We start from the raw sequence: 144179 nt of genomic DNA, 5'->3' as shown, positions 1-144179 counted from the left end.
TGCCATCCTGGCCATTGTCTTTAAAAGGTGGGTGTTCTGCTTTCACCCTCGTAAAGATATTGTTGCTTCAACACAAAACTACTCCCAGCTAAGGGAGTTCAGCATGAGTTTGGAAAGCTGCTTTCAAACAGGGATCCCATTATGTCGCAGCACTCTTATTGGGAGAGACGGTCTGCTATTTTCCCCCATATTATATATATCACCTGCAGTCTTACGTATTACACAAGATCATTATGGAACCAACTGCCGGTTGAGCTCCGGACGGCATCAGACCTCCGATCCTTCCGTCGCGGGTTGAAGACCCATTTATTTGAACTAGCGGGTCTGGCCTGATGGGGGTACATGGGTTTTTTATAGGCTTGTTTTATTATTCTTGTTTTAACTTGGGCATTGATTTAATTGCCTTTTAATTTTTGTATTGTCATTTATATTTATGCCCTGTGAACCGCCCTGAGTCCCTTTGGGAGAAGGGCGGTATAGAAATCTCAATAAATTAAATTAAATTAAATATGGTATGTGTGGGGAAAAAGGCATACCATTCTTTTTTGACCTCATATTCAGACCTTGAGATAACTGGAGAAACATGACAAGGTTAGGATTAGGGTTACAATTATAGAAGAGCGCCTTTGGTCAATATGTCCTCAATTGTAGACATACTATTTCTACTAACATGTTTAAAGGAGGACTGTAAACAAGGGGTAAACAATATGTAGGCTTCTTTTGGCAACCTACGTGCAGTTTCACAATATCCAAGATACAAACCTTTGAACCCTTTTTTTTAGGGGAAGGGGAATGTTATATAATGGAATGATCTATTAAGCTTTGCTGGGGTTTAAAGCAGCCAGAACATTCTTAAACATTACCCTTCCCTCCAAATGAGCTACATTTGTCAATTTTGGGGATAAAGGAGTAAATAGATAAGCCTGTGCAAAATTTGTTGCTACTATAACCCCCACACCCACCCACTGATAATGTATGTTTGGCCAATCCCACTCGCTTTGTGACATTATAATATCACCAATCATGTGACTCCAAGTCTGAAAAAGAAACATCTCCGCTATAATTCAAAGGCAGGCAATCTCCAAGTTTAGTCTCCAATCTAATTTCTAACAGCCCCTGCAAGTAATCAGTTTAGATTTCTGTTAAGAGTTGTCTCACCTTTACCTAGCAATCTGCCACTTGGTGAGACAGAAGTTATCAAAAATAGAATAAATAGGGTGTCAAAAAAACAATGGGTTCCCTAGTCACTACTTCTTTCAGGCCTAATCGCTATTAGCCCGTTTCCCCAAACTTGGCCAAATAAATAAAAATCCCCATCTCTATTATAGATCAGTTGAAAACTTCTTTAAAATAGCAAATAAGCAAGCTATTTGAAAGTAGAGTCTTTTAGTCTTTAGCGCCAATCGTCATTCCAACTTCAACTGAAATTTGTTACTATTTTTTGTTTAATCACCAAATCTCAAAACTAGATATAATTATTCATCTAATCTAAAGGCTATTAAAGCACACTGGAGTTCCAATCAAACCCATTTCATATCCTTACTTGGTACTCTGCCCAATGCATTGAAAATCTTGTCCAAAATGCAACTTTTAGAGATGTATCATAAACTGTTGTCACCGAGTGAATAGTCAGGGACTCCCCTTTATAGCATTTAACTGGGAATATGGGCATAAATTGTCTTTATAAATGAATATGTGTTTCTGAGTATCAGAACAAATGGTAAAAAGTGCACAAATTGAGCCTATGTTACATCTGTTTATCATATAAATTCCCAATAGAATTACTGGTGTCACTTCACGGTTCAAGTGTCCCTTCAGTATTTAAGAATATCATAAGCTCTGCCAGATCAGACTAGCTGACATTATGTTTGTACTACATAGTTTAATTTATTATTCCTCTGTACTTCCTCCATCTTTATTGAAAACTGCTTTAGGATTTTATTAAAATTGCTTTTCAATAAAAATTCAAAGAATTTTGAATAAAGAAATATGTGGCTTATTATTTCCAGTATTACAGCAATGCCCCCCTAAACCAATGGCATATTTTACGGTCACAGCATTGGATGATCAAATGGTCATTTAGTGCAATTTTTTTTGCTGAAGCTGAAAAAGTATTATGCTGATATTTTATTGGCCCTTTTGTGAAGTATTTTATTTTGTATCCTACAATCAGTCAGTTGAAGTTCAGATTTAGCTAGCATAAAAAAGTGAACAATCTTTTCTCTTTCTACTCTGTCCTCACTGTGAGTAAGTTTCTACATTCCTTCTGATTCCTTTACACTGAAAGGAAGTTATATTTAATATGACCTATGCATAACCTATGAGCAGACATAGAATGATTAGATATTCATGATCTTCTTCCCCCTTCAAGTAAAATCCTATGATTGTTTCTATAACCTCCAACATGATTTTGACTGCTCTTGCCTGCATCTTTTTCATAGCTCTAGAAGAGTTCCTTGGACCTGATGCATCTAATAAAATCATCCTATCTTAGTTTTCCTTTTATGTTTTCTTCTTCCACAGTAAGAGACGGGAAACTCCATACACAGATCGTCTACAACAGTACATAAGCACTCGGGGTAGGTGATTGAGAGTCTTCCCTTTCTTTAGCTGCCTCTTCTCTACAGCTCATAACTGATTCTCGAAACTGTGGTCTCCCTCGCAGGCCTTGGGGTCAAATATTACATTGATCCTTCTACCTATGAAGACCCCAATGAAGCTATTCGGGAATTTGCCAAGGAAATTGATGTATCTTTTGTCAAGATAGAGGAAGTCATTGGATCAGGTAATGAAGTAATATTTTCTGATTTAATCTCTGCTGCCTTATTTGCTCCTTAGCCCTATTTTTCAGTACAGTTGTTCTCACTTGGAGCCTCAAAACATAGTTAAATCTCTCATTGTGACCCTGCAGTCTACTCTTTTTTGTTGGGTTGCAACTTACCAATGTTGATAAGGGTCCACCTAGTTGTCAGATGTTCCTCCCATTTATTTGGTTTTATTTATCTAGTAGAACTTCACTCAACTGGCATTACAACATCTTCACCGTGCAGGCTTCATCTTAGGTGTTGGAAGAATTAAAAATGGGTACATTCTAGGAAATGGAGTGTGTAACAATGCGCTGTGCTTCAGATCTAAAACAGAAAAGATGCTTCAAAATAGATGGGTTGTATATGGTTGGTGCCTCCTTAAAAAAGAGGCATTTTTTTTACTGTATTCTTATTTTTCTTCCCATTTCTCTTCGTATTTTCCCTTTTTTCTTTTGTTTCTACATCTTCTATTCCTTCTTTTCATTCTTCTACTTTTCCAGTTTGTATTAATTTTTACTGTTGAACCTAAAATCTTTAATAAAACTATTATAAAAATGTGTCTTTTCCTTAGCTCGCATGTCTCAGGAAAATATATCTTTGAGGTAAGGAGGCACTGACAGCTCTTTCGTGCCTGCTTCAAAGCCCTTGTTGCACCCTGCTGAGAGCTTGTTAATTTAACTGCATATTTTCCTGGGATTGCCCACCCCCATTGTAGCATTTTTTTTTCTTTAGATCTGAAGCTCTGCACATCTCTAGAACTGTGCAACAATGAAGGAATGCATGGAATACTCTTTCCAGGTAGCCCTTCCCCATTATTTGAGAAGGGGCAGAATTTTATTCAGTTCACACCGGCTGCTGAAATAGGATGGGAAACATTTCCTCATGATGTAATCCCACAACAATGCAAAATATACACAATTACCAGAGTTACAAAGGATAGAGCCAGTTGCAGAAGGAGAAAAGTAAGCAGTATGATATAAGAAAGGTGTAGAGGGGTAAGAAATATCTCCCTGTAAAGAGTCTTTTTGGTTAATTTGGTCTAACGGTTAAGGCACCAGGCTAGAAAACAGGAGACTCTGAGTTCCAAGTCTCACCTCAGCCATGAAAGCTAGCTAGGTGACCTTGGACCAGTCATTCTCAGCCAACTAGCCACACAGGGTTTGCTGTTGTGGGGAAAATAGTAGGAGGAAGGTGTCTTGGATATGTTTGCTGCCTTGAATTATTTGTAAAAGCAATGAAGACAGGATATAAATAAACCAATAAATAAAAAATTATGAGGGCTGAAGTTCAAGACTGAGCTCTTCTTGTTCTATGACCTTCTTTGCCTCCTGAATGGCAAAAGGCTCCTAGTCTACTATAGCTTCTGTTTTGTTTAAGACAGAGCTTTAGAGCATTGGTTTTTTGTGTAGTTGTTTGCTTGTTTCTTTTTTTCCAGGTAAGTTGCTCCTTGAGTTTTTAGATATGTTTTTCAAACTAGGCAGCTTTAAGATAGGTGGACTTCAAATCTCAGAATTCCCCAGCCATGCTGGTTGGGGAATTCTTGGAGTTGAAGTCCACCCATCTTAAAATTGTCAAGTTTCATTAAAAAAAAACTTTCTCAAGTAGAGCAGAGCAAAGATTGTATCAATTGTGAAAGTGTATATAGATTGTTCAGCTGAGCCTTGGAAGACCTCAATCCGTGCTCAAAACTTTGGAGTTTGTCAAAACCTGTTTCAAAGATAAAAGAGGGAATTGCATTGCCTGATTTGAACTTGGGCAATATAGTAACTTTACCAATGAAAATGAACTCCAGAAAGTGATGAAGTGCTTGGTTCTCAAACAGTAGAGCCCACAGTCTTACCTCCCCTCTGCATTTAAATTATGCAAGCACCAGATCCTCCTCTGGCTGATGTGGTGTCTTTTCCATGCCTTATTCCTGGCAGGAGAATTTGGAGAGGTGTGTTTTGGCCGCCTGAAGCCTCCAGGGAAACGTGAATACATGGTGGCTATTAAAACCCTGAAGGCCGGCTACACTGATGAGCAGCGGCGGGAATTCCTAAGTGAGGCCAGCATCATGGGACAATTTGAGCATCCAAATGTCATCCGCCTTGAAGGTGTGGTCACCAAGAGCCGCCCCGTCATGATTGTCACCGAGTTCATGGAGAATGGTTCTCTGGATTCCTTCCTCCGGGTATGACCATCTTGGCTCCCTCTTTCCTTGCCTACTTCACTTCCCCCCTTTCATTTTACATCTACTATATTTATTACTATTTATTTATTTCAGTTACTTTTTAGCATTTGTAAGGAATCATTATTATATTATTAAAAGTCATTAAAGTAATGCCCAAGCAGTATACTAAATAGAACAACATAAAATACAATACGTAGGGAAACAATTTCAGTAAAATAATACGGCAGTATGCATCTCTATAATAAATTTTGATAAAATTTTGATAATACCCCTGATATGGAGCAAGAGGGAGGCCTGAGCAAAAAAGGTTTGTGGGCATTAGAGTTGGGGAAAAAAGTTACTGATATGCTGAGGGGAGAGGTGGGGGGAGGGGCAGTCAAAGGCACAGAAAGGAATGCAACAAACTAGAAGGAATAGTGTGGAACTGTTTTTAAATCATTATCTTTCTTTCTGATTGGCAGCTAACCACACCACTCAGTGTCATTAAATTTAAGGTGGGACTGATATACATGCTAATAATATAATATAATAATAATTATACTTGATCACAGGACAAAAATCCCGTAATCTAGTCTAAACATTTGGCTGACTATATGACCAACTATAATAATATATTATCCAGAATTTTTTGTCTTTCTTATCAATAGTTGTTGACTGCTGTGTTGTGTGGTGGATGCTTGCCTGTTTGAATTTTAAAGTCCCAGAGTACTTTAGCTTCTTCATTTTGTAGTCCTACTAGTTCTTGCATTGTAATACCTAGAGACAGCAAATAGAATAAAAAGAATTGGAGAAAATTCACAAAATACAAGGACCTGCAAATAGAAGTAGTACGGCAATGGCAAGAGAAAGCAAAGATGGTACCAATACTATTAGGCACCATCAGTGCAATTGCAAAACATCTGGAGCACCACTTGAATATCATCGGCACTAACAAAATCATCAACAGTCAAATGCAAAAAGTAGCTTTACCTGGAACATCCTATGACAATAACTTTGCACCATCAAAACAACAACATCTACCTATCCCAGGTCCTTCAGAAAGACTTAATAAGTAGACAAAAATAACAAACCCAGTCTAAAAATGTGGCTGACTGTGTAACCAACCATAATATATTAAACTTGTATGCTGCCCAGCTCTCAAAGACTCTGAGCGGCTCACAACAATTTAAACAAAAAAATGACAACTCAGTAAAACACAAAGCATACAAAGTACAACCTGGGCTACTGAATGTTAACAAACCTTTCCCTGGAAAGAAGCAGGAAATATCAGTTGAAGGAATGTGATTCAATCATAACCATGAGATATTTCTCAACCAATCAATAACTATAATTGAACAAAGGGGATCTATTTTTATAGAAGAGCAAAGGATTGGTGTCTTCTAGGCTGTGGTGGGTGTTTGAAAATAGGAATTTATAGATTAATGACAGTGACATGGTATACTCCAGTGATTGGAAGAATTAGAGATTGGTTTGGGGGGAAATGATTCAGTGTGCTTGAATGAATATAATAAAGGGGGAAATTACAGTGCAGTACAGAAAAGTGACTGGATTCGTCAGAGACTCAAGACAGAGACATAAAATGGTGATGAGTGAGGATTTGCTTAGAAAAAGTTCTCTATTTGGAATATGTGTTATTCCATATGTTAAAGGGGGAAGGGATAAAAAAAGGTATCTATAGGAATGGGAATTTATAAAAATAACAATTGTGTGTCAAAAGTGGAATTAAATACTATAAATATTTCAACTTAATTCAATTTAAAATAAATAATGCTGTAAGAATGTTCAAAAATGTTACAATTGTAGATAGTCTACCTGGAGGTGTGATAAAATTGAGGTGTGATTTGCTTGTGAAGTGGCTGAATGATTTGTGTAAAGCAGGTGTGAAAGCTGCATCTCTACTTGACATTTGGAAGAGTGCTAGTATGAGTCCCCTATGCAAAGGGACGAGAAACAAGAGTGAGTGTACAAATTATACTGGGTTTAATTTGTTAAATATGCTTGGGAAGGTGTTGGCAGAATTCTAATGAAGGGTTAGGAGAGGTAAAATTTGCATCCTTAGGTTTGGAAGGGAGAATGTTGACCAGATGTTTGCTCTTCAGCAAGTCATTGAGAAATATAGGAATGTGAAAATGTTTATTGTACATTTGATAATTTAGAGAAATGATAAATGAAATTTTGAGACATTTATGTGAGACTGGAATTGAAGGTTGGTTGTTGAATGTAATAAGGGCAGTATATATAATGGAAGCATTACGTACTGTCTTTGGAAGCATCTGTAAGAACAAATGGTAGGCTTATAAAGGGTTCAGCATTAAGTAGGAAATAAAACAAAACAAAAAAAGTACCATGTTTCAATCTGTGAGTAATGTTATTTATGAATATACATATAATGAATGCTTATGGTGGCACTGGAGATGTGTTGATTGAGGACGTAAACACTTATAGGCTTTTGTATGAAGTTTATGTTGGGTTGTATTTATGCTGTGTTATGATAAGATAAAATTATTTACTGTAAAAGTTAAGAGTCTCTCCATGTGCTATCATGTATTGCAAAGCAAGGTAATTGTGTTTGACAAAGAAGGATGGAATGTTTTAGGTTATAGGTAAATGGCAAAAATCTAGAAGAAGGAGATGAATTTCTGTATATTAAATATTGTCTAACAGTACGTACTAAATGGGGAATTGAAAGGAGAAATTTGAAGAAAGATAATGGGTAGTATACATTGGAAGAAATGTTTCTCTCCAAAAGTAAAAATGGTTGTGCATAAAAGTGTGCTTCTTCTCCTTTGTTATATGAAAGTGAGAGTTGGTAATGTCAGAAAACAATAAAAGTAACTTGAATACAGTAGGGACTAGAGAAAACAGGAGCTGAAAAGCACATGGATTGAATACAAAAGCAAGTGGCACATATGAAATAAGTGGGGAAGTGTGTTTGTGTGAAGAGAATGAATGAAGATCAAATTGAAAAAGAAAAAAAAAGAAAGAAGACTGAATGGGTCAAGAGGCAGAACAAGAAATCATGACTGGATGGAGTATTGTGATCACCCCAAAGAAAGAGGCAAAAAATTTAAAACACAAAAGGCAACATACAAAGCAATGATTCGCTGCTGTGAAAGCAACCATGGTTGGCAAGGCTGGCGTGATGTGGAAAAGTACAGTGCACGAATGATTTTGTTATATAAGCTAGATTTAGCTTATTTTTCTTTCCTTTCTTGTTCAATGGATTTAATTTCTTTGACTTATTTTTCTTACTCTGTTTCTGCACTTTGCATAATATTGCTTACTCTGAAAAGGGCTGGTGTGATGTTTATACAGACATCTACTCTAGAGTTCATATGCAAGCACAGAAGATATCATCTTCTATGTATTCCGATGAATATATTCATTTGAAATGAATGTGTGCTTCTTAAGAAGCTGAACTCAATTTTCTGTGCTTGCATCTGTTGTGGCATTTTTATAGTTTTAAAATGTACTTTAATAATGGTAGGATCACTAACAAAAACACAGAAGTCAAAGGAATTGTTGAATAAGATTTCCATATGTAGGGAAAGACGAAGCCAGTGTCTTACAATATTAAATATTCAACAATACATAGTAGACATTCATAATGTGTTACCTTATTAAATTAATTAAGAATTATACAAAACAAACTTATCAAAATCATAGACAATGAATAACATAATAATTTGTTGTTTATCTGCAGTTTCAAAACAGAATAAATTAAGATGATTACTATGCATCCCTAATCATACTCTAATCTTACAAATTGGTTTTTTTATCATAATAAATTATCCCAAATGTTTCTTAGACATTCATCCGGCAGTGGATGCTTATTATTGCTTAAGTGTTTTGTTCTCCTTGATATAGTTGCCACAACAAAATCAAAATAAATGTTTTTCCTCTTGGGATGAAGCATATAAAGATATGCACACACAGTCACAGATACCAAGTTAGTCATGGCTACATTTGTTCCATCAACTTAAAAGTCACTACAAAATGAGCAATTTCCAAACCAAAAAGCATATTAGCATCTATTATCTTTGTTGTTATCCTTTTTGCACGCCACTAAAGAATCTGCACAGATTCCTAATCTCTGTATGGGTCTGTGCCCATACTACAGCTTTTACAGTCATTAATTATTATTTTTTAATCCCATTTATATCCTGCCCTTCTCCGAAGACTCAGGGCGGCTTACAATCTAAAGCACAAATCAATGTGCTTAGCAATAGCCTTCATTCTATGTATTTAATTTATTTTATTGGGGCTATTTAATTCTTTTTAACTTTTGTATCGCTGTATTTTATTGTTGTTAGCCGCCCTGAGTCCTTCGGGAGATAGGGCAGCATATAAGTCCCAAAAATAAATAAATAAATATATGCCTGCTTATTAGGGCTTTCGGCCCCCCCCACCCCAAGCGGCATTATTACAAAGTCAGCTTATTGCCCCCAACAATCTGGGTCCTCATTTTACCTACCTCGGAAGGATGGAAGGTTGAGTCAACCTTGAGCCTGGTGGGACTTGAACCTGCACTAATTGAGGCAGCTGGTGTTACTTAAGGAGGCATTAGCCCACTGCTCCACCAAGGCTCCACCAAATTTAGTACTATGATACACATATTTTCTTAACATTTATTAATATTCCCACATTCTAATGTGTTTTAGAAATATAAATGTATTTTATATTAAATTCACTATTATCCTATTTTCAGTGTACTCTTTTTGATCCTCACCTACACGAACCACCAGGTTTCTTAACTGAAAGCAGTAAACACTATTCAAACATTATGTATACTGATTTTTATTTGCCCCAATTATTTCAATAGGTAGCCAAATGTCCTTACAATAAAATTGTGGCAATAATACTTTAAAAGAGTATTTATACCATAATCTATTACAGAAGATCAATTCCTTAATTTTAGAGTATAAGGAGTGAAAATTTACTCCAATTATGTTTAATCCCATATAATTGATTCTTTGTATGCATAATAGGCATTCATATAATGTTCATACTAATATTAATTGGAAATTTCCCAATAATTAACTGTTACTGTACATGATCAGGAATTCATATCTTAGAAGAGAACTTTTTAACATTATTGTCAAAGTTTGCAAGCTGCCATAGATTAAACTACTTTTTGTCTCAATAATATTTTAAATGCAGTAGCTTTTGTGTATCGGAAGATGAATATTAAAACGAGACACTTCAGAGTAAGCAGTAGCTTTTTAGATAGCTGTACTTAGTGGAAAATGTTCCATTTACTTCTCTATTTTTAAAATATAAATTAATATTAATTAAAATTAAATGACACTAAATCTGATGAATAGGATACACATTTAGTTCTGATTATAGTTAGAACCACTGAAATTGAGATATTTCATTTAAAGTGTAGTAGATAATATTTAAGATTTAGATTTTTTTTATTCAGATGTTTTATTGATCTCACTGGGCCTACTATTTCTTGTATCACATCTCAAGAAATAATATTCCAAGTTCCCAAAATATTTTTTATAGCCTGAAGATCTGTTCTTGTAAGTTTATAAATCTAGTTCTACCGGTGACTGTTTTAGCCTCTTCCCCATGAAGGCGAAAGTGTAGATTGTGTTCGTCAGTGAGTTGTGAAAACAAGAATGCTTTTTTTTAATGGTGTGGAAACACGTTTCAAAATTCCATATTAATTCACGTGTTTTAGAATTTGCTAATGCACCTGAATCTGACTGCCAAATGAAGAGATGCTTTAATTGAATGTGCTTTTATTTTACCGATTTAGGCAATCCAAATTACTTTGCAATTACTCATGATTTAAACATCCAATTGACAATAAAAGGATCCAGAGTATTAATATTCTTATTTGCCTGTAATTTCAAAAGAAAATGAGTCCTCTGCTATTTTGAAAATCAGGATTGTCCCGGAGCATCAGCTTCTCATGTAAATAGGGGTCAAAAATTAAGCAACCATCCCAGCATCTTCCAAATGTGCTTTGCAGCTTTTAATGCAGGAAATATAATAGCAGGATAGAAACTCCTAATAGAGGGAGTGCTAAAATGCTTCAGATCTTGCTCAAGCATGTCTCTTTTCTGTTAGTAATTGAATCAGCCAGATTCTTTTTTCTGTGCAAGCCTGAAAAAAATGCTCGAAGGAATCTACTCGTTATAGTTAATGCATGTTTTACCACAGCAGGAGGTTTTGTTGAATTGTATAGATTTGTATTTCGATTTTTTTAAATGATGTTTTAATACTTGGTGCTGCCTAGAGTCATTTGTTTTGGTGGCCTTATAAATCCAATGTGATGTTGGTGCTATTGAAATGTAGTGTTCCTTCCAGGTTTCAATTACTTCTGAAATATTTGCAAAGCATTCAAAGCCCTTGTACTTACTTGGGGATCGAAATTCTTAGACTCATGATTTCCTTTTGAGTGGCCCCCTTTTTATTGAAGATATTAATTACTTCCAATATGTTTAATTTGACAACATTGCTAAACACACCAGGTTTTTAATCTGTTCAGACAACACCTCTGTAAAGTCTCCAAACTGCTTATCTTTTCATTGCTTTCAATTACATATATATATATATATATATATATATATATATATATATATATATATATGTATGTATGTAATTGAAAGCAATGAAAAGATAAGCAGTTTAGAGACTTTACAGAGGACGTGGTGGCTCAGTGGGTTAGGACGCTGAGCTTGTCGATCAGAAGGTCGGCAGTTTGGCGAGTTGAATCCTGAGTGCCATGTAGCAGAGTGAGCGTCTGTTACTTGTCCCAGCTTCTGCCAACCTAACAGTTTGAAAGCAAGTAAAAATGCAAGTAGAAAAATAGGGACCACTATGGTGGGAAGGTAACAGTGTTCCATGCGTCCTCAGACAAGCGCTGGCTCTTTGGCTTTGAAACAGAGATGAGCACTGGCCCCTAGAGTCGGAAACGACCTCTATATATATATATTGAAATTCCACATCAATACCACTTCAACCAAACGCATTCTAAGAAGAACAGAAATGGCATTACTAAGAAATGAACTCCACAATAAAAGATTTCAATTAGACCAAACAAACAAGGACCTACTAACATTACATCTCAAACTCAGCAACATTATTCACCCGATACTATGGGACAAAGTGAAACAACTGGCGGTTTGGAGAGCAGAAACAGAGACCATCTATAAAAACAACAGACATTCAAAGAAACTCAAACAATTAGAGAACTACAACAACCAAACAACCACATCACAACAACATCTACAACAAGTAGTGCATAACATCTCCCACAGAAGACTAACAACAGCAGAAACAAACGTCCTAGCAAAAGGTTTCAACTTCGCTGTTGCACCAAAGAAAATTCCCACAGAAACCATCATATGTGGAGTTGAAACCAGCTTAACTAAACTCAATGCAGATGAAGCAGACCAAGTCAGACATGAAGTCACCCACATCCTATGCACAAGCAAACCACCCAAAAGCAACCTAACAAAAGAAGAACAAGTAGCATTGCAAAACCTAAGAAAAGACAACAGCATAATCATACTACCAGCAGATAAAGGCAATGCTACAGTGGTAATGGACACATCAGACTATGAAGAGAAACTGTCCAACTTACTCAAAGAAACTACATACAAACCTATATATACAGATCCCACAACCTATCTAGAAAAGACCACCAAGAAAAAGATAAAATCAACTTCTATAAGCCAAGAAATCCAACAAACAATCATTCCCAGGGAGAAGTCATCCAGACGCCCAAAACTATATGGCCTCCCCAAAATACACAAAGATGGAATCCCACTAAGACCCATAGTAACTTCTATAGGCTCACCACTACAAAACTTAGCTAAATACCTAGCAAAACAACTACAACCTCAAGCAGAAATGGCAGCTTCATATGTCCAAAACTCATACCACTTTATAGAATTAGTGAAAAATCTACAGATAGACCAAAAAGACTTGCTAGTCAGCTTCGATGTGGTATCACTATTCACCCAGGTGCCAGTCCAAGAAGCTCTATCAACAATAAGAAGCAAATACCAACCACCAAACCATATTATAGAACTAGCAGAACACTGCTTATCAAACACATACTTCATACACAGAGGCCAGAGATACAAACAAATAGAAGGCGCACCAATGGGATCCCCTCTATCACCAGTTATCGCCAACCTTTTCATGGAAGAATTTGAAACTAACGCTCTGGAAAAGACTACAAACAAACCAAAACTGTGGCTCAGATATGTGGATGACACCTTCGTGATCTGGCCCCACGGAAGAAAGGAGCTAGAAAACTTCCTAACACACCTGAACAGCCTACATCCCAAAATAAAATTCACCATGGAGATTGAAACAAACAACCAGTTACCTTTCCTGGATGTACTTATATACAAAAAACAAAACGGCACCCTAGGACACACAGTCTACCGAAAGAAAACGCACACCAACCGTTACCTCAATGCGCAATCACATCATCACCCAGCACAAATAAATTCAGTAGCCAAAACACTAATAACAAGAACCAGACGCCTTGCAGATAAAACACATATACAAACAGAACTACACACCCTGACAGACATATTGACAGCAAACAAGTTCCAAAAAAACAAAATCACCAATATGATTCAGCAGGGGACTCCGAAACAGAAAAACATCCAAGAAGAAGAACAGAACAACGGACGAGCCATCTTGCCCTACATAAAAGGAACAACCGACAAAATCAGTAAAGTACTACGCAAACATAACATCAAAACCGCATTTAACACTGACAGAAAGATATCAACCATCCTGAGAAATCCCAAAGACAAAATAGAACTGGAAAACCAGGGCATATACCAAATCCCATGCGCCTCCTGTCCAGCAACATACATCGGACAGACTAACAGAAGAATAGAGGTACGTGTAGAAGAACATAAGAACTCAGTACAGAAGAAAGATCACACATCTTCACTAGTACAACACATAAACACTACGGGACACAACATCAATTTTGAAGGTACAAAAACAATCGCCAAAATAGAACATCTCAATAGCAGAATAATCAGAGAAGCCATTGAAATAGAAAAACACCCAGACAGTATGAACAAGCGAGACGACACCTCCCACCTACATGACATTTGGAAACCAGCATTGATAGAGAAACGAATTTCAGCAAACAAGGATTTAAAAAACCAACAAACAACCCCAAATGCCACCAGCCCCAGCAAGACTCATCCACACCCAGAACAAAAACTCCCCCACACAGAAGACAGAACAAGTCAAGCAAAAGTGCCATCACCCAAGCAGAAGAACGCACACACGAACCTGACTGACCCATACCAGAGATACATAGCAGGTCCTCGAACTCGGAGCCAAACCAAAGCTCTGGAGGCCACTACACAGCCCACTCCTCAGGACACCAAATCACAACACTCAGGATATTACAACACAACAAAAAAACCCACCCATTCAGAACACACCCCACCCAATCAGAAGACAGCCACGCCTCCAACCAATCAGAAGACAACCACGCATCCACCCAATCAGAAGACAGCCACGCCTCCACTCAATCAGAAGACAACCACGCCTCCACCCAATCGGAGGACACCCCCACCCAATCAGAAAGCAGCCACGCCTCCACCCAGTCAGAACACAGCCCCACCGGCAGTTGGAAGGAAAGGAACAGCCAGACCACGCATTGCTCCTGGAAGCAGCAGGAGGAACACTCCGGCCTGATGATGACGGATGGGATTTCGTCGAAACGTCGCCACAACTTTCTGAAGATGAAAGGAACGCGGGAAGAAACCCGAGACTCTAGATCTACATATATATATATATATATATATATATATATATATATATATATATATATATATATATATATATATATATATATATATATATATATATATATATATATATATCCGACCTATATATATATGTATATATCCAGGTCTTTAAGATTCCTGAAGCTTCCATATTGTTGTATCTATTTGCTAATCTTTTTTCACTTCTAGCATCTTTATTCAATTTCCACTGAAGTTACGATGCCTGGTTTGCAGCTGTCACGCTCTAGAGATTGATTCCAAAATACTCTTTCCAAACAGAAAGCCCACCAGACAGAGACCAGGATTGAATTAATGTTCCACTGTGATGAAGGTTTTTTTTATACAGAAAAACATGAAGCTCTGCCTGCAAAAGCCAAGCACAAATATTGCTCTTTAGAAAGAACTAGACTGGAAATGGTTCATTCTGAAAAGCTAATAGCTTCTTGAGTCTTTCCCTATCACACATGTCAGGTGCAATTGAATCTTGCACCAAGCTGTAATTATTTAGTATCATCTTATTCAGTCTGCATTGGAATTGTCACACTACTGATGCAGGTGAGAAATTAGAAAACATTTAAAGTAATATCTCATAGAAGCTCTTCTTTCTTGTTTGTAACTTACAGCAAAAGGAAGGTCAGTTCAGCATGTTGCAGCTAGTTGGCATGTTGCGGGGCATAGCAGCTGGCATGCGTTATCTCTCAGATATGAATTATGTTCACCGGGATTTGGCTGCCCGAAACATCCTGGTCAACAGCAACTTGGTTTGCAAAGTATCAGATTTTGGCTTGTCAAGATTCTTAGAAGACGATGCTTCAAACCCAACCTACACCGGGGCCTTGGTAAGTTCTTATACAAGAAAATACTTTTTCATGAATCTGTAATGATCAGGCAGGATTCTGTGTTTGCATTGTGCTATATTTAAGTGTTGTCTTATTTTTATTTATCAAATTTACTTGCCACCCATCTTGTGGTTTAGGCAATTCTGAGCAGACCGTCTCTGGGTCTTCTGCTAAAGTTGTTGTCAGTTATCTAAATAAAGTGAAAAATATGATTTATTTCTCTTTATACTGAAGAATTAGGTACATTTTAATGGTATTTGTTTTTTTAATTTATACCCCACCTTTATTATTTTTATAAACAACTCAAGGCAGCGAACATAGTCTTTCTTTTGGTTATCACAAGTTTGATATAATGAAGCTGCCATTGTTTTGGAATGCACTTTAGTTCTACTACAAAAAATCAGTAGGAATCTCTGCTCTTCTAAAACTATTAACTTACTTTTTTTAAAAAAATCTAAGAACTGACTTAATTTCAGTGGACTTGTTTTGAATTGAGAGCTGTTTGATGCATACTGCTCTTCTTTTCCTTTAAAATTATAGGGTGGCAAGATTCCCATTCGTTGGACAGCTCCAGAGGCTATTCAGTACCGCAAATTTACATCCTCAAGTGATGTCTGGAGCTATGGCATTGTAATGTGGGAAGTCATGTCCTATGGAGAAAGACCCTACTGGGATATGTCCAATCAAGACGTAAGTTTTAATGTGGCCCAAACACTTAAAGAACATGCTTTGAACTAGATATTTACTTTTTGGATAGCATTCATGTATATGCCAATGGGAGCATGTCCTTATGCCTTTCTTCCTTTGTTGTAGGTAATCAATGCTATCGACCAGGATTATCGTCTTCCACCACCTCCAGACTGCCCTACTGTTTTGCACCTGCTGATGTTGGATTGTTGGCAGAAAGAACGGGTCCAGAGGCCGAAATTTGAGCAGATAGTCAATGCCCTAGACAAGATGATTCGCAAACCATCTGCTCTCAAAGCAACTGGCACGGGAAGTAGCAGGTAGGAAGAGAGAATCAGGGAAGTGTGTAATCCACAAATTGGAGAGGATGATAGAAAAGCTGTGTTTAGAAATGTAGAGATCAAGCGTAACTTCTGGGTATTAACTTGGAATCTGACGTTTCCTCTGGACAAAGAAAACAATAATCAAAAAGTTCCTGATACCTGTTATACATGTAGAGTCACACATAAAGTATGCAAACTCTTCTTAAATAGAATCCTGTGTTTAAATAATTTATAAGGGATGAAAATAGTGAAGGGAATCAAATGCATGGACACGGAGAGCAAAAGGCCGGTAAAGGCAGGAGTAAATGCATTTGTCAGGATGGGAAATGTTTCGTAACAGTCGTGGCAGATGAGACCTGGATTTCCTTGGAGAAGAGGAGAATTCCTTGGATTTGAGGAAATGTTTGGCAATCTAAGCTATTCTGGATAGGTCTTACACTACAATTTATCAATATTTCCCACTACAAAATGTCAGGAAATGCTATGACCAGTTTTGAGCAACTGCAAAAAGAAGTGTCTTGGAGGGCCTTAGGTTTTTCACCACTGATGTACAGTATCTAGGGGATATATATATATCGCCCCTATACAGACAGACAACTAATTTCTTCCTTTCACCCATAGAAACCAAAGCTTAATTCTTGTTTCTAAGTCTTCATCAGTAGCATCACATTCTTTCCCAAGTTTAATTCCATGTTAGCTTAAAAAAAAGCAAATATTATAATAGCGATAGCCATAGCTACATTTTGCAATGCTCTAACATTATCCTACAACACATAATGAAAGTAAATTAGTATTTTTTCTTAATTGCTAAAAGGAGTGCGATTCAAAGGGAAGAGAGTTCAGATAAGGTGGAAACAAGAGTACTGTGGCTCATAGCCTACTCTCAGCCCACTGTGCAGTATAACGACGATTATTATTTTGCTCTATTAATAGAGTTCCTGGTTTCAGATTCTGTGTCTATTAAATAAATAGCTATATGGTAGGCAGTTAAATTAGAAAAATTCTTGAAGGCAATGGCTTGTGGGTTTAGCAAGGTGTGGGGACTGATCACAGTATCTAATGAGCAAAGGTGAAAACATGAAATTGGTAAAGAGAGGTCTGTCTCTGTTGGTGATGAGGTGATTGTGGAACCTTCTCAACAAAAGCTGATAATAATGCTTTAGAAATTCCTACGTCCCCATGTATTTTTCCCAGCTTTATACAACTAAAATCTTGGGGTCAACAAAGAGGAGTTCCCTGGGGAAGGATGCAGCCAAGATTAGATGGATTCAGAAGTAAGGAAGGAAGTCCATCTTGTTGGCATGGAAACATTATCCCATGGGTATCACAAACTTTCATCCAGATCCAGGAAAGAAGAGAGAAATCCTTAGTTGTACATAGGGTTGTGTTTTTTTTTAAAGAAAAAAAAAACACAACAACTTTTGAATGCGTAAAGGTGCCTTTATTTCTGACCAAAACTATCAGCAAAAGAAAAGCAAAACATATAGTATTTTAGAAGAGGAATAACAGGAGCCTTCTTTAGTAACGTGGTTTAAATTCCATTGAAAACCTCTTCAGGTATCAGTTGCACCCGTAGAAAGCAGAAATAAAAAACCCCTAAGGCCTCAGGGCTGCTTGGCAGATGTATCTGGCAGAACTGAGGTTGGCAGTAATTCCCTGTAGTGTATTTTGCATGTTTCAAAAGTCACATACTTTACCACTTCTCCTGGAGCATTTTGAATGGCCGATGCTGTGCACATCTCAGTTTGTTCTTCTGCTCTTTGAAATGTCCCTCTTCTTTTCTTCCTTATAGACCGTCCCAACATCTACTAAGCAACTCGCCCCCAGACTTCCCTTCACTCTCCAATGCCCATGAATGGCTGGATGCCATTAAGATGGGACGTTACAAGGACAACTTTGACCAAGCTGGCCTGACTACATTTGATGTCATCTCACGCATGACTTTAGAGTAAGAACTATATCTCCGATTGTGTGGCAGTACGACTGAGTCTGCAGAGAAGCACAAGTTTGGCCTTCTCAGATATATCTACATACTCTTTGGGTTTTTACAATTACAGTATATCATTTGTATTTGTATACTTAAGAGAGAACAGAACATAGGTCAAAATGTCCTCCAGTTCAGGTGTATTTCCTCTTCAAGAAAATAGGAAGAAATGAGTCATCTTTCTCAAAAGAGGATCTTTCTGAACAACTATTACTCACTTAAGGTGTTTCAATGTGGACTATGTGTGCAGAATTGGATACTGTTTCTCCCTAAGTGTGGGAAATGGGGAGCATATTTGGCAAGAAAGTATGCTATGACAAGCCAGATAATTTTCATTTATCGAATGTCAGCACATATGATTGCAATCTAAAGCCTGATGCCAAGATAAGATAAATTTGCCTATAAAACAGTCCATTATAAATGTATAATATTATAATATAATATTATAACATTTTTAATTTATATTTATAAAATATATTATAAATTTAGTTGAATAAATTCAACTTCTATGGGATACCTTTTTAATCTTTAAATCTAGCCTATTCAGAAGCCCTGAATTCCCACCTAAATATTACCTAGATCAGGGGTAGGCAACCTTGGCTCTTTTATGACTCGTGCTGGCTCAGGAATTCTGGGAGTTGAAGTCCATGAGTCATAAAAGAGCCAAGGTTGCCTGCCCCTGACCTAGATGATCTCACTTACTTTTCAAGCAAAGGTGAGGTTGGCCAGCTGCTGTTATTTGGCAAGGCCACGCTTTGATATAGTGTAAGCAGTAAGGAACTGTGAAGCTAGAATGTGTGATTTTGGAAATTCAGATAGAACCAGGATTCTGGGAAATGGTAATACAACAACATATAAAGGTCCACACGTGACCCATCCATGATTTAGAATATGTTTTTTGCATTCTCTTGGTGAGCATTAGCTGTGGAGCTTCCAGTACTATTACTCAACATTTTATTTGTTTATTTAAAACATTTATATAGCCCTGGTGCTCTCTCAGCTTGCTTGTTTTCTTGCAAACATTTCATTACCCAAACTAGGTAACATCATCAGTGCTAGTCAGTGCTAGCACTCACAATGTTACCTAGTTAGGGTGAGTGCTTTTTTTGTAAAAGAAAAAGGTGCCCGAACTCACACATGTCATACAACCCACCTTGCCTATCCTACAAGGTTCCATCCAAAAAAGGTGCCGGAACTCCGTTCTGAGTGTTCTATGAGGAAAAAAGCCCTGGTTAGGGTAATGAAACCTCTGCAAGACAACAAGCAAGCTCAGAGAGCACCAAGGACCCCCTCATTTCAACCCTGAGCTACAAATATTCTCCTTTATTGGTATTCATATAGCCACCTATCTTTCAGCCAAGTATGGGCAGCTCCCAATCTAAAATTAAAAGGCTTATAAAATCATTTTAAAAACTATAAAACATAACTGTTCAAAACATAAAACATTAAAACAACAAATCCAAATCGAAACGTAGCCAAGACACCCTCAATCCTACACGGGAAAATACCTGAATACGCCAAGACCTACATCACCCCTACACCTTTAGTTCTACGCGGGGAAAAACCCGAATAACCAAAGATCCATATGTGTGTGTGTGTGTGTGTGTGTGTGTGTGATTTATTTATTTTTTTTTTAGATTGCTAACAAAGAATTAAAGGGAGACTGATATGCATTTCAAACTTATTTGTTTTCATCAGTCAGCCATACCCTTCTGAGATTCGAACCTGGGCTGATTGCACATTAGGCAGTTGTTTTAACCTCTAGGCCACAAGCCACATATATATAATGTATGTATGTGTGTGTGTGTGTGTGTGTGTGTGTGTGTGTGTGTGTATACACACACACACACATTTAGCTGAGCAGGGATATAATGTTATACATACATCTGTGTGTCACTTCCTTCAAAGATCCTGGACGGTTTACATCCTTTGAAAATATAACTGCACCATACAAGCACCTGCAAACAATAATATTAACTTAATCAATTCCTAATCTCCCCTAAAGCGTTGTCATCTTTTACAGGATATCCTTTGCTTGGAAGGCTCTATAAAAGGCAGCTTTTATTGCTGTCATGAATGATAATGGCAACAACAAAGGACTTTCGAATTGGGCCTAGAAGGTGACTGGCAACCAAAACAGCACCTGCAACCAAGATGTCCCTTTGCTGTACTAGTTTTCACTGGTCAGCAAGTGGGCAGCCAAATGGCACCCCTGCTGTAATCCAGTCATTTTCAAAAGCAGCCCCACGTAGTGCAAGTTGCAGTAATCTAAACAGAAGAGCCTTTGGACCCAGGATATTAGCAATTTTCTGTGGGACTGGGGTGACTCCTGCTTTTCTCCCTTAGCAGCCAAGAACCACAGTGGACATCTGGATAATACAATAACAGCGGCCATCCATAGTGTACCATATAAGTCATTTTTCCACAATAGCCATTGCTCATTGTTGGAAGAAAAGGAGCGTACCTCGCCAAATTTCTCTTAGAAGGCAATAGGCATTCCTACCCATGGAAGAGATGAAGACGGCAAAATGGTTACAATGCTCTGCCAGCCTACAGTGGCTTGGATAAGTTTGCAAGTTTAGGCAATGCCAAAGCCTTGGCTGAGATCTTCCTCTCTTTTCCTTTGCAGAGATATCCAGCGCATTGGCATCAACCTGGTTGGTCATCAGAAGAAAATCCTCAACAGCATCCAACTCATGCGGGTCCACCTTAATCAGCTCGAACCTGTTGAAGTCTGACAAACTGAGAACAGTCCGTTCCCCTTAAAACACACGGAGAATCAAATGAACATTTTGCTGTCGAAGAGAGACAGAGCAATCCATTTCAGGCATGGATGGGAGCACAGGAAACATTGCACTCCACTTCACAGACCAGAGAAAATTTATAGAGAGTCTTTGCTTGTTTTCTTTATTTTTTTATTATAACTTGAAACACTACAAATCCTGTGTCATTTAGAGATGGGTGGTATTGTACATTTGGGGTGGGTGGGCTGATAGTACACAGGGTAGATCTGAAAAGGTAGCTTTGGAATTGGAAATGCACTCACCGCCAATTCAATGCCAACGTATGGGATTGAACCCATACCAGAAACAGACACCTCAGAAGATTCTACTTTGGACTAGTGGCCTGTAAATGGCAAGTTTTACGCTGGAGCAAGCAAAGTTGAGTTTAATATAGTGTTGAAAAGACTGGGTTGCCAAAAGGAAGCTTTTGCCCAGCTAGTGGAATTTGGTGATGAGAAGAGCAATGCACCAACTTTTTCTTTTGGGCAGTTTTGGTTAAACAAACACAAAGCAAGACAGCCTGAATGCTGTTTCAAGTCATGCATTTTGTGATGCTGTTCAGGTTGGCAGAGATGGACAAATCCAAATCATGGGACAGAGTCTAGACCGAGGGTCTCTAACTTGTGGCCTAGGGGACAAAATCATTTTCTGTGTCCTGCAACAATGCTTAGCCCAGCAAGGTCAGGGCACTGAGCAGCAAGGAGAAGAAGAACAGCTCAGCAGCTACTTCACCCGCCCCCATGGCCTCACAAGGTGTCCTTGTGGGCCAGGTTGCACAGAACATGCCCCAAATCTTTCTTGCAAGCAGCCCTTCTGAGGCTTCCAGTTGCTCTCACATTGCACCACAGATGCTGTTTCTGAGGTGGTGCTACATTCTGCTGGTGAGAGCAGCAAGGAGGCAAGGCGTAGCCAGGAAAAGAGATCAGGAGGTTGGGGCTGTGTGAGGGAAGAAAGGAGGGGGCAGTTGAGAGAGGGGTTGTAGCTGTCTGCCCTATTGGAAGGCTCTGTCTGATGGGCAAAGCATGGGAAGGAGAGAGGGCAAGCCAGCAAGATCACTGCCAGGATAGGAAAGGAAAGGAGAAGTGGGGGGAGGGGAGGAGACCAAAGGAAAGATGTCCCTCTTTAGTAAGGAGAGAGAAGAAAGAAGGGATACAGCTCTTGATGGGATGGCTTTCCTACTTTATATCATCCTAGGTATGATCATGAAGAAATATTGCATATCAGCGCAGTAATAAAAACCAAATATTGGTGTTCTAGTTAATGGAAAAAAAATGCTGCCAGCTAAATAGCCAAAGTGAAATAGCTGTTTTGCAGCACTGTTTTGCAAGTAGCTCTGTTTCACGGTACCTTTTATATTTAATAAATTTATGTTTAATGGCATAGCGCAATACTCTTCATTTTTTTTACTTCCTAGAGACTTTTGAATCACGGTATGAGGAGGCCTGAAGGGTGAGACCCTCAAGCTAATGAACCAATCCCATGCAGCACTCATCTGAATTGAGTCTGAACCCCTGGTCTAGATGTACCGCAGTTCACTTGAATGGGATTTGCACTGGATAACTTTGTTGTGTATTGGGCCCCATAGTAATTGGTAAGAGCTTGGTGGGTGGGTGGGGAGGCATTTGGAGTTTTAGTCTTAGGACCCAAAGCATTTTGGGCCTCTGGTGGATTGTGTTGATCCTCTGATAGGATGTCAACAGCCCTAGCTGAAGTAAGAGTAGGTAGCAGTACAGTATATCTGTCTCTAGGAAGATGAAAAGTCATTATTTGCAATTTCCAACTGGATGTGGAGGCCGCAGAAACTGAAATAAAACATTTTACCAAAAATACGTTGACAAGACTTTCTTTGAGTGTGGGATTACATTGATTTTCTGGGAGTTGAAAGAGAGCAGATGGTTTGCACAAGAAAACGACTGAGTCTCTGGTCCACATTGAGGCTGGATCCATCGAGAACACGGTGGATGTGAAGCAATATCTCCTCCGACCATAAAGATAACCCAGATCTATTTGGTATGGGAGCAGCAGCGGCCATTAATTCATCAGGACGTTAAATCTCTATGCGTCATGATGCATTTCTCTGGAACTGAATCTCATTCTGGCAAAAAAGTCCCTGGAGGGTAGATGCGCATCTGAGAAAGGAAACCTCTCTTTCTGCCTCACTCACATATACGCATGTGTGTGCGCACACGCGCACACATGCACAGAAGATAGATGGCTCAAACATGGTGAAATCAACATGTACATACGACTGTCTCGAGTGAACGTTCCGATTCCCCACTTTTAGCTATACACTAGTGAATGCCAACTGTCAGCTGTAAACATTCATCTATTTTTTTTGAATCAGTTGTACACATTCACTGACACATCTGACGATGTAGCAGCTTGTTAGTACATTGCTGCATGTGATGTGAGTGGATTAGCTGAAATGTTCCTGGAATGACCTTGAGGTTATTTTTGAACTGCATCAAATAGATTCGTAGTTAACCTCTCCTCTCCACAAAAATGAAAGGACTGGGGGGTGGGGGGGGAGAGGCGGGGGTGGGGGAAGCACTTGGCTATGCAAGTGGACATCAACTTTGCTCACTTATATTTAGAATATTTATTTATATTTAGGCAGATGCTAAAACTTAAATAAAAGTAGAGGATAATCCAAGAAACAATGGGGTTTACAAATATTAGTTCAGACAATTTTTGCTATTATTAATGGGGACACCATAGTAATTCTCTGTGAAGTCTGCCAATTTGTAAACATGGAAGCCACCATTCAGCCAGTGCTGGGTGTGTTGAAATTTCACGGACAGACACACAAATACAAATGAAACTTGTCTGGTGCTGCAATACATTTATTCTGTAATTTGTGCACTACACACACACACGACCTACATACATGGAAACATGTGTGTGTAAGTATAGGTATATTATAAGCAATGATTCAGACACAGCACTTAGTTATTACCTTATTTTGTACTACTAATCACCTGGAAAAGATGCTGTGAATCAGACATGTCAAACACAAGGCCCGGGGGCCGGATCCGGCCCGCGAAGTGGTTTCATGTGGCCCGCGAAGCCATCCAGGAAACAGTGAGGGAACGGCCCACACTGCCTTGGCCCTGGCCCAGAGACCCTCCTTCTGCCAGAGACCCTCAAATCTGTCCCACTCCTGCCCAGGTCCCCATAGGCACCCTTGATGCGAATAATGTAAAGCTGGCCACGCCCACCCAGTAGGCCACACCCACCCAGGCCACACCCACCTGGCCCCTTGAGGGCAAACGCAATGCTGATGTGGCCCTCAATGAAATTGAGTTTGACACCCCTGCTGTGAATGAAGAGATTAGCATTTATTTAGAAGATTTGATTAAGATCCCCTTGCCCAAACCAAGACCCCCTGACCTCTGCACACAACCTGCTACTAGATAGAAACTGCTCATCCCCAGTGCCACAAAGGCAATATTATTAGCCTGGGAAAAAAAATCAGTGAATGTTGCCAGGATCATCCCTTAGTAACCAAAGCACAGAAATATTCAGTGAAGACTCCTGCTATTTTAGATATGTGATGTTTGTAGGCTGTCATAACATGACATTGTCAATGTAGCAGCCCACCACAGAAAAGTTAGCAGAACATGGATTGATTTGCAAGGGAATTATTTGTGAGTATATACACTATACAGCAGTACAAAGCAAATGATTACTTCATCCTCAGGATTATATTTTTATTCTACTAAACTTTTGTCCTGAGACATTTGTGCTATAACGACTGGCTGTGTCAGCCATACTTTTTTTTTTCTCATGATGCTTTCCATCCTCTGTGATTAAATGGCCCAGGTAGATTTTCTTACAAGAAATTCCTATACCTGCAAATGTAAAAACTTGGAAACAAATCCACTGGCTTGGGAAGAGTTGCAATAGGGAGCATGATTGCTCTGCAGTGGGGAAAACTGGAGATGATCACTGTGATGGACATTTTCCTAAACAAGACTTCAATTTACAATAGATAGCAAGGAACAACAGCAGCACCTCAGGAAATGACAGTCAAAATTTATTTCCATGCTAGACAAAACTTTTTAATGTAAGCCCCTCATTCAAAAAAAAAAACAAAAAACTGGGCTTGCATGGCAGTGCTCTCTTCACTATTTTGTTGATGTTTGTTGCTCTCTACCCTACAGATACCACTGAGTAGCAATTTTGGAGCCACCATCTTTGTCTTCCTCACCCCACCTTCCCACATCCTCCTAAAACGTAATATGTTGTTACCATACTGTGGTAGAAAATGGAAGATTCTGAGCTCTTTGCCGTTCCTCATTCTTTTTTTCAGGTTTTATCCTAAGCTTTAGCATTTACCTGATTTTCCAGGCTAAGACACCCTCATCGTCTACAAAAAGGCAATTGGGACAATGCCGTAACAAAGCTTTCTGCTCTTTATTGGGTTGAATAGAGAGCAGAAAGCTTTGTCACAATATCATCCTCAGCCTTAGCTTTTTTGTAGAAGGGGAGCGAGATTTAGCGTGGAAAATAAGGTAAACGCTAAAGCTTAGGATAAACTCTGAAAAAAAAGAGAGAGAATGAGGAAAGGCAAGGAGATATCCATTAAAAAACACCCGAATCAGCTCAGAATCTTCCATTTCCTCCAAAAGTACGGTAACATTATATTAATTTTATCACTCTCATAGGAGTGGGGAAGAAAGGAGTAAATGCTTGCTTCTACATATTAGTTGAGAACAGAACAGGGAACCTTAAATCTTCCAACAGAAAAGACAGGCCCAGAGAAAAGGACATGTGGGGCAATAAGAAAGGGAACACAACATGTTGTTAGTGTGCGTTCTGCCAATAATTCCATTACACTTTCACTTTTCACATGGAAGCAAGGCCAGTCTGTAAGCAGATTCCATGGAAGGGACGGCTGTAGTCCTCAGCAAAACTGTATTCTTGGCTATTCAAAACCAGGCTACAGGGTTGAAATGAGGGGTCCTTGATGCTCTCTGAGCTTGCTTGTTTTCTTGCAAACATTTCATTACCCAAACTAGGTAACAGATGATGTTACCTAGTTTGGATAATGAAACATCTGCAAGAAAACAAGCAAGCTCAGAGAGCACCAAGGTCCCCTTATTTCAACCCTGAACTACAAATATTCTCCTTTATTGGCAGGTTACATTTATTCCTAATTGCAGAGTACTTTGTGCTAGCTAGAGAATCCAGATTGCAGTGGGAATGTATATATAATACTTGTGAGAGGGCATTCGTTCAATTCATGCTGATCATTTCCCACATCACAGCCGTAGCAGTGGGAATCAGGACACTCCTGGGAACATTGTTTTGATACACGATTATTTAACTCCAGAACATGACTTTCTGGTTCTAAATATGGAGCTGAGATCTGCATGTGGGAATTTGACATCTGTGGCTTATTGTACTGTAGCAGCAACCTTTTTCGAATACGAGCAGCGACTCTTTTACTGTTTACCGGAAAATATCTGGGAGACATTCACTTTCTTTTCTTCTCCAAGGACATAATTCTTGATTCAGAGACAGTCACGCAAAACAGTGTCTTTCATGTGGCCAGTGTTTGACCCGGTAATAATGTCCCATTTCATGAAAACCCAATCAAGCACTGAGTCACCATAGAATACCTCTCCCCCCCCCCTTTTGCTATTCTATTTCTATTTCTCTGATTGGGCTTGTTTATGGAACAAATGGCAGAACAATACAAACAATCATCTTATCAAATGGCTGCATTCACAATGGTATGGCATCTCCAGACAGAAGACCATCTGTGTTTCCCAGCATCAACAAAGAATAAAGTTTTACAGCAAGTTTAAAAACTTTCTTGAAGACCTAAGTATGAGAAAGGTGAACTACAAGTTTAGCTGTATATGCTTCATAAATGCATGTATAGCTAAAAAAAAATTCATTGTAGTTTTTGCAATGCACAGACATGGAATTAGGTGCCCTCTAGAAGCCCCATTTGGAAGCCTCTAGAGCAGTGTACACTGTGGCTAGACATGGAACATGGCATCCACTAAAGTCCTTGAATTACTCATATGCTCATTCCTAAACTCTTTCTCCTTTTGAAGTAAAAATACTTCACTTTTTCTTTTTTCTTTTTCTTGTTGTTTTAAATAATCTCCAAACCTTTATCAGGGCATTTTGTCATGCAGCAGATATCAGGTCCTTAGCTGTATAGTCCCTTGGGTTCCATTTCACATATGCCAGGGAACATCTTTCAACTTGCAAGCCACATGGACCTTCTGAGATTTGTCATCATGATTATAACCTGTCCAGGTTATATCAGCGTAGTCTAGGTTATAAACACAGAAAGTGACAACACGCCCATCATTCTTTCATACTTTACCTTTTGGATCTGGAGCATCCATCACTCCATCTTCATTCTGGCAGTTCAATTCAACAACCAGTTAACTTCCTTGTTGAGCAACTCAGCCATACAGAAAAGTCACCTACAAATGGGAACTTTTTTTGTGGGTTATGGCCCATCACAACCATCCTGGGATATTCCCAATCTTTTTTTTTTCTTGGAATGAACCACTGTCTTACCCAGAGACAAGTCCTCTACTCAGAATGTAATTCCCTATGCCTTTCTGTCTGGACAAATTATTTCCACAAGGTCCCACAAGATCTTATGTTGAATTCTTATAAGACTTTTATAAGGGTTTCCTCAGTAACTAATAGAAATCTTTTTTCTAGGACTTTTTTCTGGAAACAGCAATTTAACGTCATGCAATCTTTAATTTTCTCTTGCATATGAAAGTACAAATCTAGGTTTTCTCTGAGGTAAACATCACTTGAGGTCACCTTCTCCTTTATTTTTTCACTGGAAATACTTTTTTCTACCTTACTAATAAAAGAGTTTCATATCACATTTTGCCTCTGTATTAAGCCAAGGATACAGTTCCCAGGTGCATGTATCACCGAAGAATTGACTAGTTACCAGTAACTGCAGTACTTGGTGCGGTCACCTGTGAAATCATAAAACCTACCTCCACATGCTACTTTGTTTCAGGAGATCTTACTGTTCCCTTTGATTCACACTGTCCGTTCCAGAAACTGAAGGGTTTTCAAGAGCCCAGCCTAGTTGTATGAGATGCTGGTGAGGATAGGATGCCAGCCAAGGACATTGAAAGCTTGGTAAGAAGGCTGGGTGCAGGCCACCACAGAAAATATTGCCAATGTCATCTTCCCTTTCCTGTATCCATATAGCCCAATACTGCTTCAGAAATAGCACCCAATGAGAGTAAATGCACTAACAGAATAACAGAATTGGAAGGGACCTTGGAGGTCTTCTAGTCCTACCCCCTGTTCAAACAGGAGACCATACCATTTCAGACAAATGGCTGTCCAAATCTCTTCTTTAAAACAGTGTTGGAGCATCTACAACTTCTGGAAGCAAGTTTTATTGTTTTAACTGTCAGAAAATCTCTCCTTAGTTCTAGGTTGTTTCTCTCCTTGCTTAGTTTCCATCCATTGCTTCTTATTCTGCCTTCAGGTGCTTTGGAGAATAGATTGACCCACTCATCTTACATATTGCAACATTGCTTCCATGTTACTCCTAATCCTTTTTTTTCATTGAGCTATACTTATCCAATTCCTGCAACCATTGTTCATATGTTTTACCTTCCAGTCCTCTAATAATCTTTGTTGCTCTTCTCTGTAGTCTTTCTAGCACTTCAACATCCTTTTGATAGTTAAAATTGGATGCAATATTCCAAGTGTGGTCTTACCAAGGCATTATGAAAGTTAGTGGAATAAAAGATTTTGGGCTATGGCTGTATGGTCCATTATCCAGGTTCTAGGAGACCTATCAGATTACCCAAGGTGAGCTGTTGAGTTACTATTAGCAAGGTACTGTCATTCCTTAAGTGACCAGCCTACAGTATGCATCCACACGCAGCCTAAAGGCTGCACATCTGCAACCTACTGTTTTAGACTTTGTACTTTATTCAAGGGTAAAGAATTAAACAACCACAAAACAACCATTGCTTCCAGGACAAATAAACATAATTTATTAAATTATTTGATAGGTAGGTCAGTAAACCTTTATTACAGTCTTTGATCAGCATATTGGAATGTTTTGCATATGTAGTAGAAATGGACTGCAATGTCTAACATTAGTTTGCAGTAAGAACAATGAAGGGATTGGGTGAAAAGTGAAGCTATATTCAACCAAGACTTAGGAAGATAAAGCCAAAGTCCATCGCCTTGTATTCAACAAAAGAGAAAAATGAGGTTTGGTAGTGATGCAGCTTGGTAGATAGGGCTTGACCTTCTCATAAACATCAGCCTTAAAGGCAGGTAAAAAATACTTTTAGAATACCAAATTAGCTTGTGCAAAGCAGCAATGGTCCATTTTCTTCTCCCCACAAGTTGAAAGTTATTTTCATAAGGGGGGGAGAGGTTGGGCGGTGCCACAGCACTTCTTGCCTCCAGTAAGCTGAAGAAAACTCACGTGTGATGTGGTATCACTGAGTCACAACCTCCCTGCCTTGCTCCACTTGATGGCTGCTGTTTTCAAGGAGGCTGCCCTTCATAAGTGGAGCTTGACAGTGCAAGAATGGTTACATATGGGAATGTAAAAAAGCACAGGATGACCAGAGGTTACAGCCTGTGTTCTTCTGCATACACTCACAAAGAGAGAAATACAGGGCACGAATATCTCCCATCTTGATTTTGCTAACTGCCATTCCCCTTTTGATTAGCGTCTATCACTATTGGCATCAGTATCATGAAATGTATTCTTGTTGTATAACACAACTCAACTATTTTTCCAAATCCTTTCTTGTTCTGATTTGGTGTACAGTATGTGAAACATTGTACTTCACCAGACCAGTCAGGATTTTAAATGGTAATGGAGAACCTATATTCCTCACTGCCATCCCCATGCACTGACCAATCTTCTTTATGTAACCATCCAGTCCTTAAGATTTGCAAGGATTTCTGAGAGGTCCTGAAAAAGGGTCTTTGTTCTTGGAGGAATCCAAGAGTTCTTTTTATATCTTGTGTCCTATAGAGCCATGGCAACAGTTTAACACTGATCCAGATTCATGAGTATGCCTGGAGAATTTTTGGACTTTCTACTCAAAATTTGGAGAGCTCGAAGTGATCAACAATCAATTGACAAACATTAACGCTAGAGAATTTGAGTCAGAGAGGCTCAAATTGGGGAAACATGTTTTGATAGTAATGATAATAAAAAAGGAAAGAAAACTGGGATAAAGAAAATGCAAAGTAATGTAATGAACAGTAAAATTCAGTAGAACAGGATGTCAACGCTGCTAACATCAAATGTTATTGCTTGACATGAGATGAAGAAGTAGCTATTTCATATGTTAAACTTGTGTATTGCTTTAAGACTTGTGTATTGCTTTAGTTTAAAGTTAGGAGGAGGGAAGAGTAGGAATGCACTTTCAAGGCCATTCGTCTCTCTAAAGAAGATAAGGCTCTGGTGGTTCTTCTAACGGAAGGGAAACTGATTCTTTAAATTAATTGGAGAATATGATTAATGACAAAATTAGAAAGGTGGAGAATTGTGTTTTAATATATTGTGCAAGGGGTGGGGATTTCAGATTCCAGCTTCCTTCGAGCAAGCATTTGCCGGTGTATTAGGCTAATAAAGAACTTTTAAGGTAAACAATGCCTCAGAGTCACTTGAAAAGCCCATACGTCGGAAACTTGACATCGAGCTGAAATCCCCATTCGATGTTAGCAGCGTTGACACAGAACTTCAATTTAACAGATCTCAGTATATTAAACTTGCATTGTAACAAACCAAATCTCTGTGGCAATTTACATCATTTGTTGTCCTACAAATTTGTCACACATCTGTCACACAAATTACACAAATGACATCAATTGCATCGATGTATATCATGTGTTTCACGACTTCATAATGCAAATTAAGTAAATTGTTGTGATAATACAGAGGAGGTTCTTGACTTGTGACCAGTTACTTCGTGACTATTCAAAATTACAACAGACCTACATACAACCTGGTTTCAAAGTTCTGATGTCCTGCACCCGCTGTGGTCATGTGATCATATTTTGGGCACTCAACAACCAGCTTGCATTTATGACCATTTGCCCTGTCCTTGGTTATGTGACCAAGATTTATGATTATTATTATTTTTTTGCTGGAAACCAGTGTTTACTTTCCATTTCCAGCAAAAAGAAATGCACCACCCACTGGGGACAAGAGAGATTTGCTTAACGACCACTGCATTCACTTAATGACTGTGTTTATGTTAATGACCTTTTTTTAAAAAAGTTGTAAAATCAGGTAAGGTCATATGCCATGCCTAACAAGTGGCATGGCTTACAACTGTAATTCCACCCTCAGTTATGGTCATAAGTTGATGACTCCCTGCACTGGCATAGTTAGTGTACTCTTGTGAATAACAGACACTGGCTGCCCCATTTGTTGACTTAAAACAAGCTTTCCTACACATAATACATAATTCAAAACACACACTAAATACATCTTGATCCAGCAATCTTCTTGAATTGTCTACTAAAATTCTTTTCATAATTTCCCATATGAATCCATATACTATCAAAACTCTTTATGTCTCTGTCCCTTAATTGGGCAAAACAGTGCCTTATAGAACAACCATTTTTGAACAGTTACCTCAAAAGGGCCTATACCTATCACCCTTACCCACAGCCCAGTCGATGCTCTGGTGGAGGCCTGGGAAACGGCTGCTACCAGGGCACTTGACTGCGTTGTACCCATGCGACCTCTGACCCGGCACAGATCCCGCTGGGCCCCATGGTTCTCTGTGGAGCTCCGGGAGATGAAGCGTCGGAGACGAGGTCTAGAGAGCGGTTGGAGATCCAGCCGATCCGAATCCGACCGATTGCAGTTAAGAACCTTTATAAGGTCTTATCTTGCGGCGATAAGGACAGCGAAGTCTAACTACTTTGCCGCCCTTATCGCGTCCGCAGATAATCGCCCGGCTGCCCTGTTTAGGGTGACTCGCTCCCTCCTTAACCAGGAGGTGAGAGAGGATCCCTTGCAGGGACGAGCCGAGGAGTTTAGTCATCATCTGGCGGACAAAATCGCTCGGATCCGGACCGGTCTGGACTCTGACTGGGCAGAGTCTGACGTGTAGGAATCAGGCGGTCTTGAGCACGTTATCTGGACTGAGTTCGACCCTGTTTCCCCTGATGATGTGGACAGGATCATGGGGAGACTGAGCACCACCACCTGTTTGTTGGATCCGTGCCCCTCCTGGCTAGCTTATGCGGCTTGGGAGGGAACACGAGGCTGGTTCCATGCAGTAATAACTGCTTCTTTGAAGGAGGGTGTCTTCCCTGCCGCCTTGAAGGAGGCGGTGGTGAGGCCCCTTCTCAAGAAGCCTGCTTTGGACCCGGCTGTTTTAAACAACTATTGTCCAGTCTCCAACCTTCGCTTTCTGGCGAAGGTTGTTGAGAGTGTGGTGGCGCATCAGCTCCCTCTGTTCCTGGAGGAAACTGATTATCTGGACCCGTACCAATCGGGCTTCAGGCCCGGACACAGCACGGAGATGGCATTGGTTGCGCTGGTGAATGATCTCTGGAGGGCCAGGGACAGGGGTTGCTCCTCTGTCCTGGTCCTATTAGATCTCTCTGCAGCTTTCGATACCATTGACCATGGTATCCTGCTGCGGCGTCTCAGGGGGTTGGGAGTGGGAGGCACCGTTCTATGGTGGTTCTCCTCCTACCTCCAGGGCCGCTTGCAGTCGGTGTTGACAGGAGGGCAGAGATCCGCCCCGAGGTCTCTCATTTGTGGAGTTCCTCAGGGGTCGGTCCTCTCGCCTCTCCTGTTCAACATCTATATGAAGCCGCTGGACGAGATCATTCGTGGTTTCGGGGTGGGGTATCACCAGTACGCTGATGATACCCAACTTTTTCTTTCCACCCCGAACCAACCCAGCGATGCCCTCTCCGTGATGTCCCGGTGCCTGGAGGCGGTTCAGGTCTGGATGGGGAGAAACAGGCTTCGTCTCAATCCCGCCAAGACTGAGTGGCTGTGCATATCGGCATCTCGGGTTAACCAACTTATTCCACCTCTAACAATGGGGGGTGAGGTGTTACCCCCCGTTGATAGGGCTCGCAACCTGGGCGTCCTCCTGGACTCACGGCTCAATTTTGAAGACCACATAGGAGCCGTGACCAGGGGGGCTTTTGCACAGGTTCGCCTGGTGCGCCAGTTGCGTCCCTATCTGGACCGAGACGCCCTACGCACAGTTACTCATGCGCTTGTGACCTCCCATTTGGACTACTGTAACGCTCTCTACATGGGGCTGCCCTTGAAGACCACTCGGAGGCTTCAACTGGTGCAGAATGCGGCCGCGCGAGTTGTAATGGGGGTCTCCCGATACTCCCATGTAACACCTCTACTCCGCGAGCTGCATTGGTTTCCGGTTGCCCTCCGGGTGAAATCCAAGGTGCTGGTTATTACCTATAAAGCCCTACATGGCCTGGGTCCGGGATATTTGAGGGAACACCTGCTGTGGGAGCGCCTGCCCTCTGGAACCAGCTGCCGGTGGAGCTGAGGACTGCCCCCGACCTCCGATCATTCCGCCGGGGCCTGAAGACCTGGCTCTTTGAGCTCTCAGGCCCAGGCTGAGGAGAAATTTTTAATTGGGGTTTTAAGTATACAGGGTCAATTTAATATTTTTTAATTTGGTTTTTTAACTTTTGTATGGTGGTTTTTTTAATTCCCTGTAAACCGCCCTGAGTCCTCAGGGAATAGGGCGGTATATAAATGTAACTAAATAAAATAAATAAATAAACTTGTAGAATGTGTCCAAAGTCCAGGACCCATGACTCCTGTGGGCCTGAAATTTGGCAAATTAATGGTCATTTCTGTGCTGCCCAGAGGTTTAGTAGACTGGTCCTGCCCTAACCCTCTGGAGGCTGTGTAGACGGGCCTCGCCTTTGGCCCCTGGAGATCAGGTAGATCAGTACCATCTATCCCTCCAAGGGCTTAATAGAACACTCCCAGCATCAACGGCCACAGAGCAGTCAGCCACAAACAAGCTAGGAGAAAAAATTGGAAGGCACTCCTACTCCTAATGTATTTTGCCCTTGATCATTCTGTTTAGGTAAAGAAATATCTCTGAAACAATGGCCCAATGGGTTGTCTAGTATAAGTTAAAATCTGGCCTCTCAGACCAATTTCCCGGTTTCAAATTCACAGCTAGGCATTGTTCCTTGGAATGCAAACATTTAACACTGAACATCCACGTTGGCATTCATCTTTATTAGTGTTTGACTTCCATATATAATATTATGTGCTAGGTTTAGCTCACCTTTCTTCCAAGAACTCAGGTTAGCCTGTGTGAGGATCTCCCTTGATTTTATCCCCACAATAGCAACCCTATGAGGTAGATTGAGAGAAAGCAGAGGGATTAGCCTAAAGTTGCTGAGACTGATCTTGATGGTGGGACTTCCTGGTCCTAATCTACCTCTTTTAATCACTATATTATGCTGTCCTGCTTCTAAGTATGAGTGAGTTTCAGCTGGTGGGAACAATTATATACCGTCATTCTTTTTGACCAATTGTTCTGAGAAGCATGAAGATATACTCCATACATCTATCTCACAAGCACTGTGTGCAGTGTTACGAGAATGCTGAGACTGCCTTTGTTGTCTTTGAACTGAAACATTGCTTTATTAACTGTTGGTTTCTTTAACCCAGTTTATCTTACTTTCCACAGAGGCACCTGGGCCTATGCATTCACACATGATAGACCTCCTCCTCTTCCATGGCATGATTGGCATATCCCTGCTTGTGGACAAGTGTACTCTGACGTAAGACATTCCAGTGACTATTAGCGTTTGCTGTATTTGAAGAAGCACCAATGTACTTCTGCTCTTTTGACAAAATTGGCTGACCATCTTTTCCCTCAGCTGCTACTTCTTGTGTCGGTTTCCTCTGCAGGTACTTCTCAAAGGCGTCTCTTCGGTAAGGCCCATTTGTTTTTACAGACATCTGCCTTATTTCACAACGATCTTCAACCCTGCATGCAAAATGTTAACAAGAGTAGTGAAGAACAGGGTACAACTGGTTCATGCATACCCAGCCTCTCCAAAGGATGTTAATCAAGGTCTTTGGAAGAAAGCTTGGCATAATATTGCATTTATACAGTTTTAGCATAATTCCTATCAGGCCAGGAGCCAGAAATGGTTGAAGATCAGAGGCTGCTAAAAATACAGTGGGAAAGAAGACAATGATTTATTAGTACAAAATGAAAAGATCCTAAATACAAACCCTTTAATATGCTTATACTGTCATTATTCCCTTTATTAATGCTAGGAAATGTCTTTATATGCTTTAAAAATGAGCTACTTCTAGGAGGTTTTGACTGCCTACTAAAATTCCATGATCTTTGCCTTAAGGAAAATGTAATACATTTCTCACATATTTAATTAACCTGTTAATAAAGTCACCTGCCAAAGGAAAATCAATGGGAACTATTCCACCATCTCTTTTCCCTTATCCAATACCCTTGAGAATCATAGTTTTGTTATACCTTGGGTATCACTTTGTATATCAGCAGGGCAAATTGAAAGAAGAATCCAATTTACCAAGCATAATTAATTAGAAATTTATCTAGCTTAAACTGCTCCCCACATCCTTTTCTGGACTTTCTGCTTATCCAAAAAATTCTGAGGGATGTGACTCCAGGCCTGCCAAATCCTAGAAGATTGTCTATATTTGTCTCTTCTTCTTACAAGAAGAAACTGTCTAGTTTCTAGGAAAAATATTTGTAGTTCCATCTTGATATCCATTAATTTAGATCTGTAAACCTCAATCTTTTGAATTGAACAGAACAGAACAGAACAGAACAGAGCTGGAAGGGACCCTGGAGGACTTCTAGTCCAGCCCCCTGCTCAAGCAGGAGAGCCTATGCCATCTCAGACAAGTGACTGTCTAGCCTCTTTTTAATAATCACCAGTGATGGAGTGCCCATAATTTCTGGGGGCAAGGTGTTTCACTGATTAATTGTCCTTACTGTCAGAAAGTTTCTCCTTAATTCCAGGTTGCTCCTCTCTTTGATCAGTTTCCAACCATTGTTTCTTGTCCTGCCATCTGGTGCTTTGGTGAATAACATGATCCCCTTTTCTTTGTGGCAGCCCCTCAAATACTGGAATACTGCTATCATGTCACCCCTATTTCTTCTTTTCTTTAGACTAGCCAAACCCAAGTCCTGCACTTGTTCTTCATATGTTTTAGTCTCCAGGCTTTGGATCATTATAGTCTGTTCAATTATATTTCCCTAGGTAGAATTTATCCTGGACCAGGTATCCTCTGGTATTAAAAATGATGTACTTTTCAATTTGTTGTTTTTTATAACCTTATTTGAACTCTCAAAGTAATCAGTTTATAGAGAGAAAATGAAGTGAGAATGCCTGACTATCTTTTATTGAGACATACAGTTTGTAAGTAACTGGCTGTCCGCTGTATTTATAGTCAAAATGTCTTATCCCAACTTGCTTCTTCTATGTCTTCATTTTACTTATTTTTATCTAAAGGTAATTTCATTTGTATCATTTAAAAATGGTAAAAATGGACTGACAGCTGAAAAAAAGTCATGGAACTTAGTTTTTTATATCTGATAACTGCAGTGAGATTATTACATGTTCAAAAGATTCAATATTACTCTTAATGAAGGAAAGGCTTGTGAAGATGATGGAACTTGCAGAGTTGGCTAAATTGGCTTCATTGATTAGAGGAAAGACAGTATCTATGTTTATTGCTGACTGGAAACCCCTTAGAGACTTTTTGCAAGAAACAGAAAAAAAATGAATTTGTGATTTATGGCTTTGTTGATTAGATAGATAATAGACAATAGAAAAAAGGTGCTTTTTCTTTTTCCACCTATAGAGTAAAAGATAATTCTGTAATTATACTATTTGCCACAAAGAACATTGGAAGGTATTTCTTTTTATTGTTTCTTTTTGCAGTGTTTTTGTCATTTTTCCTTTTTTCTTTCCTTTTCTTCTTTACATTGGTCTCTGTTAGTTTGTATCTTCTTTTCAAAACTCTGATATGCAAAAATGTTTATTCCAGCATCTTTAAGTTTAATCAAAAGTACATGACAGTCATCTCTATATCTACACGTAGTCCTCGGCTTACATCCACAATTGAGCCCAAAATTTATGTTGCTAAGTGAGAAATTTGCTACATGAGTGTTAGGCATATGGTGATAACCTACAATGTTGGGTTGAAAATATATTAACCATGATGTTATGTCTTTAAGATGTTAATTGGCCAATGGGTGTGTAAGTGTTCTCATGGCCATAAGAGGAAGCTAGGAACGTAGCTTCTTTCTCTCTCTGAATTCACTGCTCTCTACTATTACTGTTTTTGCTCTGTTACTGTGATAAACCTGAACTGTGTATTGACCTCTGGACCGGTAAGAAGACTTTGTATTTTGGATTGCTACTTGGACTGTTTATTTTTTGACTGTGCATTTTTGTTTTTACACCACCTCAAAGTAAACTACTTTTTGCTTTTACAACTCAGTGTACTCTTGTGGTTACTGTGTGACTCTTACTGCTCTCAGTACCCTTCCTTGTCTGTGCAACTCTTAGGTAGCACAAGAAGACCTCTGCACAACAAATTCCTTAACAATGAGTTTTGCCCCATTTTATGACTTTTCTCGTCACATTGGCTAAGTGAATCAATGCAGGTCTTAAATTGGTAACATGGTTGTTCCTCATTGACTTTGCTTGGCAGAAGATTGCAAAGACTGCAAAAAACAAAACAAAACATGACTTCAGGACATTGCAACTATCATAAAAGTGAGTCAGTTGTCAAGTCAGTTGTGACCATGGGGATGCTGCAATGGTCATAAATCTGTAAAATGATCATAAGTCACTTTTTTCATTGCTGTTGTAACTTTGAATGGTCATTAAATAAACTGTATGTGCCTGCATAGTGGTCTTAAGCCAGTAGAACAATAGATACAAGAGAAGAAATCTTATTTCTTGTTAAGCAAATGGATTAAAAAAAAAACAAAAAAAACCCTCCCCTGCCTTCAGAATTTTCTTTACATTTCCATAAGGAAAAAAAAACATTAGAAAGGTCAAACTTATTTTTTTTGAATGAGAGCTGAACATGCGCTAAAATCCAAACTAAGCATTCCGATTGCAGGGGAAGGAAGAACTGCAGTGCTCTCTCTTTTCCATTAAACCCTACTCATTACTTTTGATAAGATTATATATAGGATGTGATTTTGGCCCAAATTGGACTGAATCAGAGAACAGAACACAGAGCTTATGAAGGACATGCATCCCAATTAAGGCATCAGTGTAATAGCTGTTTCTATTCTGGATAATGGGCCAAATTTAAGCCATGAGCAAGAAAATAGCAGCTTTCCCTATGTTGTGATTCAGAGTCAGCCTGTGGGTTCGGCAGTTGGGTCAGAAGATTCAGAGGAGGAGGAGGAGGAGGAGGAGGAGGGGTTTGGAGAGCCTGCAGAGGACAGTTCTGAGGCTTCGTAGAGCTCTCAGCCAGGCCCCTCCCATCTGGTTACTATGCAGACCCAGCTGTGTGAGCCTGACAGCGTGGATGAAGATGACCCCCAGCTGGCCCTGTTCAAGGACGCCCAACGCAGGAGGCAGTCAATCAGGAGTAAACAGAGGAAGGCAATGGGACACCTCAGAAGGAGGCAGAGAGAAGCCATGCCTTGAACTGTTTAAAAGGGGAATGTGTGGGAGGGCTGGTTTGCTGAAGGCAACCGTTTGAATAGCTCCTGTTTTAGTGGTTCGTGTTTTGTTTTGCTCAGTTTGCTCTGTTTGGGATCTGTTTTGTGTAAATAAATTTGGCGGGCTTACTTCCAGCCTTTTGCCTTTTGTAAAGGGGTTGTCCCTGCCTTTTCTGCAGGGCCAGTAGTAGGCTGGAACAGAACACCCTACCCCAAACCCCTTACTACAGAACAGGCAATCTGTAAAGCCTGATTTGTCTTCCTATGAATTGGAACATTGTCTAACCCCATAATATGAACCTGTAGGATTCATTCATACCATATTCATGCATGCTAACCAGGCAGGTATTAAATAGGCATGTGAACATGACCACTAAACTTCATTGCAGATTAGCAAGAACAGAATAATGGTACGATTGTACCATTCTGTACCGCTCATTTCCCCGCAAGCATCTACCAGCCCACTTGGCAGGCAGACATTTGTGGAAGACTGTGACAAGGTGGAGACTGCAAGAAACTGGCTATCAATAAGAACAGTAGCTCTGGAACAAATGTGATGTGCAACATACCACCAAGATCCTAAATACACATTCCCTGAATCCAACTGCACAATGAAAGACATCGTGATATACTTGACATTCTCAGATGCCCTAAAATTACCTTTAGTTTAAAAACAGGGGTTCTTTTTATAAATGTCAAGAAGTGCCTGACATTTTTGGACCTTTTTTTAAAACACTCATGTTATTTCAGTGCGCCGTCACTGATCTGTGAGTTTGCATTTTTTCTGGTCCTTTGCCCATTGGGGCTGCTTCACCTTGTTAGCTATGGCAAGTCACAGATGTGGTAGATGACTTCCCAACCAATCAATCAATCAAATTTATTCAATCAATGACCAGCAAAATTTAAAAGAACAAAAACAGAGTGAAGCAGTTAAACACAATAATATACTAACAACCAACAAAATAAATCACATAATATTCACTCCTCCATTACTGTGTTCTCAATATTATTTTCACGTGAGGGGTTTTTGGACACTTGACAATCAAATCCCAGGGGATTACAACAGGCAGTTGTAATGTATGTATGTATGAGCCCAAATATCTAGAGATCTAATTGGAGCAAGCGAAGTGAGAACACAAGGCACTGAACTCAGAAGATGCACAGTAAATATTTTGGCAAAGTGAATTTGCAAGTGAATATTTGGTATTGTTTCTTCTTTTTTCTAGAAAATACTGTACTGAAATAAACAACACGTGATAATCCAATTTCTTCTCCTTCCAGGATATTTGAAATGTACTTTGGTGTTTGAAAACTATAGGCACTACATAATGCAAGGTTGCATAATTCTGCAACTTAGTTTATTTTTTAATAGTTTACTTTTGTGCCTTTGAGTCAGTGGCTCCTGGAAACTATCTGGATGAGTCCCTGTGGTTTTCTTGTCACCATTGGTTTGCCATTGCCTTCTGCCTAGGGCTAAGAGAGAGGGACTGGCCCAAAGTTACCCAGCAGGCTTTGTGCCTAAGGCAGGAATAGAACTCATGGTCTCCCATTTCAATTTGATGCCTTAACCACTATACCAAAATGGCTCTCTTCGTTTTTAAAACTGCCTGGGTCTCACAGGCTATTCTACAGCAACTTTCATGGGGCTAGAAGGCTTGGTGCCTACCTAGTCCAAAGTAACACATATTATTTATACATCTGTCCCATAACATTAGAGGCTCATCCTTTATCCCAAAATAATTAAAATGTGTTAATGGGAGTGACAAAACAATTTTTTAGATAGATATATCTGAGTTCCCCAGAAATCTGAAGTTGGGAAGAAGCTCCTCAAACTATAAGTTGCTTGATGGAGATCCAGACTGGAGGTCTGTTTGAATTCACACACATCAGCAGGGGAGGGGTAGGAAGAAAATGTTTTTTAGCAATCAGGATACTGCAGCTATATTTCTACAATCAATTAAATCTCTGCTATGGTCAAAGATCAGCATAAGCAGAGTGAGATATAGTCAATTAAAAATGTTTCCGCAAAATTCATTTAGCATGTACAGTATTTCCTAGTATTTGCTTTTGTTGTTCCCAAAGCCATCCTTCTGGTTATGGGGTGTGTTTTGTTGGTGCCTGTTTTAATTTTTAACCTCACTTTTGCAGATATTTAGAAGACCCTGAGCTGGCTGTAGAAGAAAAGAAATACCCTTATTTTATAACAAGCTCTGCAAAACACACTGCACCAGAGACAGGCATGGCACTCATGCCTAGAGAGATGAATACAGTCTTTTTCTTTTTTTTTTTATTGAAAAGTTTTAAAAATACAGTTTTCCTTTAAGAAACCCCCTTCCCCCTCCCTCCTCCCCTTCCCTACCTCCCCCCTTCCTCCCCCCTCCCCCCCTCCCTCCTCCCCCCCTCCCTCCCCCCAACCCCCCTCCCCCCCCCGGACTTCCCAGAGCTAAATACAAGGTATATATATATAAAAAAGCAATCATAAACAACCATATACTAACAACTATAAATTCTAAAATCCATCACTCTCTAACTTATATAGGATCAAACAAAACTTAGCATTATTAAATATATATAGAAGACTAAAATAGAAAAAGAAAAAAGAAAACGAAAGAAGACTTATTCGAATGAATACAGTCTTTTTCATTGTTTCCTAAACCTCCCCACTTTACAGCATAATTCAACATGCAGAAGAGACGCATATAATCCTTTCGTAGCAAAGGTGTTTGTTTCAATGCAGATTTAACTGTCAAAATGTCTTTTTCATACTACACCTTCATATGCCTCTCCTTTATACCCTGCTGTTAGTTAATTAGGTTTATATATTGTGTTTCTTCCCAGGAGCTGAGCATGGTATATATGGGAATGTCTCTTTGTTTTAAATCCACAACTCTGTAAAGGAGGTTGTGTTGAGGGGAGGTATTTTGCCACTCTGAGGGTGGATGGCTGAGGCTGGGGTTAAATCTGGTTCTGCAGTGCTAATGCAGCATCTTCACCATAACACCATTCTAGCTGTGGAAAAGTGCAGGGGGAAAAATATAACTGAAGCATTTCCAGGACAAGGAAATCAAGAAAAAAATATCCTGGCTATATCATATTTATGATGATGGTCAGCAGTGATGCAGAGAAGCAAACTGAATTAGTTGGTTCTACTAGATCAGGGGTGTCAGACTCAATTTCATGGAGGGCCGCATCAGCATTGCGGTTGCCCTCAAGGGACCGGGTGGGTGTGGCCAGGGTGGGCGTGGCCTACTGGGTGGGCATGGCTAGAGTGCGTAAGGCCTACTGGGTGGGCGTGGCCAGCTCTACATCGTTCGCATCAAGGGTGCCTATGGGGGCCTGGGCAGCAGTGGGACAGATCTGAGGGTCTCTGGCAGGAGGAGGGTCTCTGGGCCAGGGCCAAGGCAGTGGGGGCTGTTCCCTCACTGTTTCCAGGATGGCTTCGCGGGTCACATGAAACCACTTCGTGGGCCGGATCCGGCCCCCGGGCCTTGTGTTTGACATGTCTGTACTAGATGCATGGACTTCAGCTCCCAGAATTCCCCAGCCAGTATGCTGGCTGGCGAATTCTGGGAGCTGAAGTCCACACATTTTCAAGTGGCAAGATTGAGAAATACTGTACTACAGTAATGGCTTCTTGCTTTCACCAGTTGTTGGCAGGTTGATGCCTCAAACAACTATAGGCAGTTAGGGTGGAGGAATCCTTCACTAACTCATGTTCACAGCAGATGTGGCTGTTGTGCTGAAAGATATTGTCTCTATATATGCAAGGGAGATGAAAATGAAGACAACTGACAAACCAGTCACTGCAGCTATACTTCCCACTTTGAAGCATATTTTTAAACAGAATCTACTTAAAATGGTAACCAGAATGATGCTTTGGAGCAGAATTCCCTTCTTCTCTTTCTTCCTCCTTTCTTTCCTTTATGAAAAAACTGGGCCCTCCCACTGCCAATATTTCACATGTAATCAACATTCATAGTGAGATCCCAAATCACTGCAGACAAAAAAAGGCTCATGTTGCAAAAGCAGCTGACCAAGACAGTCCCCCCCCCTCCTCCCTGCCTCGCTTGAATTAGTAGCAAGCAGAACAAAGACAGGAAGCCTCAGCTGAATTCTTTTGACATTTTACCTTGCCCTGCTTTCCATCCCCAAAGGGTGGAAGAAGGGATACAGGGACTAATGAATTCCAACATAACAGAAGAAGCCCAAGTGATAGTTTGAGAGAAATTTCAGTCCATATGTTTGTTTGTTTTTTCTGGCTGGAAAAGATCACACAAAATCCTTCTATTTAATACCCAGTTTCCTAAAATGTGTTTGGGGGGAAAGGCAGGGAGGCAAGAATAGCCAAGCAGCCACTGGAGGGTAGAAACTGCCAACACTAAAAGTTTTCTAAAGGATAGGCTGTCCTGCTCAAAGTGTGGAAATGTGCTCTTTACCACTTCTATTCTATTTTTGGTGGCATAAATTCCCACCCATATTCCATACAAGATGTGAGCCTAGTTTAGCCAGTTTAGCATGGAATGTGTTGATAGGTTATTAGAACAACAACAGAAGCTTTGATGCCTTACATCTAGAGAGACCACACTGATTCCTCTAATCTGGGAATCAACAATGCTGCTGGTCCAGATTTTCTTTGGTATCTGGTATTACTGAATTTGATTTCTTAATCTGAAAGATTTGGAGGATTGTGTGTAAAAAGATCATCTGTCATCCCCCACCATCTTTATCCCCAGAATGCATCTAACTGCAAAGTGGATCTTGAGGCATCTTAGGAAGTAATAAGGGTAGGGATCCAGAGACCAGGTCAGCTCCACAGCATTTCCTTTAAGATATTTTCTCAGAAATCTAGCAAGCCTAACTAGCCAAAAACAACTGGCTATTCTTAATCTAGTTCAATAGTTGATTGGAAAAGCCTTATTACTTGAGATCTTTTCTTTCAAAAATGCTAGACATTTTTTCCAGGCATTGGGGATAACGAAATCTGGTGGGCTTTAATAGTAGATTTAGTAATAGATTTACCGCCCTGAGTCCTTCGGGAGAAGGGCGGTATAAAAATTTAATAAACCTAAACCTAAACCTAAACCTAGTAATGGTGTGTTGGAATGACCCTGGGAGACTGGAAGAAGAGATGCTATCAAGGGAACGAGAAAATAAAAGTGCAGAAGGGAACTCACAGTTACATAATGGGCACAGAAAGAAAAGGAAAAGAATTCTCCCTGACTTATCAGGCTGTGAAAAAAGATTTTTTTCATGTAGTGTTACGATAAAATAGAATAAGCTCATCTTGTGCTTTTTGTTGGTCTACCTGGCAAGGCTGACCACAAGCTTCCATGTCTGAAAGTGCAAATCTCCTGCATCGCTTTTCGCATCTGATAAATTAGGGAGGATTCTTTGTTGGTTTTGTGTGTGTCTCTGTGTGTCTGTGTCTCTGTGTGTATGCCCATTGTGCAGCTGTGGGTCCTGCCTTTTATCTGATTGTTCTTAGGCAGCATCTCTTCCTCACATCTCCCAAAGTTATTCCCAAATACCATGACATATCTTCAGGCAAGAATCTGACCTAGATCTAACATGATCTGCTACTTACCTAGGAACTTCCCACATGAGTGTCTATGGAGATTCTCAGTCATCCAGGTCATGGTTCTCCCAAAGATATTTTTTAAAGAGGCGACTGGACTTGCTTTATCTTTCCTTGAAGACATTTTACTTTTCATCCAAGAAGCTTCTTCAGTTCTGAATTCTGGTTCAGAACTGAAGATGCTTCTTGGGTGAGTAGCGAAATGTCTCCGAGGAAAGACAAAGAAAGCCCAGTTGCCTCTTTAAAAGGAACCTTTGGATTTCCCACATGAGAATTACTCATCTATTACGATAGAAGAAGATTGTTAGTATGAAAATCACGTTGTGTTTTGGACATCTTTAAAAATGTAAAGTGTGAAGGCAACAAACATATTTTCAAATTTTCACACGAATACACATGGTAGGAAGTTGGGGTTAGTTACTGAGTGCATGCCCTTCTAAAATGTCAGATTTCTTGCTAGGCAATATATGAAATAGATTATGGCAAAAAGGTAGAAGGTAATTACCAAGCCCAACAGCTTATAAAACAAGGTTTAAAAAAACTTTATGGAAATCTCTATTTCTCCTGAGCTACGTTTTAAGAAAAATATTTTAATATTGCTTGAAATGTAACAGATGTAGATTGTAGTAATGTTATAATTCAGGATGGTAAAACCCAGACATCATAATTTAATGGTTGCATGAAATCTTAATTCTCCTAAATTATTAACCTCCGATGCTCGAGGAATTTTCTAAACTGGTAAAGGAGAATTTTAATGTTTTGAAAAATTTAAACAAAATAAGTGAAATTATTGTGTAAGATGAAAGTAAAGGATAAAAAGCGCCACCTTTTCCATTTTTCTCAGCAGAAAACCATTATCATGATGTTTCTTTGGAAAAAGCTGCAGGGATTATTGAAACTAAAATTTAACAGAAGCATGGGCAGCCTCTGAACATGTTGGAAAATTATTACTTTTAATCATACACACACGTATGTTTAAGAATGTATCGGGTGCACAAAAATCTAGGTGGGTGTACCAATTTCCAGAATTTTCAAAAATAGCAATTCTTTCTGGGGAATTTTGTGAGCTCTGAAGGGGGCCCAGCTTGGAAGGTTGAACAGTATAAATACAATACATAAATTATTACCCAAACATTACAGCATAGTCACATTTAATACATAATCTTACCATGCAGGGGGGACAGGAGGAATGAAATGGAGAGAGAAATTGCTAGAGAATAAGTAGTATTAATGGAAAACAGTGGAAAAGACATGAGCAAACTTGGAGTCAAAAGATTAGTCTTGCCCTTTGCTTTGCTTTTTTGATAAAAAATTCAATCTGTATTCAACATTACAAAAATTGCTAGGTGTTAGAGAATCTCTTGAGCATGATCCTTATTTTTATTAGGAATTGGCAAGGATAATGTGGATTTGAAGAAAGAAATGTCCCATATGTAGTTTTTAACACATATTTTATATTTTGCTTTAAACATAAAAACCGCAATTTCTTTTTATAAGAGACACAATTTCACCGATAAACTAGATGTTCAGTTTAATAGAAGTAGAATTGATTATAGTCATTGACCAATTCAGAAACAAAAAAGAAAAGTAATTGTAAAACAGCAAGTAAAAGCTATGTTAAAACTTAACAAATGTGACACTGATGTGGTCAAATTATGTGGAATTTTATAATAAGGAAAACAAAACACACATTCAGAGAAACAAAAATCACAGTTATCAGATGGTAATACTCTGTAACTGTAAATGAAATACATTTGGGTGTCCTGGAAATCTGTCTAGATAGAGAGTTATTAACTACAACTGGGCACCTATATAATTGCATTATAGCAAAACATGGGTTAATATTTCAGGAACTGAAGGGCAAAGTTTTTTTTTAAAGTGGGAGACTCCATAATTTCCCTTCAAAGACAGCTGTTGGAAGGGAATTAAATTTTACCAGCTTTGGATTGTTGTTGGGGATTCAGTCAGTGTTATGATTTAGCTGAAAGCACCATGTCATTCATAAAAAATAAAAAGCTAGCTAAGCATTTCTTAGTGCCATATCTCAACAAGGCACAATTTTGCTGCTAAATCCAAATATGGAACTACCATATGGAGACCAGCTTGAGGCACTGGGCTGGAAACCAGGAACTATGAGTTTAATTTTATCTTAAGCAGAAAGCCAACTGGGTGACCTTGGGCTGGTCACTCACTCTCAGCCCTAGGAATTAGCAAGAGCAAACCACTCCCAAAAATGTTGCCAAGAAAACTGCAGGGACTAATCCAGATAATTTCCAGGAGTCAATATGACTCAAAGGCGTTTCCCCCCCCCAATAAAGACAATGTGGAATTTGATTGACACACAATGAAGAGAATTATGCTACAAAATACTAATGAAATATGTGGAATAGAGGATGCTTAGCATAATGATGAAATGAAAGAGGTTATGGATAAAAAAATGCATGTAAGACAGGGATTGCTGCCAAAGAATGAGATGATATTGCCTATACTGTATAATGTACTCATAGAGAAAAAGAGAGTTGGAAAGAATCCAGTCAAAGAGAGCAGGGAATGGCTAAAATTTCAAGGCATTTAAAAATGAGAAAGATAATGGGAATAGAAAATTATTTCAGAACTGAGAGAGAAGGACTGAACTAGTGGCCCCGTTTGTGCATGTGCACAGGTGCCAGTGGCCCACATACGCATGCACACGGGCACTAGCACCACCGCTGTGGGCGTGCCTGTTTGTGCCTGCGTGTGCACTGCGCGCACACACATTTCCCTGCTCCTCCCTTTCCTTCCAGGCCGCCAAGCTGGAAAGGTTGGAGAACTCTAGTTTAGAGGTTTCAATGGAATTAATAGTGATACGTCGAAGAATGGAATTGAAATGAATGCTATAAATGTTTATGTCCAAGAAAGAAATACAAGAAAAGGAGACACCTAATGTAAAAATGCTGAAAAGTGGTAATTTCAGTATGCCAAGAGATTTGTTGTGATAAATATAAATGTTGCAATGTATTTTAAATAGTTCTTAATAGAGTATGTTTGATATATGCTTCAGCTGCTGTTTGGCTCTGGGATTTGAAGCCTATTTTTGATCGATTTGAGCTAAAACGATATGGAATAGCAGAGATGCATTCATCACCTATCCTATCAAGTGTCTCACTGTGACATGTGCTCAGATGCTGTGTGCTGATTGCTTTATAAACCTGGCAACCTTTATGCCATGTTTATGGCTTTATGCCCATTGAGCAACTTTTGCATTTGAATATACTGCGTATATATAGCAGCATAACAGCACCTCAGGAAAAAATGAGCTCCAGTTTAGCTCTTGTCCTCCAAACAGAAACCTTTTTCCATAAATATATCTTTGCAATCATTACAGTGGGGAGTAGAGGAAGGGGGAATAAGTACTTCAATGTCACGATCATGATCACATCTACCTACCTACCTACCTACCTATCTCTGTCTCTCTCTCATTCATCATCTATCTATCTGTCATGGCCCCATCGGAGCCTGGTTCAGAGGAGGAGGAGGAGTTGCAAGCGGGACCATCCGACAGGGATGACACGTCTTCCTTGGCATGTTGGAGAGGCCAAGGGCTGAGGATGATGCTGTCCCAGGCCCCTCAGGCATTGGGGAAAGTGGTTGACCAGATGGAGAGCTGCCTGCCTTCACAGACACAGGGGAGGATCGGCTGCTGACAGGCAGTGGTGTTGATAGGCAGCAGATTCCCCTCTGATGAGGAACAGCTGCCTCCTCCACTCAATCCAAGGACATGGAGAGCATAACGTAGAGAAGGGCTGCAAGGTTAGTTGGGAGAAAGCCGCCCTAGCCCTCCTCACAAGGAACACCTGGAGTGGACTGATGGTGAGTTAGTCTTTGCTAGGAACAATTGCTGGTTTTGGATTACACTCCCCTGGCTTTGACTCATGCCTTTTTGCCATGCTTGGAGGACTGCTTTTCACCTTCGCTTTGAGGACTGCCGTTTGTCTTGCCCTAGCAGTGGCTCAGTGGGTTAGGACGCTGAGCTTGTCGATCAGAAGGTCGGCAGTTTGGCGGGTCGAATCCCGAGTGCCGCGTAACAGAGTGAACGCCTGTTACTTGTCCCAGCTTCTGCCAACCTAGCAGTTCGAAAGCACGTAAAAATGCAAGTAGAAAAATAGGGACCACTACGGTGGGAAGGTAACAGCGTTCCGTGAGCCTTTGGCATCTAGCCATGCTGGCCACATGACCATGGAGACGTCCTCGGACAAGCGCTGGCTCTTTGGCTTTGAAATGGAGATAAGCACTGGCCCCTAGAGTTGGAAATGACTAGCACGCATGTGAGGGGGAACCTTTACCTTTACCTTTACCTTAGCTTTGTGGACTGATTTTGCCCTTTGCTTTGCTTTACCTTGAGAACTGCCTTTGCCTTGTACCTTGTCTTTGCCCTGAGGTCTGCCATTTGTCTTATGCCTGGACTTTGCCTTGTGGACTTTCCCGGTACTAGATGGGCTGTTGTTTGGGGGATTGAGGGTGGCTGCCTGCAGGGTGGAGCCTTACTGATCATTGGAGGGCCATTTGTTGAACACTTCTGGAGGACAATAAAGGACTCTCTAAAGGTCTACCTCACCTTTACCACCCCTATCTGTCTGTCTGTCTGTCTGTTTATCTATCTCATTAACCATCAGTCATTACCCTCACCATTATATACAGAAGTATACCTTAAGACACTATATTAATAATAATAGTAAGGGAAGAGTTAGCATTTATCTCTTGTTCTGTTGAAAGAGAATGTTGGTATTGAGATTGTTCCTTCTTAGGGCCAGCTTTAGATGACTGTTTGTGTAGTTCTGTAGTCTTGCTCCTTAATTCTGCCTCTTGTCAATCTATTTGGCTTCTATTTAAGCTTTTCCATATCCATGAGAGGGAAGTGGTGGCTCAGTGGGTTAGGACGCTGAGCTTGTCAATCAGAAGGTCGGCAGTTTGGCGGGTTGAATCCCGAGTGCTGCGTAACAGAGTGAGCGCCTGTTACTCGTCCCAGCTTCTGCCAACCTAGCAGTTTGAAAGCACGTGAAAATGCAAGTAGAAAAATAGGGACCACTACTGTGGGAAGGTAACAGCGTTCCGTGTGCCTTTGGTGTCTAGTCATGCTGGCCACATGACCACGGAGACGTCCTCGGACAAGCGCTGTCTCTTCGGCTTTGAAACAGAGATGAGCACCGGCCCCTAGAGTTGGAAATGACTAGCACACATGTGTGGGGGAAACTTTACCTTTTTTATATCCATGAGAATATCCTAAATATCAATTTACTGATGCTATGGTTTTATTAAGTAAATAGATTTGAGTGCTATTTGGTTCAGATAGTAACTAGTTCACACATATAATATCCTCTTTATCATAGAAAATATACACAAATTACTCTACTGATAATAAAACTTACCTCAGGTATCTCTGGTTACCTAGCCCATATTCCTTTCCACAGATGCCTAAGCGAGGCCAGAGCCACTGTGGGAGTTTGCGCTCTAGCATAATGGTAGTGGAAACAACCTGAAACACATAATTTTAAAAACTGGGTAATCAAAATGTTTTAATTAAATCAGGGGATTCCACTAGTGTTGTAGCTGGAACCTTCCTCTTTTGCGATAGTTGAAGAAGGCAACACAGACTAAAGAATAACAAGATTTACATTTGTAAATTCCCTGGAGGAGTATGGCCACATTAAACAATATTTGAAGAAATTGTTCGTCCAGTCCTGATGCTTCCAGAACTCCACATGGAAAGGATTTCATGTAGCTTTTCATGGTTTACTTCTTCTTCAGAAGTTTAGGGGGGGGTACTTTGTTGCCCTTAACTTCTACAAAAACACCAACATGTCCATGTAACCTTAGGTAATATACGTAAAGCAGGTTTTGGAGTTTCTCTTAGTGCCAATATACAATGTACCTTCATGAATTGCAGCATATCCCATAGCTACAAATTTAGGAATTGATCCAAGTATCGTCTGCTCTGATGGGGTCAAGCAGGCTCAGAATTTTTATTCCTTCTTCCTCCTTTCTTTGGCAATTTTTTTTCCAACTTTTTTCCAACTTTTCCCTTAAAAGCTGACAGGACTTTTTTTTTCCTCCTCAATTTTTCTCTAATCCTATTATTTCTATACTAATTTTTAAAGCCATTCTAGCTTCCATACATCTGGATTTATGCAGATACGATTCTTACCTGCAGTCATGCATTATGCATGAGTGAACAAATTAGGAAACCCCATAATTGTCTTTCAAAAAGCCAAGTTTTACTCCCCTGCATTCAGTTATATATACCTAAAACAGGTATGATTATTGAAATCTTGTTTTCCCAATAATGATTAGACCAGTTGAAAAGAGTCACTGATTTGTTTGGGATTCTGGAATCACAACATAATTCGAAGTCTAATTCAGAAAGGATCCTGAACATATTTTCATTTCAATTTTATCATGATTCCCCTTTGGTGCAGATTTTTATTAAATAGACACAGACACTGTTTTCTGAACTTATTTTCTATTTGCTTTCATTAGATAGAAATTAACCTAAAGAGAATTATCTGCTCAGGTCCACGCCCCAGTTGCCTCCCCTCCATCATGTACAATCAATTAATAGGCCAAAGAAACTTCATCCCTCACCTGTGCTCTCCAAAGTTCATCCCGCTCATGAGCCACACGCCAGTGGGTGTCCCCCATCATGGCAATAAGGAGGTTGAGCATAAGAAGGGCCGCAATAATAGCAAAAGCAGAGTAAGTGATGCCATACATAAAAGGCAAGTCCACCTCGTAGTTGGCAGGTCCATCAATGATGGTGAGAAACAGCTGAAATGTGCTGTAGAGTGCCATGGGATAGCTATAAAAATGGCCCAGTTCATTGGGATCTTCTGTTTGGAAGATGATGTAAAATGCTGGCAAAGAAAACAAAAGAACATGAGTTCAGATTCTAATTAGAAGATGATCTCTTGTTGGACATTTGCCATGTGTAAAGTGTTGTCTGCTCTCAGTATCACTGTGTAGCTGAATTGTTCAGTCAGCCTTCATTGTTATTCTCCTGTTGCATCTCTTTTGCAAAAGAAACCCTGTTTCCAATCAGATTTCTCTACAAACACACCTTTTTTGTAAAGTTTTTGGCCTAGTTTTCCTTACTATTGCCAATTGGTTTAGATTGGATTGGATTGGATTGGATTAGATTAGATTAGATTAGATTAGATTAGATTAGATTAGATTAGATTAGATTAGGATTAGATTAGATTTTGCCAAGAATGTATGATATAACTGTGATAGATATAGATAGATATTAGAGAAACACTCAGATAATCTTTCCCAGACTGAACCAAATATAATTCTCACTCGTTTCTTTCTATAGCAACTAATTTCTTGAGAATAACAGGAGGAAGGAGTAACACTTGGAAATGCTGCTAAGGAAAGGGAGAGACGCCATTTGTTCACTCTGCAAATTATTTTTATATGCCCTGTTTTTCTCAATCTGATGGAGAGGAAGCCTTTAGAAATTTTAATGCAGAGAGTGCTTATGTGGTTAGGTTGTAATATGTGGGAAGTCTCTGGGGTAGCTAGAAACTTGATTGATTTAACAATGGTTTGGTATGCAAATAAAGCTTTTATTTGTATTGTTTCCTCTGTTCAATTGTGTTTGATCTTGGAGTCTTCCTGGACACTATTTGATTTGGGTGAAAGAATAGATGGTTCTGTTGAGAAATGGAAGGCTTTTAGAGTTAGGAGAACATGACTTGAGATTTGGACCTCATGAGTATTTGTGGCATGACAAAGTCAAGTTCAGTTTGGATTTTAAAAATCATTATGCTAGACATGCTATAATTAAGAATAGATACAAACTGGTAGCAAAGGACCCAGATTGTTGGGGGCAATAAGCTGACTTTGTAATAATGCCGCTTGGGGTGTGTGTGAAAGCCCTAACAAGCAGGCATATACATAGAATGAAGGCTACTGCTAAGCTTGTAAGCCGCCCTGAGTCTTCGGAGAAGGGCGGGATATAAATGGAATAAAAATAAAAATAAATAAATAAATAATTGTCAATGATCCTCTTATTTGCAATTACTAGAAATATTGAAAAATAAAACATTTTAAAAGACTGTATGGTTGTAACATTCTAAGACTGAGACAGAATTGTGTATAAATGATCAACATGTAATTATTAAAATGTATAAACTTATTGAAATTTGTAAATTTTTATATTCTTAAATTTTTTAATAAAATTATTTTTTAAAAAAAATATTAAAATGACATTGAGGATTTTGTAGTATTATATATGCAGTTCTATGAAATGCCATGCATCTTTATGACACTGAATTAGTGATAGTTGGTAGAGGATCTTGGCAAAACTTCAAAAATACTTCAGATTCCATTTTATGATTTGATACATTAGGATAAGAGGTACAAGAAAGGTTAAATATCACAGCCAGCTTAAGATAGGCAATGGTAATCTGCTGTAGTAAAAACTATGAATCTTGTAGGATGAAGTCTAATCAATTACTCTGCCATTCACTACCATTAATCATCTTATTTTATCAGACTCATGAAGCTATCACCTTAAGCAATAAATTAAATAGCATATTATCTGACAACATAGAGAAAAGGAAGATAGAGACTGCAAGAAGGAAATATTTACACAGCATATCAAGTAACCAGTTCCAGCCTCAGGAAAATTTTACAGAATATAGAACCCAATCAGTTAAACCCATTGCAATCCAATAAAAATGGTGGGAGGCTCCCTCCTTTTTTATTATCATAACTATTAATTTCAAGTTTGCATTATACTATTTATATGTATATTTCCCTTTATTAGTTGTTAGTTGTCAGTTATTATTAGTTGGTAACATACAAACAAAAGGAAAAGTCAAAGATATGGCTACAACAGAAGATATCCTATAACTAAGAGGAAGGAATTTGGTAATATTTCCATTCTCAGAGCCAAGCTCACAAGGATGTAATCTAAGCATACGTAACACACCAGATGCAAACCCAAGGATGACCACCGCCATGAGCCAGCAGAAACGGAGGAGGTCTCCAAATATCATCTAGAAAGAAAAACATACAGTGACCAAGCAGCTCTTCTCTCTCACAAAAGTACATCCAAGGAACAGCATTCTAGATCAAGACAAAGATGCTCTGGATTAGACTGTCATTCCAGCCCCATTCCAACGTCAAGGGATCCTTATCTATTTGCTTCTAAAGGCTTTGCTAGTTAGGAACTGTGGCTGCTGAACCCATCTGAAGGATCCCAGGAAAAGGTCATCCGGACCCCAAGCCTTAGGTCAGAAATCAGAGTTTTGAAAACAGCCACTTCAACATGAACATATTTAGTAGTTAAACTGAAGCCCTGTAGATAGAATAGCCCCAATATGTGAAAACTCAGCGGAGGAGTGAGGAAACAGGATTATCTTGCCTGTAGCATTCAAATTATTTGTTCTACAGATTTTTGATGCTTTCTGTCAACCAAATTCCAGCTATTCTTCAACAGAGGTTTTGAGATGGGCTAATCAATCTTTATCTGCTGAGTTTTGACTGCCTCAGTTCTATCTTTTTTTGTTTGCAGAACTGGTATATTCTCATTTTATTGATTGCTCCTGTTTTAAGTTGCTACAGGAAAGCATATGAAGATGGAAACAGTTCACACATTTGCTTCTTTTATTTGTATTAATGTTTTATAAAGCCATTATGGGTAGCAGATTTGAACAGCCTTTCTCTCCCTTACATTGTCAACGTGTTTATCAAATTAGTTTTCAGTGCCATTTAAGCTGGTGGCCATTACTGTAACAGTTGCTTCTGTCTGTCTTGAATTTATTACCAATCAGGATAGAAAGAAAACAGCCAGGCAATCTAAACTCACAATGAAAATGAACTGTGCCCTTTAAATATTCAACAGAGTCATACACAAGGTTTCAAAAAGGCCCTAGAATATTCAGAATTATTAAGTCCCTTTACCTCTGCTATCTCTTTCTACTCCCATCCCAAAAGGAGAGAAAAAAATTGCAGAACAGTCAAGGTTCCAAGAAGTGGAGAGCATCCTTGAAAATGGAAATGCCCATAGGGGAATCCTCCTTTGTAACAGAAGAGAAATAAAGGAATGATTGACAGCAGATGCTACACTGAATACTGAGTGAGGGAAAGCTTACTTAAAGGGAAAGTTATGGGTGGGAAATCTTTTTAAAGAGAGGCTGTACAGTTAATGACATTAGATAATCATTAGATGTGATTGCCCTTTTATATAATTCCTCTAGTTAGGAATTCAGAAATATTTTAATATCTGAGAAATATCAGTACATCTCACTCAACATGCTAGATCTGAAGGATAGCTGCAAAGATATGGACAGAAGAGTCCTATTTTTCTTTATTATTCAATGGGTGGTGACAGTAGATTAAGCTGGGGAGAGCTGGGATAAACCTAAAAGCAATCTACAGATGAAAGCCAGGAGAAAATTCCAAGATAAATGATATCCACATCTTTCTTACTTGCTAAATGAAGACTAAAACTTAGATCAGAAAGTGATAGATAGATAGATAGATAGATAGATAGATAGATAGATAGATAGATAGATAGATAGATAGACAGACAGACAGACAGACAGACAGACAGACAGACAGATAGATAGATAGATAAAGATCTTTACTATCCTTATAGAGGATGTTATAAGGACTGCTGCCTTGGGTAGTCGGTTGGACTAGAAGACTACCAAAGTCCCTTCCTTCCCTATAATTCTATGATTCTATCACCTTCCATTTACGATGAAAAAATGTTGCCAGAAACTGCATCAGCATATCCTTCATCTATGTACTTATCACCGTCTTCTTTTGCGGACAATCCCTTACTTTTTGTATCATGATGGTAAAGGGCCCAAGCATCTGAAATCCTCGTGCAAAGTACATAATATTGCACCAGCCAAGCACCAGAGCCAGAGACATGGGTACAACTTCTCCATTGGTGCTAGTGAGACGCATCACCATGGTCAGCAGAATCATGCAGGCATGCACAATGCTGCAGAGATAGAAACAGCAATGAAGAACAGAATTTGTACAGTCCCTCCCCCCTCAGTATCATTCAACAAACCAACTACTAGGAAAGAACCTTACATGATGGCGTGGAAAGGTCCTCCGAGGATAGTTTGCCCAAAGTACTTGGTTATTCCAAATCTGAAGATATCTGGAATCTGGAATAAAGCCATCAATCAATGGTGTGCTCTGCTTAAAAACAATTGGCTCATTTTCTCACCAACAAACAAAGAAAAGAAACCCCCAAACTCAAAGGTATTCAGAGACAGAACTCTCCCCCCCACCCCCAATACTAGAATCTGAATGAATTATCTGAACTGCAATCACATGCTGAGGCTTTTTCTTTCATTTTGGAGAAGTCACTCCCTGATGCAAAAACGACTGGTTCAAAACGCCTGTGACCTCTGCTATAGGGAAAGCTTTAGGATTACTAGTTAAGCACTACAGTATCACATTAGATTAGCACTGAACTAGGTTAGGATCTACTGTATACACTGTAGCAGCCTTCATATAGAGGTCAGAGGATCTAGAAAGAACTTATGTTAAACAATATTGCTAATCCTATTGTAGAATGCTACTTCTGGTGCTCAGTTACTTTCTACTCAATTTTTTTTTCACACAAAAATTGGTGAAGGAAAGACATTCCTCTTACCTCCAAGACCAATATCACGATGGCTCCAACAACAGTGATCAACTCACCAACAAGTCTGTGATTATCTTCAGAAGTAATGTAAGACTCCTGAAAGGGAAAGTAAACCCATATTGGTAGGAACATGACATTTTCAAGAATTAATATTTCAATTATCCAACTTCCTTGTTTTATGGACTTAGATCAAGATGACAGTGAGGATCAATAAAAGTGGTGAGTTCAGAATATATCCAGGACTGCATTCCATTTTCAAATCAGAGAAACAATATTAGTGACTACTCGTCTATTTGCCTTTTCCTTGGAGAGCTGTCGCAATCTGTACATTTCCCCAAAGGATAGTGGATGAGCACAAGACTGGCACTGTGGAATGCACGCTATGGTTCTAGAAGTTAATGAAAACTACACAATTACTTTGATGGACCGGCCAATTACTCTAAAATTTTGAAGAAAAGAAAAAAAAGAGCAGGAAACTTAGAAACTTGAATACAGCAGGATTACTTAATAACTTGAGCTAATGTGCTTTTCGGCTGGGAATCCCACTGGTAGTCAACTTTCAGAATTAATGCAGTTTCAAGCAAAGTGAGCCAACTGCCTGACATTCTGATAACTTAAGAAAGTTTAACTTCGTCTCTGCTGTGTCCATCTGCCTTTCTTTCTTTAAAAAAAAGAAAAGAAAAAGTCTTCAACTTCCTCATACTTGGGAGATTAAATGCTAATGTTTCCTGTTATGACAATGGAAACTAAACCTTCCAGAAGTAAAATTGTGACAGATGACAACAGAAATTACTGTATTAGGTGACAGTGATATTTTAGAGAAAGAGAGAGGCCAAATTCAAGGGAAAGAATCCCTCTATATACTGATGAGTCGGTTGCTTATTAAGAACATTAAACTTTTCAGCTTTAGGGATCCTTTGTTTATTGAAAAAAAGAGCCTCATGAATTTAATGTGAAGATTTGCAAGGAAAGCGTTCACAAATTTGACTCAATTTGCTTATAGAGCTATTTAAGACTAGGAAGGCTGCTACGGGAGAAATCAGCATAAACGAATATACCCATATCTTCCAAGCCACATTTACTGTCAAAATTTAGCGCTAAACGAATTGAAGCCTTGCTTATGGTCATTGCACATCCACAATAAGGTTTGTGCAGAGAATCCCCTATTATTTGATCAACACAGAAAATAAAGGCTGTACACATATTAGTACAAGCACAGTTTATGGTCAAAGAAACTCTCAAGCGCAACAGCTTTGCCCTTCTTCTTCCTCACAGGAGCATAACAGCAGCACATTGGTAATGGAAAACCTCCCACCATATTTCTGTACATATTTCCATTTTGCCTAAAATGCATTCTCTCATAGTCGGGTCATTAACTGCCGCACTCGCTAAAGAGCAATTTTCAGGGAGTCTTCTGAATTGTTAGCATTTGTCTGGAAAATCCATGAACCGAACTAATAGTGTCCACACTTTTCCCTCTAACTACCAATTTGCCTGTTATTGTTTGAGCTAGAACTTGAAAATAACATTTAACGTAGCACAGTATTTAAACAAAATGATCCGGTTAAGATCTGCATATGTGGGTCTGATTGGGGTAGATTGTAAGGGCGACTCCGAAATATAATGTTATATTTTATCTATATCTTAAATTTGCATTTTATTACTATTTCATCTTAAATTGTATTTTATTTAATTCCATTTTAAATTGTATTTTATCAAATTCCATTTTGGATTGCTTTTATCAAGTTTTGGTGAGGGTTTGTTGCTGGAACTTTGCACTTTGATATGGCCCAAGGGCTAATCAATAAAGTTGTTGTTGTTGTTGTTTGAGCTGATGCCAAGCTCAAGACTTCTGGTTTCACTGCAGTGGGAATAAGCTCCACAGGGTACTGAGAATGTCTGAATGAATGTGCACAGAATTGCTGTATAGAGCAACATCTTGTTATAGTAGGGGTTCCCCCAGTTGGTGGGATTCAGCCAGTTCGCACCAGTTCAGCAGACCCAGTAGCTAATTTTTTTGTTGCCTAGGCCCAGAATGGACTTCCAGAAATGGCATCCACACCGAGAACCAGTTGTTCACATATTTGAATCCCACCACTGATTCCCCCATACACAAGCACACAATTATATTAAATGGATAATGCCACTACTTTTTGCCTCCCAGGCCAATTGTTCTTCAGCCCTTGGTTATTATGTCTGGTTGTGCACAATCTTCGGAGGAGTTGGTCTCTTGGAATTGAAAATTGTTAAGTGATTTTTACATTTTTAATAGACTCGTGTTAAAGAACCTACCTGCAAAAGTTTCTGAACATAGATTGTGTTGTCTCTTTCATTTGTTTTATTGCAGCTTCGCTCTTTCAGCGGCCGGTAGACACAACACATTGTGAAGCAAATCATGTACAAGACGTAGAATAAGGCCAGGATACAAAAATATGGCCGTCCGTACTTATTCCACTTCAGGCTTACCAGCTCATTCACAGGAGTAAGGTCGAGGATTCTTCGGGCCTGAGGGATGTAAAGCAGCCTGTGTTCAGCCTTTTTCTTAGAAATAAATAATTCTCAAAGACAGCAAAAGCCCTCAAAATGAAGTGGGTAATTGGATGATTTTTAAAAGGGAATGTATTGAAATATTCAGTGTTTCTCATTACTTGGGGAAGGCGCACTGGAGTCCTGGCTAGAAGTCTTCAGTATGTAAAAATGAAAGTGAATAATGCTAATTATGAAATTGATAAGGATGAAGATGCAAAAGCAGAACATAGTTTGAAGATGTGTGAGATCTTTGAGCAAGGCAGAAGACCATTCATGGCTGAAATCCCCCCAAAAATCCACCATCCAAACCCAGTTCATATACTGGGTGGTGGCATTATTTCTTTAAATTCTTTTAAACATTGCATATTCTAATGAACAATCAGTATGACCATAAATGTTGGCCTTTGGCTGTAATAAATTGATTGATTGATATGACCATAAGAGTGGCATAGGATAACACAAATGGGTCCTTAGCTCTCAGTCAGTGTAAGACAATGACAGCAATAGCAATAACATTTAGATTTACATACTGCTTCATAGTGCTTGACAACACTCCCTAAGAGGTGGAAGGCTGAGTCAACTTTCAGCCGGTCAGGATCGAACACCTGGCAGTGAGCAGAGTCAGCCTGCAATACTGCATTCTAAGCAATGCTTCACCAGATAATTGCCTAATATTTACTGAAACCCTTTACACGTTTTTGATCACAGGGTGACATTAAGAAAGCTACTCCCTCTTTCATTGTCGGTAATGCCCTGACCAAATAAACCTGGATCTCTACTAGAAAGCCTTTCAACACAATACCTCTCTCTTTTTTGTGGTGACAATAAGTTCCAGAAGAGACTGATCATCACCCCATGAATCAATTTCCGTAAGGTCATACAAGGTAGACATCAAAGACCCAAAAGTCCATAGGACGTGTTTTCTTCTTTGCATGAGGTGGTTGAACATCTAATTTGGGGGAAAAAGAAAATTTTCAGTCAGCCCGGATGCTTGCTGTTGAAGGTGTGTTTGCTCCCACAACCAATAACTCTCATAATGCTTCTCTCTTTTCATTGACCAAAATGCAATCTAATAGAAAAGTTAGAGAATATAATAATACCATCAATAACTTGGCTTACACAGTGGAGTCACAGAAGTTTCCCTACATGTAACTAGCCTATTTGAAGGATTGTCTGTCTCCTGTAGTTTGCCTGTTCTGCGCATTCTACCCTTCTTTAAACTGGTGAGGGTGATATGGGAAAAAATTATGTTTTTCTCTCAAATGAGTGTTATATTTTTATATAAAATATTGTTTCCTTTTAAAAAAAAATTGTGAAAACCCAGAGTTGGGTGGCCTGGAAATTTGATAAACTTCCACTCTGAAATGTAGATTCCTGTCCAGAGCATGCATGTCAAATATGCTATGCTAATACTTATAACTGAATATTTTTTGTGGCTTTAATGTAACATCACAAACTAGTAAGTTAAGGTCTCTACCCTTTAGTTCTTTTACACAAATAAATATTTGCCCTGATGCTCCTTTTTGGTCAGGTGTTCGGGACTTCTGTTAAATCAAATCATTTAATCTTTTATAGTACAACAAGTCAGAAAGGCTGATGTAATTGTGAGAATAGAATAGAATAGAGTAGAGTAGAGTAGAGTAGAGTAGAGTAGAGTAGAGTAGAGTAGAGTAGAGTAGAATAGAATAGAATAGAATAGAATAGAATAGAATAGAATAGAATAGAATAGAATAGAATAGAATAGAATAGAATAGAATAGAATAGAATAGAAGCGAAGCTGGAAGGGACCTTGGAGGTCTTCTAGTCCAGCCCCCTGCTCAAGCAGGAGAACCTATACCATTTCATATAAGTGACTCTCTAGTTTCTTCTTAAAGACCTCCAGTGATGAAGCGCCCACAATTTCTGAAGGCAAGCTGTTCCACTAGTTAATTGTCCTCACTGTTAGGAAGTTTTTCCTTAATTCCTGCTTGGTTCTCTCTTTGGTCATTGTTTCTTGTCCTGCCTGCTGGTGCTTTGTAGAATAGTTTGATGCCCTCTTCTTTGTGGAGCCCCTCAAATACTGGAACACTGCTATCATGTCTCCCCTATTTCTTCTTTTCTTTAGACTAGCCAAACCCAAGTCCTGCAGCCGTTCTTCATATGTTTTAGTCTCCAGGCCTTTCATCACTTTAGTTGCTCTTCTCTGAACTTTTTCCAGCTGGATAAGGTGCCAAGGAGATTCTGAGTTTGAGTCTAATCTCAAATCATTAGATTTGATCCACCACTGTCTCTCAGCTTGACTTTTCCACTGGACCTTTATTATGAGGAAAATATAGAACAGAAAACTCTATGTATTGCCACCCCGTGCTCTTGAAAAAGTATTATATCAATCAAATAAATGAATAAATAAAATGCTCATGAAAAAAGGTTCTTTAAAATGCATATAGGTTGCGTTTCAACTCTCTCAGTGATGCACTAAAAATTAAGATCTAATTTGTGATTGAAGAGTTCCAAAACAGAGGGGCTTTCAGCAATCTCCCTTTTAAACCAAACCCCTGAGGTATGGGGGGAGGGGAAGTATCTATTTACTGCCTGCCAGAAGGGAGCCATGAAGGGGCTAATGAAGGTTGAGATACAGCAATACATTGTTTTTCTCCTTTGTGGACACCTTGCCAAGCTCGCAACATATCCGCCTCCATTTTTACAGGGAAGGAGTTAATTGATAGTCTTCCCTAGAAGATTTTATACATACACTTTCAAGAAGAGAAGTATTGGTGTTGGTAAGTAATAGGACTTGGCATCCCCATTATGTAAGCTGGGCTGAGGGCTTTCAAAGGAAATATAGCAGGATTTCTCTCAAAGAGACCACTTTGTCAGTTCAGCGATCTTTCCCACCTTCATCTAGGGAAGCTTTGAAATCTGCAACATTCTGGAAAATGGCTCCAGAAGTGGAACAAGATAACAAAACTCCTACTGTGTCACTGGACTTAAAGACAACAATCTGAACCATCATGATGTTCATGGAATATAAATCACTCATAGCTTTTTTTTAAAGAGTCTTACAATTTTATTGTAGGCCTTGTTTGAACACCTTTAAATCCTTCCTGGAAAGGGGGCATATACTTCCAACCAGAAATAATAAAAACAAATTGTAAAGAAACACTTTACTCACCACAGTGTTGCCCTCTACCCCAGCCAATTTAAAAGGGGTGAGTCCCTCATAGTTGAGGACCGCATCCAGGTCCCCCAGACCCTTCTCTTTCTTGTCATAGCAATGGAGAAGATCATATATTTGACATGCAGATGCCTTGTTAGGCTGGAGGGTTAAGATGTGGAAGACTGAATTACCTATCAGAAATTAAAAAGAAACAGAAATTAAGTTCATCCTTGTATCTTAAGGAGAAATTGATAAATAATTGATGCCTGTTCAGACTCTTCAGTCTTCTATTTTGGCTTATCAGGAAAAGGAGTCCAACGATTAAATACTGAAGAATGGAGTTTCCTGCACTGAATATTTGTGCCAAGAAAGTTTTGGTCTGCTGTATGATTTGGAACAGACTTTTTAATTTTTTAAAATTAAGAGATTCCAGGCCAACTTACTTAAACAACAGAGTCAATCAAAACAGCAATAGCCAGTTTGCATCATTCTGGGTAACCAGTGGAGAATGTATCATTCTAGTATGAAATATTTAGTGTACAGCAATTCTCTTCATAAAAAGCCAATACAACACCGAAAAGGTTCTTCTAACACATTATGTATTTAAATCCTTGCACGCATTCTGAAGTGATAATTGTGGAACAAGGTGATTCTTCTGATCACGTAGCTTGGCTCTTACAGCTAGTTTAGATTGTCTGCATTTTTTTCAGTGTACACATATAACAATCTTATGGCTCCACCCACTGCAACTGAGATGATGGTTTTCCATGACCGGCAAGGTTAAGTGAATATTTTTTGGAGAGAGGACAAAGAAATGCAGCCTGAAGCCCAACCCGCTCTCCCAATCTCCCACAAATCTGATCCCTCTATAGCAGACATGTCAAACACAAGGCCCGGGGGCCGGATCCGGCCCACGAAGTGGTTTCATGTGGCCCACGAAGCCATCCTGGAAACAGTGAGGGAACGGCCGCCACTACCTTGGCCCTGGCCCAGAGACCCTCAGATCTGTCCCACTCCTGCCCAGGCCCCCATAGGCACCCTTGATGGGAACGATGTAGAGCTGGCCATGCCCACCCAGTGGGCCATACGCACTCTAGCCACGCCCACCCAGTAGGCCACGCCCACCCTGGCCATACTCACCCGGCCCCTTGAGGGCAACCGCAATGCTGATGCGGCCCTCAATGAAATTGAGTTTGACACCCCTGCTCTATAGGGATCAGAAAGGGGCCTTGGTAATCTCTAGCAAGAAGGACCACTATCTCTGCAAGACAGTATAGAGCTATATGCAATTGACTCAGAAGTATTGTATCTGTCTACCTCTGTGGCGTGATATTATTGGCGGTAGATAAGAGAAGGAGTTTCCCTTACTCAAGGGAAGAGTTGCACAAAGCACCTTCTCTTCCCGCATGCATGCCCTTAACAAATTGCAGAACCTTTGAGGAAGGCATACCCAGGGAATCCTGCACTCGAATGTTAGCGCCATGTTCAATCAGCAACTGCACAATGGCTTCACTCCCAGCACATGCTGCAAAAGACAAGATGTGTTCCCCTGAGAAAGGAAAGAAGAAAGAAGAAAGAAAAAGAAAAGGAGGATTATTTTTGTACATTATTTAAGCTTTAAAATATCATAGAACAACATATCCAAGACGAAAATAGTACGTACATGCACACATACACCCTATGCATACATGTATACCCCCTACATGCACATATACATTGTGATAACATATCTATATTTCCTTACCACCGTACCAGTATTAGATAAAGATCTTTTCATTATTATACCATCAGTTAAGAAAGATGCCCTTTACTCCAGTCTCCACTGTCATTAAACTAATCCAAATAACCTCTGAGAGTGTACATTTCCCAACAGAATTGGAAATTAGTTGGAATATAAGCAGCCAGAAGAGGAATAGGATGGCAGTATCTAGATATATCCACCTTTTATTCGCAATCTCACTCTGGAGTATTACAATTTACTCACAGCCAAGATTAATGAGGAGTCATTACCAAAATGCTTGAAAATTGATCTATTAAGCATAGCTTAATTATGGCCTGAAACAGGTAATGAGGGGGCTCTCTAAGCATAGCATGGCCAATCTTCAGCTCCACTGCAGCCAACTGGGAAATCTGGATTACTGTTGGCTGGGTATTTAGCTGCTGTTGGGGAAAAAAAGAAGAGTCTCCGAATCAAAATACCAGAGGAAACCAGAGGTGGAACAGCTTGCTAATAGCTAAAATAGATCCATTTATCTGAATTGTAGTGGAATTCAACTGAAGAACATGATGTCCTTAGGGAAAGTAAGAGGTAATAGTACATGGACACACAACTTATTGCTAGGGATGGGTCAACCTACATCTGCTACACTTGTAGTTCTTATTTTATGGACTTAACTATTTTTTTGTTTTTTTAAATGCACGAAATTATTACTCCAATAGACCTTTAAAACCACATTTTCTCTCAAAATAAACAACATCTTGATGCTTCTTTTGAAAAGAGAAGGTTCAGGAAGCATGAAAGTTGCTGTTCTTGTTAACATAGCAGATCAAATTAGCTCCTCTCTTGTTCATACCAGATTTAAACCAATGTGGCTTATCTAAATAAGCTAGGAGTTGGTGACAGAACTATGAGTTCTCCATTAAGAGATCTTCAACACACTTCACTCTTTTTAGCAATAGTTCCTTGGGAACAAGCCAACACTAGCCATTTCAGAAAGGAGTGCAAATGCTTCCCTAGTCCTGACTAACTCTCACCTCAATCACAAATTCATTATGAGATCTTTCTTTTAGCCTCTTCAGTGGGAACACTATCAGCCTACCTGATACAAGCATTGCAAAAGCTATTGAAATAATGCAGCTCTCCAGCTGTTTCAGAATAGTTTATTTTCAAAAACAGGCAGGGATAGTAAAATTATAGACTACTCTGAGAAGATACTTCTCTTCTACTTGGTGGTGTTTCCCTCTTATGTATGAGCTTCTTTTCTCTTAAATGAGAAAGCTCTGTTGACTAAAGATATTTAACACAAATTAATTCATTTTGCCTTGTGGGGCAATGTTATCATTGTCTTTTTATTAATTTATTTTTTAAAATTTACTTCTACTCTGCCGCAATTAAATCCTTGGCAATCTATAGGTTATATAAATAAAAACTGAAATATCCATGCTGAAGTTAAAACCAATTGAAACAACCATAAGGATGATAACAATAAAAAATACCCTCCCCCATAGGAGCAAAAACAACAAGAACAAAAAAATAAAACAAGAGTAAACTTTTTAGTCACTTATATCCCTAAAAACACACTGAATCTCATTGTTACTATTGTTTTAAATGCTTAGACAATCCTTATTGTTGGTCTGGGCAGCTAGATGCAAATGGGCAGCTGATCCATTTGGTTCATTGGGAATGAGAAAACACTCTTAGATTCTCTTTTCTACAAAACTGTTTTGGAAAGGCTACACAAAACTCTTGTCCTCTTTTACATCTGGTCACTTTGGGTTGGTTGATGACTTCATGTTCCTCAACTGAGGATTGAGTTGTGTAAATGGGCAGATAAAAGCTGCCCTTCCCAGATCAAGTGCCATAGAATGAATTCCTATTATTGTTATGCCATTGAAAGATTTTTCCCTATAACCTTGCCCCTCAAAGTTATCCTCCTGACCCACCAGTTGCAGGTTAAGTATGTGGACCTTTAGTGACAGAGAAATGATAGCTGAGAAGACTACAGTGTTTTGGAGGAGAGCACCTTGTGTCTCAGAAGGACTCAAGGGACAAAACGCTCCTCCTTACCACAGTGTTTCCTCTACTTATGCAAAGTACAATGCAAATTGCAGATTATTCAAATAGGTGTTTGACCGTCGACATACCAAAATAGAAAAGACTGTCATTTCTTCTCCTGAAAACATATCCAGTAGCACGAGGTCCATTTACGTCAGCTCCCTTCTCAAGCAAAGCTTTCACCAGGCCCAGGTTTTTGTTTACCACAGCTATGTGAAGAGCTGTCTCCCCTGTAATACACAAAATTAACAACAACAACAAAAACCTTGTACCATCTTGAAAATCTACATGTGTCTGTGTGTGCATGAATGTGTATGTTTATATGTGTATATAAGCAAGCGTAGTCATGCATTTACATGAACTATAATCTATTTCATCAGATCATCATGGCCTCTGGTGACTCCAGAAAATTATGAAACGTTATCATCAGTTAATTCCATGTTGGATCAAGAAGAAGAGCTATTAGCTACTGATCTTACTTTATAAACCTCAGGTTTTTTTATAAAAATGGAGTCCCTGAGGAACTTTTCTTGTCTGTTTTATTAAATCTATGCCCCCCCCCCCGCCCAAATACACACCCCTAAAAGAAGCTGGCATCTACGGAAAAAGCTCTGCAACAAGAAGTAGTAGACTTATAACAAGGCAAATATTGGCTGGATGTTCAAAGAAAAGAGTAGGGCTGAAATAATTTCCTGCACTCTAGCTAAAAGATTGGGTTCTGGACCATGGAGAGTTTAGTCTGTGGTCTATCCTGTCTCCGCAGACTAAATTCTCCTTTAATTCAGATTGCTCTGTTTACTTCTTAGTAGCTCCTGTTAGGACCACAACACAAATGAGGAAACCTGTACTCCATGGAACACAAAGTTATCATAATGCTGTTAAATTTTAAGTTATCTGTTATTCCCTCTACAACAGAAACTGGTTATTCCTCTGGAAACCATGATCAGCCTTCTTGAGAACTCATTATAGGATCAATGCAGTTTTTAGAATAGTATCTCATGAACAACATAAATACATATTTTAAATCACTTATAGTTTATATCAGCCTCATGCATTTTCAAAGAAGTTCATCAGGGTTAAATGCAGAAGGGAATTGAATTTGATTCAGTGTTAGTTTGGAGGCTGGATTTAATTATTAATGCAATTGCAAAGTTAATTGCCGTTAAAAATGAATACCCAGGTTCTCATTCAAGAGTGTTAATGTTTAATGCGCTGCTTCATATTCCATCTTGAATTTCTAAGAAGATATTTCTCAGGGGCCTAGTATGTATGAGGCAGTGGCAAAATGACTGAACTGTGAGGTCCTTGATTCAGATCTCACCACAAGCTTCCTACTAATCCATTTTGAATACGTAGTGCTTTAAGTTGCACTCTTATGTCCATTTACATTAAGATATCAGCAATTATACTTTTTTATTCCTTTCATAATAATCTCTCACGTGGAATTAGTCTTTTTTTCTGTTTGTTTTTTAACACTGGGGATTCTTAGCATTTTCATCAGAATCACAAAAAAATGTCTTTCCACCAGAATCACAAACATTTCCACCAGAACTGCAAATTCTGTCAGTCCACCTATGAAGTTAGATTGCATTCACTTACAATGAGCCATTTTGTTGTCCATTCACATAATTTAGTTCTTTCCATTTCTTTTTGTTCCTAGTATTTGGTGTCATTTGAACATTTGAGTACTTCATTGTTCATGTCATATTTCAAATAGTTTATGGAGCAAATAAAATATTGGTCTACAATACAGATCAGGTTCGCAAATACAGTATACTCTTATTTTAAACAGGGCAAATTATTGTCTCAGTCGCACACACAGTTTATAGGGCAAGTTATTAGCCAAATTAGCTACAAACATGTCTTATATGTCTAAAACAAATATCCTATAACATATCTAATATGTCACTGTTTCTGGGCACTGTAGAGAAAAATTGGACTTAAATGGTTATATTATCACAGTCTATTGTAGAATAAATGATGTTCTGGATTCATTTATAGTCACTCTTTTTAAGTATGTTCTTATGCTCAATAAAAAAGTGCATTTTTCACATCAGAAAAATCAACCTCCATACACTAATCCACTGAAAAGGTCCACCATGCCCCATAAACATCTGAAGCTCTGGAAGTGGGCCTGAATGGTAATTGGAGAAAAATAACAGAACATCTTGCCATGAGTAATCCCATTATCTTATTTTCCATAGCTGGGTATCATGAGAAGACCCATTTCAATAGAGTTTCCATATATATATTCCGGGATTTTTTTCCCCTTTAATTGTGAGCTAGAAGGTGACTAATTATGTTTATGATAACTAACGGTTTCTTCATTGATATTTTATTCAAAGAATGAGACATAAATCCAATAATCACAATAATTACCAGCATACAGCTCAGAGGTCACAGGTTCATTAACAAGTTCTGGAACAGCATTGATCAAGAGCTGAGCAGCTTCTAAGTTATTGTATAAGGCAGCTACATGAAGAGCTGTCTCCCCAACAGCACCTACAAAGAGTGTCAAAGAAAGAGAAGATGCCATGACATTGCAGTGATCTTTGGATGGTCCCTCTAGAGATAACCACAACTAGTTTGCATATGACAATTATGTTTACCGGTAGAATGCTTGGGCACATCTATTTCTGGGATCTCTAGTACTGGGGCCTCTCTCCTAACAGATGATAAACAAGAGTGCCCATGCAATATGCCTTATGGATTCATGAGGAGCAATTTTTGTTTTCCAGAAGTAAGTTTAGGGCATTTAGCCATCCTGTTCCTTCCAGGATCTGATGCTCTCCTTGCATATGCCAACCAACCAACCACACATTTCTACCACCATCCTTCCATCTCTTTTTTGCTCCTCAAAATTTGCTTTTTCTTAATAGGTAATTAGGTCATGATAAGTAGCTTGGACCACTACCTCGTTCATGTAGGTCACAGGTATGACTCGCTATCAGCTTCTGGATGGCTGAGAGATCATTTTCTTTTGCAGCCAGGAGGAGGGGAGATTCCCAGATCCTGAAGCAAGCAGGAAGAAAAGGTAATCAATGCAGAATACTATAGATTACAATTCACATAGGAATATCTTTTTGTCATATCTGTTGTTGTCTTTCTAAACTAGGAAAAATATTATTTTTAATCATAAGGCAACTAAAAGAAATCCTGAGAAATACAGATATATAAAACTAGCTATCATCTATAACAGGTTATATTCAATCAAAGGCCTGCCATTTTTATTATGTTTTAAAGGGGACTGTGTTATTTGCCTGAATATTACATAGAGGATTTAACATGAGAATTCAGCTAGACTTTTGATTTAGTATCTACAAAAAGATACAAATAAATGCAAGAGTCACTCAAAAATTAAAGGGCATATGCAAAAAACTATAAATGGTAAAGGTTTGTCAATATAGGCTACCAATCTGGAAAATTAAAGAAGAGATAATCAGTTATCTCCATTCCATTGTGTGATATTACCTATGTTGCCTCAGCCTTGGGTGCCATGTTGCCTGCTTTCTAATTTAGATTTTCTAAATTTAATTTTAGAATGGTTATTTCTGAAGTTCATTAGTTCTTCATTTTTATATCATTCTTTCTCTTTTTACAGAATATTGAAGTACAAAGACTTAGTTATTACTTGGGTAACAACACCTTGGAAAGTCCTCAGGAATGGATTTTTTTTAAAAAAAACATGATAATTAATTGTTTTTATTTTTCTTACATAGAGGTCCACAGGGATTTTTTCAAAAGCAACAAATCAGCCACAAAATAGCAAATGCAAAATGTCAATGTAAATCAATGCAGAGTTAATGAATGTTGGGGCAATACAGATAAATAAGACAAAATCATATTAAACCCATGCCAATAGACATATTCTCTGAAACTTCTTTGATGCTTCACTTTACACTATAACCACAATTGTATTCTACTTTCTTTTGTTTTCTCAGAAGGTTCATTAAAAGTCTTTTTATTAAAAGAAAATTTTATTGGTTTTCTAGTTTTACACTTAAATATTTGAAAAGCAACGTGGCAGCTGAGTTGATCAATAATTCAATAACATACAAATATCATTAAATGTTTCTTCTCTTTTCCCCTTGGTATTTACTGTCTCATATTTAAATTAATACAATTCTTATTATATCAATTAAATAAAAAATAACTTTCCTACATTTATCAATAATTTTTAGTTTATACATATCCTAGTTGTTTTAACATTGAATTTTTTAGACAATCAATGTCCTCGTTAATTTTTCCCAATTTTTAGTTTCCTGTTAATATTATATTTAACGTTTAATATTTATAATTTCCAAGTTTTAAATAACCACAATTCCCTTTATCACAATTCATCACAAGATCTAATGTTCAGGATGTCTTATCTATTTGAATTCTCAGCATCTTACACCAACTAATTAGTATTACAATATAATGTTCTTATTTTCTGGTAATTTCTGCTGCTTTATAATTGCCTGGTGGTAAGTGTGACTTCAGGTGTCTGCATCCTAGTGACGAGCCATATTGCTATGACCAGTCTTTCATCCGCCGGTTTGGAGGGCTGGCCCAGATAGAGCGGAAGGGCACTCAAGTGGGGATCCCCTCCTTGCTGGTCACCCCTACAGGGTGACTTTCAACCCTTTCCAGGGTCCCCTCAGTGAAGCGAAACTGGACTCGGAAGACGGAGCTCACCTTCCAGACGTCCATGGCGGCTGCATTGGCAAACCAGAAGGCAAGTTCACTAAAAATCTTGTGTTTAGTTAGTCTGAGTCAGAAGAATGATAAAGAGTTGCACATGAGTAGATTTTATATAGCTCAGTAATAGAGAAAACTTTAATAAGATGTGGATCCTAGGAAAAGAAGACACCAGCTTTTACATTTTTGTTCATATCTACAGTAGATATTGAGCTAAAGAAATGAATATTGCATTGAGTACTAAAGTTCAGATTTAGTACAAACTCTGAATATATATTTATGTGCACACTTTAAATTTAAACTTTAAAAAATGACATGGAACCTATTTAAGCCATCATTAATTTTAAAAAAATAAGTGTAGATGGCTGAGGCATTCTCAACTGCTGAACAAAATACTCTCAATTTTTAAAACTTAATTTGGGTAAAAAAAAATCTGGTGAAACCTAAAATGTGGAAATCCATGAGAATTTTTGCTTGTCTTATTGTACAGAAATGTCATCTATATTACGGTTGTTATTCACTTTTTTTTACTTAGGAAATTGGAGGTTAGCATTATCCATTTCATTATAGTCACTCCATTACAAACTATAGAAATAGCATTTCATATATATGTAAAATATTGCAAGCAGAAGTGTGCCTGAGTCCTCCCTTCTATTCTAAGCCAGCAGTAAATATTTAAAACCTGAAATCTCTCAGTTCTATTAAGCTTGTCTTAATTCTGCCCTACTAACCATAACAGATCTTACACTGCTAAAAGTTAAACACATTTCTTAGCTGATGAATGCCCCTCCAAGGATGGACTTATTGAATCTATAAGTTTCAGCTAGCTGACCACCAGGAGATCAATTTAGCATTTTCCTAATAACAGATGCAGCATAAATAGATCAAGTTTCTGTGTAAAAGAAGCAATACATGTTCTACTGAGTCAGTGTTCCTCTTTTTACAAGAGCAAAGGTGCTGCTTATATGCAATTTTCTAGTTATCTACCAACTAAATTTGCTGATAGCATAACATTAAATCTGGTCAAAAGAGCTAAAACTCTTCACTATTTTAGCATCAGAACGCCTAAGCAGCTGTTCAGAAACTACCATCAACACCGGGTAAGGGGAAGTATTTTGGGGTGGCATTCAGATTAAATTCTTTCATTAATTAAGTTGATAACATTATTCTGAAAACTCACAGATTCTGAAGAAAACTCATAACAGGACTCACTCCCATCTACCTTTAAAACTATATTTTAGCACTACTGTTTTAAATGAAAAGAAAATTATAAACTATGGACTATAACAATTAGTCCATTGTTTCCAACCCCTGTTCACTGTGGAATCCAAAGTACTTTCATTTGAGAGATGATTGTCTGGACAAAACGTGAACATATCTCTCTGGTAATTGGTTCTGCTGTAAATTCCTCTTACAATTAAGACTTTTTGAAAAAAAATTCCAATAGAAAGTGGTTTCTTGTGGCTTAATATGTTTACTCCATGTCCTCAATGCTGGAATTAGAAAGAAAACAGATCTTAAGTTTCCATATGACATATGTTGAGGTATTTTTTTTTTATAATCCCATTTATATCCCGCCTTTCTCCGAAGACTCAGGGCGGCTTACAATCTCAAGCACAAATCAATGTGCTTAGCAATAGCCTTCATTCTATGTATATGCCTGCTTATTAGGGCTTTCAGCCCCCCCCCCACCAAGCGGCATTATTACAAAGTCAGCTTATTGTCCCCAACAATCTGGGTCCTCATTTTACCTACCTCGGAAGGATGGAAGGCTGAGTCAACCTTGAGCCTGGTGGGACTCGAACCTGCACTAATTGCAGGCAGCTGGTGTTACTTAAGGAGGCATTAGCCCACTGCTCCACCAAGGCTCTGAAGTAGTCTTACATTCCCTCAATCTTCTCAAGATGAAAAAGTCCAAGTCCTTCAAGCTCTATTTACAGGACTTTGTTACTATCCCCCAGAACAACTTTCATTTTCTTAAAACTAAAGTCTATATAGAATCATCATCACCATTAGTAAAACTAGGAATCCCACTGAGAAAACAGATTTGGAGATACCATATTAGCTAGGACATGATTATTATCACATTATTTATATAGCCAATTTAAATAGCCAACCTCTTGGAATTGCAATAGGCATCATTACAGTTATTTTCTTCCTCTCTTAGATAATCTAAAACTCTATGAAAAAGTAGAGGATGACATGATCAGATGAGCTCACTATCAGATCGTTTTTGGCATAATGGGCTCTCTGTCAAAACAAGCTCCAAAGAAACAACCATGGGGTTGCGATGGGTCGAACACAACTTCGCAACTAACAACAACAACATTTTGTAAGCTACTCCCTTGCTCTGTGACAGCCCAGAAGGATCAATCATAATATTTCTGAACCAATACAACCATCCCCTTAAGGTTAAATAACTATATTTATTTATATGATAGCCGTGTTCCAATACCTAAAAGACTTCCACAAAGAAGAGGATGTCAAGCTATTCTCCAAAGCACCTGAAGGCAAGACAAGAAGCAACAGATGGAAACTAATCAAGGAGAGAACCAACCTGGAACTAAGGAGAAATTTCCTGGCAGTTAAAAAAATTAATGAGTAAACTTGCCTCCAGAAGTTATGGGTGCTCCAACACTGGAGGTTTTTAAGAAGAGACTGGACACCCATTTGTCTGAAATAGGATAGGGTTTTCTGCTTGAGCAGGGGGTTGGACTAGAAGACCTCCAAGGTCCCTTCCAACTCTCTTACAGGGAAGAGGTTGCTCCACTCTCTCAGACTCTGGATATTTGTGGGAAGGAAAGAACCAGCCTAAATCCATTCCAGGATTGTTAAATATAATTTTTTCAAGATTCAGGAAGAAAAATACAATATACCCAGGTCTCTCAGTGCAATAATACACGGAGTATTAGAGTCTGATTTATTTTGGATGTGCTCAACTTATCCAGTTTCCTTACAAAACTGTAGGAGGACCTATTTATCAGGAGAGATTGGGGGGAAAGACATATTGTGTTCCAATATTCAACTGCAGATAATAAAACATTGCATAACAAGACCTTGTGCCTATGCCAATTGTGAAGTTAGGCTCTGAAACACTGAATGACCCAAACATTATTCCTATAATTATTCCCCATAAACTGCCATAAATAAAAGGTAGAAGCGAAATAAGCTGAGTTCTATAACTTGGTTGCCAACTGAATCTCTCTCTTCGTTTATTCAAAATCTATGAAAAATAAAATGCTGCATTTTATTCAAAGGAAAGAATACAGAATAATTTTCTCCAGCCTCTGGCCTGCTTCTCAGTTTCAATCAGAGCTGGCTAAGAAATTCTGGGAGTTGAAGTCCACACCTCATAAACAGTTGCCAAGTTTGGGGAAAAAAATGATCTAAAACTGGGGTCCCCAACCCCCAACCCCCAGTCCATGGACCTGTACCGGGCCACAGCATGCCAGCAACTGGTCCTCACAAACAAGCCAAGCCCCATCCGTGGGATGCAGGCAGCACACAAAACCACTCGCCCTCCAGTCCGCAGAAAAATTTTTCTCCACATAACCGGTCCCCTTGTGCCCGAAAGGTTGAAGACCTCTGAACTAAATGATTAAATTAATGATTATTAAATGAATACACAGAAAGCATATTTAGTTTTATGTATTTTCTGCTAAGGTCCTACAACTGAAAGACTCCCTATGGTTTATAGATCTGTAAGGTTTTGGAATAAAGGGACATTAGTAAGCAGTCCATACACCAAGGGCCATCAGGTAAATATCATTGAAATGCCAACACATCATTTCAGAAAGAATTACATGGGAACGCTTACTTAATTTCATTCTCGTCTCTAATGCTGTTCTTGGCTGTTTCCCACTTGAATTGTCTAATGACAGAATACCAACCTACAGTCAATGGGTGTGTGGGAATAGCTGAAGAATGTCAAGTCCCAACCCCAGGAGGGATCATGCATGCCAGGCCAAGGTTGACTTCAGTGAAGGAAAACAGAACCTGTCAGAAAGGCAGGGGATCTACTGGGCCAAGTGCCACACCTCAGCCCTGATTCATTAAGCTCCCTGAGCTCTGTGCCAAGCAAATGCCCTGAAATGAGGAGGTGTAATCAGCACTGGCTCCAAGCAAGAGCTCAGGCTGAACTGAAGAGAGCCTGACACTGATTCCTGGCATCCTATTCCCTCCTGTTTTAGAACTATCAGAGTGCAGCAATGAGGTTTCTTTAACCCTCCTTCCATTTGTGGGAAAGGCTGGTGTCAGGGTTCCTTTACTGATAGTGCCTCATGAGGGCTAGCCTCATGAATTCCCTGAAAGGCAAGGGAAGGCAAGAATGGGAAGCAGGCATGATGGGAAACGTGCTCCCTCCCCCCATTTTTTAGGTTGGCCTTTATAAATAGAAGCCACATTATAAATGGTTCCAGGAAGAAATGTACAAGTATTACAGGATTTAACATTTTAGATGCACACACGCACCCCTCTTCCTTCTCACCTGCCCCTTTATTTGCCTCTCCCAGATTGTTAGAAAGCAGCAAACAAACAAGAGGGAGCAAAAAAATTGTGGAATTGTGGGTGTGTTCCTGGGTAAAGGAACCAATACTCCAAGAATTTCCTAATAGCAGCAGAGAAAATAGTCTGGAAGTATATCCAAAAAACTAAGCACCAGTCATGAAATTTCAACATCCCCCCCCCCCCCCGAATCTCAGTGAAAAATAATGGTTACTGTTTTGCAAAACAGGCAAAAAGGGAGGCTGTGCCTGACTCCCCCCTAAAAATTATTTCCTCTGTAATCTTTTTCTATCTGGTCTCCTCACAGATAGAAATTATAATTTATATTATAAAAGAAGAGGATGGATTTAAAGGGGTATCTTTTCCCTTAGCAATGTAGTTAAACGCAAGGGAGAAGATACCCCTTTAAATGAATTTAGCAGTAGCATGGAGCTGCACTTCCTCATATACTACAAAAAGAGAGAGTCAGGCTGTGGTCAATGTTTCCAATGGTCACTAATGCCTAAAATCAATTGACCTCATTACTAAATTTGCTTGGCAATGTCACTTTTAATGGAAACCAGATAAATGGACAAAAGTGACTTGAATTAATTGTTTTTTCAGAATAGTTCTTTGTATTGTTTGCACACTCCTTTTTTCAGGCACCACTGAATGCTGAATGCTATTACTGGGCAGATAAAAAAGATAATGTGTTTTTATGCATTCTCATAATGTATAATAATGAAATATATATACATATACTGTATACATATACATATAGATATATAGATATAGATATAGATATAGATATAGATATAGATATAGATATAGATGTTAAATGTTTGTTAAGCATTCAGAATACACTTGGTTGGTCCCAGACACGGGACAAATCTTATTTCCTGTTTCAGCCTAGCCCAAGACCATCTACAGGCAGTAGCCACAGCAGTGGCAGCTCATATTTGTGTAAATTTTTTGGCTTGCTAACAAAGAATAAAGGGAGACCGATAGATATAGATATAGATATAGATATAGATATAGATATAGATATAGATATAGATATAGATATAGATATAGATATAGATATAGATATAGATATAGATATAGATATAGATATAGATATAGATATAGATATAGATGTTAAATGTTTGTTAAGGATTCAGAATACACTTGGTTGGTCCCAGACACGGGACAAATCTTATTTCCTGTTTCAGCCTAGCCCAAGGCCATCTACAGGCAGTAGCCACAGCAGTGGCAGCTCATATTTGTGTAAATTTTTTGGCTTGCTAACAAAGAATAAAGGGAGACCGATAGATATAGATATAGATATAGATATAGATATAGATATAGATATAGATATAGATATAGATATAGATATAGATATAGATATAGATATAGATATAGATATAGATATAGATATAGATATAGATGTTAAATGTTTGTTAAGGATTCAGAATACACTTGGTTGGTCCCAGACACGGGACAAATCTTATTTCCTGTTTCAGCCTAGCCCAAGGCCATCTACAGGCAGTAGCCACAGCAGTGGCAGCTCATATTTGTGTAAATTTTTTGGCTTGCTAACAAAGAATAAAGGGAGACCGATAGATATAGATATAGATATAGATATAGATATAGATATAGATATAGATATAGATATAGATATAGATATAGATATAGATATAGATATAGATATAGATATAGATATAGATATAGATATAGATATAGATATAGATATAGATATAGATATAGATGTTAAATGTTTGTTAAGGATTCAGAATACACTTGGTTGGTCCCAGACACGGGACAAATCTTATTTCCTGTTTCAGCCTAGCCCAAGGCCATCTACAGGCAGTAGCCACAGCAGTGGCAGCTCATATTTGTGTAAATTTTTTGGCTTGCTAACAAAGAATAAAGGGAGACCGATAGATATAGATATAGATATAGATATAGATATAGATATAGATATAGATATAGATATAGATATAGATATAGATATAGATATAGATATAGATATAGATATAGATATAGATATAGATATAGATGTTAAATGTTTGTTAAGGATTCAGAATACACTTGGTTGGTCCCAGACACGGGACAAATCTTATTTCCTGTTTCAGCCTAGCCCAAGGCCATCTACAGGCAGTAGCCACAGCAGTGGCAGCTCATATTTGTGTAAATTTTTTGGCTTGCTAACAAAGAATAAAGGGAGACCGATAGATATAGATATAGATATAGATATAGATATAGATATAGATATAGATATAGATATAGATATAGATATAGATATAGATATAGATATAGATATAGATATAGATATAGATGTTAAATGTTTGTTAAGGATTCAGAATACACTTGGTTGGTCCCAGACACGGGACAAATCTTATTTCCTGTTTCAGCCTAGCCCAAGGCCATCTACAGGCAGTAGCCACAGCAGTGGCAGCTCATATTTGTGTAAATTTTTTGGCTTGCTAACAAAGAATAAAGGGAGACCGATAGATATAGATATAGATATAGATATAGATATAGATATAGATATAGATATAGATATAGATATAGATATAGATATAGATATAGATATAGATATAGATATAGATATAGATATAGATGTTAAATGTTTGTTAAGGATTCAGAATACACTTGGTTGGTCCCAGACACGGGACAAATCTTATTTCCTGTTTCAGCCTAGCCCAAGGCCATCTACAGGCAGTAGCCACAGCAGTGGCAGCTCATATTTGTGTAAATTTTTTGGCTTGCTAACAAAGAATAAAGGGAGACCGATAGATATAGATATAGATATAGATATAGATATAGATATAGATATAGATATAGATATAGATATAGATATAGATATAGATATAGATATAGATATAGATATAGATATAGATATAGATGTTAAATGTTTGTTAAGGATTCAGAATACACTTGGTTGGTCCCAGACACGGGACAAATCTTATTTCCTGTTTCAGCCTAGCCCAAGGCCATCTACAGGCAGTAGCCACAGCAGTGGCAGCTCATATTTGTGTAAATTTTTTGGCTTGCTAACAAAGAATAAAGGGAGACCGATAGATATAGATATAGATATAGATATAGATATAGATATAGATATAGATATAGATATAGATATAGATATAGATATAGATATAGATATAGATATAGATATAGATATAGATATAGATATAGATATAGATGTTAAATGTTTGTTAAGGATTCAGAATACACTTGGTTGGTCCCAGACACGGGACAAATCTTATTTCCTGTTTCAGCCTAGCCCAAGGCCATCTACAGGCAGTAGCCACAGCAGTGGCAGCTCATATTTGTGTAAATTTTTTGGCTTGCTAACAAAGAATAAAGGGAGACCGATAGATATAGATATAGATATAGATATAGATATAGATATAGATATAGATATAGATATAGATATAGATATAGATATAGATATAGATATAGATATAGATATAGATATAGATATAGATATAGATATAGATATAGATGTTAAATGTTTGTTAAGGATTCAGAATACACTTGGTTGGTCCCAGACACGGGACAAATCTTATTTCCTGTTTCAGCCTAGCCCAAGGCCATCTACAGGCAGTAGCCACAGCAGTGGCAGCTCATATTTGTGTAAATTTTTTGGCTTGCTAACAAAGAATAAAGGGAGACCGATAGATATAGATATAGATATAGATATAGATATAGATATAGATATAGATATAGATATAGATATAGATATAGATATAGATATAGATATAGATATAGATATAGATATAGATATAGATATAGATATAGATATAGATATAGATGTTAAATGTTTGTTAAGGATTCAGAATACACTTGGTTGGTCCCAGACACGGGACAAATCTTATTTCCTGTTTCAGCCTAGCCCAAGGCCATCTACAGGCAGTAGCCACAGCAGTGGCAGCTCATATTTGTGTAAATTTTTTGGCTTGCTAACAAAGAATAAAGGGAGACCAATAGATATAGATATAGATATAGATATAGATATAGATAGATAGAGATAGAGATAGAGATAGAGATAGAGATAGAGATAGAGATAGAGATAGAGATAGAGATAGAGATAGAGATAGAGATAGAGATAGATATAGATCAAATTTAGAAGATGACTTTGGTTGGCATACAACACAAAAAGCAATTTTTTAAAAAAGGTGAAAGAACAGTTGGCATCCAAGCAGAAAGCATTCAGCAACACACCAACTCATAAAATCCTACAAGGGAGCCAACCAATCTAACTAAGGAAAGTTTTCAGAGACCTTTAAAAGAAAGCCAGGGTGGGGGCCATCTGAGGTGGGGATGCTAATTCAGAGGGTCAAGTAGTGGCAAAGAAGTTGTGTTTCCTGGGTTCCATTAGGTAACCTCTGTGAACGAGTTACCTAATGGGACTCAGAGCACACCCACTCTATATCTGATTGCAACAGATGGGTAGAAGCAGTAGGAGCTAGTTAGTCCCTCAGATACAATAACGTAGTAATAACTATCTCCAAGTTACTGTTACACTGTGTAGAAGAAAGAATGGAAGTAAACTACAGAGTCCCAAACACAAACTAGTGTATTTGAGCAAAATGTTAAGAACTCACTGCCCAAGAACCACAGTTTCTCAGGTTTCCTGAGCTGCAGTGGACTAAATGCTCCACCACAGTATTTCCCAACTTCAGTCACTGTAAGTTGAATTTTGAGAACTGGAGTTTGCCTACCTTAAAGTGGCTGAGGTTGAGAAACATTGTGCTAGCACACATACCAGGGTCCTTCCTCTGTAAGGCATTTTCCTTTATGCAAATGGAAAAATACCAGAATATATGTTCATTTGGGGTTGGGTTGGGTGAGGGAGCAATACAACTCTATGGCACTATAACCAACTTCAGTTCACACTGACCAGGGCAAAATATTTATTTTATTTATTTATTTTAATTCCATTTATATCCCGCCCTTCTCCAAAGACTCAGGGCGGCTTACAAGCTTAGCAGTAGCCTTCATTCTATGTGTATGCCTGCTTATTAGGGCTTTCACACACACACCCAAGCGGCATTATTACAAAATTGCCCCCAACAGTCTGGGTCCTCATTTTACCTACCTGGGAAGGATGGAAGGCTGAGTCAACCTTGAGCCTGGTGGGACTCGAACCTGCACTAATTGCAGGCAGCTGGTGTTACTTAAGGAGGCATTAGCCCACTGCTCCACCAAGGCTCAGTTATGAGCAGCGAAGAGAGTTTTATGTAGAATTTTTCTTCTTAACTCAGTGGTTCCATTCAATTTAAGGGAACAGGAGATAATGATGTCTATTAGTTTCAAGCTCAGGCTAGATTGGTCTTTTTCATAGTAGCTACAGATCTTGGAAATCCAGAACTGTTTTTAACTAAGGTAACCAGTATAAAAACAAAATACATTCTATCACGTTCATGCCCCATCACAATCCACCTTAGTGGTCCTGGTTCTGATCCATCCAAAGCATCTTATAGACATCATCCCTGCTCTGTTTATCTCCTCTTAGTTTCATCTAAGTTCTACCAGACTTTACTTCTAACTCTTTAATATTCTCCCTAGCTCTATTGGGAGCATCTCCCACAAGCTCTTTTGTTTTTTAAAAGAAATTATCACCCACCTGATCTTTCAGAATCTGCTGAATGTCTGAGGATTAAAAAAAGGCAACAACAACAACAAAGCAAGCTCATTAAAACTATATATCATACTGTTTTAATTAACATTTAATATAAAGAAGAGAAAATGTTCCCTGTCTGCTTTTAATTATGGGGTTTTATGGGGAGACTTGCCATAGGAATGACAATGTTTAGTTTCAGATATTATAAAAATGAATTACTTGCCAATGCAGAAAGATAATGATGTAAACTACAGGAGTAATAATAATAATTGATATACTGAATTATTATTCTTTTACCTTCTGGCAGAGATTCTTCTCCTGTCTTTCCCTTCAATTTTTAGACATAATGCCAAGTTGGAAAATGTTCATTGATGCATTTGATTATGTTTTACTTATAAACATATACGTATATGTAGAATGCTAATCAAAAACAAATGTATTTATCTGTAGCTCAAATATGTCCTTATTTAAACAGCCCAAAAGAAGTCTGAATAGATTTTTCAGCTGGATATTCAGTAATGAAAGACAATCTTATTATATTCAGTAGCTTTTCACCCAAGTAACTTAAAATCTGAAAAAGTCCAGTGACATCTTTTTGGACTTAATTTTTTATTAACCATCATTTGCTTTCATGAGTTCCATCTTACCTCATCAGAAGCACAAAGTGGTATAATCTCTCCCACTATGTTATCAATAATTCATTTTTTGTATTAGATTGGAACTAATATTTTGACTTTTAATTAGTTTTAGCTGCTAATGTCTGGTTTTTCTTTTCTTCCTAATTATCTGCAACTAGAAGTAGTCTAATTAATGGATTCTGTTATTTAGAAATACCACATATCAATCTAAAAAAAAGAGTTTAAAAAGATTTCCTCATTGAGAAATTGGATGATTTCATGGACATATTTTATGTAGCTTGGAGTTAACAATATCAAAAATGGTTTGCTACTGCCTACTTGCAGAATCAGATTAGAAAAGATTAAAATAAATGTGAAAATGCCAACCTTATTACTGTCCTGAGTAGCAAAAGGCACCAAAGAAGATTGTCAAAGCTTTTGGCAGAAGTTCATGTCTCCAACAGTGTTCTGGGAATTGATTTTGCCCAACCAAAGCCAAGATTAAAAAAAGTAAAGACATGCTTGAACAAGCTCAACCTGGGATGACTACATGGATCATTCTATGCAATTTTCTTGGCAGCAAATCAATAGTGGGTCGCCATTGCTTTCTTTTTCAACTCCCCAGCCTCATCCAAATACTAACCAAACCCCCAAAAGCTTAGCCTTTGGCCGTTAGCCAACTTTGACTAGGTCTTGCCATTTGCATGGGGAGAAAGACAAGAGTTTTGCAGCTGAAATCCTCTGAAAGGCCACAGAACTACCTAATGTGCAATTTTTCCCAGGTCCCCTGCTAACACAGACCTTTATTATTACTTGCTTTATTAATGAGATCAGCTTCTTTACTGCTTTCCTTACCTACTTATCATTTATAGTGGGCTGTTAGTGACAGAGTTGCCTCCGCCAAAGGACAACTTCAACATTAATAGTCCTTAAAATTTCATAGTACATAAGAAAAAGTAGCAGAGCTGATAATTTGAAACTTGTTTTCCATTATCTACTTCATGAATTCTATAATTTCCTCCAAATTTCAAATCAAACTGATAAAAAATGTGTCAGTACTGCAGGTATAAATATACTGAGAACTGACACAATTGCTTTTCTTACCCTAACTTTTTGGAACATATATTTATGTCAGTTCTTTTGGCAAAACCACTAGTTTGCTGACATTAGGGGCTTTGCTTCCTAAGCTATTAAGATTTTCTTCCTCCATTAAAACCTCTTGAGGCAACTGTTTTCACACACGTTCAGCCTCATTTTGAACCTAAAATGCTGCCATAAGTGCAAATTTGAAAGTAAATTCTATCTTGCACTAAATTCAAATACACTGGATAGAAGGTGGGATCAGCAAGGTGACAGTGATGAATACGCTGTAGCAGCCATTTTGAAATAGTCAACCAAAGTTCTTTCATCTGAGAATAGAATTTCCCTTTTGTTGAACTCTATTTTTCTATCTTACCAACCACAAAAAACTAGAATGGCTTCATGCCACAAAACAATATCCAATGTTTAAAATATCTGCTGATTTAATACGAGTTTAAGCTATTTTATGTTTGCTCAAACTCCATAAAGGAAAAAAGCGAAAGCTAAGCAGCTTTTTACAACAAATGAATATGTATTTATTCAGAACATAAATACTTCTGTAAAAATGTATGCATTACACAAGCAAACCAGAAATTCATTTTTACTCCAGAAGTGCACTATACATTTTAGTTATAAAAAATATTGTGTGTATTTGTGCATGTGAGAGAGAGTCTGTGTAATCTCTTTGAGTCAGTTTTAACTCCTGCCAACTGCCTTTATAAATCCCTGCAGTTTCCTTGGCAAGGATTTTCAGAAGTGGTGGGCCCTTTCCTCCTTCCTAGGGCTGAGAGAAGGTGAATGGCCCAAGGTCACCCAGCCAGCTTTGTGCCTAGGACAGAACTAGAACACACAATCTCCCAATTTCTAGCCTGGCGCCTTAACTACTACACCCAAATGGTTTTCAAGAAATAGTATGTAAGTTATATATATTTTTTTTAAAAAATCTACATTCCACACCTAGATGTATCTCTAAAATATCTTTGTACATTTGTTTGAAGACAGATTCTGGGAAACAGTTGACGATGAATGCCAATTGCATAAACAACAGACTGAATTAACTTCAGAATTATAAACTGTTTGCAAACTCTTTCCTTTCAGTCTTTCAGAATAAACTTGATAGTAATAGGGCCTGAACAACTACTTTAGTGAAGGCATACTTTGCTTCCCAGAAAGCACAGTACTTTCTTCATTGAGAGAAACTCAAGATAAGTATGTATTCAGAGGTATTACAGGATAGATTCCTCCAGAAAGTGTGCCCAAATAGCTGAGTCAATCATGTGCATTAGGTGTTGAGTATATTAGACAAATAGAAGGCCAATAGATGTCAATAGAAGCATCATGGTAAGGAAATCATCCTTCTGTAATCTGTCCCCTTGAAGAAGATTTAACACATCCCTCTTAGCCCAGATGCCCATCTTCTTCTTATATATTCAGAACGATGTACATCTAGTGATGCATATTCTTAGTACTGTAGGCTATGCTTGTTTCTCTTTGATACTTGGATGATGACATACAATGGTGTGTCACATCACTGGCACACCAATACAATCATTGTTCCTACTGAGCCCCAAGATGGATTCTTCCCATTGACTGATGAGTGAGCAAAAGAAGAGTAAAAAGTTGAGCTAGTTAGCAGAGATGAATCAATTGAGGAGGGCTAGGTTGGTTCAACGGCTATCATAAAATAGATTTATGGGTCTCAGGACTTCTTATGCTGCCATATTGTTAACAGCAATAGAATAGCAAAAATTCTATGGCCAAACCTCTAGGAAAGTAAAACATAGTAGAGCATTAAATCATGAAGCAAAAAGTACCAATTTTCATACCAGACATTCAACTGCATTTAACAAAAATTTTAACAAATTTGAAATCGTGCCACTTTAGATATCACAATATTCTTGTCAGCTTATAAATGGATGCAGAGGTCAATGGGAAGCAGACAATTTTGTCATAAACATGCAAAGTAAGATTTATCATGGCCCAACTCATTAAAAGGGCTTTAAAGTAAAATTGAGGGGGAATGGTAACCAATCTTTAGAATCTCTAGAACACAAAACCAATTATAAATCCCAAGAAAACAAATCAAACAATGAGGTAGGGAGTGATGAGAAAAAAGAAAAACTCAAATAACAAGGAGATCCAGGAAACAGGCATAAAAGTCTTAAATGTTTATATACAAATGCTTAAAGCTTGGGGAACAACAGGGTGAACTAGAAACAATAGTACATGAGAGCAGGTATGACATAGTTGGCATTACAGAAACCTGGTGGGATGAAACCCATGACTGGAATGTATTGATGGATGGATGTAAATTGTTCAAAAGAAACAGATCTACAAAAAGAGGAGGGGGAGTTGCACTATATGTAAGAGAACACTGCATATCTACAGAAATGCACATGATCAAATATAAAATCCCTCCAGAATGTATATGAGTCAATATAAAAGGGGGGAAAAGTGACATTGCCATAGGTGTATATTACAGGCCACCCAACCAATCAGAAAAAATAGATGAACTCTTTGCCAACCAGTTAACAAAAGTATGTAGAAAGCATACCACAGCAGTAATGGGAGACTTCAACTACCCAGATATCAGCTGGGAGACAAACTCAGCAGTGAGCAGGAGATCAAACAGATTCCTAACCAACCTAGCTAACAACTTTGTCATCCAAAAGTTAGCAGAGCAAACTAGAAGTAAAGCTATACTGGACTGAATTCTTACTAATAGAGAAGAAGTGATAGAGGCAGTTGAAGTTGCCGGAACCTTGGATGAAAGTGACCACATCATACTGGAATTCAATATAACACAAGCAATAGAAAAACAATAAAAGCAATCAGTGTCTTAAACTTCAAAAGTTTAACAAACTCAGAGAGAACCTAGGAAAGATTCCATGAATGAAAATCATAAAAGCCCAGTCCAGCACAATACCACTGAAAAAGAAAAACAAGAAATTCAAGAAGAAACCAGCATGGCTGCACAAAGATCTCTCTGACAAACTGAAAGACAAAAAGGACAAGTACAAAAAATGGAAAGAGGGACAAATAACTAAGGCCAATTATCAGCAGACAGCCAGAATATGCAAAGATGAAGTCAGGAAAGCAAAGTCAGAATGAACAAAGACTAGCAACAAAAATCAAGGATAATAAAAAAAAGTTTCTTTCAACATATTAAGAAAAAAAAGGTAAGGAAACTGTAGGTCCACTAAAGAGAGAAGATGGAAAAGAAGTAACATGCAATAGGGAGAAAGCAGATGTAAGGACCTGCCTCAATCAGTCCTCCCAGGAAAGCAGAACTCTTGAAACAGACATCATTTCAAAAAGGAGCTTTTATTGGGAGATGTTGACAGCAGGAATAGAAGGCAGGATCTGAGGGTTTCCTGCAGGAATCAATAGATCAAAAGAATCAATAGTAACCTCATCCCAACTGTCCATCCAAACAGTTCAAACAGGCCAATCTGTAGGTGTGAAATGCTGTGGGAACAGGGCGATAAGGCGCCATTTCCAAGGCTGTTAGGTCTCTCTGCACTGCTTCTTTCTCACTCAGAGATAAGGCAGATGGCCGGAGGCACATTCCATTCTCACCCCAATGGAGAAACATAAAAGAGGATGGAGCAAGGAACAGAGCAAAAGGAAATACACATCAGCAACCCCAAGCTTCCCCCTGCCCCCCCAGGAGAATGACAGAACTCAAAAAGAACAATAAATCCCATGCCCATAGAAGAACATGGTTCTGATAGCAGAGCTGCTTAACTCATTCTTTGCATCAGTCTTCACACAAAAAGAAATTATAGCCCAACATACCAAAAAAACTACCGCAAAAGACAAACTAGAAACAAAAATTAAAATAAGCAAGAAAATGGTAAGAGAACACCTATCCAACCTTGACAAATATAAATCACCAGGACCCAACAGATTACATCCCAGAGTTCTGAAGGAACTGGCAGATGTTATCTCAGAACCATTGCACCATAACTTTCAAAAATCCTGGAGGATTGGAAAAGGGCTGATGTGATTCCCATCTACAAGAAAGAAAGAAAAACAGATCCAAGAAACTACAGACCAATCAGTCTAACATCAATACCTGGGAACATCCTGGAAAAGATAATAAAAAAAACAGATCTGCAAACAACTAGAAGCAAACAAAGTTATAACTGATAGCCAGCACAGGTTTGTTAAAAACAGATCATGCCAAATCAATCTTATCTCATTCTTTGATAAAGTGACTAAATTAGTAGACCATTGAAAAGCTGTGGAGAAAGTATTTTAGATTTCAGTAAGGCATTTGACAAAGTAGACCATAATCTACTGCTTGGTAAGATAGAAAAAGGTGGAAAAGAAAACATCACTACCAAATGGATCTGTAGCTGGCTGACGAACCATACTCAACAAGTAGTCCTCAATGGTTACTACATCCACTTGGAGAGAAGTAAGCAGTGGGGTACCACAAGGCTCCTTCTTAGGCCCAGTACTCTTCCATGTTTTCATTAATGACTTAGATGAGGGAATAGAAGGGGAACTCATCAAATTTGTAGATGACACTAAACTGGCAGGAGTAGCCAACACCACATAAGGCAAGCTAAGGATCCAAAAAGATCTTGATAAACTTGAACAATGGGCCCTATCCAACAAAATGAGTGTTAATGTGGAGAAAAGCAAAGTTCTACATTTAGGCAGGGAAAATCAATGGTATAAGTACAGATTAGGTGAGACCTGGCTCAAAAACAGCAACTGTGAGAGGCACCTTGGAGTCCTAGTGAATGATCACTTAACTATGAGCTAGCAGTTTGGAGCAGCAGCCAAAAAAGCTAATAGAATCCTGGATTATATAAACAGAGGCATAGAATCAAGATCACGCAACATATTAGTACCGCTTTCTAAAACCCTAGTGAGACCACACCTGGAATACTGCAACCAATTTTGGTCACTATACTACAAAAAAGATGTTGAGAGTTTGGAAAAAATTCAGAGAAGAGCAACTAAGATGACCAAAGGCCGGGAGACTAAAACATATGAAGAATGGCTGCAGGACTTGGGTTTGGCTAGTCTAAAGAAAAGAAGAAATAGGGGTGACATGATAGCAGTATTCCAGTATTTGAGGGGCTACCACAAAGAAAAGGGGGTCAAATTATTCTCTAAAGCACCAGCAGGCAGGACAAGAAACAATGGTTGGAAACTGACCAAAGAGAGAAGCAACCTGGAATTAAGGAGAAACTTCCTGAGAGTGAGGACAATTAACCAGTGGAAAAGCTTGCCTTCAGAAATCATGGGTGCTCCATCATTGGAGATTTTTAAGAAGAGGCTAGACAATCACTTGTCTGAGATAGTGTATCTTCTCCTGCTTGAGCAAGGGGCTGGACTAGAAGACCTCCAAGGTTCTATTCTATTCTATTCTATTCTATTCTATTCTATTCTATTCTATTCTATTCTATTCTATTCTATTCTATTCTATTCTATTCTATTCTATTCTATTCTATTCTATTCTATTCTATTCCTACCTTCTCATTGCTCAAGGATGAAAGCTCCAAAATATTTTTAAACATCTTGAGGGTGGAGGTTAAGGTTGAATGAAGTTCCACTTTGAAATGTAGATTCCTGTCCAAAGCACACATACCACATCTGTTTCCCAATATCTCAGCCTTCAAAGAAGATAAACCAAAATACCAATGAAAACTAGTGACTCAGCTCCAATTTTCATTCAGCCAGTTCCTGTAATTAGCCACAGGACCCTCCTCAAGTTATGCTGGCTGCCTTTCTCCTCTCTTTTTCAACGCTCCAGGTATCACTCCTTCAGAGACTGATTATTCTCACTCCCCTTCATAGGGAGAACAATTTGCTGCTCAAGGAGAAGATAAGTATTTGCAGGAGGGGGAGAAAGGGGGAGGCAATTCCATTGCCTCTTCCAGCTTTATGGATGATGGCGAGTACAATCTGAAATGCATCACAGCACCCAGTCATTGCACGAAATATATCCTGAGCGCACATTGCCCAATATTACAGCAAACTAGTTGGCAAAACCATTACTGTATATCTCTGAAGGTGTAGAACAGACAAGGCCACTATATATTTCTTCAGCTTTTATTTAGAAATTCCTTTTACCAAAAGGAAGCAGTCAGGGTTCATGTGCATGGGTGTATTTGTTTTTTTTTTTTGTTTGTTTACATTACTGTATTTCATTAAATGGGTCTAGAGAATCTATGATGGTCACATTATCCAAATTTATCATTTGCTGATGGAAAATGTTATACAAGTAGTCCTTAACTAAAGCCAGTTGCTTATCGACCATTCAAAGTTACAACCTATTTTCTTGTTGAACTACTCATGAGCTGGTTTTGAAGTACTGACAGCTGCCACTTCCCCATGATCACGTGATTGTGTTTTGGGTGCTTGGCAACCATCCTGCATTTATGGATGTTTGCAGCATCCTGCGGTCATGTGACTATGACTTTTGGTGTTTTTTTTGCAAGAAACTGGTGTTTATTTTTGTTTTCCATAAAAACCGCCCATTGGCTAAAATGGTGTCACTTAATGACTGCGGCATTTACATGGTGAACACAACATTCATTTAATTCGTACCTCAGAAAAAGTTGTAAAAACAAGCTCAATCACACGGTAACCCTTTTAATGATTAGCATGACCTATGTCTGTAATTCTGGGCTCAGTTACCATTATTAATTGAGGATCTCATGCATATCCTTGAATTTATGTTGTAAATGAATAAAACATTGTTTCCCAACCTTTGGGACATTTGAAAATCTGAGACAAGCTTGCCAAAATTGCTGAAGGGGTGGAGTAGTGATAAATGGTTTACAAAATAACTACCATGTAGGACAGAATAGTCATAAATCTACCAGATGTTACCTTCTACCTTGACTTATCTAGGTCATGTGGCACACTCCAAACACAAGCCATTGGGCATTAAGTACCATCCATCATTTACTTTCTCAGAAAACATGAGGTACCCATTTCAGGCAGAGAAGAATTATTTGAAACGTAGCTGATTATATGGGAAACCTTGCTTTGCTGCACACCATCTTCACATATTTAATTTGTATGTAAAAAGGCAGGTAAGAAATCTAACAGGCATCAGAGTTACCTCAGAATCAGTATCTTAACCGAATACAGCAATAATTAACTTAAGGTTTGTTAAAAGATGGGTTTGTTAAAACATACAATATTTGTATGATATTGTATGAATGAGGACCCAGATTGTTTGGGGCAATCTGTTGACATTTGTAAACCACTCAGAGAGTGCTGTAAAACACCATGGAGCGGTATATAAGTCTAAGTGCTATTGCTGTATTTGTCTTTTTTTCCTGAGTATTGTATCTTTGAATCTCCTATAAGGTAACCCCAATTTTACCTGTGGTGGTTTCCAGAGTTGTGTGACAATGTCAGGATCCTGCTAAGAAGATGGGACCCATCGACAACAAATTGCCCAAAGAGTTACTTCTCTCTAAATGTCACCGCATAAGACTTTGTATGATGATGATGGTTCCGATGAGATGCCCACCGCATCTTTCTAGGTTTCCATAATGCAACCCAAGTTAATGCTTGACTCATTATAACAATACTAATGTGAGAGTCATCAACTTGGACCCACAACAGGGATAATTTTACAATGTTTTTGATAGTTAGAACAGAGGGAGGTAAATCTGCCACTGTCATTTCTTGAATAGGAGCATCAGTGACACTGATGAAAGGTGTCAAGCACATTTTTAGATGACAAATGCCTACACACCCCATAAAAAGAGTATAATAATGTTTAATCAAACACACTAAAAAAACCCAAAATGACAAAGAGAATATGCAAAACTATAACTGTAATATATGTGTGTATAAATGTAAATACTTATTACTATATTCTTACTATTGTTAACACATTAAAGTATGAGGTAAACCCATCTGACAGAAGAACACGCGGGAATTTTGACAGCTGTCAAAATTCCCCGCCAGAGCACAGGCGTAGCCGACTGACAGCTCGCGGCTGTCAAAACAACGAAGAGCCGCCCAGCCACGAGGAAGAAGAACTGTCAAGGAGCGGCACAGACGATTGGACGAGAGAGGCGTGGTGCGAAAAGACTAAACCCTGATTGGTCCGGCCAGCCGGCAGCCGGCTATAAAAGCTGAGCTAGTTTGTACCTTTTTGCCTTGCTCTAAATAAAACCCTGTTAGCCAGCCAGCTGTCACTGTGTGGTCCCTCAGCCACTTCACTGGCAACGAAGGTGGGATCCGCTCCACCGAGCTGAAGTCATGGCCAGGGAAGAGAGTTCCCGGCCGAAAGAGCAGTCACTGGAAGTTCTAACTTCCCGAACGGAGCGGACCCCAGGACCCAGACAGCATGGCCAATTTTGGGCGTGTCAGGGAGTTCGACACTCGCCATCCGGAGCGATGGGAATCACATCTGGGGCAGGTCAAGGGCTTCCTCCTAGTCAGTAAAATTACTGACGACAGAGCAAAGGCCGCCGCACTCCTCTACATAAGCGGTCCCCCAGTCTACGATGCCGCAGTGGGGCTGTTCAGCCCCGTGCCGATCGCCGAGGTATCTTACGCTGACCTTATCGACCGGCTCAACAAACACTACATGCCGGCCCACTCCGAACTGTACTGCCGGGTACAATTCGCTCAAAGGAAGCAGCGGCCGGACGAAGCCGCGAACGATTTCATCGCAGGAGTCCGGCAAACCGCCCGTAGCTGCAGCTTCCCGGATTTGGAAGACCGAATCCGGGATCAAGTGGTCATAGGCCTGAGGGACGAACGTCTCCAGAAGAAGCTCATATCTAAACCAGATATGAGTTTAGCTGAACTCTCCAGAGAAATAATGGCCTACGAGGACAACCACCGAAAAAAATCAGCCCCGACCAACCTGAAAGCCACACAACCATGTACCAAGACGAAGCGAACTTCAGCGATAACAACGAGTCCATGGACCTCACCGACAGGGACGCACTACAACGCCGGATGGAGAGGCGGCAAACCCGAAGAAACGACACTACAGACCGCCAAAAAGCAAGAAACCTCCTGCCACCACGAAGAGACCAACGCACCAACTGTGCCAGCTGCGGGGGCAACCATGCCCAGGGCAGCTGCCGGTTCCGCAACGCAAAGTGCCACAATTGCGGGAAAACTGGCCACATCAAGCCTGTCTGCCGAAGCCGCCCCCGCGACAACCTACACGAACTGGAGGCCAACCCCCCATGTAGGAACACCCTCCAAAACATCAGGGGGAAGATTCAGGGGAGTTTAGTGAAAGCGGTGGAAAGGGTGCATAGCTTAAGCCCCAAAGTAAAAATTAAGACCAAAATTCAGGGAGTCACCTGCGACATGGAGGTCGACTCCGGGTCGGCAGTATCCCTAATTTCCTTAAAGACGTACCAGGAAATCTGCCGCCGATGCAAAAGGGAAATTCCCTTAGAAAAACCCCACATTCAGCTAGCGGATTATAAAAAAAAACCATCCAGCTAATGGGGAAGGCCATGGTTACGGTAGAATACAAAAAGTTTAAGGGACCCCTAGAAGTCCTAATAACTCAAGGGGACCGCACCAATTTAATAGGGCTGAACTGGTTCAGCCCCTTGGGCATTGCCATCACCGGGGTAAACTCCGTACAGGCCGCAAGCCTCGAAGCCGTCTGCAACAAATATGCAGACGTCTTCGACAGCTCGCTAGGGAAATATACAGGCCCCCCCATCTCCTTAAAATTAAACCCGACCGTCCAACCTGTTAGGATTAGGGCCAGGAGGGTTCCATTCGCCCTCAAGAAAAAAATTGAGGACGAACTGGAACGCCTCGTGAAACTAGGGGTGCTTGAACCTACAGATGGGGGAAGCTGGGAAACCCCAATAGTAACCCCCGTTAAGCCTAACGGGGAGATAAGACTATGTGCTGACTACAAAGCCACCCTAAACTTAGCACTAAGTCCCCACGCTTACCCGGTTCCAGCAGTGAGAGACGTCCTCGCCTCCATCCGCTCCAGCGCCATCTTTGCGAAACTTGACCTCACTCAGGCGTACTTGCAATTGCCTGTAACCAATGAAACCGCGGACGCACAATTGTCATGCACCGCGGGGCTTTTAAAGTAAAAAGGCTACAGTTTGGCATTTCGGCAGCCCCGGGGATCTTCCAAGGCATAATGGAGAAAACCTTGAAGGGAATACCCGGGGTCTGCCCATACTTTGACGATGTACTCATCGCCGGAGAAACAGAAGCCAGCTTAGCGGACAGGCTGTCAGCTGTCCTGGACCGGCTCAGAACAGCCGGTCTCAAATTAAAAAGAGAGAAATGCTCCATAGGAGTCACTTCTACAGAATTTCTGGGTTATAAAATAGACGCCAAGGGCATCCATCCTACCAGTGAAAAACTAGAAGCCATTCAAACAGCCCCCAGTCCCAAAAACAAACAAGAACTCCAAGCTTTTTTAGGACTACTAAACTTCTATCACGCCTTCCTACCTCACAAGGCTACAATTGCGGAGCCTCTCCACAGACTATTAGACAAGGGCACTCCATGGTCTTGGACCAGGACACATGAAAACAGTTTCCAATCACTAAAAAGTATTATCTGCAACAGCTCAACGGTCACCCTTTTTAAGGAAGAGGTCCCTGTATGCATCGCTTGCGATGCTTCCCCCTACGGAATTGGAGCAGTATTAAGCCACCTATATCAGGACGGCACACAAAGACCCATCGCTTTCTATTCCCGTACACTATCTAAAGCAGAAAGGAACTACGCGCAGATAGACAGGGAGGCTCTAGCCATAGTAGCAGGCGTAAAAAAGTTCCACGATTATCTATACGGCAGACCCTTCACGATTTTCACTGATCACAAGCCGCTGTTAGGAATATTCACTTGGGACAAAACAACCCCCCAAATTTTATCCCCAAGAATTCTGCGCTGGTCCACCTTTTTGTCAGCATACTCGTACAAGCTAATACACAAGCCTGGAAGGGAACTAGGACACGCAGATTGCCTTAGCAGACTGCCCATTCAAACAAAAGACACAGACCCAGCTCCCGCAGGAAACATATTGGCAATATCAGAGTTACCCGAGTGTCCACTCTCCGCTAAAATCATAGCCAAAAACACCGCCAAGGATAGAATTCTAAGCAGGGTCCTACGTTGGGTGACCACAGGGTGGCCAGCCAAATGCCAAGAACCGCACTTCCAACCTTTTTTTAACAGACAACGTGAATTGTCGTCCCATTTAGGGTGCCTCCTATGGGGCAACAGGGTAGTAATACCCAACAAAAACATACCACAAACCCTTCACACCCTTCACGAAGGACATCCCGGGATGGTTAAAATGAAATCCCTAGTGAGGAGCTATGTATGGTGGCCCGGAATTGATAAGGAAATAGAAACCCACGTGGGGGGATGCTACCCTTGCCAATCAACAAGAGGTGAACCACCCCACGCCCCAGTACACAAATGGGAGACTACTAGAAATCCATGGTCCCGCATCCATTTAGATTTTGCAGGACCAATCCGGGGACAAAGTTTCTTAGTAATCGTAGATAGCTATTCAAAATGGCTCGAAGTAATTCCCCTCAAGAGAACCACATCAAGATCCACCATACAAGCACTCAGGAGGGTCTTTGCCACTCATGGCCTCCCAGACGTCATAGTTTCTGATAACGGACCACAATTCACTTCTCATGAATTTCAGATGTTCGCTATGAGGAACTCTATTAGGCTGGTCACATCAGCGCCATTCCACCCATCGATGAACGGGATGGCAGAAATTATGGTTCGCTCAACCAAAGAAGCGTTAAAAAAGTTTTTAAAGGGGGACTGGCACCGCCGACTTAGCCAATTCCTCATGGCCCAACATACCACACCATGCACCACAACCGGCAAAACACCAGCGGAACTCAGGTGGGGCAGGAGGCTGATAACACGGCTGGACAGACTGCACCCCGACAACAACATCACGGAACCGGAACAACCCCCCCACCACGCACATTCTCACAAGGACAACTAGTTTGGGCCAGGTCTTATGCCACCACCAACAAATGGGTCCAAGGGGTCGTCATACAGCAAACAGGACCCATTTCCTACTTAATACACACTACATCCGAGGGCAACCTACGGCGACACATAGACCAGCTCCGACCCGGACAACCAGAAAACACGTCACACCACCAGGCCCTCCCCTCAACCAATGATGCAACTCCACCCCCCGACCACATACTGCCAGCACTACTGCAGGAGGAAGGGGAGCCAGAAAATGAAACACCCCCACGTCGATCCGGCCGGACCAAGAAAGCACCGGCCTACCTACAAGATTACGAATGGGCAGGCAGCAACAACCAACAACAGGGGGGAGGAAGCAATCCAGGGGAAGGGTAAGGGGTGTAATATATGTGTGTATAAATGTAAATACTTATTACTATATTCTTACTATTGTTAACACGTTAAAGTATGAGGTAAACCCATCTGACAGAAGAACACGCGGGAATTTTGACAGCTGTCAAAATTCCCCGCCAGAGCGCAGGCGCAGCCGACTGACAGCTCGCGGCTGTCAAAACAACAAAGAGCCGCCCAGCCATGAGGAAGAAGAACTGTCAAGGAGCGGCACAGACGATTGGACGAGAGAGGCGCGGCGCGAAAAGACTAAACCCTGATTGATCCGGCCAGCCGGCAGCTGGCTATAAAAGCCGAGCTAGTTTGTACCTTTTTGCCTTGCTCTAAATAAAACCCTGTTAGCCAGCCAGCTGTCACTGTGTGGTCCCTCAGCCACTTCAATAACAAAACAAGTAAGAAAGGAAGGGTGAGAGAAAAGCCTCTGTTCAGGCTCCCTTAATGCAAGCAAATAAGAGATTAAAACCAACCTTTCCACTTTATTCCAAAAGGTTTATCTGTTATGCACACATTCTCAGACAAATTCACTGTCTATAACTGTGGCTCTCCCTCACCTCAGCTGTCTTCTTCGACCCACCAGTTCACACTTGGAGAATGGTTTGAAGCAATCCCACCAGCTTTCCCACACTCTCAGCTTGGTGTTTCCTAGCAATTCTGCAAGACAATTACTTCCACCAGATTCAGAAATGAAACAGAATGGGCTCTTGATGTTATCAATTCCTATAGGGAGTTTGACACAAAGGGGGAGTTTCCATTGGTGTCACTCTTAGGAGAGTTTGAAGATTTCACATCAGCTGTGTGTACATAACAAGAATTTTCCAGTAATTCTAGTCATTGCTCTGATATCACCTAAGCTCCACTGGCAGAAGTTTGGGTCATTCTTTATGGATAGGATTATATAATTTGTGGCAGGTTTATTGTCAGTTTGAATAATCTTTTACCTAGAGTGCCTATCATACCATTTATCAGAATCTATTTTGTTGCTTTTTGCCTGGAGAAGCGGATAAAGTTCTAGGATCTGGTTGTGCCATTACTGGCCCATTAAAACTTCTCAGAGTGTCTTCTGCCAATAGCCACTCAGATCATTAATATATTTCACTGACAGGTAGAATTTCTTACCACCCTAACGGAGGCAGTAGTGATATCTTTGCTCAAGAAATTATTCCCATGCAGTCCTTTATTGAATAGATCACTTTTTATAATGTCCTCCACTGACTGCAACGCTCATCAATTCAACATTCTCTGGAAAGCTGTTTCTTAAAGCAATACCCCCTCTATCATACTGTTTAGAACCAGTAGAAAGCATATGCATTTTCCCAGGATTTTTTTATTTTAACTTTTGCTTCTTCTTCTTCTTTTAAAAAATGGATTTTTTATTGAGCATTGCAGGCTGCCCAAAGCCATTGTAGCAATGCAGAGAATATGCAGTTCCTAAACAGTTTGGTCCAGTAGTGAAGGTGCTGGTCTAGAAATCAGGAGACAGTGGGTTCTAGGCCTCCTTTTAGTATGAAAGCCAACTGGGTGACTTTGAGCAAGTTGCACTGCCTCAGCCCAGTCTACCTCACAGGGCTGTTGTAGGGAAAATAGGAGGCAGGAGTATTAGGTATGTTCATTGCCTTAAGTAGCCTATCTATCTGTCTGTCTGTCTGTCTGTCTGTCTGTCTGTCTGTCTATCTATCTATCTATCTATCTATCTATCTATCTATCTATCTATCTATCTATCTATCTATCTGTCTCATTAAGCAGCTTCTTTAAGAAGCAAGATTGATCCTTCTTGCTTAAAATTGTTCACTTACATGAAGTAAAAACGACACAAACTATTTGAAAGTATTACTACTTTGGCTATTGCCTTCTTCCGCAGCTAAAAGGATGCTGTCCCCAACATGACAAGCGTAATTTATTGTCTTTTTTTCTTGTTAGAATAGCTGACAGTGGAAACAAAACTCTTGCCTTTTAACCTTCTTGTTTTGTGAATTACTCTACTAAATGTTTTTTCAAGAACAAACAGAACATTCCAGAATTTGGAATCTAATTGTTCAATGCCACCCCACCCCACTCCACCCCCAATATTTGAAACATGACTTTTTAAAAAAATATGCTTGTCCTTTATTTCTATTTTTTTTAGAGGAGTAAAGTAGAAATAATCTTGCTGACGTGTCCTGAATTCTGAATATACGTGAGGGAAAATCTGATTTCAAAGCATTTCAGATTTACAAAGTCAAAACACTCAAACAGACCTTGCATGTACAAAATTCCGTTTGAAGCATGGAATACGCAAATTTTAGAAGCATATCTTATGCCTTTTCTGATTGGGTACATGCGTGAAAAACTCTCAGAAAAGGAAGCTGTTTTAAGGATTTTAAGCTTCAGACTCCAATTTACTATGTATCATAAATATTTTTTTCCTGTTAAGTGGAACAGGCAAAGCTCTTTCAGAATTGCAGAATAAACAGAGAGGCATAGGTAGGTTTTGTCTTGGTGAATTACGAATGGCACACCCACCAGTTGCTTGCACTGCATACATTCTAATATTATTAGTCTTAGATTAAGGTTTCAGTATCTAGAATTGAGTCTTACTAAGGTCAATATGGTCACAATTATACAATGAAATGAGCTCCACATTTTACAATCCTCTCTGAGATTTAAATGTGATCTTTATTTAAAAATTTTTCTTTCATTAATTTGCAATTCTAACCATACGTAGCTACTGTGATAATGTACCTAATTTACTCTCTTAAAAAGCTGTTCTGCTTGAATTCCACTTACAGAAACTGAAATGAGCACTTATATTCAGAATAACTTTGATGGCAACCACATGAATTCCTTTTTTAACACGGTCACATTTTAAAGCCGAAAGGTGGCAGCAGAGATCTGCACAAAATCACCAAAGTAATCTCCAGAGTGAAGGGATTTCTTTGAAGCCTCCCAGTTATGCACTTAACTAACAACCATCAGTGGATGTGATCTATTTTTTTCACAGGAATCATATGAAATGCAAATGATGAACACAAATCTGTCTGTTCCAAAGTGCCTAAGCCTGGCACCGTAATACTAAACTGGAATTGGATACTACAGGTTTTTGTCGATACTTTATTACCTTTCTCTATAATATCATCAGCACACTATTCGTGATGATGGTACTGAGGAAGATAATGAAGCATCTTCAAGATGAAAATCAAGCTTAGAGAATATTAAGAATCTAAAAAATTTGGTACTGAGCTATGTTTATTCTCCATTATTGAAACTGGACCTCCAGTACCATGGAACTTCTTATTCACTACAACAATAACCCTCCATTTATTTGGATAAGTATTTCTGGCGGGGTCTTAAACAGATACAACATGTCTCTGGCCTCTGAAGTTTCAAGGATTAGTTTAAAAAAACAGTGCCTGAACATGATACTTCAAATATCTAGAGGCTAAATAAGACAGGCATATAGACAGGATGTAAGCATTTGTTGGGCTGATGTATGGCAGGGCTGAGTTAACTTTTTTCTATGAAACAGAGGCATGCAAGTAGTCCAACTCTAGGAAAAGGATTGACAGAGCCTGGGGACAGAATCAAAAGAGGAATCAGCTTAGAGTCTCTGAATTGCCACAGTCAAACTAAGTCCAATCCTTCTTGAATTCGGTTAACCCTTATCTACCACCAAAATGGTGCTAACCTATTAGTTGAGTAGATTACTACGTATAAGCATGAGCAATAAATCAGTTTAATTGGAACTTAATGTGTGTCCCTGGTCTTTTCTGTCTAACGCCAACATACTTAACATATCATCTCTTGTGCTCCACTACGTTAGCTAGGTTTCTTCCTGCCAGCATACATCCATTGTGAGAACCAGTCTGTTGTGTGCTACAGCCAGCTTGCACTGACTCACAAGAGCTGATTGTTAGATTTTCTAGAATTGTACAGAGCTAATGACAGCAACGGTGACCCTCAATGCCTAGCATGCCCGTCAGCTGATGCGCAGTTAGCAGCATGGTATGGCAATGGAGCCAGCAGGGCTGGTTTTTAAACATTTAGCGATAAGCCGCTGGAACCATGCCACAGGGTATAAAATGTTTCATCTGAATCAATGGTTATTTACTTTTTAATGGCCATAAACTAATTTTCACTATTGCTTGTCAATTTACTCTAAATCCTACCATTATGCAAACCTATGGTAACAAAAGATGCCTTTGTTCAATGGGCATAAGCTGAAGAGACCAGCCCAAATAACTACAACTTACTGGGCACACTCCCATTAGCGCTCTTGTGTGAGAGAGAAAAACAATGCCTTATTCATCTTCTGGCCTCAATTTTTTTTCTAATATGTGCTCAGATTCAGCATTAAAATGTCTTTGTGAGATCTTTCAGGCAGACATTTGGCAAACGTTTCTCATATTTCCATAGAGATTTCAGTTTACCAGAATAAGAGTTTGCATGTTTGAGACAAATTCTGACAATGCTTATTTTTTTATAATGATTAGTTTGCATTTCACCACACAGGATTCGTTCAAAATGCTGTCCAGCTGCTGCTCCACTGGCAGAGCTGCTGCTGAGAAGGACTGATGAATGCACAGCCTTCCCTTTTCTCTGTAATTAGCATTATTGCCCAACAAATTAAGATTTTTACATTTTTGCAGACCTGTGAAAACTATTCAGAATCCTGTTGCTTTGTTTAGAACATTTCAAATATTTAATTTCATTTCTAGTTCCTAAAGTCATTCATTCATTCATTCATTCATTCATTCATTCATTCATTCATTCATTCATTCATTCATTCTAGCACCAGCAGATTGGCTCAATCAATCAATCAGAATAGAGTTGGAAGACACCTTGGAGGTCTTCTAGTCCAGCTCAAGCAGGCGTCCCCATATCATTTTAGACAAATCATAGGATATTGCTGCTAAATTGTGATGGCCATGGTTAACAGAAATCTCTGCAGATAGCCTTCCAGTATTTTGGGTCCTCAGCAGATGCTGCAATTTGTGATATTACAACATAATCACTAAGTATCAGTTGCTATGTGGCTGATGTAAGTCTTGGGAAGACAGGGGAAATTTGTTATTTCCAGCCAGGTAGACATCGACTTTCCAGCAGATGCATAAGTAGGTGTGGCACATCCATTCTTCAGACATGCCGAAACCAGCAAAGGAGTGATTCATGGATCTTCTTCTTAACAGCTGGCTATTGCCTGCATGTTATGTTATCAGTCCCGCAATCTCATTTCATCTGAAACATCTCCAACTTCTTTAAGTCCCGAATAAGCAATGTCAATGTTTTTGCTACACAGAGCAGGACTGGCATACTGGCTGCATGAGATAGTCAAATATTCATTTTTCATGTTTATCTTCTTTCAGAGATACTACTGTATGCCGGCAAAAGCCTCTTGAGAATTGGAACACCACTCTCCATCATAGCATACATCTTGCAATAGAAGACGGCAAACCTTTCTTATATTTCTTAGTCCCCAATGATGTGCCACTCAAAGAATAAAATTGGAACTCAGTTTCAACAGCCATTTGCTGTACAAGAAGATCCTTCTCTGCTGCACACTGTACACAGCAAGTAAATGTCTTAACAATACAATTGTATTTCAACACAAATTTCTCTGCTAGGCAAACTGTCTCTCAGAGAAATTAGCTTTGTGTTTCTACTTCTTAGAGCACAATTTGAAAACTGAAGATTAGAAATGATTTGGAAAAGCTGCTCCAAAATGTGTAGAACCCCCCCCCCCCATCATTTTAAAAAAAATCAACCATACTTTCAATCTTCCATGTAAATCTAAAAATGAGAGCCACCTTGAATTGTCATCATCATCATCATCATCATCATCATCATAATCTGTGGGCAATCTACACAGTCTAAGAATGTGGAAACTAAATAGTTCATATCCTAACCAAGGACCTAGGAATTATTAAGGTAGCATCTGAGAATATAGGCATTATTATATAGGCATTAATATGGGTGTCATTATTATGTGCAATTTGATTAAACTAAAGGTAAAGGCAAAGGTTCCCCCGCACATGCGTGCTAGTCGTTTCTGACTCTAGGGGCCGGTGCTCATCTCCGTTTCGAAGCCGAAGAGCCAGCGCTTGTCCGAGGATGTCTCCGTGGTCATGTGGCCGGCATGACTGGACACCAAAGGCGCACGGAACTAGCTGTTCTTAAATTATTTTCATAGAATAACTATTTGAGGATCAATTAACAATCTGAATGAGTTGACGAGCTAAATAATTGGGGTACCCCTGCTCTAAGTGAAGTCATGGAGCTTTCTTTTCAATGTATCCTTCAAAAATAAAGTGGTATTTGGTAATTCAGATGGTTCCCACATATGCTCCACTTTCCACAGCTGACTAGCCTGGCTAAATTCTCCTGAATAATCAGGGATCCCTCTAGCCAATTTAGCTAGTAGGGATAATCTGTTTTACTTCTCTGTGCCAGTTTCCAAGAATATTTGATTGAAATTCATACCAATCCATTCTCTTTCTCCAGCAAATCAAGAGAAGGCAACAGATGCTGCATCACTCACTTTGTTCCAAATGCTTCCATTGCATAGGTCTTCAGTTTCCAAGCTTATTCATCCAATGGCCCATCTTAAATATATTGACAGAAATTAATAATCATCAAACCTCCCTGTGAGACTGAGAGATTGGATGTTGTTGGGGCAGGTGAGTCCAGCCACCCCAATTGTGCATCCTGATACTAGGGAAAAGACTGAGGGTGAGGTTTTAGTAGATCAGTTCTATTCTAAGAACATGCAGCTTCCCCAAGAGTGGTGAGAGAGGGTTAGAGACCAGCTTTGGAGGTGGCAACATCTGTTTTCAAAATATGAGTTTGATGTGGCTTGTGCTAGGAGCACTTAACATGTAATCCATTTGCAGGAAGATAAGCCTTTTCAGGAGAGATCCCAGTGGATCCACTTCAGTGATTTAGATGATCTTGATAGAGGTGCTAGTCTACTTAGACAATATTATTGTCCTTGGTGAAACTCTTGAGCAGCATGAGGAGTGTTTGGAGAAGGTATTGACAAGGCTCCATGAGGAAGGGTTGAAGCTGTCATTGGAAAAATGCCAATTCTATCAACCATCTCTTACATATTTGGGTCATGTTGTTTCTGCAGAAGGGGTATCAACTGACCCCACTACGCTTGAGGCCATTGTTTCCTGGCCTAGACCCCAAAATGTGGCAGAACTGCAATTGTTTTGGGGGTTCTGCTCATACTATCAGAGGTTTGTTGAAGGCTTTGCAAAGATAGCTTGTCCTCTTAATGATTTGTTAAAGAATGAAGAGGTAGACGATGCCCTGGGTTGTCTGAATCAGACCCATAAGGGACCCAGGAAGTCTTGAGAATCTATTCAGGCAGAGTGGACTGAGCAGTGTGAACAAGCCTTTGACCAGCTGAAATGGAGACTTACAAATGCCCCCGTCTTGGCTTATGCAGATCCTAGCTGGCCATATGAACTGCATGTTGATGCTACTCAGGATGGTCTTGGGGTGGTGGTGCTGTATCAGGAGCATGATAGACATCTGAAGCCCAACGTTGGCTGAAAAGAACTACCCCACCCGTAAGCTGGAATTGTTAGCACTTAGGTGGGCAGTGGTAGATAAATTAAAGGACTATCTATATGGGGCAGAGTTCGAGGTTAAGACAAACAGCAACCCACTTATGTATCTGCTCACAAAACTCAATGACATGGGGCATCAGTGGCTAGCTGCCCTTTCCAGATTTAGGTTTGGCCTGAGGTACCACCTGGGGGTGAGGAACAGGGATGCAGATGCCCTGTCAAGGAGACCTGATGATCTGGGGGCACATGTTGAAGAATGAGTCCGATTGACCTCTGATTTATCAGGGGGTTGAGCACCAAGCTCAAGGAGCAATTGGGGAGGAAGCCTTAGGGGCCACTACTGCAGGTATCCCTAAATTGTATTGTAATCCCATCCAAGTTAGGGGAAGGACAAGAGGAGGATTCTGAAGAAGAAAAGGGTTGTATGGGCTGGTTGTAGTCATTGGAAAATATTGGAGCCACCACCCCCTGCATTAGATGTTGAGGTGGGGCTTGAACAGCTGAGACCAGATGCATCTGAGACAATATTTAAAGCTTGGGAATGGGGGGGAAGCCCTTAGAGAATCTGAGGCAGATGAGCAGTCTGGGGAGCTGTCAGGACAGGAGGAAGTGCTGTTAGCTCCAGAGACCCCAGGGCTAGAGGAGTCTACAGAGATAGGCCCAGTTATTCCACATTCTACACAACTGCCAGAGTTAGATCATGAGCCCCTAGCCCCAGAGACCCTTGGAGTGGAAAGTCATGGGAGGATGATCCTCATATTATTGCTGAGCTCAAAGTACAGAGACCAAGATGGGTGATGCACCCAGTTAAAAGACTGACATACGATGCCCTAGGCCAGAGCTCAGAAGAAGTGATATTGCCAGATGAAATTCTGACACCTCAGATTCTCAGCAATTATCTTTCTTATTCTTTGGGGGAACCAAAGAATTTTTGGGTGGGGGGAGTGTGTAGCAGAGTTGGGGTGAAAATGGGGCCAGCTGAGAGGCTTTGCAGGAGCCCTGCTGATTAGGCAGGAAGATGAGGAGCTCTGGCAGCTGCCATGGGTTTGGCGGCGGGGCATGGCTCAGAGGAGGGAAGAAAAAGGAGGAGGAAGCTGATAGAAAGGAGGAAGAGAGAAGGCTTGGTGGAGCTTGCCGTTCTGAGCCAGCTGATCGAAGAGAGAGTAAGAAGCTGGGGTTTTCACGTTTGCTTTTTTTTTTTTTTTTGCTTTGTTACAGGCAAGCTGGACAAAAGGCGGAGGGACAGAGAGAGTGAGAGTAGTTGCTAGAGCTGTTTGCTTGAAGCAGGCCATGCAGGGAGGGATATAGGGTGAGAGTAGTTACTGGAGCTGTTTGCCTGAGGCAGGCCAGGCAGAGAACGAGGGTGAGAGTGGTTGATTGGAGTTGTTTGCTTGAAGCAGGCCAGGCAGAGAGAGAGTGTGAGGGGTGGGAAAAGGTGAAGTGTTACTGTTTCTTTCTCTTTCATTGCCAGCAGGGCAGACAAAGAGAGGGAGAGAGGATAGTTTGGGGAGTTTTAATTCCTTTCCCTTGTTGGAATAAGTTAGCCAGAGGGAGAATTAGGGAAGAGTTTGACATATGTCTTTCAGTGGGAGGTGAAGGGTTTTTTTTTCTTTATTGGGTCAGCTGGGGGAGATAAAAAGGGATTACATGGAGTGAGGTCAGAGAGGGGTGAGGAGAGTGGGCAAGGGAGGCCTCTGCCAGCACCAGAGATTGGTTGCCATCATTCCAGGTAAGTTGTTGTCATCAAAGATGGATTAACATTTTCCTGGGCAAGTTGTTGCCACCAGAGACTAGCTGCCATTGTTTTAGGCAAGTTACTGTCACCAGAGACTGACCGCCATCATTCTAGCCAAGTTGCCATCACTAGAGGCTGATTAACATTGTTCTGGGAAAGTTGTTGTCATTAGAGATTGACTACCATCTTCCCTGTAAATTCTTATTGCCTGAGATCAACCACCATCATCCCAAGTGAGTCACCATTGAGAGAGAGTGACCATCACCACCCCATGTGCGTGGCTGCCGATCGTGACTGAATACCACCATGTTATGTGCCCTGTTAGGTAGAGGCGCCAACGTGAGAGACCTCTTTGGGCTGGTGGCCACTTGGAGGGGAGGTCGGGAGGGCCCAGACATAAGCAGTCCCTACGAGGGTGGTGCTACATCTGCTTTTGTAATATGCTCATACTTCATCATACTGACCTCAGTTCTGACATTTGCTTAGTATTGGCTTTCCAAAAGCTCAACCCTGACCCTGTTAGAAAAAGAAATGCACATACTTCAAAGCATTGGTTGGATCTGGACAACTTTTGTCCAGCTGCCATGCCAAATGCAATCTGCAAACACTCATGGCAAGACCTTAAAACAAAATTTTAATAGTTTAGTAGCGGTGATGCTCTACCTAGTCCACATGTATTGGATGAACTCAAGGCCAGCAAATGAAGAAGATGTATCGCTCCTGAAACATAGGATTCAGTGCAAGGAAGCACAAGCCTCATCAAGTTCAGCGAAATGAAACTAAGATTTGCAAAATGTGACTTCCTTGTGTTCTAAGCCATCTTTTGGAGAACTTGGCAAGTCTGTTCTGCTATGTGGCCCAGTCCCAAAGGAGGAAAGCTTCTTTCTGTTCAGAGAATTTTCTTTCCAAGAAAATGAGCTGAACCTCTCAAGCCATCCATATGCCATGAATTACATAGCAAGTGAACAAAATCTACAGGGACCATAACTACTTTCATCGCATTTAATTGTTGATCACGCACATGTATATAGGACTTCACATTTTAAGAGAAGTCTTTTTTTCTTCTCCTTCCTCACTTGTTGACGGAATGCCATCAGTCTTCCTTGCTGTACTGTTGATTGTCTTTTAAACAGTCAGATGGCTCTCTCTGCCATCGACATATGCTACAGCTGCTTGTTCCAGGGCAACTGCTAGCTTAAAAGTAGAAAGGTGGATCTAGTTAGGAGACCAGGATTTTCTTATGCCTTACCTATAAACAGATAAGCAGGCCCTGGTAGACTAGGTTTTCTACATCCCCGCTATCTCTACAGAGGTTTCCTAGAGAAATTTTTGCATTTCATGAACAGTCCTTCAACAACATTCAAATACTTAATTCAGCAAACTAGTCCCCAGGAATTCAGTTAATCTGGAACTTCACAATGAACAGATGGCAGTGAAATGCTACTTCTCTTCAGTGACAAGTAAGCCATGACATTGTATCATCTGCTCAGTTTTCAGAAAATGTCAACATATTGGGAAATACAGGGATCTGAAGTTTACAAATGCACTTGTAAAATTATAGAAAGATTCACAACTGCTATAAGCCAGTTCTGATCCACCTGGATGAGCATCTTAACATCTCAACTGTTGTGTGATCGGATAGCCACAACATGCTAAGTATGAATGTAACTATGGTTTCTTGATTACGTCTCAACTGGCAAAGTTTGCACAATGTACTGGGTAGGCAACCTTGGCTCTTTTATGACTCGTGGACTTCAACTACCATGCTGGCTCAGGAATTCTGGGAGTTGAAGTCCATGAGTCATAAAAGAGCCAAGGTTGCCTACCCTTGTAGGCAAAAAGAAAATGTAATTACATATGCCTAAATTTAATTCATTGTCAAATATATAATTTTGGTATTGGAATAGCCTAACATTCGTTTTATCTTTCATATGTGCCTATGCATGTGAGTGTGTATGTAATATTTTTAGTTCTGTTGTTTACTTGTTATTTTTTTTCAATATTTTAATTTGTTTTTTTTATTTTATTTTTTCTAGGCATTTTTATTTTTTATTTTTTTATTATCTTTCTATTTGTATTTTAAGTAGTTTACAGTACCCATGGAGCTAGCCATAATACAGATAGTCCTTGACTTACGACTGTTTGAAGTTACAACGGATCTACCTGGGGACTACTTATGACATGAGTTCAAAGTTCTGATGGTCTCATACACAGACACACACACACACACACACACACACACCCATTGTCATTTGACCAAATTTCAGGCAGTTGACAATTGGGCCACATTTATGGCCATTTGCAGCATCCTGCAGTCATATCAGTGCATTTTATGATGCTTTTGTCAAAAGCTAACATTTATTTCTTGTTTTCAGCAAAACCGTGCCCATTGTGAACCACTGGCTCACTTAATGACTGAGGAGTTAGTTTAATGACCACAGTGATTGCTATGCACACTTAACAACTGCCACAGCAAAAGTTATAAAATCAGTTCAGTCATGTGACCAACTCGTCAGGCCTGCCTCAGCTTGAACCTCTTCATAAGAATGATCCTTAACTCCATTTATTGAGAAAGGTATAGTTTACTTGAAGTCAAGTGAATTACAGTAATGCATAGCCAGAACTGAAAATTGCACGCTAAAATCCCCAAGTCTAACTTCTTCCTCCCTTAGTTGCTTCCAACCAAATTAAAATTCAAATAAGAATTTTAGAATGGTCACTTCAGGCATAGGTTTGGTATGCAGCTGCTTTCTGTTCCCAGCCGATTGTCCTTGAAGCTCTTCTCAGAGAGATACAGTGAAGTTTTGATTCTCTAGAAGCATCCCCCCTTCCATCCAGACCCCCCCTTACGTTCATGGCAGCTTATACTGAATGGTTGTGAAGTGCAAGTGTGAGGTGGCAGATGATCCCTGTTTTATGACTGTCATGACTTACAACTGTGATGGGCAGGCTCCATTAAGGTCATGAGTTAATGACTATCTGTGTGGACGGTGAAGTGCAAAATGTTTTGCACCTTATAAAAAGCCACAGACAAAGGAGAGGTTGGGAAAGACTGATTTATCTCTTTTTTTTAAAAAAACAACCAAGCATTTCTTTGATTTGGTCTCAGAACAGGGGAACAGTTTGTCTCAATCTGTGCTCCTCTAGATATGGTTGGACCATAACTCCCAAACTTTCTAAGCAACATTCAGAAGTAATCAGATCAAGGAAGGTTGAAGAATACCAGTAGAACTGCATGTTCTGAAAATGTGTCCTAGCATTTTAGATCATCAGACATGGCTATAGTTTCTCTTGGTGATCAGAAATCCAACAAAATTGACCATTGTAACTCAAAGATGGCAGGAAGATTTTTTTTAATTATTTCCCTCCACTGGATCGTATCAGCTTAGTATCACCTATCCTGGCCAAAATAACAGAATAACAGAGTTGGAAGGGACATTGGAGGCCTTGTAGTCCAACCTCTTACTCTAGTAGGAGACCCTAGACCATAACAAATAACAAAGAAATAATAAAGAAAGACCATATCTGGTCTTGGTGCAGTGCCCACCAAGGCACTCCTTTGCTGTGTATAGTGACCTTTTTTTTATCAAGTCACCTGAATATTTTCTTTGCTTTCCTCAAACTTTTCTTGGAATATTATTTTCCAGTACTCAAATATCTCTTTTTCTTCAAAAAAAAAGAATGACTTTGGGCAAAATTATTCTTATTTCATAGAGTCCAGCTGTCCCCTTCCAATTCTATCAATGCTATGAAGAGCAATACAAATCTCAAGGGGTTTCAAGTTGTTGGGATCACCTGCAACTAGCATCACTGCTTTGGTTTGTGAGAAGATTCTTGCACATTCAACATGCACTTCAAGGTAATAATTTATGCTTGAAGAAGAAATAATGGAGAAAATTATTATGCTGATTTCTCACAGGCAGGCATGAATAAGGCCACTTACAAGAACTTGTCAAGTGCTTTGAGCTGTATGCAGCACTTTATGTGAACACCCTGTCCCTTTTGGTAAAACTCTAACACAAAGAGCTTACACTGAATGTGGAGCTTTTTATAATTCTCAAGGACATTCCAGATATCTCTAGAAAGCCACTCATAATGTGAAAGGTATGCAGTAAGAAGTAAAGGAGAAAGAGAGAGAGAACTCAGTGAACTCACAAACATCACTTGAAAAGCTTTCTTGAAATCCAGGAAACCCAGGAAAGTGTAGAACTAATTTTAACCACAATCCAGCTCTATCCAAAAGTACATTCCAATGAATTGAGTAAGACTTCTCAAAAGTCAATATGCATAAGAGTGGAGCTCCAATTTTCTTACTCTTCATTAGAATAATAAATAGCAAGGTGGCTTCATTTACAAATAACCCTAAGAATAATCTGGTTTCACTTCTGAATCACATGTTGCCTTATCTATATATTTTGAGAAATGGGCAGATTTAAATTCAATCAGACCAGTAAAAAAATATTGAGGTAATTAACTTTTTAACATATAATTCAACTGACAATAAATGGGTATCAATTCATAAATGAAGAAATTTTCTCGGCCCTTTCAAGTCTTTCTTTACTAGTACAAAGCTCCTTTCTTTCTCCTGCTTTGGCCTGAATTACCCATTATGTCATCGTAGAACCAATAAATAAATAATTTTCTCACTAATTGTTCAAGTTGGAGCACTTAACATTTTATTACCCAGACCTTTAAAATTTTGTACAACACGCCAAATAAAGTTTATGAAGTTTACTTAGTTATCTAAAACATCATGTACTATTCTTCACCCTGTGGCAATTGACAGGATTCACATAGCAATGGAAAAAAAACTACTTTTGCAATAAAATGAGGTTACTATTCAAAACAAACCCAACTAGCCAAGTTTAAATCTAAAGAAAATAACACTGTAACCTGGAACTGAAAATAACAATATGGGCTTGCATCATAGCAACATAGATTTTTATTAATTATTGATATGAGAAAGAGAAAGAGAGAGAAATAACTTTGCAGAGGGGACAGCAATTTATAATATTCAGTACAGGTAGTCCTCGCTTTGTTAACACAAATGTATGTAGCTAAGAGAGAAATTTGTTAAGTGAGTTTGGCCCCATTTTATGACTTTTCTTGCCACAGTTGCTAAGTGAATCACTACAGTTGTCAAATTAGTAACAGGGTTGTTAAGTGAATCTGGCTTCCCCATTGGCTTTGCTTGCCAGAAGATTGCAAAAGGTGACCACGTGACCCCTGGGACACTGCAACCGTCGTAAAGGTGAACCAGCTGTCAAGCAGCTGAATGTAAATCAGCTGAATGTAAATCACACGACCATGGGGATGTTGCAATGGCCGTTAAGTGTGAAAAATGATCATAAATCACTTTTTTCAGTGCTGTTATAACTTTGAACACACTAAATGAACTGTTGTAAGTCGAGGACTATCTGTACTTATGCACAAAACATAATTTAAAAAAATGTTTTGTGGCAAAAATTAGAGTATGCTGCTTTAGAAGAGCACTCCATCCAATGGAATATCACTAACGGGCTGGAGGTGTTCCACCTGCCAAAATGCCACTTCCTACTATGGAGCAGGGTGACAATAGGGTATTCAGATGCCTACATTTCCTTGTTTTCTTTGTCTAGTCTCCATTCCTTTCTCCTCTTCTGTTTTCCCACTTTAGACTGCTACCTTTAAATTCACAAGCCAAGACTTTTCAGGCTGAGAACCAAGGTATTAAATATTTGAAAGTGTGCTGTAAGTGCTCTAAATAATAAACAAGTCTCTGGGTCAGTTCTCAGACAGAACAGAGAGCTTTCATGACAGCTGGCAGCCCAGCTGCTCCTCCCCAATGTGTTTGTGCGTTATGCCCAAGTGTCGTTAGAGGTTGAATAATCTAACAATTGCTTTGCAAGCATGACTCAGTTCTTGCTGCAGCTTTTTTCCCCCTTGCTAATCTCTCCTACTGTTTATCTGCATAAACATCTCTGTGCCCTGTTACTAAGCATTCCGCCCTTTATTGATTAGTGCTTTGCTGCAGTTTTGACATAAGAGGAGCCTTCCATATGAACCTGATACATGGCGATAATCTTAAAAGCAATAAATAGGTAACAATATATAAATGCAGCTCCAACAGCCATAGACTAAAAGTTCATTTTAGATCTCACCGCCGCACTCTGTTCTCAGTAAAAACATTAAAGATAGCCATCAAAAATTAACCAAGGTTAGAAATGCCTTTGTGAGACATCTTCTTGTAGAGCATGCTAGCTGAGGAGTTCTGGGAGCTGAAGTCCACAAGTCATTAAAAGGGCCAAATTTGAAGACCCCTGTTTATAGAGGTTCTGATGGCTTTTTAAGAAGCCTCAAGACTGAACCAGTAATCAATTCTGTGTGCTGCTTTCATGATGTAATAATGATCAGAGTTGAAGTTCAGGACTGCATCAGTACAACCCTATAATCAATGAACCCCACCTCCCCACCCCAAATAATTCATTATTAACCTTACAAGTTATGCCTCTAGTTTTCTCCTGTCCTATTTTTTATGCTTATTGGGACTAACACTCTAGTTAAAAATTCCCTTCTGCAATATGACGTCCAAAACTAACCTACTAATAAATCCTCAAACTCAGTTTACCAATGAAGACTGCAAACTTAGTTATTCAAGTTCCCTCTATCTTGTGTAGAGATTTGGCTCACCAAACAATGGCCACTGCAAAGAAATCTGGTGTCTGTTTTTTTTTTCTTTTTTTGGGTGGGGGGGGAATCCACAAACTGAGCTCTTCCAGTTTTGCATCTACTGCCTGAGCCTCCAGCAGTTTGATATGCTCTCTGTGCTGTTAAAGGTCTTAAAATTATCACAGTGGCAAAAAACCCACTATCAATTTCTAAAATGCCATTTGGGGAAGGAGTTACAACAACAACAACAACAACAACAACAACAACAACAACAACAACAACAGAAGGAGTGATGCTACGTATGGCACCTAAATCAGTTTCCTTCATTTTATTTTATTCTATTTATTTTATTTTATTATATTTTATTATTTTATTATTTTATTATTTTATTTTATTTTATTTTATTTTATTTTATTTTATTTTATTTTATTATTTTATTTTATTTATTTTATTTATTTTATTTATTTTATTTTATTTTATTTTATTTTATTTTATTTTATTTTATTTTATTTTATTTTATTTTTATTTTATTTTATTTTATTTTATTTTATTTTATTTTATTTTATTTTATTATTTTTTATTTTATTTTATTTTATTTTATTTTATTATTTTTTATTTTATTATTTTATTTTATTTTGCTGTATTTCACCATTTTTCTTTTCAAAACAGCTCAGGGGAGTATAATTATTTCAGAATATCCAAATGAAGAAGTTTACATTGAAGAAAGCAGATGGGCTGAATTGAACATACATCTCTAAATAGTCACATATCCAACATTTGCCAAGTTTTCTCTGAAAACTATAAATATTGAATACTTTAGCTCTGCTGCTGTGTTTGTTTTGGCAGGCACTAAATATAAAAATCCTTAAACTGCAGTTGTCAAACACTAAATGTTATCCCATGCTTTCTTTCAAACATTCAGTATCAATGCATACCGACTATCAAATGCTGTAATCAAGCTACAAAGGCATGCATCAAGAATCATCAAGTGTGGATAACTTACATTTAAAATTGACTTACACTCTGTCCCATTAAGCATTTGGCATCAATACTTGCCAAGCAAAACTTTTGAAAACCAAATTCCCATTAGCTGGTTTCCAAAAACGGTAGTAGCTTGAAGTATAATAAAGAGGGAAAAGCATCTATGTCTTAACTTTATGCCAATCCTTCTCTTACAAAGAAAAGCAAATCTCAATAGTATTAATGTATCTACCAGCTATCTGATACTTCTTGAAAACATCAAATTACAGGCACTTAGTTCCTCCCTTTGGGGACCTTCTGACTGCAACTCCGACTAAGTACAGGAAGCAATTCAATAACATTTCAACCACGTCTCAAACACAGCCACCAGAAGTGTTTGTAGCAGTGAGCCAAAAATGTTAAGATAGTGGTTGCACCCCTGTGATTAAAGCTCTGTTCATTTTATGCAAAAGGTCAGGATCTGATCATATGGGTGTGTCCATCTTTACTTTTCTCATCTTCTCTTTGTGGGCACCCTTATGAGCTACTCTCCACCAATCATTTCTACCACTCTCCACCAATCATTTCTACCGCTCTCCACCAATCATTTCTACCATTACCAGTGCATTTGTACGGAGCATTTTTACTTGAATCATGACTGAACAAGGATATAAGTCATAGGATAAAAGTTTGAAGGTAGATGCATGAACTGCTGCAAGGTATCCTACAAAATTGCCAAAAGATGGCTGGAAGTTGCAAATATCAATGATGACTGCAAACCCAAAAATCTAAGGTATTTGTGCCATTGTGTTTGTTGCTGTTCTTGCCTGTCCAGAAGTGTAAAGACACTGTTTGTCCTAATGATATTTAAGTCAGAAGTATGTCTCTTGCAAACAAAGTGATGCAATGCATACTATTTTTGACCTCCATGACTTCAGTGTTATGGAGCCCTCAGAGAAGGATTTATTTTTCTATTTATTGTCTGTTTTCCCTAAATGTATGTGATTATTCTACACAAAATATAAAACCATAGTGCAGTCTTTAAAATAGCAACACTTAAAGGACCAAAAAAGAAAAAAAATGCAACTACAGTATAACAGTTGACTTTACACACACATAAAAAATAATGCAGGAAAGAGTGACACTGTATTTTTTTTTTAATCAAAGCAGCCAGATTTCAATCTTTGATATTGCTGTAATAGCAAAGGTTCATATAGGAAGCATACTAAGATCTCAGTCTTGTGTTAATTAGGGTCCTCCCTAAACTTTGATTCAATAGCACAAAGCCAAAATCTCTAGATACAACTGGATGTCTGTGCATGAACAACAGCAAGTTGTATACACACGTCTCTGTATGGCTAAGTTGTGCTGATGCTAGAACTTACTCATTTTTTGCCAAGGAATTTGGCCAAATGGAGGGCACAGTTTCCTGAACCTTCTATACTTTAATTAGTAAGTTATTTATGTAAGTGCTATTCCTGTTACTCATCTGATCTGGCTATGAATCTCTTCAAAACTATCAGTACAATACATGGCATTATGACAAAGAAGGTACAAGTTTCTCTTATTATGATAGCCTTATGTTGTTATTGTTGTTGTTGTTGGCAAATTTAATGAAAGGTGATTTTAGACAACAGTACATGTAGTTCTCGACTTACAACCATTTACTTAGTGATCATTCAAAATTATGATGGATCCCAAAAAAGCTACTTACAACTTTATTTCAAAACTATGACAGCCACCTCCACACACAAACACACTGCAGTAACACAATCACATTTTGGGCACTTAACCAGTTCACCTTTATGGTCATTTGCAGTGTCCTGCAGTCATGTAACCATGATTTTCAATATTTTTTTGACAGTTTCTGGCGCTTAGTTCCAGGTTCCAGCAAAAACTGCCCATCAGGTAAAATGGATTTCATTAATGACTGTGGTATTCGCTTAATAACTGCTGCAAAAAATGTCATAAAATTGGGTCTGGTCACATGATGAACCACTTAAACAATGCAACAATGTACAACCATAATTCCAGCCTCAATTACGGTCTCAAGTGAAGAACTACCTAAAAACTAAAAGCTCAAAAGAACAAACCAGGACTGAACAGACTTAAAGTATACAGACTCTCAAATCACAGCAGCCTTCAAATTGTGCAGCTTGTTTCCTTTCTTTTGGGGGCTCTTATTATTACTAGCAAGCAAAAGTGTGACCCAGAATGTAAGACGTTGCTTTCATTGTATTATGCCAGTTTCAGTTATTCAACTGTCTATTGAATAACAGTCTAGCATCTTGTTCCATTGCAACATCCAGTTTATTTACATGACTCTAACTCTTCCTCCATTTCTCTCCTTAACACATTTCTGTTGGGATTTGTGCATGTGCATGTGTGTGTTTGCACATGTGCACGTGTCTATGATTTTAGTTACCATGCACAACTGAGTTATATTTCTGCCAATTTCTGCAATATCATAGCTCTTCCCCAGTGGTATTGGTTTTAAAGCTGAAGGACTTGTTTTTCAACATTTCCCCTAGCTTCTATTTTAAACCCAGGCTGGGACGATTTGCAGACATGAAAGATGTTGGCTCCCATTGACAGCACTGTTTAAACAGAGTAAGTGTTGGAAAACATGGCAGCTCACCATTTGAGGCTTTACCTCCAAAAGCACCGCAATTAAACAGCAAAACTAGCCCTGTATTAAACCGTGCAACCTACTCCTCATAGCCCTTTTAGATAGATAGATAGATAGATAGATAGATAGATAGATAGATAGATAGATAGATAGATAGAGATAGATAGATAGATAGATAGATAGATAGATAGATAGATAGATAGATAGATAGATAGATAGATAGATAGATAGATAGATAGATTAATTACTTATTTAGGCACTTCAAACCATTGTGAACCCTTGTGAAGTTCTCAGATACATCAAAAATAACATCCCTTTCATTCTGAACTTGACTCCTGGTGCCTTCAAGGACACATGATAGCAGCGCAGAAACAGTCTCCCACTGAATTTTTCCAAGATTTTTTTTTCCCTTTTTAGCCTCCAATCCTGATATCCCCTAGAGTTCTCCCATACAATTATTAAACAGGCCTGACTCTACTTTGGTAACTTTTATGAGATCCACCAGGGTCAGCTACATGCTGCCACCTACTGGTATATATTGTTAATAAAGGACACGTCAGTACTTTAGCTCAAAGCATAACCAATAATTATGTTTTCTGATAAATACCTAAAGTAATTAAGTATTCCAATAAATAATAAATAGAATCACATGAGGCCAGCTGAGAAAGTCCCATAGACATGCTTTAAAGATTTATTTGAAGGTTGAACTTAACCTTTATTGCCATGACAGCTTTATCATTGTTTTTTTTTCTATTGTTCTCTAACAAAAATGAATTGAATGTCAGACAGCTCACTCTAAAACACACATTGTAGATTTACTGCATGATACAGGAATCTGGAGACTTCACTGCTTTCCTCCTGTGATAATCATTGGAGTTGTTTGTTCATTGTGCTGGTGTTTTAAGTTTTGTTGAGGTATCCTCTTGAAATCCATGTTCTGGGGCAAGAGATCGGACAGCCATTTGTCTGGAGTGACATAGGGAAGGGATGGGCAACTATGACAACTTTATGACCTATTAACTTCAATACCCAGAATTCCATGCTGGCTCAAGAATTCTGGGAGTTGAAGTCCACAAGTCCTAAAGTTGCCATAATTGCCCACCCATAGTATAGGGTTTCCTGCTTGAGGAGGGGGTTGGGCTAGATCTCCAAGGTCTCTTCCCATTCTGTTATTCTATTGTTATTTTGTTATTCTGTATTCTGTTTTTCAAAAGATTTTGGAGGAGGAAGAGAACAGTCTCTTTAAAAATGTCAGCATCCATGTTTGTGTTTTATCATTCAACATCAAGTAATCATTCAAGATCTATGTATCATGACATTAAAGGTAAAGGTAAAGTTTCCAACTCTAGGGGCTGGTGCTCATCTCCGTTTCAAAGCCGAAGATCCAATGCTTGTCCGAGGACGTCTCCATGGTCATGTGGCCAGCGTGACTAGACGCCAAAGGCGCACGGAACGCTGTTACCTTCCCACCGTAGTGGTCTGTATTTTTCTACTTGCATTTTTTACGTGCTTTCAACCGAGACAACGTGAGGGAGCCAAGACCAGCCGTGGCGGACGCAAGATGCCAGGAGTGCAGGTGCGGAGCGAACGGCCCCCGGTCTACCCAACTCCACGGCTACAGTGCGAATCGGCCCCGGTCTACCCAACATTGCGGTTGCGGCCCCCGGTCTACCCAGCACAGTGGCTGCGGACAACCCCGGTCTACCCAGTGTTCTGGCTGCGGCACGAGCAGCTTCCGGTCTACCCGTTACGCCAGCTGCGGAGGACAGCATCCCCGGTCTACCTGCTGTTTTAAGTCGGCCAAGTGTCGGGCTTGCGGAAAAACCGGACACATCGCGGTGGTCTGCAGGAGCAGGCAGCGGGATAGCCTGCATGAGGTGGAGGCAGAGTTCCAGTTCGCTACAGGTACCGGGGAGCGGTTGCCGGGACAGTTGGTCAGCCACACGGCGGGACGGCTGAACATTCATTTAACAGGGGCCCCAGTGGCGCTAACCCCGAAAATAAAATTGAGGGTGAAGCTGCAAGGGGTCCCCTGCACAATGGAACTGGACTCAGGGTCAGCCGTGTCCATCATCTCCGCCAGAACGTTTAAGGAGATTTGCAAACGGAATGGCCAACAGGTTCCCTTGAGGCCATCCAGACTGACCCTCTCTGACTTTCAAAATTCGCCCATTAACGTCTGGGGGGAGGTGTTGGTGAGGGTTCAGTACAAAGGGTTTGAGGGCAAATTGAGTGTGCTGGTCATCGAAGGCCAGTGGACCAGCCTCGTGGGGTTAGGGTGGTTCAACGCACTGGGCATCGGAATCAAGGGGAGTCACCAGACGCGGAGCTGCCTTTCCCTTGAAGCAGTCTGCAAGGATTTTGCGGACGTGTTCGACGGGCAGCTGGGAAGGTACACGGGTCCCCCAATTTCATTTAAGTTAGACCCCCCAGGTGCAGCCCATTAGAATGAAAGCCAGGAGGGTTCCGTTCACGCTAAAACACAAGATAGAGCGGGAATTGGATAAGCTGGTAGACCAGGGGGTGCTAACGCCAGTCGATGGAGCGGAATGGGAAACCCCCATCATAACACCGCTCAAGGCAAATGGCGAAATTAGAATTTGTGCCGACTATAAGGGGACCATTAACCGAGCTTTGAGTGCCCATTCCTACCCGGTCCCCGCGATAAGCAGCATCTTGGCGTCCCTGCAAGGTGGGTTGGTGTTCGCTAAACTGGATCTCGCCCAAGCTTATCAGCAGCTGCCGGTAGACCCAGGGGCTGCTAGAGCACAAACAATCATTACACACAAAGGGGCGTTCCGGGTAGACCGGTTGCAGTTTGGGGTCAGCGTGGCTCCTGGAATATTCCAGGAGGTGATGGTATTCCTCAAGGGAATACCAGGGGTTTGCCCCTATTTCGATGACGTCCTGATCGCAGCCAGCTCCGAGGACGTACTGGCAGCCCGATTGAAGGCAATACTTGAGAGGTTCAGGGGTGCAGGGTTAAAACTCAAAAGGGAGAACTGCAAAATTGGGGTAACTGAGACAGAGTTCCTGAGGTTCAGGATTGATGCTCAAGGCATCCACCCATCGGCATCCAAAGTCAGGGCCATCAAGGAAGCCCCCACTCCCCAAAACAAGTCTGAGTTGCAGACATTCCTGGGCCTCCTCAACTTTTACCATGCATTCCTGCCACACAAGGCCACTATTGCAGAACCCCTACACAGGTTGCTGGACAAGCAAGCATCCTGGAACTGGACTGATACACACGCTAACACATTCAAAACATTGAAGAACCTGTTAGCAGGCAATGCCACAGTCACCCACTTCAGGGAGGATCAGCCAGTCTGCCTTGCTTGCGATGCATCCCCTTATGGGATTGGGGCAGTTCTCAGCCATTTAAGAGAGGATGGAACTCAGGCCCCCATCGCCTATTACTCCAGGACCCTGTCAGCTGCCGAGCAGAACTATGCCCAGATAGACAAGGAGGCACTGGCAGTGGTTGCTGGGGTAAAGAAATTTCATGACTACCTTTATGGTAGGTAATTCCTGATCTATACAGACCATAAGCCATTATTAGGGTTATTTACAACAGAGAAGCAGACACCACAGATCCTGTCACCCCGGATGTTACGCTGGTCCATATTCCTGTCCGCTTACTCATGCAAATTGGTACACAGGCCGGGCAAAGAGATGGGGCACACCGATGGCCTCAGCAGGCTTCCCCTAAGGGACACTGAGCCAGACCCAGCACCGGCTGTCCAAATACTGGCAATAGAGGAACTGCCAGAATGCTCCCTCAACGCAAGGGACATAGCCACAGAGACCCCCAAGGACAAGGTTCTGAGCAGGGTTCAATCATGGGTGAGCAGTGGGTGGCAGGACAAATCACCAGGGCAAGAGTTCACTGCTTACTTCTCCAGAAGGCATGAACTGTCCACACACAAGGGATGCCTATTGTGGGGAAGTAGAGTCATCATCCCCACGAGGCTCAGAGAAAGAGTTCTCCAGTCATTACACAAAGGCCACCCAGGAATAGTAAGAATGGCAAGGAGCTACCTGTGGTGGCCAGGATTAGACAAGGAAATAGAAGGACTAGTAGCAGGGTGTTACACATGCCAGAGGACACGGCCAGAACAACCACACGCACCAGTCCACAAGTGGGAGGAGACACACTCACCATGGTCCAGAGTGCATATAGACTATGCAGGCCCATTCCAGGGCCACAAATTTCTGGTTGCAGTAGACAGTCATTCCAAATGGCTGGAGTTGGTGCCTGTGGGCAACATGACCTCAGCAGGAACCATTCAAGCATTGAGGGGGGATGTTTGCTACACATGGTCTGCCTGATGTAATTGTGTCAGATAATGGAACACAATTTACCTCCTTGGATTTCCAGGTGTTCCTGAGGACCTTGGGGATTAGGCACACCACCTCGGCTCCCTTCCACCCTGCCAGTAACGGATTGGCAGAACGATTCGTGCGGACAACAAAGGATGCCCTCAAGCGCATGGTACAGGGAAATTGGAAACAAAGACTAGCCACATTCCTCCTACACCAACATGCAACACCCTGCACCGCCACAGGCAAAAGTCCAGCGGAACTCAGATGGGGCAGACGCCTCATAACAACATTGGACAGGCTTCACCCAGACATGGTAGCAGCAGATGCCGGGACCCCCAACTTCAAAAGAAGCTTCAACACAGGAGACCCCATCTGGGCAAGGAACTATAGCACAGGTCACCCATGGGTGCCAGAGGAGGTATTAGAACAAACAGGACCCCTTTCCTACAGAGTAAGGGTGGAGGGGGGACTCCTTTGGAAAAGGCACCTGGATCAGCTGAGGAAAAGGGCTCCTGAAAGGGTGATAGAGGACACACTGGGGGCGGAGGAGGAAGAGCCAACACAAACACAGACACAGACACCCAGGAGGGCTACCAGAGGGGCACAGTAGCAACCCCACCCCAGGCAGGAGACTGACAGAGAAACCAGGCAGTCACCAGAACCCAGCAGAACACAAAACCCAGGCACCGCAACACACACACACACACCACAATCCACCACAACATTCACAACAAGGAAGAGAGCCCAGACATAGCACCACACCACCAGGGGAACCAGTCCCAAGAAGATCAAGCAGGCCACACAAGGCTCCAAGCTACCTTGCGGACTATGTGCGTTCTTAGAGGGATGGAAAAGCAACCATGGAATAACAATTGTAAAATCTTGTATATGTAAATTTTGTGTATAGTGTAACTAAGTGTATATAGTTATGGAGACAGAATGACAGGGGGTAATTCCTCACTATGGGGGAAGGGGTGTAGTGTATGCCCTTAAAGCATACACAGAAATGTCAGCACAGCAGGGGGCTGTACAGCTCCAGGCTATAACCGCTTTTGGCGGGAAAGCCTGAATAGAGCGAGTCGTTGACAGCCCCAGGGCATGGTCAGCTCTGGCGGGAAGCCAGGGTTTAAATCCATTGGCCACCTGCACTGGCAGGAAGCCCAGGTTTAAATCTATTGGTCACCATTAACCTGGGCAGGTATAAAGAGACGCCAGGTGACCCCTTTGCCCCAGCTTCATTTTCTGCCTCAATAAAGAATCAATACCCAGCTCAAGTGTCCGTCTCTCCGTTCAACCACGCGACATTGCACTTTGTATATGTGGCAATGATTTAGTACTGCATAAAGTCTTAGCCTGGTATCCTCAGATATCCTGGAATTACAGAATGGCTACAATTCCCATATACTGTATATCCAAATTATTTCATTAACCTGTGTGAGGAACATAGTACACTCAGAGCTAAGATAAATGTTTGGATTCAACAACCCTCACCTCAGCTTTGAACTTACTAGATAGTCCTCAGGCCAAACGGTAGCCATACGTTTCAGTTTTCTTTACTCTCTTTACTCTGTTTCCACTTCAGAAACAAGCCATATAGCAGGGATGTCCAACCTTCTCAATTTTAAGACTTCTGGGACTTCTGTGCAATGATTTGATAATTTAAAACTGCTGTAGAAATGCCAGATCTTACCAGAGGGGGAAAAACCCCTTCTTTATACATCTGAAACAACAACAGTTTAGTAAGTAATCACACAAAATACAACTCAGCACCTCCTTTTTTCCATTCTTATTTTGCTTATTACCTTCTTTGCTTATATTATCTTGCTGTCTTCTTTGCTAGGTAAAGAGAAGGGAATAGTTGATGTTATGGATGGGGTCTAAGCAGCAGCTCAGTAAATACCACAAGGTGGTGCTGCACCATAACCGGATTGGCTAGTTAGCTTCGGCGGGAGATTTAGATGAAGGGATTGGCCGAGACCATACCTGGCAAGGTATATAAGGGGTACAGGTAACCCCCTTTGTTCAGTACAGTCCTACCCACAATAAAGAGCTGTTTGCTGTACTCATCTGCCTGGTGTCTTCCATGCGGTCCTGAACCCACTACACAATAGTTGACTTCTCATAGGAAGAGTGAATTTAATCCAATGGCAGATCCCTGTCTTTATACTCAGAGAAAAATAGAGCATGGTTAACAGAAAAACAGAATAACAGATTTGAAAGGGACCTTGAAGGTCTTCTAGTCCAATCCACTGCTCAAGCAAGAGACCCTATACCATTTCAGGCAAATGGCTGTCCAGTCTCTTTTTAAAAGTCTCCGGTAATGGAGCACCCACAACTTCTGAAGCTGTTTCACTGGTTGATTGTTCTCACTGTCAAGAAATTTGTCCTTAGTTCTCTCCTTGATTAGTTTCCATTGTTTCCTATCTTGCCTTCTGATGCTTTGGAAAATAGTGTGGCCTCCTCTTCTTCGTGGCAGCCCCTCAGATATTGGAAGACTGCTAACACTCTAATGATCCTTCTTTTCATTAGACCAGACAAATCTAATTCCTGTAACAGTTCTTTATACATACATTTTAGCCTCCAGCCCTCCAATCATCTTTGTTGGTTACATCTCTGTTTGGATAAAAATGGATATCCAAATTGCTGGGCGGTTCCTTTACATAAATGAGTGGTGGCCATTGGGTCCTAGAAGGGTTGAATACCACTGAAAGGAGTAAATTGACAACTTCTTCTGAACTTCAACTTTTTTTTCCTGCAATGCAAGTTGGGGCAGCTACATCATGTGGCTGGTTTAGGTGAGGCATTATTTTGATTTCTTTCTTTGAACACCCCCTCATCTTAATTCCCCACTTAAATTTCATTTACAGGAATTTAAATGGGGAATTAAGATGGAAATCCATCTTAATTCCCCACTTAAATTCCTTTAAATGGAATTTAAGTGGGGAATTAAGATGAGGGGGTGTTCAAAGAAAGAAATCCATGCCCCCTGTAGAGAATAAATAATGAATTGAGATGGAAATCCATTTTAATTCATTATTTATCATCTCAAGAGGGCATGGATTTTCTTTATGGGGACCAGCTCCTCATATATTGCCCAATATAACTGCTGGATGTCTGGTAGTTGTCATATACAAATCATCCTGATGGTTACACAGCTAAAGATGATTACATTGGTCATTTTTCAGATATTCAGACAATGAGTTTTGATCTGAAGCTATTCTTGTCTTTCTCCTCTCTGGTTTGATTTGTAACAGTTGAAAAAAGGTAAAGGTTCCCCCGCACATGCGTGCTAGTCATTTCCAACTATAGGGGCCGGTGCTCATCTCTGTTTCAAAGCCGAAGAGCCAGCGCTTGTCCGAGGACGTTTCCGTGGTCATGTGGCTGGCATGACTAGATGCCAAAGGCTCACGGAACGCTGTTACCTTCCCACCGTAGTGGTCCCTATTTTTCTACTTGCATTTTTATCTGCTTTCGAACTGCTAGGTTGGCAGAAGTTGGGACAAGTAACAGGCACTTACTCTGCTACGCGGCACTCGGGATTCGACCTGCCAAACTGCCGACATTCTGATCGACAAGCTCAGCGTCCTAACCCACTGAGCCACCACGTCCCTCATAACAGTTGAACCTTCAAATAAATAATTTCTTCTCTGGGATGTTCTGCCACTTCTTCTTTATTCATTTTTCTGATCTGACAGTAATTCCATGAGAAGTTATAAAGAAAAAAAGAGTAAAAATAAGTTCACTGTCATAAATATGAGAAAGAGGCAATGTTTCCATAAATATACAACTTTTCCTATCCTACTTTATCTGTTCCAATCATAAAGATTGCCTAAAAATATTAATGGCAGCTTGAAAAGAAAGGAATACCCATTAAAGTATAGCTCTGTTTGTCAAAAAATTTGTTGTTGTTGCAGCGAAGTCGTGTCCAGCCCATCATGACCCCATAGACAATGTTCCTCCAGGCCTTCCTGTCCTCTACCATCTTCTGGAGTTCATTTAAGCTCACACCTACAGCTTCAGTGACTCCATCCAGCCACCTCATTCTCTGTCGTCCCCTTCTTCTATTGCCCTCAATCTTTCCCAGCATTAGGCTCTTCTCCAGTGAGTCCTTCCTTCTCATTAGGTGGCCAAAGTATTTGAGCTTCAACTTCATGATCTGGCCTTCTAAAGAGCAGTCGGGGTTAATCTCCTCTAAGACTGACCAGTTTGATCGCCTCACAGTCCAGGGGAGTCTTCTCCAGCACCATAGTTCAAAGGCCTCAATTCTTTGGCGCTCAGCCTTTCTTATGGTCCAACTTTCACTGCCATACATTGCAACTGGGAAGACCATAGCCTTGACTATACGCACTTTTGTTGACAGGGTGATGTCTCTGATTTTTAGTGTGCTATGTAGATTTGCCATTGCTTTCCTCCTGAGGAGCAAGCGTCTTTTAATTTCTTGGCTACAGTCCCCATCTGCAGTGATCTTGGGGCCCAGGAAAATATGTCAAAAAATACCATATTATAAACATTCCTATATTCTGACTTTCTTCTACTGTATAGGTTTAATTCAGAAGCAACTGAATTGATACCTGCTTGGTATCAACTTCCTTTGCAATCCTTAATAACATTTTGCATAGGAATGAATGCTTTTCCAGATTTCATTCCTTGGATATTTAGAAGTTAGTGTAGCAATGGAATGGGCATTTGAACTTGTGCATGGAATAAACATAGCATCAAGATGTGGCACTAATTTGTATCAGGTCTGTTTTGGCTGCTTATAGCAAAAGGAAGAGACAACTTGAAGTTCAGAAGTTGTCAAGATTTCAGATCATATATAGTTTGTCCCCATATTACTCCACTAAACTTTTAAAGAAGAAGATACATAGGTGTTCAATGTAAAGATAGTAAGGTTCTGCAATGGTCCATGAAAGTTCCAGTGGGTAAGATATTAGCATTTGGTGGGCTCCAGATTTGTCAAAGCCCATTAAAGACAGTAATCGACTGATCACAGCACCCATTTACAAGCCGTAGTAATATCACAAGTTTCAATAGCATCACACCGCTGACGTGAATTATGTCATTTGTGCCATTCCTACTAAGCAACTGATGTAAATTCACATTATTGCCGCAACAGCCTGTCAATTGTCCTTCTCTTATGAGATGCCCATCCAAGTGATAGTTACTAATACTGTATCAGCCCCTGCAAGGTAGAACACGCTAAGAACACTCTGCCATTTAAATCATAAGTACATATACTGTAGCAGCTTTAACAGAATCTTACAAGTCTACATGTCTCTTCCCCTCCCACTGTTTATATTTGTGTGAAGTGAAAGGGGAGGATCTTATCTGAGATGTTTACTCATGTTCCTTCCTTGGTCCAACCTCAAGCCCCTTTTACCTGACCATAGCCTTGGTCTTCCCTCTTCTGTCCTTCAAGGCCATTCCCTTTTCCCTCTATGTGCCGTGCTTTGTTAGAGTCAGAGCAAGTCATGTGGGATACAGGTGGCACCCATTTTGGAAAAAAATCTCTATTAAGTTATACGTGACATTTAGTAAAGCTTTATTAAGCTTTATATGATAAATGAGTATCTTTCCATTTTCTTATTCTGCCCAGAACCTTCTACCCCAGCAAAAAACTAAAGCAACATTTTGCTTCTATAGTTTAAAAGTTTTCAAAAATGTTACACTACTATGCCCTTGCATAGATGGAAAATATCTGAAATGGGCAAATTTATAAATGTTCCATAAGAACATGGGGTGGCTTGCTTTTTTTTTGCCTTCTTGTATTTTGGAAGATAATATAAATAGTGCCATAAGATGAATAGTGCCATTTATAGGTGCTGCAGATATTAAGATGCCTGTTGATGCTTCATTTACCTCACAATCTATGCATTGGCTCTGAAAAGCTTACATGATAATAAGTTTGTTAGACTTGAAGTGAGTTTTGTTTCTTTACATCTCAATAAGCACTGGCTACATTTCCAGGAGGAGACTTGCAAAGACAACCAGTTTGGTCTAGTTGTTAAGTCACCAGACTAGAAACCAGGAGACTATAAATTCTAGTCCTGCCTTAGGCATGAAAGCCAGCTGGGCGACATTGGTCCAGTCACTCTCTCTCAACTCACCTCACCTCACAGGGTTGTTGTTGCGGGGAAAATAGGGAAAGTATTAGGTATGGTTGCAGGCTTGAATTATCTATAAGTATAATAAAGACAGGATGAAACATCTAATATAATCTAATCTAAATATCCAATCTGTTCTATGCAAGCATGAACGTCCACATGTATGGAATGGGAGGTTTTCTTGAAACAGAAACTATTTCAAGAGACCAAACATCTCATGCAGGGACAGGAATGCACTATCACCTTAACCTCACCAATAAACAGCAGTGTTACACATAGTGGTATACAGTATATAAATATAGCTTCTTTCCCTCCACACCTTTATTCTAAGTCTGCATTCAATATTCAAGCTGTGTCAGGTCATTAAGTTTGAGTACTTTCCCCAGGGGCAATGTTTGATCTGTAAAATACTTTGGCTTTGGCTTTAGGCTGTTTGAGCACTATAATTAAACTTTAGATTTTTATCAAAGCTAAAAGATGACAGCAAGAGATAAAAACACAACTCCTTCTGAACAATTCATAGTTGAACGGCTGTTGTGTCAACAGACTGTAAATGCTATTGAGAAATGACATGGAGAGCACCACGTTCCTTAGCCAGCCCTTCTGCCTTGTTTTCTTTGCAAAGGAAGAAAAAAAAAAGCAAGTGTAACAGCTAGTTGCACATGAAATTTGGTTTTAAAAACATGACTGGCCTCCCTGCTTTTCAGGTTTGTAGAATTCACATTTAGGCAGCCTTTAAGTTTAAAGTCCACAAGCCAAAGCTAGCAACAGCAAACAAAAAAAGGGTGTAGATTTGGCAAGCATACCCTGTGGTACAATTTGGGTTTAAAATCCCAATTAAGCCTTGGTAACCTGAATGGCCCATCATGTTTACAAAGCCATTAAATGCCATACATAACTCAGGATAAAACACATAACGTTCTGCCCTAGTGCCTTTGGACCTCTTGATTTGATTGCTTTATATTATTTCCCCAACCAGCCCTTTACGGCAAATCAACAGAAGTCACTTTTTTGCCTAGGAAAGCTCTAGGTTTGATTTTCAGCATCTTCCTGCAAAATGAGAAAACACCATTTCAGATAGACAATTGGTAACTAGGTGAACCAAGAGTCTGCTTGGCAATAAGGCTGCTTTCTCTTGCCTCATAATGGCCATTACCATGGTTCAAAATGCCCCCCCCCACCTATCTTGAACATGCTGGAAAGTTTTAGACATAGTGCAGTCTGTCCTAACTTATCTTGGGACAAACAGGAAACACTTCTTCTAAGTGGTGTTCATTAAGGAACTGTACAAAGCCTGGTGCTTCCTCCCTAGCAAAATTTGTTACAAGCTGCCCCTTTTCTATAAATCTTCCCAGAATATCTAGGTATATACAAATTCTCATGGCTTTTATAGCCTATTGACTGAAAAGAAAGGGAAGTCCTGCTTTGCCTTTGGCAAACACTTTCAGCAATGATGCCTGGACCAAGTATTTGCCCTTGACAAGTGAGGCATGCAAGGTGGAAGTTGCTCCTTCCAGAATCCCTCCAGGCCACTACTGGATGACTGCTCATTCTCACATCTCCTTGCCTCATGGGTGGCATAACATCCACACTGATGTACGGAAATATTTACTGGGAGGTTTTGCTGGCCCTTGAGTTTTTTTTACTTAACCTGTCAACTGGGGCCAGAGTTTTGGGCTAATCCTTGAGCTGCTTCACTTTTATGCATTTTAAGTATTTGGAGGCTGGTCTGTCAGGCTGCGCCCTCTGGTGGTGGGTTGGATGGCACTTTGATATGTTCTTGAGTGTAGACTGTAGTGTAGATTTCATTAAGGACATAAGAAATGTTGTGCAGGTTTGAATCAAAGTGTTTCAGTCCACATTACTTGGAAGGATCTCAGCTATGGGTCACTTGGCAAAGAAAAAAACAAGCTATGTTTTCTCAGGTCTCGTGCGTACATACATTTCCTCCTGCCAGTGGTTCTCCTAGCTTGCCATTTCTTTACAAAATTGAAGTCTGAGGTCAGGTTTTGTTACTGCTGTCCATTCCTGGCATATTTCACAATGACCAATCTAGAGTTCCACTTTCAGCATACTGCTTTTGTTTTCTGGTTCATTTCTGGTTCATTTAGCCTACCTGTCCCTACTCTGTTGACCTGTAGATGTCCTGGGGGAAGGGAAGTGTGTGCAAGATGGAGAAGACAATTCAGTCATTTCTGCTGCTAAGCAGTGTTAAGCAAGAATGTGGCATGAATCAATCAGAATCATTTACAATTCTGGCTTAGAGTCAGATGTAAAATACAAAACATGGGGTCAGAAAAGGACAATATGTTTTATTCTCAAGAATTGTATTCCTGCAAAATCAATGTCTTGGGTCCCTGATGCTGGAGGGGGTAATGATTAAAATAACCAAGAGCCTTGGTGGAGCAGTGCGCTAATGCCTCCTTAAGTAACACCAGCTGCCTGCAATTAGTGCAGGTTCGCATCCCACCAGGCTCAAGGTTGACTCAGCCTTCCATCCTTCCGAGGTAGGTAAAATGAGGACCCAGATTGTTGGGGGCAATAAGTTGACTTTGTAATAATGCCGCTTGGGGGTGTGTGTGTGAAAGCCCTAATAAGCAGGCATATACATAGAATGAAGGCTACTGCTAAGCTTGTAAGCCGCCCTGAGTCTTCGGAGAAGGGCGGGATATAAATGGAATTAAAATAAAAATAAAAATAAAAATTAATGGTGGAAAAGTGGTAGGGCCACTGATTCTCTTTCCAGTACTTCTGTTTATTGCTTTATAAAAACTTGTCTTTTGCTCCCCACACAGTAGACTGGCAGTGAAGATACAGAAGAGACATCTGACCATTCACCACAAATTGAGGAGACCATGAATATATCCCAGTGGTGGGTGTAATGTATTGGGATTTTTACTTGTACTGATTCACGTGTCTGTTTGAATGCTGCTTAAAGGTTGCTCAATGGTGTGTCTGTGTAACGGTCAATGACTAAGCCAGACTTGCTGTCTCCAAGAAGATCATTGGTTGATTTGGGGTGGGAATGGGTTCCTTTAAACCTAGTGGCCACCACCTAGTGGCCAACCATATAAGTAGCTGCGCAGCAGCCATTGTTTCAGTTCTGTTCCTGTTTGCCTCAATAAAGCATGTTCCTGTTTGCAACCTTCCATCTCGTCTATTGCCTGCAAAGAACTGGCTACACAACAGTGGATTCAAATATGTGAACAACCGGTTCTCTCTGTGGATGCCGCTTCCGGAAGTCCATTCTGGGCAACAAAAAATTAGCTACCGGTTCTGCCAAAGTGGTGCAAATTGGCTGAATCCCACCACTGATATAGCCTCATCTATAAATCAAAGAATACATGGAAGCATTCTATAAAGCTCACAACCATTCCATGTTATCCTTATTACTGTTAGGTGGAAAGTTATATTATGGTTGCTTGAAAACCTCTTGGAGGATCTATAAAGCTCACAAGCATTCCTTGTGAGCTTTATAGATCCACTGCAAGGTTTCCAAGCAACCATAGCATAACTTTCCACCTAACAGTAATAAGGATAACTCAACAAAATGTTGCAGAAGTAGAGTTTTCCTATCAGGATTCAGCTACCTCCTTTTCCTTGATATGCCATTAAGCTCTACTGTGCCTTTAGAGTTACACTTCTCTCAATAGCCAGCTCACTCCCTGCCCATTACAAATGATTTTGTTGTTGTTAGTTGCGAAGTCGTGTCTGACCCATCGCGACCCTATGGACAACATTCCTCCAGGCCTTCCTGTCCTCTACCATCTTCTGGAGTCCATTTAAGCTCACGCCTACTGCTTCAGTGACTCCATCCAGCCACCTCATTCTCTGTCATCCCCTTCTTCTATTGCCCTCAATCTTTCCCAGCATTAGGCTCTTCTCCAGTGACTCCTTCCTTCTCATTAGGTGGCCAAAGTATTTGAGTTTAAGCTTCAGGATCTGGCCTTCTAAAGAGCAGTCAGGGTTGATCTTCTCTAGGACTGACCGGTTTGATCGCCTTGCAGCCCAAGGGACTCGCAGGAGTCTTCTCCAGCACCACAGTTCAAAGGCCTCAATTCTTTGGCGCTCAGCCTTTCTTATGGTCCAACTTTCACTGCCATACGTTGCAACTGGGAAGACCATAGCCTTAACTATACACACTTTTGTTGACAGGGTGATGTCTCTGCTTTTTAGTGTGCTGTCTAGATTTTCTATGGCTTTCCTCCCGAGGAGCAAGCGTCTTTTAATTTCTTGGCTACAGTCCCCATCTGCAGTGATCTTGGAGCCCAGGAAAATAAAATCTGTCACTACCTCCATTTCTTCCCCATCTATTTGCCAGGAATTGAGAGGGCCAGATGCCATGATCTTGGTTTTCTCAATGTTAAGTTTCAACCCAAGTTTTGCACTCTCTTTCTTCACCAGCAACAAGAGGCTCTTTCGTTCTTCTTCACTTTCTGCCATTAGAGTGGTATCAACTGCATATCTTAGGTTGTTGATATTTCTTCCAGCAATCTTAATTCCAACTTTTGATTCCTCTAACCCTTATCTTTTGGCTTCCTACTTTAGCATTCCAATCCCCCATGATGATAAGGACATCATTTTTTGATGTTAGTTCTATAAGGTGCTGTAGGGCTTCATAGAACCAGTCAATTTCATCCTCTTCAGCACCGGTGGTTGGGGCATAGACTTGGACTACTGTCATATTGAATGGTTTGCCTTGGATTCGAACTGAGATCATTCTGTCATTTTGAGGGTTGTATCCCAGTATTGCTTTTCCTACTCTTTTATTGACTATGAAGGCTACTCCATTTTTTCTGAGGGATTCTTGCCCACAGTAGTATACCTGATGGTTATCTGAATTAAATTCACCCATTCCTGTCCATTTTAGTTCGCTGATACCTAAGATGTCAATGTTCAGTCTTGTCATCTCTTGTTTGACCACGTCCAGCTTTCCTTGATTCATGGATCTTACATTCCAGGTTCCTATGGAGAAAAAATCTTTACAGCATCGGACTTTCCTTTCACCACCAGACACATCCACAGCTGAGCGTCCTTTCGGCTTTGGCCTAGTCGCTTCATTCTTTCTGGCACTACTAGTACTAGCCCTCTGCTCTTCCCCAGTAGCATATTGGACACCTTCCGACCTGAGGGGCTCATCTTCCAGCATCATATCGTTTGGCCTTTTGGTACTGTCCATAGGGTTTTCATGGCAAAGATACTGGAGTGGGTTGCCATTTCCTTCTCCAGTGGATCACGTTTTGTCAGAACTCTCTGCTATGACCTTTCCGTCTTGGGTGGCCCTGCACGGCATAGCTCATAGCTTCATTGAATTACGCAAGCCCCTTCACCACGACAAGGCAGTAATCCATGAAGGGGTTACAAATGATAGTTCTCACTTGTTTGCTTGCGGGAAGAGAAGGAGGTCTGTGATGCTTTTAAATACTACTTTTGCAAACTTCACATCTCTCTAAACCTCCTGATGCCTGCCTCTTGTCTCATTTATAGCCCCACTTGGAGAATAATCACCATTAAGGACCAGATGGCCAATGGTATTCCAGTTTGGCAGGAAAGTAAACAATAGCCTGTAATAATTAATTTACCTATCACCACAAAGTATCATCTGAAGGAAAGCAAGAGAAGAGGAAAACACAGGTTTGGCTGAGATATCTGAACAAATGATGTCGGTCCATCATGTAGTAATATTCCATTTTGCATAATATCATCTCAGCAGAAAGAAGCCAGAGCCTGTCATACTGGAGAAAACAGGATTGATTCACTTCCTGAGCCAGATTACACAATCGGCCAAAGCCAATATTAAAACACCAATGCAGTAAAAGTGCTATACTCAATTTGCCAGCAAATTTGGAAAACACAACAGTAGCCACAGGATTGGAAAAGATCAGTTTACATTCCAATTTCAAAGAAAGGCAGTGCCAAAGAAAGTTCAAACTATCGCACCATTGCACTCATTTCACATGCTAGTAAAGTTATGCTTAAAATCCTACAAGCTAGATTTCAACAGTATGTAGATCGAGAACTACCAGAAGTACAGGCAGGATTTCAAAGAGGCAGAGGAACTAGGGATCAAATTGCCAACATACGCTGGATCATGGAGAAAGCTAAGGAGTTCCAGAAAAACATCTACTTCTGCTTCATTGACTATGCTAAAGCATTTGATTGTGTGGATCACAACAAACTGTGGCAAGTTCTTAGAGAGATGGGAGTACCAGACCATCTTATTTGTCTCTTGAGAAACCTACATGTGGGTCAAGAAGCAACAGTGAGAACTGGACACAGAACCACTGATTGGTTCAAAATTGGGAAAGGAGTCTGGCAAGGCTGTATACTATCACCCTGCCTATTTAACTTATATGCAGAGCACATCATGAGAAAGGCAGGGCTAGATGAATCAAAAGTTGGAATTAAGATTGCAGGGAGAAATATCAACAACCTAAGATATGCAGATGATACCACTCTAATGGCAGAAAGTGAAGAGGAACTAAAGAGCCTCTTGATGCGGGTGAAGAAGGAGAGTGCAAAAGTTGGGTTGAAACTTTACATTAAGAAAACCAAGATCATGGCATCTGGCCCTCTCAATTCCTGGCAAATAGATGGGGAAGAAATGTAAGTAGTGACAGATTTTATTTTCCTGGGCTCCAAGATCACCGCAGACGGGGACTGCAGCCAAGAAATTAAAAGATGCTTGCTCCTGGGGAGGACAGCCATGGCAAATCTAGACAGCACACTAAAAATCAGAGACATAACCCTGCCAACAAAAGTGTGTATAGTCAAGGCTATGGTCTTCCTAGTTGCAATGTATGGCAGTGAAAGTTGGACCATAAGAAAGGCTGAGCGCCAAAGAATTGAGGCCTTTGAACTATAGTGCTGGAGAAGACTCCTGCGAGTCCCTTGGACTGCAAGGCGATTAAACTGGTCAGTCCTAGAGGAGATCAACCTTAACTGCTCTTTAGAAGGCCAGATTCTGAAGTTGAAACTCAAATACTTTGGCCACCTAATGAGAAGGAAGGACTCACTGGAGAAGAGCCTAATGCTGGGAAAGATTGAGGGCAATAGAAGAAGGGGACGACAGAGAATGAGGTGGCTGGATGGAGTCACTGAAGCAGTAGGCGTGAGCTTAAATGGACTCCAGAAGATCGTAGAAGACAGAAAGGCCAGGAGGAACATTGTCCATGGGGTAGTGATGGGTTGGACACGACTTCGCAACTAACAACAACAACAACAATATTAAAACACATAACAACAGGTTTCACACAATGGCTCTCTTTTTTGGAGGGGGTAAGGGGAAAGTTCATAACTGACTGCAAAGTTTCAATCAATTAGAATAAACTTGGAAGGGACCTTGGAGGTCTTCTAGTCCAACCCCCTGCTCATGCAGGAGACCCTATACCATTTCAAATAAGTGGCTGTCCAGTTGTTTCTTAAAAACCTCCACTGATGAAGCACCCACAACTTCTGAAGGCAAGCTATTCCACTAGTTAATTGTTCTCAGTTAGGAAGTTTCTCCTTAATCCTCAAGGTTGCTTCTCTCTTTATTTAGATTCCATCCATTGCTTCTCGTCTTGCCTTCATGTGCTTTGGTAAATAGTTTGCTCCCTTCATCTTTGTGACAGTCCCTCAAATACTTAAATACTGTCAGCTGTAAGCATCACATCCTAGATGGTGGACTTAGACTTACCTAGGAATAGCTTAAATATTAGGTAAAGGTAAAGGTTCCCCTGCACATGCGTGCTAGTCGTTTCCGACTCTAGGGGCCGGTGCTCATCTCCGTTTCAAAGCCGAAGAGCCAGCGCTTGTCCGAGGACGTCTCTGTGGTCATGTGGCCGGCATGACTAGACGCCAAAGGCGCACAGAACACTGTTACCTTCCCACCGTTGTGGTCCCTATTTTTCTACTTGCATTTTTACGTGCTTTCGAACTGCTAGGTTGGCAGAAGCTGGGACGAATAACAGGCGCTCACTCTGTTACGCGGCACTCGGGATTCAACCCGCCAAACTGCCGACCTTCTGATCTGCAAGCTCAGCGTCCTAACCCACTGAGCCACCGCATCCCTTCGCTTAAATATTAGCTAGATCCAGTTTTCCATCAGGGACGTGGCCACAGCTTCTCCTGGCTGGTGTGACTCACCCTTTTGTCCATTGGAAGATTCAAGAGGAGCCCAGAGGCTTGGCTTCCTGGCTCCTGTTCAAAGCAGAAGAGTGGAACATCCCAAAGCAGCTGAACTAAATTCCTGCAGGTCTGGAAGAGCCGATCACACCCTTTGTTACAGCAAAAGCCGCGACACCTACTATACAAATCCTCCCCCCACCCAAGAAAGCCACTTTGTGATTCCAATTCCGGCCTACTGGCTGTCTAGATCTCTGCACGTAGATACAAATCATTATGGGATAACCAGAGATCGACTTATACCGAGTTTAAGATAAATGGTAGGCGAATATGACATGATTTCCTTTTAATTATTTTGAGTCTAGGAAGTTTTGATTATGGAAACATTCTGCCTTTTTCTCAGAATTTTGTGGGGCTTCAAAAGTGGAGCACATAAAATTTGCCCCATTTGTACCGTTGGTATATGTAAGAAAGGAACACCTGTTAGGAAAATGAGACAACTCTCAAAGCGTGTGAAGCAAAAATCTTATTCCCAAGTGCTCTTGAGTATAAGAAGTGTGGAAGTGTGAAGGAACATGCACATTACCTTATGCACAAGAAGGAAAATTCTACTCACACCCAACCAGAATCTTGCACTACACATTTGTTGTTGTTAGCTGCGAAGTCGTGTCCGACCCATCGCGACCCCATGGACAACGTTCCTCCAGGCCTTCCTGTCCTCTACCATCTTCTGGAGTCCATTTAAGCTCATGCCTACTGCTTCAGTGACTCCATTCAGCCACCTCATTCTCTATCGTCCCGTTCTTCTATTGCCCTCAATCTTTCCCAGCATTAGGCTCTTCTCCAGTGAGTCCTTCCTTCTCATTAGGTGGCCAAAGTATTTGAGTTTTAGCTTCAGGATCTGGCCTTCTGAAGAGCAGTCAGGATTGATCTCCTCTAGGACTGACCGGTTTGATCGCCTTGCAGTCCAAGGGACTCGCAGGAGTCTTCTCCAGCACCATAGTTCAAAGGCTTCAATTCTTTGGCACTCAGCCTTTCTTATGGTCCAACTTTCACTGCCATACATTGCAACTGGGAAGTCCATAGCCTTGACTATACGCACTTTTGTTGGCATGGTGATGTCTCTACACTACACTACACTACACTGCACTACACTTTCAACCCACCATAAAAGGAACCACTACTGAGGTACCTCTAAAGATTCACAAATACTTAAAGGCTACCCTCTAAGGAACAATGAGTTCCTTAGTTCCCAACAGGGAAGCCTTCAGCAAAAATAATAAACTAATCTGGTGGCACCTTGAACAAAATAAAATGTTTGAGTTTTATCTATGTGGCTGCTGTTAATGGGGTAAAGGGAATAGTAAAAGGAGAGATCCAAGGGAAGTAAAATATAAAACTATAGGAAGTGAAATTAAGGAAATAGGTAATTAACTAAGCAGTTGTTGCATGTGATACACACCCATTCTTGGACTGGTGAGCTTGTATTTCATAGTTAAAATACCTCACATCGGAGGCTAGCATCATTTAGTTTGACTGCCATAATGTGCTCTGAATTGAGATACCTTTTGCAATAACCCAGAAGCTGCAAATTGTACAAAGTGCAAAGACAACATGCTTGATGGAATAGACTACAGGCAAGAATAAAATGATATAAGTCATTGCTTCGATAGCAGAGAGCTTCCAGATCCAATTTGAGGGATTGTCTATCACCAACCTTTTATGATCTAGGATTGGGTTACATCAGTCAATTCCTTGCTAGGGTTGAATCTGTCCATCCAGCATGGTCAATGAGAGAGGCCTTGTTGCTGGTTCTCTATCCCTTTAAAATGTACAGGATGTGGTCCTTTTCTATTTTTTTTAAATATATGTTATTGATTTTTTTAAAAAACATAAATCACTTAATAATTGGTGAATAGTGTGTTGTCTGGGTTACATTTGTAAAACAATCACTAACAATTGATTTCTATAATCCATAATCCACATAATAGTTTTAGTTGATTTCCTCTTTCCCCAAAATATCCTCTTTCGGAGGTATTTTGCTTCTTGGTGATCTTTGCCAGGAAATTAAATGTAGAATAGAAAAGAGAAGATCAAATTCCTCGCCCAGTTTCAAGCACGCTGTTCACAGTTGTGCTGGTTAGGGCTTTTGGACTTCGGTTGCAAGTAGCTTGGGCTGGTCGATGCAATACAGCCAGCCTTTCTTCTCTAGGGTTAGAAGGCTTTCCCCAAGTTGAATGGAACGGCCGCCACCGTTCCAGAATCACTGGAGCCCCCTTCTTTCTTCGTCGCCTCTCTGGGGTGACTTAGACCCATTTAGGGTCCCCTGGCAGGGCAAAATTAGCTGCGGGGGTGCGGAGAATCTGCAAGCCCGTGACCAGTCACTACTGCGCAAAACCGGAAGTGCAGGATGCGATCCTTTTCTAGATTGGTTCCCCCTTAATAGAATATCTTCCAGTCCCTCCCCCTAGAGATATGCATAGCTCCTGCCAGCATTTTTAAAACAGGCAAAAGCATTTTCAGGTCAGCAAGCACTTGGCTCTTACTTGATTTACTGTATGGGTGCCTCTGATGATATTTATAAATTGTTTATTGATGCTTCACATTAACATCACCAACATATATCTCCATTCATCACCGTTTCAAAAACAGATGAAAGAAAACAGGCTTATGCTGGAAATATATGTGATATCCTACTGATGCTATTAATCTAATGGTTTTATTGAGTATTCACAATATACAATAAATTTATATTTAATTGATATTTTGATTTGACTTTTCTGTATCCTACCTAGAGCCACAAAGATGTGGTAAGTCTATAAATACTTAAATAAATATAATAATAGCAATAATAAATAATTGCCACATGAGACCTGAAACTACATACAGTCCTTGCTTAGCAACCAAAATTGGGACCAGCAATTTAGTCATTAACCAAAACAATCACTGACTGAAACCATGCCTGTGCTTAGTATCTTATTTTAGCTTTCCTTTGCTTTACAGACATGTGAAGGTAAAAAGTGCACAACTTGGTCAAAAAGTTACTTTTTCATTACTGTTGCAACTTTGAACTGTTTTCGCATGAGGCAGTTGTTAAATGACTATCTTTAGAAGCCTTATATAATAGGAATTCAGGCTAAGGCACACATCATCTATTGTTTACTTGAGAAACATTTGATTTATATTCCTGTAGAGGCAAAAATTACCAGTAAAGAATATTGGCAGCAGTTGAAAATTATTTAGCAAGATCTGGTCTTGCCTTGCCATATTTCCTTTCTGATACTTTAATCCATCATGGGTTGATAATAACAGATAATAACATATTTCTGGGTGTTAGTGAAACTAAACTCTTCCATAACTTTGAGTAGGAGTATTATTATTGTAATGTCACAATACAATATTCGAAAGATATTCTCATTCCAAGCCATCATCTTATTTATGAGATCATTAATGATTAAAAACAAAAGGTAACACCTTCCATTCTAAATGTATGCTCGTATCATTGTCCAAGCTTTTAGCCTCATATAACCTAATGCAGGGGTCGGCAACCTAAAAAAGAAAAAGAGCCACTGGGAACCGGTTCCATCACAAATTAAAAAAAGAGGGAGCCGCGTGCGTGTGTCCATGCACGCGCATGCGCAAAAAGGTTTTTTTGCGCATGCGCGGACGCACGCGGCTGCCATTTTTTAAAAAATGAGATGGAACCGGTTCCCGGTTGCCCGACGGCGACGGCCCGTCTGCAAAGCTGCCGCTTTCGGCAGCTTTGCAGACGGGCCGTGGCAGCTTCCTCAAAGAGCGGCGCCCCTGCCCATTCCGAAAGGTGCGCACGCACCTCTCCGAACGACCGGAGGTGCGCGCGTACCTCCGCACGAATGGGCAGCGGTGCCGCTCTTTGAGGAAGCTGCCACGGCCCGTCTGCGAAGCTGCCGCTTTCGGCAGCTTCGCAGACGGGCCGTGGCAGCTTCCTCAAAAAGAGCGGCGCCCCTGCCCATTCCGAGAGGTGCGCGCGCACCTCTCCGAACGACCGGAGTTGCGCGCGCACCTCCGTGCGAAGGGGCAGCGGCGCCGCTCTTTGAGGAAGCTGCCGAAAGCGGCAGCTTCCTCAAAGAGCGGCACCGCTGCCCATTCGCGCGGAGGTACGCGCGCACCTCCGGTCGTTCGGAGAGGTGCGCGCGCACCTCTCGGAATGGGCAGGGGCGCCGCTCTTTGAGGAAGCTGCCGCGCCCCGTCTGCGAAGCTGCCGAAAGCGGCAGCTTCGCAGACGGGCCGCAGCAGCTTCCTCAAAGAGCGGCACCGCTGCCCATTTGCGCGGAGGTACGCGCGCACCTCTCCAAAGGTTTGGGGAGGTGCGCGTGCACCTCTGCCCATTCGGGGAGGTGCGCGTGCACCTCTCCAAACGGGCGGTGCCACTCTCCATTTGGAGAGGTGCGCGCGCACCACTGCCCGTTGGAAGAGGTGCGCGCGCACCGGGCAGCTGGGAGCAGCAAGAGACGGCTCAAAGAGCCGCATGCGGCTCCGGAGCCGCAGGTTGCCGACCTGTGACCTAATGGAACAAGTTTCGTCCAGAGCAGGCTTCTTCAGCATGATTCCTTTTAGAGATATTTGGACTCTAACTTCCATAGTTTATAGTCAGCATGATTAATTAAAATGATAATCCAGCTAAACTGGGCTGAAAGTGTGGGAAATAAAATCCCACACAGTTTGAGGGCATCAGACTATGCTAGAGCAGGGGTCTCCAAACTTGGCAGCTTTAAGATTTGTTGACTTTAACTTCCAGGAAGCCAACTGTGCTAGCTGAGGAATTCTGTGCGTTGAAGTCCACAAGTCTTAAAGTTGCCAAGTTTGGGAGCCCTGTGTTAGAGGGCTTTAGCAATGAAGCAGAGCAACTGCACCCAAATCTTGACTTTAAAAGGATGCTAAGGATAAAATAAAAGGGACGCGGTGGCTCAGTGGGTTAGGACGCTGAGCTTGTCGATCAGAAGGTCGGCAGTTTGGCTGGTCGAATCCCGAGTGCCGCGTAGCAGAGTGAGCGTCTGTTACTCGTCCCAGCTTCTGCCAACCTAGCAGTTCGAAAGCACGTAAAAATGCAAGTAGAAAAATAGGGACCACTACGGTGGGAAGGTAACAGCGTTCCGTGCGCCCTTGGCGTCTAGTCATGCCGGCCACATGACCATGGAGACGTCCTCAGACAAGCGCTGGCTCTTCGGCTTTGAAACGGAGATGAGCACCGGCCCCTAGAGTTGGAAACGACTAGCACGCGTGTGCGGGGGAACCTTTACCTTTACCTAAGGATAAAATACTGAATCTATATGCCAGCCTACATGGCAGTGGGAACAGGACGAGAATCATCTGGGTTCAAAGTAAAAGTCAAAGAGTGATTTTGGAGCATCCGTGGCTTTTCAGCTTAAACAGTTTGGCAAGCCAATGAATGGAAGAATCCCCAAGCCATTGTAACTTCCTCTTAGGAAGGAAGAAACACAAAAGTTATAAGTAGAAAGCATGGACCGAATAAAAAGGTTTAAGTAGGCCTTAGGATACTTCATGTCCTCAAGTGGAGGAAAAGTACTCCAAGAGTGAGCAATAGGCCCACTCCTCATGTGATGGATCATCTGACAGATCAAAATGGTTGTGCAACCAGGCTGTGTCCCTTCCCTGTGTAGTCTATTATTCATTTCTTCACATCCTTGCAGTGCCCCACAAGATATCAGAAACGCAACTCTCCTTACAGAGATTCTGTTTCAGTCTTTCTTCCGTGCCGTCTCTCCACGCCTCATCACTTCAGTTACTCTCACTGAAGTGTGTGCAACTGCTTCTCTGCCTACCTGAAACCATGCTTGGAATGAATGGATGCACCACAGGCTATCATAGAGCAATGATAAATAATTGAGGGATGTTCCCATGACTATTTAATGAAAGGTGTTTTGTTTCCAGAGGCAAGAAAAATGTAGCTTAGTGGAGCAGGAAATATTTCATTCAGTATTTTGGAGGAAATGAGAAGATGTGGTTCCTTGGCAGACTATAATATAAGAAATGGAAATAGGTGATTAGAAACATCTAACTTGTTTTCACTGTTAAAGCACTGATATCTTATGGTTCATGCAAAACAAAAACATCAAGAAAGCTCTTGCTCTGTTCCTTATTAATCATGGTACAAATAGAAAATCATAAATTGCAATAAAGTAACCAATCTGCTTTCCCCACCTGTCCCTACGGAACAGAATCCATGGCAGTATTAATTGGGATCCTGGCATCCATTGCAAGCAACAGAGAAATGAAAGGAGGTTAAAGAAAGACAGCTTACATCATAATATGATGGCATTAAAAATAAAAAAGAATGGAATTCTCAATGGTAAATGATGGAAAACAACCTAGTATCAATTCTCAAAACTCCTTGTATTATTTTTAAGAGGGCGTATTCCAAACATTGTACAAAATAAAGTGCTGCCCCAAAATATATTATGATGTATAGAATAGAACAGAACAGAACAGAACAGAACAGAACAGAACAGAATAGAATAGAATAGAATAATAGAATACTTTATTGTCACTTTAAATCAGAGGTGTCAAACTCAATTTCATTGAGGGCCGCATCAGTATTGCGGTTGCCCTCAAGGGGCCGGGTGGGTATGGCCAGGGTGGGCGTGGCTAGAGTGCGTATGGCCTACTGGGTGGGCATGGCTAGAGTGCATATGGCCTACTAGGTGGGCGTGGCTAGAGTGAGTATGGCCTACTGGGTGGGCGTGGCCAGCTCTACATCGTTCGCATCAAGGGTGCCTATGGGGTCCTGGGCAGGAGTGGGACAGAACTGAGGGTCTCTGGCAGGAGGAGGGTCTCTGGGCCAGGGCCAAGGCAGTGGGGGCCATTCCGTCACTGTTTCCAGGATGGCTTCGCGGGCCACATGAAACCACTTTGCGGGCCGAATCCGGCCCCCGGGCCTTGTGTTTGACATGTCTGCTTTAAATGTAGACTAATCAGCATACATTAAAATGAAATTTCATTGCATTCAGCTCTCAAAAAAATACCATTATGTATATACTCACATATATGACACAGAAAAAGATCACATTCTTCCTCCTCATTTGCTACCATATTCCAAATAAAGTGCAGTGGTGTAATATCTCAAAGACACATTCTGCATCTTCATTAATGACTATGAAGCCAATCAAGAAAGATGTTCAATCCTGTATTTCATTATGTATCCTCCTGAGGGTCCATTTAAAGGAAAGGCAAAGAAAAACTCATCCATGCAGATTTCAAGGAATTCTATGGAGGTAGTTTGCCCACCAAGCCATTTGAAAGCATGTAGATGCGAGTAGATTAATAGGTACCACTTGGTTGGGAAGGTAACAGAGTTCCATGTGCCTTTCACATATAGCCATGCTGGCCACATGACCACAGAAATTGTCTTTGGACAACACTGGCTCCTCGGCCAAGAAATGAAGATGAGCACTGTGCCTTACAGTCAGACACAACTGATAGGGAAATCTTTACCTTTTTTAACCTTTAAAACCTTCAACCTTTATCATTGCCCTCTTCCAGAATATCCTTATTTTCCAGTCTTACCCAAAGTCATGGAATTCTCCAGTGGGTTCCAATCCAAATATTCATCAGGCTCAATCCTGCTTTACAAAGTCAGTGTTGGCCTTTCCAGGTAGACCAGACAGGAAAATGACCAGATGAGCTAATTCTACAGTATTTTATCTTGCAATAATATAGTCTTGCAAGTCTAACAGTACAAATCTCTCACTGCCTCTTTTACAGCCTGATAAGTTAGGGAGGTCTTTTTCTGAGTTTCTTTCTCTTCCCATTATACAGCTGTGGGCTATGCCTTTCTTATCTGATCATTCTTTAGGTAGAAATTCTGGGGAAACTGACTGTCCCAGGAATAGCTCAGTGGTATGAGGGGCTTTATAGGTGACAACCAGCACCTTGAATTCCATCTGGAAGCACACTAGGAGCAGGTGCAGCACGTGAATAGTGGACTGTATACCAGGGTGCATCCATAAGTTACCCAGCCACCATGTTTTGGACTTTCTGGATGTTCTCCAAGGGCAGTCCCACGTAGCACATTGCAGTAATCTATTTGGGAGTTGACTAAGGCCTCTCAGTCCACGCAAGAACACAACTGGCATGCAAGCTTAAGTTGGCAAAAGCCTTCCCAACCACAGCTACCACTTGCTCCTCCAACGTGAGCCACAAATGCAAGCAAACAAATAAATCTGAAAAAGATGGTCCTTTTCTTAGAGAATTTCTCCAAAGGGCCTGCCTTCAACCACTGGTTAAGCCGTGTCCTCTCCCAAATCTGAGATGTATCAATGCTTCTAACTCTTTTTTGCTCAGAAGCATGACAAATGTACGCCACACAGGCTTAGCAGCGTTGCCACACGGTAATTAATTCCCACATGGCAGCTTCGAAGAGAAGAAAAACCCTTAAGAAGCTGTGATTAAATTGGGTCATCAACAAATTCTGTCCTGATAAGCCGAGACTGTGAACAACGCACAAAACATAGAAAGAAAGACTTTTTTCTTTTCCACACTCTTGTGACTGCCCTCTTCTCTCTGTGTCCCACCACAGAGTTCAGAAAAGAGGCTCCAACTGTGTGCTTGGGTGCCTGTGGCACAGAATACAGCCTTGTCTGCCTTTCAGGCAGCAGGTGCACTCAAGCTGGACTTGCTGGGATCTGGTTACAGCTTCTCCTCTGCCCAAGTATTTACCCTGCTCCCAATGGGGAAAAAAGGATTTAAAAGTTTTTTCCCTTCCAGGTATAACTCGGATACGTAGCTGGTCCTTTCTCCTAAAACCAAAGAAGAAGCTACTACAAATTGTGCGCGCGTACACACACACACACACACACGCGCACAGAAACACACACACACGCACACCGTTGCTGGATGAGTTTCGCCGACCTTCTGTCTGCAGACGCACCTAGGAACTCTCCTTTCCTATTAAGCTGGGTAACTCGCGGTGCGTCTCCCTCCCCGACCTCCCTTCGGGATCTGAAATTGTCCTAGGTTGGACCCACCTCTTCTGTTGCAACAGGTTGGTTTCGTCAAGTTTTCTGGCCCAGGATTTCTCCCCGCGTATTCTGCGAAGGAGCGCAGCCCAGAGTCCCGGGAAAAAGCCGCGCTCTCCGGGCAGCAGCATCCCCATCGCCGGGCTGGCTCAGTCTCCGCAGCGCATCCCCGAAGGGACGGTTCTAGTCGTCGGCGTCTTCCTCCTCCTCTTTCTCTCCTTCGTCCTCGTCGTCCTCCTCCCCTCTGCCCGGCTGCTGGAGGCCAGCTCCAGTCTGGTCCGGAGACGGATGAGTCGGCCGCCGACAGAGTCCGAAGCGGTGGGGTGGAGGGGGTGGCGGTTGCAACATCTGGCTGCTGAGCGAGGCCGGTAGCTGGCGGAGTCCCAGGAACAGGATCGGAGGGACAACCTGTCGGGGAGGAACGGAGAGGAGGAGGAGAAAGGCAGGCAGACCCGCCCCGGCACGGCAGAAGGTTTTTTTTTTTGTTGGCGTTTAAAAGAGTCTCGGAAAGTGGTTTGGGACGAAAGTGTTTTTTGAGCTGTGGGATTTCTTTTTCCAGGTCTCCTTGATTATCCCTTTCAATTGTGTTTTGTTACATGGACTCCTGCCTGGCAAGTAGACCCCTTCGAGTTGATAAACCCACCCTTATGCCCAGGCCTAGCTAGAAGGTATCCCCTTTCCTTTCAGAAACCATGTGGTCAGCAGAATTATTTTTCATTATATAGTGAGTAGCCCTCTCAGGTATTTATTTATTTATTTTATTTATTTTATTGGATTTGTATACCGCCCTATTCCCGTAGGACTCAGGGCGGTTTACAGGGCAGTTAAAACCATGAATACAAAAAATTAAAAACAAATAAAACAATTAAATTAAATTCAAGCCCCAAGAGTAAATCTAAAACCCAGTTAAATTAACAACCCCACAGTCTGGACCAAACAGATCGAAGAGCCAAGTTTTCAGGTCCCGGCGAAATGAGCAAAGGTCGGGGGTAGGTAGGCTAGAATACCACTTTTTAAATTGTATCTCCACGAAGCCACGTTTTCTATGTTGTAAAGATCATTAAGAAAAAGCAAATATACCCATAGCAGGATAATGTTGCCGGATCCAATCTGGGTCAATCACAGGGACTGGAGGGTTTAGCCTTCCGAGCTTTTGGACTTATGCAGGAGCCCATCCTCAGGGTACTTCTTGCTCATCACACTTTCTGATCTGTGATGGGTCCGAAAAGGTCAGAAGACTAAACCTCTGGTCCCAGTGACTGAGCCAGATTGGATCCTGCAACATTTAAGTCAGCCATTTGGATAAGTAGTGATTAAGACGTCAGGCTAGAAACTGCGAAACTGTGAGTTTTAGTCCTGCCTTAGGCACAAAGCCAGCTGGGTGGGCTTGGGCCAGCCACTTCCTCTCAGCCCAAGGAAAAAGACAAGGGCAAACTATTTCTGAATAAACTACCAGGAGTCAACAATGATGTGAGGGCACCCCCTCCCCCCAAAAAAGGATTATAAGAATTGTGGTCAAAGTGCAATCTCTCACAAGCCACAAATTCTACTCCTGGTGTCTGTATTGTACATCTGGTTTTCAGCCCTGATGGTCCCATCCAAGCTCTGACCAACACTTCTTATTCTCCAAGTCCAGAGGAATCCCACTAGTCCTGTCATCACAGAAAGAGGAGTGATGTATGTATCCCTTCCGATTTTGGATTGAAAGATCAAAGCCAACCAGGTAAATGTTGCCACTTGGAAATGAATCCTAGTTTTGACACTGCAGGCATTAATGGCACCATTTTTATAGGAAAAGCCAACATAAATTGAGGTGGGACTTCATTTGCTCATGGCATCAGCTGACTTCAGCCATTGGGACTTTCAGAATTGCTGTGGTCAATAAAGACTCGCCTTGCGTTTTGATTTAAGATGAGTGTGAAAACTATTATACAACTCATAACAATATTGGTACTGGAGAGAAAAGGCTACGAACGAAGAACAACAAGGATATTCTGGTGAGCAGCTCACCTGCTTAGCATAAAACATTTATAAGAAACACTAAACCTGCTGAATTTCTAGCTGACACATAGTTGTGTTTACTTGGCAGGAATAAAAAACAAGGCAGCTTTTTTTCTTGAGAGGTTCATGATTTTTATGGGACTTTTTTTTTCTTAACCAAGGTGATTTTTCAATGGTGGCATTTCAGGTGACTCATGCAGAGAATAAGGGAAGGAAAGTTTGCCTTCTCCTTGAAGTATTTGTACCTGGGAATGTAGCTAATCTCCATAAACATGGCCACTTCTTTCTTCACAGAAAGAAGCATTTGGCTGTTCCATGATAAGTTGAAAGACAACCTAAGAAGCTTTTGTGTCAGGATCCTTCATTATGTAAGATTTCTTGAACCACCTTCAGCAGCCCACAATCCTGACAGAATCTGTTAACCCATTTCCAGCTCAAGGCCGAGTCATATTGTTACATATGAGGATGGCTACTACTTGGCCCTCAAAAGCCTTTTGAAACAGAAAAACAGTACTTCAGCAGGGATATAGTGACCTT

At 40.4% G+C, this 144179-nt stretch overlaps 2 protein-coding genes across 4 annotated transcripts in view; one reads left to right on the top strand and one right to left on the bottom strand.

Moving 5' to 3' along the window:
- LOC310634446 (ephrin type-B receptor 5) overlaps window positions 1-21540 on the top strand; it is a 155831-nt gene extending 134291 nt beyond the window's left edge. For all 3 annotated transcript variants that reach the window (XM_083352836.1, XM_083352835.1, XM_083352837.1), the window contains exons 10-18: window positions 1-27; window positions 2524-2579; window positions 2666-2785; window positions 4730-4977; window positions 15392-15607; window positions 16148-16297; window positions 16421-16614; window positions 18410-18565; window positions 21231-21540. The exon at window positions 1-27 is cut by the window's left edge and continues 88 nt beyond it. In XM_083352836.1, coding sequence (XP_083208962.1) covers window positions 1-27; window positions 2524-2579; window positions 2666-2785; window positions 4730-4977; window positions 15392-15607; window positions 16148-16297; window positions 16421-16614; window positions 18410-18565; window positions 21231-21339 — 1276 coding nt within the window. In that variant the 3' untranslated portion in view covers window positions 21340-21540. The remainder of the gene's footprint in view (window positions 28-2523; window positions 2580-2665; window positions 2786-4729; window positions 4978-15391; window positions 15608-16147; window positions 16298-16420; window positions 16615-18409; window positions 18566-21230) is intronic.
- Window positions 21541-35066: 13526 nt separating this feature from the next.
- Window positions 35067-141778, bottom strand: LOC310634452 (transient receptor potential cation channel subfamily V member 6-like; the record flags this gene model as incomplete). Its single annotated transcript, XM_083352848.1, has 15 exons — window positions 35067-35393; window positions 50067-50173; window positions 51280-51548; window positions 53630-53696; window positions 55489-55654; window positions 55750-55826; window positions 56321-56407; window positions 58604-58816; window positions 59643-59789; window positions 61992-62167; window positions 63427-63525; window positions 65841-65981; window positions 68131-68253; window positions 68666-68763; window positions 141651-141778. 15 exons carry the CDS (start codon window positions 141776-141778, stop codon window positions 35111-35113), a joined length of 2181 nt encoding a protein of 726 aa, XP_083208974.1. The 3' UTR covers window positions 35067-35110.
- Window positions 141779-144179: the final 2401 nt, after the last annotated feature.

The sequence above is a fragment of the Vipera ursinii genome (assembly GCF_947247035.1).
Source record: "Vipera ursinii genome assembly, chromosome: 2".
NCBI classification, from domain to species: domain Eukaryota; kingdom Metazoa; phylum Chordata; class Lepidosauria; order Squamata; family Viperidae; genus Vipera; species Vipera ursinii.
This window is presented reverse-complemented; position numbering and strand designations above follow the sequence as displayed.